This window comes from Notothenia rossii (genome assembly GCF_949606895.1).
Source record: "Notothenia rossii genome assembly, chromosome: 7".
Classification (NCBI taxonomy): domain Eukaryota; kingdom Metazoa; phylum Chordata; class Actinopteri; order Perciformes; family Nototheniidae; genus Notothenia; species Notothenia rossii.
In genome coordinates this window covers 71,604,649-71,748,827 of record NC_136905.1, presented here as the reverse complement: position 1 = coordinate 71,748,827, position 144,179 = coordinate 71,604,649, and the positions used below count along the sequence as shown (strand labels likewise).

Sequence of the window (144,179 nt, the reverse complement as noted above, 5' to 3'; positions counted from 1 at the left end):
GGCTGCTACCTAGATGCTCCTCGGCTCCCTGAAGTCTACCGAGCTAACAATTCTGTCTCCACCCCAACTCCACCCTAACTCCAGCCTAACTCCACCCTAACTCCGCGGCTCGTGTGGGTCTTCCCATCCCGCTGCGATCAGCCGGCTTCCCCGCTGACATCGTCTCTCCCTGCCGCCTACAGCCGGTGGCTAAGAAGCTAGCTAACAAGCTAGTAGGCTGGTCAACCGACTCCCACTCTGCACCAGGCTGTCAGCCCCTCCTACGATTCTCCTCCGGAAACCACTGGAATCATTCTCCTGATATGCTGTGGATTATCACTCTCATTTTATCTGGACTCACACCACTCCTTCTTCCACGGTCATCCGGCTTCTGGTCTCTGATGCCCGGGTCCCCAGCATTAGCTAGCTCCGTGCTAGCGCCACTTCACGGGATCATGCCGCCGCTCTACTCCCTGTCAGATCTCCACTCCTTTAATAACCGCCTGCCTCCGGACTGCATGGACATCCTCGCAGATAATGAAATACTCCGCAAACGCCGTCCTCCACACAGAGGCTCTGGCCGTAAGTTTTTATTTCATTCCACGTCTCCACACTCCATCCTGTCCATTCGGTCCTGTCACGCGCCCACACTACGCCATCACAACAAAAAACACGTGAATCTGACCAATCTCCTTCCACTTCCCCGGTCCACACAACCCCCCCCAATGCAACGTGACCTCAGAGCAGCCCTGCTCAACACACGCTCCATCCACAATAAAAGCCACATTCTGAATGAATTCATTAAAGACAATAACCTGGACTTTCTGTATCTGACCGAAACATGGCAAAAGCCCCTGGACTATTTTTCTTCAAATCAAATCACCCCAGCAGGATTCACATACATTGACAAACCTCGCCCACAAGGGCGGGGTGGTGGTATAGCTGCTATTATCAGAAAGGAAATAAAAGCTACCATAATCCCCATCCCTGATGCTTCTTCATTTGATCACCTGATCTTTAAACTCTCTGGTCCCACTCCCCTGGTCACAGCCATCATCTACCGTCCCCCGAAGCCAAACCCCTCCTTTCTCTCCGACCTCTCTGACATTCTCACTCAGCTTTCTGCCATATCCCCATCTGTTCTCCTCTTAGGTGATTTTAACATTCATATTGACGACCCGACCTGCAAATATACCTCTGAATTTAAGGAAACCCTTCATTGCTGCAACTTCTCTCAACACATCAACTTCCCAACACACAGCCGTCGTCACATCCTGGACTTGGTCTGCTCCACTGGTCTCACCATCCATCATCTGTCCAGCCTCAATCTCCACGTCTCTGATCAACATCCCCATCCCCGCCCAAAAGCAAAAACGCACAATAACCTACAGAAACCTCAAATCCATCTCACCTTCAGCCATCACTGCCTCCATTACCTGCAAGATGTCTGCCTCCCCCCCCCCACTTTCTGAAAACCCATCTGAACTTGTGAACTATTATAACAGCATCCTCTCCTTCTGTCTCAATGAACTGGCCCCCACAAAAACTAAAAATGTCTCTTTCATACACTCCCCCTGGTATAACCCCGAACTCCACCAAATGAAATCAAGGAAACGTCAACTTGAACGCCAACACAAGAAAACCACAATAACAGTCCTTCTTCAAATCTACAAAGACTATCTCCAGCAGTACAGTAATGCACTCAAAGCAGCCCGGTCTAATTACTACTCACAACTCATTCAGTCTGGCTCCAGCAACCCCAAGCGTCTGTTCTCCACCATCAGCAAACTTCTCAAACCCTGTGACAAAGCCACCTCGTCCTTCACCACCGAACAGTGCAACTCCTTCCTTTCGTTTTTCCAAACCAAAATCAGCAACATTTACAGCAATCTGACACCCTCATCAGCACCCCCCACCTCCTCTCCTGGCTCCCCCCCCTTCACCTCACAGCCCCTGTCCCACTTCTCCCCTTTGACCCCCATGCAACTGTCCCACTTCATGACTGGAATTAACTCCACCTGCATACTTGACCCAATGCCCTCCAAATTTGTTAAAGAGAGCCTCCCTGCCATGTCCCAGCTCATCGCCACCATCATTAACTCCTCCCTCAGATCTGGATCAGTTCCCCCCTCTCTCAAACTGGCTGCTGTCACACCCATTCTCAAAAGACCTGGACTCACACCTGACATCATGTCCAACTTCCAGCCCATCTCAAATCTCCCCTTTCTGTCAAAAATACTTGAACGCGTCATTGCCTCACAACTAAAATCCCACCTCAGCTCCAATGACCTCTTTGAGCCATTTCAATCCGGTTTCCAATCACAACACAGCACAGAAACAGCTCTTCTGAAAATCACAAACGACCTCCTCCTCTCCTCTCACTCCGGCAACCTGAACATCCTCATCCTCCTCGACCTCTCCGCAGCATTCGACACCATCAACCACACCATCCTGCTGTCCCTCCTCGAATCATCACTCAACATCACTGACACTGCACTCTCCTGGCTGAAATCCTACCTCACCGACAGACATCAGTTTATCAACATCAACAACTGTCCCAAGGCGTCCCCCAGGGTTCGGTGCTTGGCCCCCTCCTCTTCATCCTTTACATGCTCCCCCTTGGCAAAATAATTTGTCACCACAACCTTCAATTTCACTGCTACACCGATTACATCCAACTTTATATCTCAACAAAAACCATCACCCCCACAACACACTCCACTCTCACCAACTGTCTCTCAGAAATAAAAGCATGGATGCAAACAAACTATCTCCAACTGAACAGTGCCAAATCAGACATCATCATCATCGGCCCCCCATCCCGTATCAAAGACATCCAGAATTTCAACTTCACCATTGACAGCCACACTCTATCTCCCCCCCCCTCACATCCGCAACCTCGGAGTCATTTTCGACAGTCAGCTCAAATTCAACCACCACATAAATCACATCACCAGGACCGCCTTTTTCCACCTCAAAAACATTGCCCGTCTCCGCCCATCACTCTCCTCCTCTGCTGCTGAAACTCTGATTCATGCATTCATCACTTCACGACTCGACTATTGCAATAGCATCCTCTATGGCATACCATCCAACCTCCTCAATAAACTCCAACATATCCAGAACTCTGCTGCCCGCCTCCTCACCCACACCCGCTCCCGAGACCACATCACTCCCATCCTCCAGAACCTCCACTGGCTCCCCGTCCGTCAAAGAGTCCACTTCACAGTCCTCCTCATTACTTACAAAGCCCTCAACAACCAGGCCCCCCCCCCCCCTACCTCACAGACCTGCTGCACCACCACACCCCTTCCCGCTGCTTCCGCTCATCAGAAGCCAACCTCCTATCCATCCCCACCCGCACCAATCACCGGACCTGGGGGGAACAGAGCCTTCTCCGTCGCTGCCCCCTCCCTCTGGAACTCACTCCCACAACCCATCAGAGACTGCACCGACCTCACCACCTTAAAAAAACTCATAAAAACTCACCTCTTCAATCTGGCTTTTCATGTGTGATTGTTTTTGTATTATTTGACTTTAACTTTAACTATACATTTATTTGTTGTTCCTTTGTTCTCTTTTCTTTTTTCTTCACTATTATCTGTAAAGCGTCTTTGAGCACCTGTAAAAGCGCTAACAAATTAAATCTATTATTATTATTATTATCTTGCCACAGGCAGTTCTCTCATTCATAACATTATGGATTACTATTTAAATAACCATACCTTGCTCAATTTTCAACCAATTTTCAAACGGTTTGGTTTTTTATAAACATCAAAGATGTAGTTATGATACTGCATACTTATAATCATGGACTTTCATATGAAAATAACATTAATCAGATAAAGCAATAGCTATACACACACACACAAGGTATTTATATTAAATATTTGCCGGTGTATATATTTCCATTTATTTTATTATATTCTTAATATTTAAAATAAATTATAAAATTATAAAATTAAAATACATTTATATTTTATATATAAAAATCGGTCTCATGTTACCACTCTGTAAGCCAAGAGTTGTTAATTTAGCAATGCCTTAGCTTGAAGAACAGGGACACAACTAATGACAATAGCATATGTTGGTGTATTATTTAGATATTCACACCTTTATCAGAAGAACAAAACCAACATAAAATGTGCTCACAGACAGGCCAGTTCTAATAATATAAACTGTACGATGTGTCGTTTTGTGTCCTTCTGTAGTCCATTTGTGGTTTGTCTTGTCTCACCCCGGCTGATATATCACAAAATCCATTGTTTAAATTGTTTCCTATATTGCCCCTATGCCCCTGTAAGGTGTCCTTGGGTGTTATGAAAGGCGGCCCCCCAAAATAAATGTATTATTATTATTAAGAAGAACAACTTGGTGTGGTGTGGAGGGGATGTAGGAAGCAGGAGCAGGTGGGGAGAGATGGGACTTCAAGGTTCAAGGTTATTTGTTTTAAATGTGTCTTGGAGATAAGGAACAGCTGCAAACAATAAAATACAGTATAACACAAAACCAATAAGACACACGGTGACACATGGCACACCAACAATCAATCATCGTCCAGCCTCAGCTTTGGTATTATTTCACAACCATGTTATGGGTTTATTAGACTGAGCAAACATAAACATATGTGGGGAACATAGTGCTGCGTCTCATGGAACATGAAGATTTAATAAATACATAGTAGGTGGCAGACAGCGGCGATTGGAGCATCCGTAGGCTGCACAAAAGTCCGGCATAGTCAGGTATTTCTGTAAACACAAAGCCAGCAAATTCCTGTATCATAATGCAAGATGTTTTTAACAAGCCAAACCACTTGGAAGAAATTAGGTGTGTAACTTAAGTTATGTTGAAAAGAAAGAGCAGTTCTGCCTCTCCCACTGGTGTAAAGTTGCTGGGTCAACTTTGTAATACTAGGTCGCACTCACAGCCTCTTGTTATTAGCCAGCTAAAAAATACAACCACATACTCAAAGAAAAGCTGCAATTTCAACATGTCCAAGCATCCTGTATCATAGCCATGCTAATAATGTTTATAATAAACCAAACCGTTTGTAAATCAGTAAAGATTTCAGCGAGTTAAGAGTATTTTTGTGCAGATCACTCACCTTACAACAGCTACCATAACGCGAATCAGAGTAACTGTTGACTGTGGCAAGATGGCGGCCGGTCAGCTACGCTGGAAAATCTCCCATGAGCCATCTAGTGTTTATATATATCTATGCGCACACCGACACAGAGGTATGGAAAGCCCAAAGTGCCACTATTCGCCCGTTAAAGAACGGGCGTTTTTCGCGCGAAACATGCGCGTTTTTTAATATGATAATGAGCCCCGCCTTCTGTTTTGCATAGCCAGTAAATGTAAAGTGTGTGCAACCAATCAGTGAAGAGTTAAGCCAGACTAAAGCAATCTGTTGATGAAAAGCTCCTGTAACCTACCCCATTGTGAGATTTATATAGATAGATAGATAGATAGATAGATAGATAGATAGATAGATAGATAGATAGATAGATAGAAAGAATAAAGAATAATCATAATAATTAAATCTAAATTAAACATTTACAGTAAATAATATAAAGTATAAATATATCTACAGTCACAACTTCATTATTGTTATTCATACTTTCTGTTATAGTTTATTAATGTTCCTGTGCTTTCAGTTTCCATCCAGTAATATAATCACAATGCTATTTTGAAGGTGTATTCAAAACAATCTATGTAATGCAACTTGCTGTACGTACTGCTACACCTACTATTGGGGAATCTGATGTATGTTGTAATGTTTGTGCTGGAGCCGCTTCATCCAAAACAATACTCCGGTTAGAGAGATCACACCTGACGGGAAATACAGTCTCAATTGGTAAACATTGTGAATATGAGAGGGGGAAAAATGAGTATAATAAATGCTTTTTAGACAATAAGAAATATAAAGTTAACTCAACTAAAGTTGCTCAGTATTGTTTTATTGTCAATACTATTACTGCATAACTAATATCTCACATCTGAAGGTTTAAAGCAAAGGCACCTTAAAAAAAAGATTGGTCTTTCAATACATTTAGTTGATTTTGTTTTTTGAATTGTTTATCTAAAATCAAGTAGCTATAACTGGTATTTATCGTTTTAAGATACAGTCTGGTTATAATGCTGTTTGAAGGAGGCACACAGGTAAGAGCATTAACTAGCTAATGTATCTTAGCTTGAATTAAATGTATTTAACGTATAATTAAGTGACTGCAAAAGACAAATAACTAATGTCATGCAAGAATATTAATCTTCGCTTGATTCCAGTGTTGAATTTATATATATTACATATACTGATTTATATATACAGTCCATGGTAAAAACCCATATATACATATATCTAGGATCCTAGGATCTACAGTGGGGCAACAAATTATTTAGTCAGCCACCAATTGTGCAAGTTCTCCCACTTAAAAAGATGAGAGAGGCCTGTAATTTTCATTCTAGGTATACCTCAAGTATGAGAGACAAAATGAGAAAAAAAAAATCCAGAAAATCACATTGTCTGATTTTTAAAGAATTTATTTGCAAATTATGGTGGAAAATAAGTATTTGGTCAATAACAAAAGTTAATCTCAATACTTTGTTATATACCCTTTGTTGGCAATGACAGAGGTCAAACGTTTTCTGTAAGTCTTCACAAGGTTTTCACCATAGACTGTATATATAAATGGACGTAGTGTCCGTGACGTCACCCATAGGATTCTGCAGAGTTGCCGAGAAGCCCTTAGTAGGCGGAGTCGGCCACTAACGGCTCGACAGTGACGTCAGAGTTCAACTCCCGCCTTCTCCAAATAAGGGCAAAGAGGCGGAGCCGAGGCGGGACCTGCTGCCTCCGAACTGGAAGTAAACAGAGCTAGCTCAGGCTAAGAAGCTAACTATATCGATAGTAATATTTATTGCATCCATGGGTAGAAACATGTTTTTTTCTGCTGTAAAGTTGGGCATTTTAACATGGGGGTCTATGGAAATTGCTCCTTTCTGCAGTCAGTCCCTAGCGGCCCATGTATGAACTGCAGTGTGTTGCACTTCCGTATTGGCGTCCGGGCTGTTCACCAGAGTTTGCCGCTTGGTTTTCACACACTGTTGCTGGTATTTTGACCCATTCCTCCATGCAGATCTCCTCTAGAGCAGTGATGTTTTGGGGCTGTCGCTGGGCAACACGGACTTTCAACTCCCTCCAAAGATTTTCTATGGGGTTGAGATCTGGAGACTGGCTAGGCCACTCCAGGACCTTGAAATGCTTCTTACGAAGCCACTCCTTCGTTGCCCGGGCGGAGTGTTTGGGATGATTGTCATGCTGACAGACCCAGCCACGTTTCATCTTCAATGCCCTTGCTGATGAAAGGAGGTTGTCACTCAAAATCTCACGATACATGGCCCCATTCATTCTTTCCTTTACACGGATCAATCGTCCTGGTCCCTTTGCAGAAAAACAGCCCCAAAGCATGATGTTTCCACCCCCATGTTTCACAGTAGGTATGGTGGTCTTTGGATGCAACTCAGCATTCTTTCTCCTCCAAACACGTCTAGTTGAGTTTTTACCAAAAAGTTCTATTTTGGTTTCATCCGACCATATTACATTCTCCCAATCCTCTTCTGGATCATCTAAATGCTCTCTAGCAAACTTCAGACGGGCCTGGACATGTAACTGGCTTAAGCAGGGGGACAAGTCTGGCACTGCAGGATTTGAGTCCCTGGCGGCGTAGTGCGTTACTGATGGTAGCCTTTGTTACTTTGGTCCCAGCTCTCTGCAGGTCATTGACTAGGTCCCCCCGTGTGGTTCGGGGATTTTTGCTCACCGTTCTTGTGATCATTTTGACCCCACGGGGTGAGATCTTACGTGGAGCCCCAGATCGTGGGAGATTATCAGTGGTCTTGTATGTCTTCCATTTTCTAATAATTGCTCCCACATTTGATTTCTTCACACCAAGCTGCTTACCTATTGCACATTCAGTCTTCTCAGCCTGGCACAGGTCTACAATTTTGTTTCTGGTGTCCTTTGACAGCTCTTTGGTCTTGGCCATAGTGGAGTTTGGAGTGTGACTGTTTGAGGTTGTGGACAGGTGTCTTTTATACTGATAACGAGTTCAAACAGTTGCCATTAATACAGTTAGCAAGTGGAGGACAGAGGAGGCTCTTAAAGAAGAAGTTACAGGTGAGAGCCAGAAATCTTGTTTGTTTGTAGGTGACCAAATACTTATTTTCCACCGTAATTTGCAAATAAATTCTTTAAAAATCAGACAATGTGATTTTCTGGATTTTTTTTTCTCATTTTGTCTCTCATAGTTGAGGTATACCTAGGATGAAAATGACAGGCCTCTCTCATCTTTTTAAGTGGGAGAACTTGCACAATTGGTGGCTGACTAAATACTTTTTTGCACCACTGTATATATCCTGCCTTTCTACAAATATATTAGGGACTATGGTGTTAACAAATCCAAGAAAAATGTGTAGTGTATATAATGAGTGTTTACACTAGTATCCTATCCATGTGAACCTGTTTTATTTGTGATTACCTCACATCCTTTAGGGTGGTCCGGGAGCATGCACCCCGGGAAGATTTTTGTCCTTACATTGAAGTTAAAGCATCAATCTGGTGCACTTTGAGGGCAACATTAAGAGAAGTATGGATACAGCTCTCAACACTCATATGAAACAGAAGTGTATAATGAAGCTTGTACATTTACAATGAATACAGTCAAGTTTCAGGACTAATAATAATGACTAAATTCTCCTTTATCCTTAGCTCTTTAACAGTGATAATAACACAACATCTGTATGGGAATGTGAATGTAACAGTGCCTAGCTTAGCTGCTAACAACATGACAAACGGTCAGATTCAGCGGCACCACGAAGTATACAGCAGCTAGCTTCAATGCCCACAAAGTTAGCCAGAATTAGCAAGAACCTTCAAACAATACAACAAATGAAAAAATACACGCTTTCCTCTCACAACGAACCACGGTGATGTAATACAGATTATATATTACATGGGTTGATACATTTATAGTGCTTTGTTTACTGTAATTAAAAAGGGAAATAATGAATGAGAAAATTGAAGAAATACAACTACGCAGCTCCCGCCTTCACTCGTCTGAATCGAGCGAGGAAGAGCGCAGTGATCCCTCCCACTGGAACCCCAAGGCATTAGCAACAGATTAACGCACAATCAACCCATACAGCAGGATACATCTATCTCTCAGAATTGACTATTCTTGTCTGTCACATACTCCCCTTCAAAATAGATGTTGTCCCTAACATCCTAAAACTTTTACCTCTAGCGGCCTGTAGTGCAGTTAAAGGTTAAACTGTATACCATCAATTAACATAATATGTATTATTTCAGGCTAAACATTTTTGCTACATTTACATGTAAAGTACAATTTTACAGTCTGGAACTCTTTTCATACATATGTTTTGACCTACTTTATCACATATAGTTTCAACATAGCCCTTTGCTACCTTGTTAACAGTTCTGCTTGTGCAGCATGTCCAAGTGAACTCCCCTCCTTTAAAACAGGTGAGTGAGATATGATTGACTGCAACAGTGTCATGTAAATGGTATTATTGTGTGAAAACACAGCCCATGTAAATGTATCTCATGTCAACAGTCACTTTGAATGTGAACTCTGCCGTCCATTTTCCTTTTTATGTGTTCTTTGAGTGTAATGTATGTGCGTTTACTCAGTTCAATGGTGTGCAATGTCACTACCCTCATATCCATAGTACTGCTGAAAGTGGTATGGCGGTACTGTGTGTGTCCATGGCACCTTTAAGTTTGTATGCAAAGGTGGTGTTTTTATGTTGCAGCAGGCTGGTGAGCCAAGCCTATCATATGTGAAGACCTTTGGCCGTCTGCATTGTCGTCGATGCCCCTGAAGCTCCTTACTACTGGTGTCACTTTGAGCAGGTGATGGGACAGCATTCTCCACAGGTAGATCCTCAACGTAGCTGTCCTCAACGTAGCTGTTCTCAACATAGTTGTCCTCTCCAACCGGCAAGTACCCAACTTCGTGTGCCATTTCTTGTTCTTTCTCTGGCTCAGCTGACAGGTTTTCCTCAGAGTGTATGCATTCAAGCTCCACAGGTGTACTAGTGCACGCAGGATTCAATGTCTCAGGTGGGCATGGATTTGATTACTGCTTAAGTGGTGCTAGATAATACTCATCATCCTCTTCCTCTTCCTCGGTTTGCTCCGCCTCCTCATTTCTCTCCACACTCTTTCTCTTTGCACGTGGCTGTACTTGAGTTTCCAGCGGCAGGTTTTCACATGGGAGGAGAAGATTACGATGTAAAACCCTTGATCTCCCTGTCCCTCTCTCAGGTCTGAGTTCATAAACAGGGATATCTTGACCCACTTGACGCACAACTGTGTGAACAGCATCTTCCCAGTGATTTCTCAGTTTGCCAGGACCACCGCGAGGTGTCATGTTCCTGATTAATACACGATCACCAGGTTGTAATACTGAGCTTCTCACCTTACTGTCATAATGCCTCTTGCTTCTCATAGCAGCTTTGTGAGCATTTTCTCTTGTGATCTCGTATGCCTCCTCCATGCCCTGCTTCCACTTTTCCATGTAACGATGATGATTACTATCCCCTTGCTCTATGGTTAAGTCGAACAGCATATCAACTGGCAACCGTGGAGAGCGTCCATACAACAGGTTGAAGGTTGAGAAACCTGTTGCATTACTACGAGTACAGTTGTAGGCGTAAATCAGTTTATTTAGTGAGTCTTTCCAGTTGGTCTTTTGTCTCTCTGTGAGAGTCTTTAACATCTGGAGTAATGTTCGGTTAAACCGCTCGACCTGTCCGTTTCCTTGTGGGTAGTAGGGAGTGGTTCTCGACCCAGCAAATCAACAGTACTTTCTCAATTGTGTGAACAATTGGTTTTCAAATTCACCAGCCTGATCATGGTGTATTCTTGTCGGAAAGCCAAATCTCAGCACATAGTCGTTAAAAAAAATTCTGCAACTGTTTTTCCTGATTTGGAAGTCGTGGCGTAGGCCTGGGCAAAATGTGTAAAGTGGTAAACAATTACAAGAATATATTCATAACCACCCTTACATTTGTCAAGGTGCAAGAAATCAATTGAGACAAGCTCAAACGGTTGAGTGGTGACAATGTTCGTCAGTGGCGCTCTTGTCTGACGGCTTGGCTTCTTGTGCTTGAGGCACACACATCTCCTCATGACATAATCTTCAATTTCTCGTTGCATGTAGGGCCAGTAAAACCGGTCCCGTACCAAAGATGTAGTCCTGTCTGCACCTTGATGGCCCATTTCATCGTGGAGCTCCTTTAATACTGTAATTTTGTGCTTTTCTGGAAGCACAAGCTGTGTTCTGTTTACAGTTTTCCTGTACAACACTCCACTCTCATTAATCTCCAACTTGTGCCACTCTCTTAGCAGACATAAGATTTGTGAACTGAGTTGTTTGAGTTCTGGGCCTGCTGGCTTATTTTCTGCCAGCTTGTACTGAATCACTGCTCCAACATTGGGATCATTTCTTTGGTCATGTTTGATCTGTCCTATTGTTAATGGAATGATGGAGGCGTCTACAGTTATTGCTGCACAACTTAATGAGACACCCATGGACCATGACACACTGGATTCATCCTGGTTATCCACTGCTTGTGTAGCTGCTCCAATCACATCATATGACATTTCCTCTGTACACTCATCCATGAATATTTCCACGTCCAAAGGCATTCTGGACAGACTGTCGGCATCAATGTTTTCCTTACCAAGGCGGTATTTCATTGTGAAATGGAAGTCTGCTAGTTCTGCTACCCATCGACAACCTGTTGCATTCAGTTTGGCAGTGGACAGTACGTGGGCTATTGTCACTGTAGACCAGGGGTCGGCAACCTTTTTGATATGAAGTGCTATTTAAAAAAGAAATTGTTATCAGCGTGCCGACGATTGAGAATTATCAAGGGGGGGGGGGGGGGGGGGGGGGTTGAGGAGCTTGACGCTCGTGAACTATCAGCCGGAGGGCGGGGGGAGCCTCGCTGCGGGGAAGCAGTGTGTGGACCTGTCAACGAAACTTAAACATTTACCACATTTAAATAATTGGTTTAAACGGCATAATAATAAGGACAATCGTCCGTTCTGTGATTCTCCAGAACACACATGTTATGATATAACTTAAGGGTCATGCAGAGTGAGATGAGTTCGCTGTCCCTTTTAAGAGAGAGAGAGAGGGGTGTGGCTTGTGCATGTGTGTGTGGATGGCAGAGCGACAGTGAGGGAACGTGTGTATGTTTCTGGAAGTGAAACGAAGCATCAGAAAAACAGAGGTCTGTCTGTGATGTATTTTGTGAAACAGAAGAACAGCTAAATAAATGCAACGGCCTCCCAAGAAGAGCTCGCCTTTCTCCAGTCATTTAAGCTAAAGCGGGTTATTGAACCTGAAGCTTGTTGCTGCTGCCCTCCTCGACTACGGTCTGGGAGCCGACAGGAAAGTTCAACACACAGATGGCCAGTACGCCCCTTTGTAGCATATTATTTCGATGAGCAGATCGCCACTGGGCTTTCAACTAAAGACACAGCCACGCAAAGACTGCGCTATTTGTACAGCTCTTTATGGGTAGGCCTACTGCAATTTGTGAATTGCTTTCCTCTGTGGTGAAACGATCAGCAATACACCACGGAGGAAAGCGGCAGAAAGTCACCTGGAGTTAAAGAGAGCGGGACTGCGTTGCGTGCATGGCTTCCTTCTGCAGGTAGACGCGCTCTGGCGGCGGTCTCGTTCAGGATCCGAAAATACAATTTTAATATTATTGCACACTTATTCCACTTATTCCTAGTGTGCCACTGCTGGCACGCGTGCCAGGGGTTGCCGACCCCTGCTGTAGACGGTGAAGAATGGTGCATAGGCAATCACGGAATTTTTCTGTGATTGCCCATTTGAGGGCAAGAAACTCTAATTTGCCTGAGTTGTAATTTTTCTCTGCTGTAGTTAAAGTACGGGAACCATAAGCAATCACACAAAGCTTTCCATTTTGCTTTTGGTACAATACTGCCCCCAATCCCTGGTTGGAAGCATCGGTATGGAGGACAAATGGCTGTGAAAACTCTGGGAAACCTAGAATAGGAGGCTGCGAGAGACAGTCTATCAACAGTTCCAATATTAACTGATACATGTCAGTCCACTTGATGGGTGCATTGGATGCAACTCCTCTACTGTTTCTTTTTGTTTTACACTTATTTTTGTTTTTCAGCGTTTCAGTTTCTGTAGGTGCTTTAAGCATCTTTGATATACTGCCTGTAATAACTTAATAGTCCCATTATTGCTCTTAACTCACCGACAGTTCCTGGGTGCTTGTTTTTCAGGGCCGTTACTGCAGCAGTATCGGCAGGGTCCACTCTATTTCCCTCAGCAGACACAATTCTTCCAAGGTAACGTACTTGTGTTTTAAACAGGTCACACTTTCTGGGCTTTAGTTTTATCCCATGCTCCCTCAGCCGTTGTAGCACCCTTCTGACAGCATTGATATGGTCCTAAAATGACCTGCTAAACACAAGAACATCATCAAGATATGGCACACATATTTCATCCCTTAAGCCCTCCAAGCACTCTCCCATGCAGCGTTGGAATGCTGCAGGGGCATTCATGAGGCCAAACGGGATTCGTACCCACTCATAAAGGCCCCAGGGGGTCACAAAGGCTGTTAGGTGTCTACTGTCTTTGGCCATGAAACCCTGGTGGTATGCCTTACCCTGGTCCAGCAGTGAAAACAGTGTGTTTCCTCCCAGGTTATCCATAATGTCCTGTACTCTGGGGATGGGATGGCGATCTGAGTGGGTTTTCCTGTTGAGCTCCCTGTAGTCAATACATAAACGTAGAGTTCCGTCCTTTTTTCTTACGCAGACGATTGGAGAGGAGTAGGAAGACATGGACTTTTCAACCCACCCTTCTGTTATCAAGTCCAGCAAGTAATCTTTCATCTCTTTGTATAAGGGTTTTGGAACAGAGCGGTAGGCTCTTGACACTGGCTCAGCATCCTGTAGTGAAATCTTCATTTGCAAGTTTTCCACACAGCCTATGTCGTCATCAGACTTGGAAAATGACTCTGATTCTTCTCTTAGCATCTGACTGACTATTTGTCTCTGGTGTTCATCAAGGTGAGTCAAATCCACAGGGGGATCCCACTGCTCATGCACAGGGGGGCTTTCACTGGAGATCTGGGCGTTGACATGGTGGATGGATGCAGCAGGTTTTTGGTCTGTTTTAAATATGTTTGCAGGATATACTGATCTGACTGACTGTACAGTTCCAATAATAGTTCTTGCTGCCATCGTAATGTCATGACTTGTAGTTTTTTGCACACTAACAATAACTATTGGGACTGTATCTGCCTTCACGGACACAAGAGTATCACAAAACTCTAATCCTTCAGGCCATTGTGGGTTCTCATTTGGCTCAAAAACCAGAGTTTTATCCTCTTTGAAAAGTGGAGCCTGGACTCGACACTCAAGTTGAATGGAGCTACGTTTAGTCACACTAACTCTCTCATTTGCTGTTCTTACATTACAGTCACATGTCTGTCTTACACTCACAGCATTACTAAAGGCTTTTGCTTTGTTTTTTCGAAGATGAGGAAAGGCAATTTTTACTGCCTGCACAAGCTTCTCTTTATCCCCATGTCTTTCCTAGCCTGGCTGACTGGCTATCACAAGGTGCTCAATGACATTAAAGCCAATAATGGGACACTGCGGTTGGTTACCTTTTAGCACTAGCATGGGTATTAGCAACTCGGTATCACTTGCAGTAAGTTTAAAGGACACTTCAAGCCAACCAACATATGGCATTTCTTTGCCATTGGCCGCTTCAATTTGTAAAGAGTCTATAGGGTCAATTAGCTCTGCTACATCTCTTAGTGGTACATCAGTTAAATGGCTTTCTTTCCATACCTCATCTATAGCACAAATTTGTGAGCCTGTATCCCAGAGGGCCTGAGTTTTCTGTTCGTGTAGGAAACACCTGATGAGGCACTTTTTCCCTACTAACTCTCTCACAGTAGCTGTTTTTTCTTTAGCATTATTTTGTTTGTGCTTGGATTTGTCATGTGACTGTGTCGCTTTCTTAATACCTGAACATGTGTATGTCTTACAATGCCTTTTGTGTGCAGGCCAATGGTTCTCCTGACATTCTTTAGAACAATACAGTGTAATTTTGCAAGTTGAACTGTATTGTAGTTCCTCACTCTTTTTCTCTTCATTACAATTTGCACAAGATTGGGACTTATCTGTGTGGCCGGTTGCTGCATGTCCCCTGGAAGCAACCCCTCCTAGTTTAAAGGACTCCGCCTTGTGGATCCCTCCACCCTCTGTGCCTTACAACCTACTCTGAAATGTTCACTGCTTCCACACCTAAAGCAACGCTGACAGTACTCGTCGCCTGCATGAGTACAGGAAACACACCTAGGTCGGGGGCGTGGTGCTGGGTAGTATCGCTGCGGTGCATACCCTTGTTGGAACTGAGCCGTTTCTCTCACTCGTGCAGGGTGGAATGCCGGTCGGTACTCCTGCACTGCTGCTGGTGGCTGCTGGTGGTACACGTCGTTGGCTTTGAATTCAGCCCTATAGGGAGAGGGTTGTTGGGGTGAAAACACAGGATAAGGGGCGGACATATTAGCTGGTTCTCTGCTTGGTGAGGGATGCTGTGGGTGTGCAGATGTGGCCGTTTGGATTGTTTCTCTGATTTGTGAGACCTCAGCTCTCAGGGCTTACAACAGCACCATGTCAGAGCGCATTCCTTTGATTTCTGACAGCAGATCAGGGGGCAGAGTAACAGTGTTTTGTTTGCTGGTGCTTTCCATTTCCACCGGAACTTCAGTGGACTTGACTGTATTCACATGTGTTACTCGTGATGGGGCAGCAAGTTTCTTTTTGTCCTGTCTCTCTTTTTCATTGGTGTACGCAATGTTCACTTTCTCCAGCAGCAGCTCATCTGAAGTGTTTATCTGCATGAGGAGAGGCTGCAGGTCACTTTTAATATTGTCGTTCTGTAGACCAGTCAGGACAGTATGCATGAAGAGACTCTGAACTAGTGCTGGGTCATATTTTAGGTTTGACTCGGCTTCTTGAGAAGCAAACAGGATTTTCTGTCTCATGTCCATGGTTCTAGTTTTGAGACGTTTCTTTACTACTCTGAACCTCAGAGGTGAGTTGTTTGTATAACTCTGTGGCACCTTTCTCCTGGTAATGAGACCGGAGAATTCGGCGGAGGGCAGGCAGCATAAGGTTTTCCTTCCCTTCAAGGTAACTCCGTAACTGCAGGCCTGGTGTGATGGCACGGATTACAGCATCAATGATCTCTGACTCTGGGTAGCCCTTACTAAACCCATTTTCAATTTGTCTGGCCAGACTAAAAAATGTGAGCCTATCTTTTTGTCCTGGCTCGCCTATTTGGCCTGCGATCTTAAGATCTTTGCGCGACATAGAGCTACTGGGGAGTGCTTGGGCCAGATGTTTTGCTGGGGTGCTGAACCCGGCAGGGTGGTACATGCTTGTGTTCATGAGGTCATGCATTGCATTTTCTTTTTCTTGTAATGAATGACAACCTTAGCGCCTCTACCTCCTTCTGGAGATTTTCCCTTTTGACACTTTGATTTAAGATTTCACTGTCATGTACATTTGTTGCAATTTGGGCTTTGTCTATGATATCCTGCACATTAAGAAGTTCGGACATGCCTTCATCCTCTAGATCGGCCATTTCTTCACGTTCATTATGCTTTGTGACATAAGAAATTAATTGACTGCGAGATTTACCAGTCACATGCTCATTATCCGGTCCTGAAATTTCCAGTTCATTGCACACTTTAATCAGTTGTTCTACAGTCAGTGTATACAATGCACCTGTAATCTCCAGCAGCAGCTTCTCCAATTCAGACTCCATTGTATCAGAGGAGTGGGCAGAATTAGCAAATGAGGGTTTATCTGACTTAATTTGTTTTTTTGCTGCTCCCTAGTGGTGACTTTTCGCACTTCAGGACGCAGATTACCAACGTTATCTGAAGATGACCTCGACTGCCTTGCCAAGCTCCTTTCTCCGATGACTGGGTTGTTAGATCGTAATATAAGACAAACATAAAATAACTTGGATTAAAATCCATTTGTCTAGAAATGTCAGGGACGCAGGATGCTAGTGTTACCTGATTCTGAGAGATTGACTTCGCCGTCCTCTAGTGGCTCACTGTTGTCCATCTCCTCCTCTTCGTCCTCCTCACCATCACTCCATCTTCCCAGCTAGCGGGGAACGTTGTCACAACTTTGGCTAACATTACCTACAGGTTCTAATAATGTTTTAAAGAAACGTTTTAATCTGATGTTCAAAGAACCTTTTTAGGATGTTTATTATTTCAGATAATGTTCTTATAAGGTTTAAGGTTAACTAAGACATAACGTTTTAACTGCAACATTCAGAAGATGTTTTGAGAATGTTATTAAGGCCTGAGATGACAGAAAGTGTTTTATAAAATGTTCCTTTAATGTGATATGTTAACAAAGGTGGAACGTTTTGCCTTCAACATTCTAAGGATGTGTTTTGGACGTTGTTGGGGTAACACATTAAAGATGTTCTTTATAAAACGTTCCCTCAATGTTACATGATAACAAATGAAGAACATTCTCCAAGAAACATTCTGAAAATGTTATTCTTTTTTTATAAAACGTTCCTGTGATGGTAAATATTAACACGGTCATGGTCATCGTCAGATTTATTTCTTCATTAAGTAAAATATTTATTACTAACAAACCTTAACTGTAAACTGATGTTTCATTTGATCATGATTTACCCCCATTTGATGTGACGGACCATCTGACCAGACAATCTACACGGTCCACCATGAGGGACTGCTTCAGACGTCAGACCTCAGAGGCTTCAGCAGCTCCATTTAGCATCTGCCTGCATGTTTAAATTGTCTCTGAAAGCCTAAGTATAGAAGTGGAGACACTCACAGACACTTAATGACTGCCCATTTTCCTGTAGTGTGTTTGTGTGATGACACAGAACCGGCGTCACTGCAGGATACCGACGAGACTCTAGCTCCACCTGTTGGTTTGTTAGAGTAGCAGCAACATCCACCAAGTGGGTTTAACTGACTGAGCTGTATTCACACTGTGTCTCAAATGAGTGGCACACTTTTACCTTGGTTCACCATTCATATTAAGCTCTCTCACAAAAAACAAATCAGAAAATGCTCAACTTAAAGAACTATGTTAATGCTTTGAACAATGGTTTAAATGAATATGTTTGAGTGTAATCCATTATGATTGTTTGTTAAAAATTGATTATTATCACACAACGCAGTTTCGCTCTGCTCTACAGAGCTTTATGGCATCACTTTGTTTAGTTTTTTTGCTACCGTTTTGGTTCACTTTCTCAAAGCCTACAATACCTGCTCATCACCAAACACCAGAATGACACAGTTAACAACTATGGTACAGATGGTGGAGTGTTTAGTATAGCCATTACCCTTCAGGAGTAGGAGAGACCAAAGCAAGAGTCCAACTAATGTTGTCCTGTGGATGCTACAACTCAATTGATAATAAAACACATAAAAAATCAATAAATGCCAAATTAAGTAACATGATGAAGGAACTTTGGGGGTTTATACGTTTTTAAGGTACATGGTGTCGTGGATATTTTAAACTCGTCAATACTGTAAAGATGTACAATGAGAGTAATCAATAATAAACTGGTGAGAGCAAGCAGCGTTGTCTTTCGTTGGTTCTTTATTCGAGGCGCCTCGAAGGCACAGGTCTCACAGAGTATAGGATAGTCTGCAGGAGTGTGCGCAATAGTCACAGAATAGCAAAGCTTATATACAAGATAGGGCGGGCAGACAGAGTTTTTGTGTAGCTAGGCGGAACGCCTCAGAAATCTGCTTTCACATGGATGTCTCATATTTTTATTAGACACCTGTGTCCTTGAGCTGTAGAAAGTATAATGGTTATCAGAATATGGAACTTCAAACTTTGTGTGAAGAGGAGTAGTTTCAACATAGTCTGCCAAATCAGCTCTGTGGCCTTGAAGCGCTTGAGAATAATAATCCTCATTAGAGACAACAGATGAAACAGCAAATATGAAGAAATGGTACAGTAGTGTTAGACAATGCTTTCAGAAGCATTTGGTTTTACCATAGCATAGCATAAGAAATTGCCACTACAATGGTTACATTCCCATAGGCAAAAAAGACTCCCAGTACATATATATCTACCTATTCAAACAATTAGGTCCTACTTTCTTTTTTTACATTTTTCATGTTGTGTGTGCAAAGGAGTTGGCAGATGAACTGCGGGTGTTAAATATGGTCTCAGTAGTTGTGAAGCAGGAAGGGGATCGTGCTCGATTCAGTCACACAATAAGAAAGGTGTAAAAACAGGTCACATATTATTGGAAGGCTTAACACTCATTCGACATAGTGTTCTTTATATTGCAGCTTCTTGGGTTTTTATTTTATTTTTTTGTTATTTTATTTTTATAGTTTTTTTCCCGAAAAATAAACACATACATACATAACGACACAGCCTGCTAAATGTATGAGCCCACTGTGCTCGGATTGGTCAGCTCGCCCACTCTGTTCTGATTAGTCAACCACCGTTACAGCGGAACATCAGTGTTTATGTGTTACAATGGCGTTAGCAACCAGGAAATGACACCAGTAATGACAAACCGATGAGAATGCTGCGTGGGGTCTGGGTGCCGTGTTGGCGGGACGTTGCGGGGCTTGCTGTTTCGTCCTTTGAGGCTCGAGGAGCGGACAGTGTGAGGTGGATTACTGGTGTCGTTTCCTTGTTGCTGCGTGGGGTCTGCGTGCCATTCCAGCGGACACAGCAGAGCTCAGCCTGAGCACTGCGGTGTCCACTGGCATGGCACTTGGTCTATATCCAGCATCCAGGGAAACACAGCGGGAAATCCACCTCACACTGTCCGCTCCAGTAGCCTCTGTAGAGCCTGCACTCTACAGAGGGTGTGCCTATTGTTCTATAGCTGTGTGCCAATTGGTCCATTTGGACTTAGTGACGTCAATAGGCCCCGGAAGAAAAAATGGAAAAAGAAAAATCTCCAACGAGGCGCTCTGAGGCAGCATAGACACATCTTTTCTGTGTTAAGAGTTTTACTTGCTACAGGTTGTACTTTGAGGCAGACCGTTTACATGCAGAAAAAGTCACATAACACACTACATATTTTCACTTCAGTAAAACATTGTCAAAGAGTGCATCCCCCAAAAACATTTCCTGCTTGTAACTAAGCCTTACTTTGACAAATATGTATGTAAAAATGTTTGCTGTAATAAATTACTTTGGTCTGACAAATTAAAGGTCCCTGTGAGTTTATATTTCTACTAGATTGACCTGATATGAAAAAACACAAAGTTACAGAAACATCTCTGACTGTTTTTTAAAAATCTTAGTATCTCACAATTTGCTGCTGTGAGCACAAAGTCCCTTCTCACCAGGCCCCCCCAACAGTTGTGGCGTCCTCGGACTTGCAGCGAGGCCATGTGCGGTCAAGATTGATGGGCAGCATCTCCTCCTCCAACAATATAAGAACCATCAGCCCCTGAAATACAACATCACAATTCATTAATAGCCTGTGTTTATCCAAATTGCTCTCAGTTGGCAGCCAATGCTGATTTATATGTCTCATCCATAGACTGTATATATTAAAAGGTCTCATCTTACCATTAAAGATGAAGAGCAGCAGTAGTAGGGAGCTGGTTGCCATGGTCTCTGCTCAAATTCACACCTTCCACTAAAGGTCTTGTCATTTTTGGAGAAGTAAAGATATTACTTAGTTTGTGGTCTTTATTGCTTCAGCGTGTTTGATAACAGTCAGTTGAAGTTTTGTAAAAGGATGGTTGGATTACAAAACACATGTAACTTGTAATGTTCAAAACAGGCTTTCATAATAGATGCAAAAAACTTTTAGTGTTAAAGACAACGGCCATATTGAGGCCCACAACGCGTTAAGGGTTAAAACTGCTGTATGTGTCACAGTGTACAAGATTAGAATTGAATGTCAAAGTTGTTTAGCAAAGGTGGACATTTTGAAAAAAAAGCTACGAATACACATTTCCTGGTTCCACCCCTGGTACATTGCAGCCTCTGTCAGAAGTGTGTGTGTGTGTGTGTGTGTGTGTGTGTGTGTGTGTGTGTGTGTGTGTGTGTGTGTGTGTGTGTGTGTGTGTGTGTGTGTGTGTGTGTGTGTGTGTGTGTGTGTGTGTGTGTGTGTGTGTGTGTGTGTGTGTGTGTGTGTGTGTGTGTGTGTGTGTGTGCGCGCGCGCGCGCGTGTGTGTGTGTGTGTGTGTGTGTGTGTGTGTGTGTGTGTGTGTGTGTGTGTGTGTGTGTGTGTGTGTGTGTGTGTGTGTGTGTAGGTGTGCATGTGTGTGTGACGCCATGTTGGCATGTTTTATTTTAATGAGCAATTTGGTTGGTAGACTAGTCAAATGCAACTGTCAGATACCCATATTCATTAAAGTGACAGAGACAAAAGCGTATGTGTGTGTGTGTCGAGAATTTTTACAAACTTTATTTTAATATTAGTGCTTAGATTTAACTCTTGCAAATTGTTGAAATAATTATGTATCTTTCCTCTTTTCACTAGTTTACATCACATGTATGTGAACAAGAGCTTTGTTGAAGAAATAATGTGGTTTAGTGTAATGCAACACATGGTAGACAGAAACACTCTGCTCTAACATGTAACTGAGTTCCTCAGTTATGTTGAAAATATTTTCAAATTCACCTGTTGAAACTGCAGTAAATGTCAATATAAAACTGCCATTTTAAGAATCAAGTATCACTGTTTTGATTACTAAACACTTGAAATATTTTTTGCATTTCTCATAATGATTTAAATACCATTTTGTGTACCCTGTTGAAGACCGTTACCATAGGAAACAAATACTGCAATATTTTTTATTTATTTTTATTTTTATCAAATGGTCATATTTATTCATCATTATTTGGATGCATTAATGAGGACATGGTTCATTTGTGCCTCGCGTGACACAGCCTAATCAAACATTTCTTTTACTTCTGTGACAAACTAGCTGAACCTCAGTAACCACAGTTTCCAACCTCAGATATGAGGGATGAAGACACCAGACTCATATCTTCAAGTAAAGTGTCATACAACGTGTCTTATCGTCTTGGTATACTGCTGTATGCCAGACACGTATGCAAACAGCGTTTGAAGTGGCTGCCCTTTGCCATTTTTTAGGAAAATAAGAAATAAATAAATAACATATATAATATTACGAATACTATTATTCACAACCTTTTCTCTCTCCTGAATGGTCATTCTCCATAATGTATGCGATTTACCAATAGTAGGACTGTTTCATTTTTAATCTTTTATATTACATTATCTTATTTATAGTCTAATGGGATGGCATTCATATCTTGGAACCTGGAATAGCTTCTTAGCGATGTCATAGGAACTTCACTATGGTTTGCTGAGGTTATATAGCTTCATTGAGCTATATAGAACATCAACATGTTATATTGTTATAAACTATTTAGGTTAGTTAGGTTAAAACGCAAGTTCCTTTATTTATTTCATTGTTTTTAACACACTTCTTCTGTAAACAAATCTTCTGTTAATCCCCTTGTATGAGTGTCTTGGCTGACCTGCTTCTCTGACTACCCAGCTAGACATTTTTGGTTCTAAAAACATTCTGAGAATGTTACATTCATTGTTCTAGGAATGTTTTCAGCGGGAAGTTTTCTTTTGGTTCCCAGAACGTTCTTCTGAAAGGTAGGATAACGTTCTCTAAAAACCTTCTTAAAATGTTTGGTGATAACCTTCTTAAAACATTTTTGATAACATTGGAAGAACATTATGCCCTACTATTCTTAAAACATTTTCAGCTGAAGCTTTTATTTTGGTTTCCCGAATGTTCTTCTGAAAGGTAGGATAACGTTCTCTAAAAACATTCTTAAAATGTTTTTGATAACATTGTTAGAACATTATGCCCTACTGTTCTTAAAATGTTTTCAGCTGCAAGTTAGATTTGTTTATGTTGCCAGAATGTTATTATTTTAGAGAAGGATAACATGCGTTATGTTTAAAACATTATGCAAATGTTCTGTGGTAACAATGTACTAAAATATTTTTACATTATTAGAACATAAAGACATAATATTCCTGTAATTCTTCAACTCAAAATTCCTGTGTAAGTGGACTGACCACTGTGGTCATTAGGATGACGTTGATAGTTTACTTAACTATTGGAATTTGACTATTAACACATGTAAAAGGATGAATCGGAATCAGCTGGTGAATGTAACATTTGTTTATTAGAAAAGGGGAGCTGGGAGTGGAGGTTGGTTATGGCAGTAGTGGGAAACAGTTGCTCCAGGGTGGAGAGGCCTGGCTGGTCTTGGGAGTGTGGAAGGCCTTGGATTCCTCTTGGGAGAGACATAAAAATGAGTGTGAGGCAAAAGCAGGCAAAGTTGTCAAAGAATATGCTGGTAAAAAGCTAGAGCGGCATGCAACAGAGCGGCACGCAACAAACCGTTCACGGCAACAATCCGGCAGGGAATGAGTGCAGGCTGCAGGCTTTCATAGTGTGGCTGATGAGCAGGTGGCAGATGTGGTTGATTGGAGATTGCTCCCAGCCGTGTAGAGCAGAGAGAGACACACAGTAGAAACAAACACATACAAACACTAACAGGGGTTTCAGGGACGGGCAGTGACAGTCGGTCCGTTCCTATATACAGTATATCTGCCGGTCTCAAATCTAAAGGGTGCAATAGTGTTTTTTATCCAATATGCATAAACAGCAGACACTGTTTATACGCAGCCCTCACAAACCACACACGGCCAGATAGCTTATCTAACAGATAGAATCTAAATACGAGACACAACCTTTATAGTCAGAAAAAAGTGTGATTTTTTCGGATATTTTACGCCTATAATATTATGAATACTGTGGGCCTATATACCTTAGTGTGATTATAAGTGCATGTGAGTGAATATTGGCATGCATAAATTCATTTATATGTCCTATTCATTGTCTCAATGCGCTCATACCTCTTAAGACAGTTATCACCAAAACATTTAAGAATGTTTTTAGAGAACGTTATCCTACCTTTCAGAAGAACATTCTTGGAACCAAAATAAAATGTCCCGCTGAAAACGTTTTAAGAACAGTAGGGCATAATGTTCTAACAATGTTATCAAAAACATCTTAAGAAGGTTACCACCAAACATTTCCAGAATGTTTTTAAAGAACGTTATCCTACCTTTCAGAAGAACATTCTGGGAACCAAAATAAAACGTCCCGCTGAAAACATTCCTAGAACAACGAATGGTAACAAACATGTCTAGCTGTGAACTCACACATGCCACCGCAAACATGCAATATCTGCTTACAGCTTATCATGAATTACGTGCATGTTTGTTTTTTTCCAAAGGAAAATATGGTGACATCAGATTTTTTTTAAAGCATCCTTTTCAAACAAATGCAACAAGTTTGTTTTTTAAAGCGCTCTAGAAATAAATCTGGCGTTGACCATGACCGTGTTAATATTTGCCATAACAGGAACGTTTTATAAAAAAAAATAACATCCTGAAAAAAAATTCAGAATGTTTCTTGGAGAATGTTCTTCATTTGTTATCATGTAACATTGAGGGAACGTTTTATAAATCTTTAATGTGTTACCCCAACAACGTCCAAAACACATCCTTAGAATGTTGCAGGCAAAACGTTCTACCTTTGTTAACATATCACATTAAAGGAACATTTTATAAAACACTTTCTGTCATCTCAGGCCTCAATAACATCCTCAAAACATCCTCTGAATGTTGCAGTTAAAACGTTATGTCTTAGTTAACCTTAAACCTTATAGGAACATTATTTGAAAAAATAAACATCCTAAAAAGGTTCTTCTAACATCAGATGAAAATGTTTCTTTAAAACCTTATAAGAGCCAATAGGTAACGTTAGCCAAAGTTGTGAGAACATTCCCCGCTAGCTGGGTAAGCAGCTCAAGAAATAAATATCTGCCTGCACAATCCAATCTGTTTAATTGAATGAATTGAATGAAAGAGAAAACGATATTTGAAAAAACATTTTTATTTTTTCCATTGCATTAAAGAGCAAACACTCAGTGACTAAGACACATCCTTTCCTACCAAATACAATACAATTGTGCTGAAGCAAAGCTTTTTGAAATGTTGTTATATTTCTTTCAAACATTTCCTCGCTTTAATACAGCGGTTTATCCAGGAACGGTATGCTGAGATATTAATGTAGACGTTGGGTAAACCTGGGAAGGAACAGTTGTCGTTGACAGTCGCAATTCCAACAGCTTTCCCCTTGCACACGAGGGGTCCACCAGCATCTCTCTGTGAGCAGGAAATATCTTTATTTGTTAAAAAGATTATGCATGATGTTATACCTTCTTTTGGAATAAGAAACAAATGTATCTATAAAACATACCTTACAAAATCCTCCCTTGTCTGTTGTCAGTTTTCCACCTGTACAGATAGCATTGGCACAAAGTCCAGGAATCTGCACTTTGCAAGCCTTCGGGCTGATGACAGTCACATCCACCACACGGAGCTGATCAACATGATCATTGTCATTGTTATCCACTGGACCCCATCCAGCTACTTGGCACTTTTCTTTTAAATCATTTTCAGGGTCTTGAAGTTGAATTTTTTCTGGTAGATCTTCTGGTTTTTGGGAATTTATCTTGAGACGAATAAAATCAAAAAGCAGTTTTTCAAAACACAGTCTTACTCTACATCATAGGTCAGGTACAAATTAATTTGTTGGAGCACATGAGTCACTTAAATAAAAGTTATTGCGAGCAGTATTAGAGTAAATCAACAGTTTTTTGGTTGTGCTGTGCAAATATTATAAGCAGGAATATGTATTACTATTTGCTTCCCCCCGTTTATTTCCATTTACCCCCACTGAATTAAACTCAGTTGTTTAATTTTCTTCAAACCAAGGTACTACTGGGATGAATAAACTTACTTCAATGAGCATGATGTCAGTCCCAATTCCAGGTGGGGGTTTGCATGTGGATCTAATGTGTTCTTTTATTTTATTGCCAGGTTTGCTGAGATCGTAGGTGCCGAGAACAACTATTACTTTTCCTTTTTTGTCACTGAAAAATACATCAGTGAGAGGTTATTGTTGTATTTTGTAAAATTGCGACAACACAGAACAAATGAAACATGCTTTTTACATCAAATAACAAAACATTAGCTCGAAAAGGAGGAGTAACTTACAATTTACACCCCCCATGGGTGACAACAAAATGTTTGCTGACAAGGAATCCTCCACATATGTGTTCATCGTCTTCCTGCACCGATACCATATACTTCATCAAATCATCGTTGGCAATTTCCCCATTTATGATTTTACTTCCAAGTACTGTAATCATATGAATAAAATAACAAACAGTTAAAACTAGCTATTATCTAATTTTCAGGATGAAGAAAAGTCATCAGAGCAATTTACCATTTTGATCTTGGCATGCCAGAAGAAAAAGGAAGCAGAATCTTGTAGAGCCCACACATCGTGGCCACATGATGATCAGCCCGCTGTCAAGTGGAACCTTTTTACCGCAGAGTTCGAACTACACAATATGATTGCCATCTATTTATCTTCACTTCCAACCACATCCTGCGGGAGATGTTATCTTTGCAACATTGCAAAGAACATACATCATGTAAATACTATGTGTTAGGACATACATTTATAAATTCCTCCTCTTCCTTCATGTTACTCCCCATCCATTTTCACAAAGATCTTTTATAAACCTATTACTTGCATCATTTCCTGTGTCAGTGTGGCGATGCAGTTGTTTTGACATGTGTATAATTTCAAATGTATTTCTTAATTTGTTCAGCTTTATTTCTATTGATATTGGAATAAAATAAATACTTTAACATGTAAATGGAAGGGGTTATTTACATATAAGTTATTTTTTAGTATTGCATATTTGGACCAAATTGTAAGTAAAGGTTGTGCATTAAGCAGTCGGACGGCAAACCTGCATCCTGCATGATTGCTGCCGTTAGTAGGTGAAACTGCCAGTAACCAGGACTTTCCCACAAGCTATGTAGAAGTTAATAAAAGTGACCAGCTGGGGGTTTTCTATTTAGCCTCTAAAGCCTACATTTGGTTGCCTATGTCACATTTTAAAGCCACTATTTCATCGTACACACAGAAACTTATGACTGTTAACCCAATTTTGACATGTAGTGAAATATTGAACAACATTAAGTCCTTGTGCATTTTCCCCTCACTCTGTAAATAGCTATTCATATTTAAAACCACACCTATTCCTAACCAGCATTTTTGTAACTGAGCATCATTAGACCTTAATAGTATTTTTTTATGAATCTATTGAAACCTTCCCCACATGTTATACTTAATTGATATACTGTACTCCACATAATGGCAGCAAGCGTTTTTCTATTTATTTATAATAATGATACTACACTTTATTAATATAGCACCTCTTCAGATCTGCTTTTAATCTGTAATTAATGTTGTGTTTTATATATTTGAAGTGTGTTGTTTTAATTATGTTTTCTTTTTTCTTTTTTACTGTGTAAAGTGTCTTTGAGTTTCTAGATAAGCAATCTTTAAATAAAATGCATTATTATTATTATTATCATCATTATTATAGAACCTTTAATGCAAGGTGCTTTACAGATACAAAATAAAAAAGGAGGAACATAATTAAAAACAAAAGAGTTATATCACAGAACCATAAAACAATACAACATAAACAGTTATACCTCTAAAATAACTCCAAATTAAAAGATAGTTCTTCAATTTACTTCAATGGAGTTTGCTGTTCTAAGGTCCAATGGGAAAAACATAAAGCAGCCTCCCCAGATTTCTTGTGTATTACTTTAGGTACTTCTTAAAGAAATGCATCGGAGGATCTGAGTGTCCTTGTTGGGTTATAAAAAGAAAGGCAGTCCCTGGTGTGTGTAGGGGCCGGGTTATGTAAACATAACATGTGATCCCTTTTTTCTGTGTTTGTTCAAATTTGGCCGCAGCATTCTGAATGAATTGCAATTTCTTTAAAGATTTTTTTTGGAGACCACGAGAATTGCAGTAGTCCAAGCGACTAGTAATAAAAGCATGTAAAACAATTTCAGCTGAGTTAGATTTCTGATACTGTTTACCATTTTTTTACATTAGTTATTCTATTGAAGTGCGTTCTCTGAGTGTTAAAAGTTGTTTATAATCCGACATTGAAACTATGGTGACGTCACATGCTCAACCTCTCCAAGTGCAGGATCTCATTATGATTATTTAAACATACAAAAAGAATGTATACTGATGAAATAAATCTTGATAGACCAATCTGTGACACCACAAAGCCTCCATATTACAATGAATGTTTGCTGAAGTAAAACTTTTTCCTATAAGTGATTCAAACCTCATGTGTTCGGATAAAGAAAAGAGAAAACAACATTTGAGACTTTTGCTTTATTTTGCTTTTCCATTAAAGAGCGAACACTGACCGAGCAGCTGAGACACAACCTCTCCTCCTAAATACATTCAAAGCGTGCTGAAGCAAAGCTTTATGATATTGCATATTAAGCTTTTAATTGATGATACTGTTGATCCAGCCAAGGTATTTGGAGATCTCTGTGTAGACGTTGGGATAATTTGGGTAGTCACAGATGTTGTTGTTGTTGTTGAAAGACACAACACCAACAGCTATCCCGTCGCACACCAGAGGACCACCAGAATCACCCTGCCAACAAGGAATATTATTCATTATTGATTATTTTATTTTAGATTTTTAAACCATTTTTATACCAGCTTACATTTTACATCAACAAAGAGAAATCATACCTGACAGAAGCCTTTGTCACTGCCATAACCGCCGGCACAGATAACACCGGAAGTAATACCACCCCATAACTTCTTAGAGCATGCGTTCAGGTTTATGACAGACACATCCACCATCATCAGCCTATCAACAACTCCACCACCAGTCTTTGTGAAACCCCATCCAGCTACTTGGCAGGTTTTCTTTTCTTGAATGTGAATATTAGAAGAAGTTTTTTGTTCCCGGCAACTTTCCTCGACAGCTGGAGATGAAAAAAATCTCAAAGTAAATCTCACAGAACTAGCAATGTCTGTAATATAAGATAATACTTTTTTATTCTTCAGACTTTAATGTAAAAAAAAATGGCTGAATATGAAGCTGAAAGTTAAATTATTAATTTGATCCCAAAAAAATGTATACTTACTTTGAGGGGCATGATCTCATTACCTTTGTCTACTTGGTAATAGGATCGGTATTTGTATCTCTTTTCAATGATTCTTACATTTTCTTCACCAACTTTGCTGAGATCGTGAGTGGCAACAACGACCCTGTCCGGTTCACTAAATGAAAGATAAGATAATATTCAATATTGAAGATATTACTTAAAAATAAAGGTGGTTAATATCTTGAAGACTTTTCAAATTGCTTTCTAATTGAATGATTCAAAGATAGCGGATAAAGGAAGTTATACCCACTCGACGCTACAGTGCGCAGCAGTGAGCACAAAGTCTTCGCTGATCAGGAATCCTCCGCACATATGTTTCTCGTTTTTTTGCATGGAGACTAAAAACTCGTACGTATCATCTGGGGCTATTGCTCCTTTTATGATTATATTACCATCTGCTGAAATAAGTAAAAGGTCATACTGTAGGTTAATTTCAGTTAATGATTGAAGCATAATAAACAGAGTTCGGAGTATTACCATTTTGTCCGAGAGATGTCAGGACAGGACCTGAAAAAGCAGAAGTTGATGCCTGCAAAACAAGTGACTTGCCTTTGATCTTTGGGGCATTAAGTCGATCCTTTTATGCAGCACTTTGTCTGATTAACACATAGATTATTTTGAATTCTGACCACATCCACATGCAATGTTTGTCTGCAAGTTTGCACTAGCACATTTCATTAGCCCCCCTCTTTGCCGTTGTTTTTTGTTTTGCTTAAGCAGCCCACTCAAACATTTCCTGTGAATTCTGCAACAAACCAGCTGAACCACAGAAACTTGTTTCCTGCTTCACTTCTGAGCGAACATCAAAGTTGTGAAACTAATACTATTTAATCACTTTGATCATAATTTCACAGACAAATGATCTAAATGTAAAATCTAAATTGGGGGTGAATGGCCGCTTCCTTCATATCAATCCCAACTATATCTGCAAAGTCTTGAGACTGTGTGTGACACAGTTGCTTAAGGTGACAACATCTATCCACAGACACATGAGTACTAGGAATATGTTAATTTAGTAGAGTCCTTTTCATTTGGCTCTATACAAATAACATTTATGATAAATATAATCTTAAATTCACCCTGTTCTATATTAAAAGCTAATATTATGGGGACATGACCAAGTGATGCGAGTGCATTCATCAAAATCAAAAAGCTTAAATGATCTGCACAGCCACACTTAATGTTCAATGTTTCCAGACAGACATCCATTAATCTAATTTTACAGGCAGATTGGCAACCAGGCATAACAGTTATGGTAGCAGGGATATTGAAAAAAAAACAAAAAAACAATATGCAGTGCAAATGTTAGGCCTTTACTCGAATATGAAGATTTCTTAAAAGGCCCAACCAGTCACTTAATGACATTAATAACTTAGGATTTCATGTCTTGTAAGAAAGTAAATCCTAATAATTAAAAGATTAAAATGTATTTAAATGTCCTCTTTCTAAAGAATAAGAAACACTTCATTCAAGGCCGCATTACAAACTAGATATCCTGCAACTGCCCTCTGCATATACGTGTTTTAATATTATGTTGTTTGGCACGCGGAAATTTCGAGGCTGCACATGTGTATCCTCCGCGGTCTTAAAATCCCCACATTGTTTTGCGCACAGACCAATTTCCAAATCTTTAGCGGAAATCGCGCTCCATTTAAGGCGGGGCCTCGCATATGACGCACACACACTTGTTAGCCTGTTCCACCGTGTTAAGGTTGTTTAATAGGGTGTGGGATTCTGGCCAACTTCCTTCAGTGTGGAAACAAGCGATAATAGTGGCCATCCTAAAGCCAGGGAAAGACCCTTCAGATCCATCTAGCTACAGGCCTATTGCCCTGACATCTCATTTATGAAAAATCATGGAAAGAATGGTTACAGAAAGGTTAACATATATCTTAGAAAGTAAAGCTCTGTTGTCCCCATATCAAAGTGGGTTCCGTAGGGGTCGGAATACAGTGGATTCTATATTGTGCTTAGAATCAGACATCAGGAAAGCACAGACCAACAAGGAAGTAGTGATTGCAGTCTTCTTTGATATTGAAAAGGCTTATGACATGCTCTGGAAGGAAGGACTACTAATCAAGTTAAAATCATTGGGAATTGGTGGTAAAGCATATCATTGGGTTATGAATTTTTTACTGGACAGGAAAATACAAGTAAGAGTAGGTGCAGAATATTCAAGTGTTTATGCTGTGGAAAATGGTACTCCGCAAGGTAGTGTATGTAGTCCGTTGCTGTTCAATATAATGATACATGACATTTTTAATCAAGTTCATCCAAGTGTGGGAAAATCTTTGTATGCAGATGATGGGGCGTTGTGGGCAAAAGGCCGCAATGTAGCACATGTTGGAAAGAAAATACAAGCTGCAATAGTTGAAGTGGAGAAATGGACAAATAAATGGAGATTCAAACTGTCAGTAGCTAAGACGCAGGTCATTTATTTTATAGAACGGCATAACATTGCTCCTATATTGTTAAAATTGTATGAGCAACCTCTTGAACAGGTTAATACAATAAGATTTCTTGGTGTTTGGTTTGACAGAAAGCTAACATGGAGCAATCATATAGGAAAAGTTCAAAATAAATGTAAAAAAGTCAACAATGTACTTCGGTGTTTGGCGGGACAGCAAGGGGAGCGAGTAGGTCATCACTTCTGAATATATATTGGGCACTCATGAGACCTGTATTCGATTACATACAGCAGCTGTGTCTTGTTGTGGTGATTAGTTCTGAGTGCATCTATACCTGCCTGTTTTCAACTGTTCTCCTCCAGTGCGTCGTTAATGTTCCCTGGTGTGGTTCGCCACAGTGCTCGTCACTACTTTAATCCTCTTCTACCCCGTTGATGTTCTCCCTGTTTGTTCTAAGTTTAGTTTTTTCTTGTTTTTTCTTTTTTAAGCTCCCTTTTTGTGTTATCTTTACCTGCTTGCATACCTGTGACATGTTATTGCTGTTTTACTTTTATGTAATTTTCTTTAAAGCTACAGTAAAGACAGACCTCTTATTTCAAGTTTTGGTTAGGCCCACTGTTTGCCACTTACAGGACTATTTGGGCTGTCACGGTCTTACAGGTGGTTTGGTACGGTGTGGAGATGTTTTATTTGTATTTCATGCTTTTTCGCTGTTTTATCTCCCGTGTGCTTCTGTCTTGCAGTATGAGTGTCGGCTTTCTACGTGATATTGGTGCTGGTTTTAGAGCCTTCCCAATATTCTCCTCTGACTGCGGGTTTCCTGGACATGCTCTCCTGTACTGGTAGGCCTGTTTTTGTCCCCCTATTTGTGGATAAGACTTGGTAACAGTAAGTGAGCTTTAGTTGCATTGATCTAACGAGTAAAGACTGCCAATACCGTTATTGTTTGAGGTGGACATTCTCGACACATGCCACTGAAACCTTTGTTTGAAATCGACAACAAACTAAGAAACCACAGAAACCAGCAGATACAGGTTTGAATATTTATGTTCTCACGGTTATGCAGCAATGATTTAGTTAGTAGGCCTCGATGCAAGGGAGAACAAACACAGATCTAGTTAGGCCATTAATTACCTTGTTTCTCATGTAACATTATATATTATAAACTCACATGTTTTGTTTTTGAAAGAACTTTGAAAGGATTCGACTGATTATAACATTATTCATTATACACATCTGACTACAGTATTCACAGTTTTTCTCACCACAAATCCATATTCAGTTACACTACCAACACATGTAATATTTGATAAACATATTGCAAGCTGTTGCTCTCATATCATTCTACTGTATATACTCAGTAGAAAAGGCCTGTGTTGGACCACAGAGCTGCACAGTTTCTCTGCTTTTTGACCATCAGTGGGCGCCACTCCTATCAGTGTTTGTTATCATCCTTTGCAGTGCATCTGAGTCCAAGGCAAACAAATGTATGTGTCATCGGTCATGCTTGTGTGTTTGAAATATTTATTTTTCTGTACTCCCTCCCTGTGCCCTGTAGTTACTTTTATGTTACTGTCCATTGATTAAAGTAAACTATTTTGACAGCCAAAATAGAGTGTGGCATTCTACAAAGTTAAAACATAATTGTTCATTATTAACTCTACGACAAGCAATAGCGCCACAAAGGAAACAAACTCATTAATGCACATTTTTTAATAACACCGCAGGTAGAAACATTTCAAATTCATAAATGCAGTTTTGAAGAAATCATAAAAAATAAAATCTGCCACCATTTAACCCTCCGAATTTTTTTTGAAAAACTTGCAGACTTTTAGTACATCTACTTTAGAACAAGTCCTTTGAGCATCAGATCTGAGACCATTGCAACTGGTTAAGGGGTACACACACTTCAACCTGTTTCATTAGGGTCAGGTGTGAACATGTTAACTCATCTTGGATGACAAATGCAAACCAGCTTAAGTGGATTTGAAGTTTCTTTGTGCAACATTACCAACACGGTTAGCTACATGTGATACAAAACTGGCTTTACTTTCAAGAGAATACATGACCCTTTGTGTTTGAAAAAGGTGAACAACAGATGCAACATATGTAGATGTACATGTTGATATAATATTGGTGAACTGACAAGCAACAATGTTTGTTATGAACAAAGCTTTTATTTTTCAAGTTTTGAGATGACATTTAAGGAGCCAGTACAGTGCAATAAGAGTATGTTGATCTGTTACATTTAACAATCATTCATCATCTTTCTGATCCAGGGAAGGAATTTTGATACATCTGTGTACACATTGGGCCTATTTGGGTATCTGCAGTTCTTGTCCCAGTTGTAAGACACAACACCAGCTGCCTTCCCGTTGCACACCAGAGGACCCCCGGAATCACCCTGTGAGGAGGAAGAAGCTATATTAGTTCATTTTCTTTCTAATAACCTTTTTATAATGAGACCATACCCCTATGACAGGAAAGGAAGCATACCTGACAGAATCCTTTATTTGTGCCATATCCACCAGCACAGATAACTTTTTCAGGAAGCATGTTAGGCCATTCGTTCTTACAGACATCCAGGTCAACAATGGGCACATTCACCATTTGCAGCTCATCAGGTTCACCAACACTTGTTCGGCCCCATCCAGCAACACTGCACGTTTCTCTATTTGCAATCCTAGTCTCAGTTTCTGGAAGTAAAATTGGCTGCAATCTTTGGTTCAGTTGAGCTTTCTTGGACAGCTGGAGAAACAAAATCACAAGTGAAAATGAGTGAACAAAACTAGAAAATACAGAGGTATGATAGAGGATACTTCGTATCCCCATATCAGACCTCAAGCTTGAAAATAGTTGCTTGAAAATGAAGCTGCTCATAGTATTGATGTAAATGCTTTGTTGTTTTAACGGTTTTGTTGAGACTAAAAGTGAATTTAACAGAACATCAAATTACTGGAACTCTACTTACTTTGAGGAGCATGATGTCCGACCCCTCTTCAACTTTCTCATAACATCGATGCTTGCATCTCTTCACATTGTATCTCATTGTGTCATCAATATTCTTGAGATTGTGGGTACCAAGAACAACACTTGTAGGATTCCTAAGCAAATGATCATCAAGAGGCAATCAGTAGTGTTTATTAATAGCTGCTGCATGTTTTGCAAAAATAAGGTTCTTTGGATTGGTCCAATAACATTAATCATTGAGTATTGAAAGAGCAAAGGTAACCCACCCATCATCACAATGTGCAGCAGTGACCACAAAGTCTTCATTGATGAGGAATCCTCCACAGTAATGTTGGTTCATGCTGTTCTGGACCGAGGCCATAAACAGCATTTTGTTCTCCGGGACCTTTTCACCATTTATGATTTTACTCCCATCCGCTGAAAATAAGTAAAAGGTCATACTGTAGGTTAATTTCAGTTAATGATTGAAACATAATAAACAGAGTTCGGAGTATTACCATTTTGTCCGAGAGATGTCAGGACCTGAAAAAGCAGAAGTTTGTGTAGAGCATGCATGATGCCTGCAAGACAATTGACTCGCCTTTGTTCTTCGGGGCATTAAGTTGATCCTTTTATGCAGCACTTTGTCTGATTAACACATAGATTATTTTGAATTCTGACCACATCCATGCAATGTTTGTCTGCAAGTTTGCACTAACATATTCCATCAGTCAGCATTTTGCCGTTTTTTTTTGTTTTGCTTAAGCAGCCCACTCAAACATTTCATTGTGAAATCTGCAACAAACCAGCTGAACCACAGAAACTGGTTTCCTGCTTCACTTCTGAGCGAACATCAAAGTTTTGAAACGAATACTATTTAAACACTTTGATCATAATTTCACAGAAATGAACTAAATGTAAAATCTAAATTGGGGGTGAATAGCCGCTTCCTTCATATTAATCCCAACTATATCTGCAAAGTCTTGAGACTGTGTGTGACACAGTTGCTTATGGTGACAACATCTATCCACAGACACATGAGTACTAGGAATATGTTAATTTAGTAAAGTCCTTTTTAATTTGGCTCTATACAAATAACATTTATGATAAATATAATCTTAAATTGACCCTGTTTTATATTAAAAGCTAACATTTTGGGGACATGACCAAATGATGCGACTGCATTCATCAAAATCTGCACTTATCTTTATAGCTTAATGATCTGCACAGCCACACTTAATGTTCAATGTTTCCAGACAGACATTAATTAATCTAATGTTACAGGCAGATTGGAAGGATATTGAAAAAATTAAAACCAATATGCAGTGCAAATGTTAGGCCTTTACTCGAATATGAAGATTTCTTAAAAAGGCCCAACCAGTCACTTAATGACATTAATAACTAAGGATTTCATGTCTTGTAAGAAAGTAAATTCTAATAATTAAAAGATAAAAATGCATGTAAATGTCCTCTTTCTAAAGAATAAAAAACACTTCATTCAAGGCCGCATTACAAACTAGATATCCGGCAACTGTCCTCTGCATATATACGTTTTTAATATTATGTTGTTTGGCACCTATAACTCTCCTTATTTCTTAGTGGTACCAAGCTATTGTGTTTGTGATTTGGAGGTATTTTATCCTGGGGTTATTTCATGACCTTGGCATTTCTGTTTCCTGTTTTATTTAAATCACTCTCTTTGTTTCATTGACTTCCTGTTTATGTGGTTTCCCACTTTATGTGATTGTTAATTTCCTTCCACTGTATTTGTTCTTAAATGTGTTTTTATTTCATTTTGTAAAGCACTTTGGGTTGCCGTGTGCTGAAAGGTGCTGTATAAATAAAATTGCTTTCCAACTGTTCTCCTTCAGTGCGTTGTTAATGTTCCCTGGTGTGGTTAGCCGCAGTGCTCGTCACTACTTTAATCCTCTTCTACCCCGTTGTTCTCCCTGTTTTTTCTAAGTCTAGTTACTCTTTCTTGTTTTGTTCTTTTCAAGCTCCATTTTTTTGTTATCTTTAGCTGTTTTAGCTCCGGTGTGCTTCTGTCTTGCAGTATGAGTGTCGGCTTTCTACATGATATTGGTGCTGGTTTTAAAGCCTTCCCAATATTCTCCTCCGACTGCGGGTTTCCTGGACATGCTCTCCTGTACTGGTAGCCCAAATTTGTTTTAGTTTTTGTCCCCTTATTTGTGGATAAGACTTGGTAACAGTAAGTGAGCTTTAGTTGCATTGATCTAACGAGTAAAGACCACCAACACCGTTATTGTTTGATGTGGAGATTCTTAACACATGCCATTGAAACCTTTCTTTGAAGTCGACAACAAACTTAGAAACCACAGAAAAAAGTTTCCAGATACAAGTTTGAACATTTATGTTCTCACGGTTATGCAGCAATGATTTAGTTAGTTGGCCTCGTTGCAGGGGAGAACAAACACAGATCTAGTCAGAACATTAATTACTTTGTTTCTCAAGTAACATTATTTATAAACTCACATTTTGTTTTTGAAAGAACTTTGATGAAAGGATTCAACTGATTATTACATTATTCATTATACACATTGGCTGACAATAAATAATGTTATTATGAATACATTTGCCTCTGAGTCCTGCATGAACTGTGCATAGACTGTATTTTAACATTGGTCACATGGTGGTAACCATATAGCCATATAGGTAGCCAACTATTTTCTCAGGTTGTAGGCCTACTTGGTGCAAAAAGGTTGAACCACTGCTGGAGATTATGTTACAGTCCAATAATTAAAGTAAACTAGTTCGACAGCCAAAATAGAGTGTGGTATTCTACAAAGTTAAAATATTGAGGTCCCGTGTCATGCTTTTCCGGTTATTACCCGTCCCCTTGTGTGTTATGTAGCTTTTTATGCATGTAAACCGTCTGCAAAGTCACAAACCCTCAAAGTACACCCTGTAGCGAGTAAAGCTCTGGCCCAGAACGCCTCGTTGGAGATTTTTCTTTTTCCATTTTTCTCTGACCAGTGACCACAAAGTCTTTATTGATGAGGAATCCTCCACAGATATGTTTGTTTCTGCTGTTCTGAACCGAGGCCATAAACTGCATTTTGTTCTCCAGGACCTTTTCACCATTTATGATTTCACTACCAAGTGCTGAAAAGAAGGATGAGTTAATACTGCATATGTAGAAAAGAGACATGTGGGAATCTTACCATGAAGTCCAAGAGTTGTAAGAAGTTGCAGCAAACTGAACCTGTTGTCTTTGGGTGTCGTGGAAACCCTTTGATAAACCAGTACCCTCAGTCAGCAACCCTGTGCAAACTTTAATTGTGTTAAAGTGACGATTGCATGTGGTAGTATAGAAATGACAACTCATGAAGTGTTGCAGATGTTTCAGTAGATATAAGGCCTGTGGTTCTGCGGCCTCCACAGCCTGAAGCACATGAATTATGTGAACAGCACGGCTGAGTTTTCACATGGTGAACAATTTATTCTATACAACATTTGATGTAATTTGCTTGAAGTGATCCTTTTTTATCTATTTAAATATCAAGTATCGTGTTTTTTCTGAAAATGTTGGGATATTCTTGTCACTGTTTGGATAATACTTATCCTTAATGTGACTAAATAAGCTTTAGTCACATTTAGTTGGATGAAATATGTGAAAAATAATCAAAACTGTATGGACCTATTTCACATTTGGGCTGTTGTCTTTGTATTACTGCGATGTTGCACCATAAATAAAACAAGTTGCTATAACCACAGTTTCCATCTCAAAGTCTGAGTGTCAGAATTATCACAGTCAAGTTTGAAGATAATTCTGTGAAAACATGTCAACACTGACTGACAAATAATCTAAAAGAGCATTGTGGCTCATTAGTCAGTGTTTTACCAAAATGTGTTATAGATTAGATATGTTTTTAGGAGCTTTCACTCTTTTGAATTGTAATTTGTTTGCATAAAAACAGCTTTTTTGTGTTTGTTTAAATTAATTAGTCAAAATTGTCGCGTTAACGGCGGTAATTTTTTTTTTTTAATTAATTGCGTTAAAAATATTTAACGCATTTAACGCATGTGCAGAATGGCCCGCCCCATACATCCCACCAGTAGCAGCGCCAGGGTATGGCTGGGGTAGGCTACACCCATAACAAGAAATGGCTTAGCCCCATCATGAAAAATAATGTTAAAGTAACCAAAATAAAGTCCGCCAACTCGCGCCGAGAATTGCACAAACAGCAGTTCGTGATTTCAGTAGCCACTTGTCTGGAAATACCGAAGACAAGAAACGGTTTTGAAAACTTTTGTCACGTAGTGATCGTCTTCTCAATAGAATCAAGATAACGGCGTGGTGTTGTTGCGGGAAGTCCCGACGCAGAATACTTTTGCTGTAGAACAGGGGTGGACAGAACTGGTACGCAGGTTATGTGCGTAATCTGAAATGCGTACCGTCACTTGTGTCACAAAGCGCATTTGCGTTCGACGTACTTGTGCAGCTTTTCCAGAAGGCGGTTAGATCACCGGACGACAGAGTCGGTCTCCGTGTGCACAGACAGGGCTGCTGTTAACGTCGGTCTGTACAACGGAATTGTGCCAAAACTACGCCAACCGGCTGCGGAGGGAGACTCCCCCCCCTTCACTGGAGAACTGTGCTAAAACAGCTGATCACAACGTTCACAATCTGTGGTCACGAAGTACTCCACTAGCCCCCCCCCCCGTCGACTTTCCTGAAGTACTCCCCCGTTGATAGAAATCAACACGTAATGAATTAAGACCCCACGGTTTGATGATTGATAGGTGTTTGGGCTGTCTTTCATTTTGACACACAGAAAAATGTTATAATAAACATACGTTAACATTAACGTATGTTAAATGGATATATCCGCCTCCTTTCATTTATCTTTCCATTCCCACAACAATATACATAAAGAAATGGCATATTTTGGACATATGGTGATTAATCATGATTAATTCATTTTTAAGCTGTGATTAATCTGATTAAAAATTGCAATCGTTTGACAGCCCTAGTTTAAATCAATAGGTTGAATTGCTTTTATCTGCTATAATCTACCCAATGTTCATTTTGTATCTGACATTTTTATTCACGCGATTTTTTTAATTAATGAATACTTTTTGGACATTGCTGCACTTTGTGCATACTATGAGTCAAATAAACTTTGTCAGCCAAAGAGAAGAAAGAAAAGAGCTGATTTATCTGATACAACCCAGACATTTCTTTGCATGGCGTTTCAATCTAGATGAACCACAGACACCACAGTTTCCAACTAAAGATTTGAGTTGTGAGTACCCACACTAGCAGTTATGAAACTCGAGTTCAATGATTTTATCATTGTTTAGCAGCTACAGATGTATCAGTGCTATAAAAAACATATTTTGACTGGATACTAAAGGCCTCTTGCAAACCCTTGACACTGTCTGGTGTTGTTGCTGGTCACATTCTCTGCACCTCAAACGACAATAAGAGACTAGTACTACTTTAATCTGACCTTTTTATTGTTTGTTCTTAAAAATGTATTCGCCACCTTTACCATCGTCAACAAGTTGATTGAAAGCATTTAGATTTATTTTCTCCCTCCTCCTTTCCATCATGGCCTACAAAAACTGTGTAAAGAGTACATGTTTTGTTTTATAATAATTGGAATAAACTTATAAATAAAAAAAGGCTATAGTTCAAATCAAATATTGATGATATATACAATATTTTAGAATGGAGTGTCTAAATAATGAACAGTTTAACTTATGATAATATATTGAAATGTTGATGAACCTTTGTGAGGTACGGTTGCTTTGTACTGAGAAGTAAGATGGCCTCCCCTCTCTTCTCCCCTACAGCTCAATGGATAACTTTTTTTTTTTTATCATGCTAAGATAATGCATTTGCATAAAACCCTATTGCTTTACTGTGTAAAGTGTATTTGATTTTCTAGATAAGCGCTCTTTAAATAAAATGCATTATTATTATAGAACATTTAATGCAAGATGCAGCCTAAGGTGCTTTACAGATACAAAATAAAAAAGGAGGAACATAATTAAAAACAAGTTATAAACAAACAAGAAAGAATTATATCACAGAACCATAAAAAAATACAACATAAACAGTTATACCTCTAAAATTACTCCAAATTAAAAGATAGGTCTTCAATTTACTTTGAAAAACTCCAATGGAGTTCGCTGTTCTACGAGCCAATGGGAAAAACATAAAGCAGCCTCCCCAGTTTTCTTGTGTATTACTTTAGGTACTTCTAAAAGAACTGCATCGGAGGATCTGAGTGTCCTTGTTGGGTTATAAAAAGAAAGGCAGTCCCTGATGTGTGTAGGATCCGGGTTATGTAAAGCCTTGTAAATACACTGAACAAAAATATAAACGCAACACTTGTTTTTGCTCCCATTTTTCATGATGAACTCAAAGATCTAAAACATTTTCTATATACACAAAATAACCATTTATCTCAAATTGTTCACAAATCTGAAAAAATCTGTGATAGTGAGCACTTCTCCTTTGCCGAGATAATCCATCCCACCTCACAGGTGTGGCAAATCAAGATGCTGATTAGACAGCATGATTATTGCACAGGTGTGCCTTAGGCTGGCCACAATAAAAGGCCACTCTGAAACGTGCAGTTTTGCTTTATTGGGGGAGTCTGGGGGGGTCCGAAAACCCTAGGGTTAAACCCTAACATGTCACCCATTGAGCATGTTTGGGATGCTCTGGATCGGCGTATACAACAGCGTGTTCCAGTTCCTGCCAATATCCAGCAACTTCGCACAGCCATTGAAGAAGAGTGGACCAACATTCCACAGGCCACAATCAACAACCTGATCAACTATATGTGAAGGAGATGGGTGACATGTTAGGGTTTAATCCTAGGGTTTTCGGACCCCCCCAGACCCCCCCAATAAAGCAAAACTGCACGTTTCAGAGTGGCCTTTTATTGTGGCCAGCCTAAGGAAAACCTGTGCAATAATCATGCTGTCTAATCAGCATCTTGATATGCCACACCTGTGAGGTGGGATGGATTATTTCGGCAAAGGAGAAGTGCTCACTATCACAGATTTTTTCAGATTTGTGAAAATTTGAGAGAAATGGTTATTTTGTGTGTATAGAAAATGTTTTAGATCTTTGAGTTCATCTCATGAAAAATGGGAGCAAAAACAAAAGTGTTGCGTTTATATTTTTGTTCAGTGTAATTAAAAGCATTTTAAAATCAACTCGGAAAGACACCGGTAACCAGTGCAGTGATGCCAGCACAGGGAACATGTGATCCCTTTTTTCTGTGTTTGTTAAAATCCTGGCCTCAGCATTCTGAATTAATTGCAATTTCTTTAAGGTTTTTTTGGAGAACACAAGAATTGCAGTAGTCCAGGCGACTACTAGTAATAAAAGCATTTAAAACAATTTCAGCTGAGTTAGATTTATGATACTGTTTGAATGAATGAATGTATATTGATGAAATAAACCTTGATAGACCAATCTGTGACACCACAAAGCCTCCATATTACAATGAATGTTTGCTGAAGTAAAACTTTTTCCTATAAGAGATTCAAACCTCACGTGTTCGGATAAACAAAAGAGAAAACATTTGCTTTATTTTGCTTTTCCATTAAAGACCAAACACTGACCGAGCAGCTGAGACACAGCCTCCCCTCCTAAATACATTCAAAGTGTGCTGAAGCAAAGCTTTATGATATTGCATATTAAGCTTTTTAAATTGATGATACTGTTGATCCAGCCAAGGTATTTGGCGATCTCTGTGTAGACGTTGGGATAATTTGGGTAGTCAGGGGGTGTTTCTCAATCGCGAGGATGCTGGCTTGGTAGTCATGTACTTCCAAGTCACTTCCTTCAGAAACGAAGCAAGTATGCTTCCAAGCCATGGCTTCGGAAAACGAAGAAGAATTGAACAGCCAAACAAGTGTTTCAACATAAACTGTACCGAAAATAAATACCTCACGATGTCTAATTATGAACTTGCTTTACTTTCACAGAACACATTTTTGGTGATAACAAACAAATGTAACAAAGTAAATATTTACCAACACATCTACGCCACTACATACTTACATTTAAATGTGTGATGCGTCGGTTCAGCCATTCTCCGCAAGGGTTTTTGAAATTGGTCCGTGCGCAAAGCATTGTGGGGATTTTAAGGACGCAAAGTCTACCCATGTGCAGCCTCGAAATTTCCCCCAAACCAAGGACGCGGCCCCGGTGGAATTCCAAGTATGCTGGAGATTGGAACAGTCCTTTGGCGGCACTCGATGACGTAGTATCCTTGAAATATTGGCTTGGAAGCCAGTATCCTCGAGATTGAGAAACGGCCACAATTTCCGCGGTAGTTGTAAGACACAACACCAACAGCTATCCCGTCGCACACAAGAATCACCCTGTGAACAAGTAATAGCATTCATTATTTTATTTAAGATTTTTATACCAGCTTACATTTTACATCAACAAAGAGAAATTATACCTGACAGAAGCCTTTGTGGCTGCCATAACCGCCGGCACAGATAACATCGGAAGGAATACAACCCAATGACTTAGAGCATGTGTTCAGGTTTATGACAGGCTGATGATGGTGGATGTGTCTAACAACAACTCCACGACCAGTCTTTATGAAACCCCGTCCAGCTACATGGCAGGTTTTCTTTTCTTGAATGTGCATATTAGAAGAAGGAAGGGCAATGATTTGTTTTTTGTTCCCGGCAACTTTCTTCTTCAACTGGAGAGGAACACAATCTCAAAAGTAAATCTCACAAAACTAGCAATGTCTGTAATATAAGATAATACTTTTTTATTCTTCAGACTTTAATCTAACAAAAAATGGCTGAATATGAAGCTGAAAGTTAAATTACTAATTTGATCCAAAAAACATGTGTACTTACTTTGAGGAGCATGATGTCATTACCTTTGTCTACTTGGTAATAGGATCGGTGTTTGTATCTCTTTTCAATGATTCTTACATTTTCTTCACCAACTTTGCTGAGATTGTGAGTGCCAACAACGACCTTGTCCGGTTCCCTAAATGAAAGATAATATTGAAGATAATTTTTACAAATAAAGGTGGTTAATATATCTTGATGACTATTCAAATGGCTTTCTAATTGAATGATTCAAAGATAGTGGATAAAGGTTATACTCACTCGGCGCTACAGTGCGGAGCAGTGAGCACAAAGTCTTCGCTGATCAGGAATCCTCCGCACATATTGTTACGATTTGTGCAAAAGGTAGGACCCAAATGCAGACTACATAAACGGAAAAAGGTCTTGAAACAAAAAGCGAGCTTTATTTAAAAGGTGATAAACAAAACATGGCATAACTCGAAATGGTAGCACAGAAAACAACGACACAAAAACTGACCGTGAGAAACAGGGAGGAAGACCGGCGAGACTGACGTGAAGGGAAGACAAACAATGAACCGACAGGGGAACACAGGAAGAGACAAGACTAAATACAGAGAGGGGTAATCACGGGACAAGAAACAGCTGGGCAGGGGAGGGAGAAACACAAGGGCAACAGGTTAACACAATTAGACAATCAGACACACCAGGGAAACTAACGACAGGAAGGAAAACACTGAAGCCTCATCCCAATACCCCTCCTCGACTCCTCCTTTCCCTCACTCGCGTCCCTTCTTTGCATCTTATAGCTCCGCCTCCGTAAGATGCGAGCGAGAGACACGAGGAGGTGATGCGAGGACAGCGGAGTCCTCGGGTATTAATTGGGATGTCCTCGTTCACTCAAACGTCACTCTTAAACGACGTCTGTTAATGATGACATGTGCACAGCTGTATCCCCTCTCATCGGGCTTAACTCAATAACCCCTTAGAACCGGCCCATTTCTGGTTAAATATTTATTTAAATGAATGAATCTTTCTCTTGTTAGTAAAGGAATTCAATGTATGATGCTGGTCCTGCTTTTGTGTTCCGTTTTGGTGTAAAATGTAGCCTACATTTAAATAAAACTATAATTATAGTAATGTGAAAGCCTTTTAGAAATGAATTGCACATAATAATTCCCACGGAGCTGTGAGCACTTATACATGTATGTGACGCTTTTCCACTCATCTTCCAGTTGTAGGTTTTCCTCTGTTGAAATCGACCAGCTGTGAAGGTGGGGGCGGGGCTTTCATACGCGAGTGGTGAAAACACTTCCGCATAGTCTGCTCGCGTGTATCCTCCCTTTCGTCTCCTCCCGCACCCCTCCTCCCTCACCCCTCCTCGACTCCTCCATGTGCATTCCAGCTATTGGGACGTTCTTCAAAATGGCGTGTCTTGATCGATTTCCGGGTCAAGTCCCGGAGGAGGGGAAGAGAGGAGTCGAGGAGGGGTATTGGGATGAGGCTAGGGAGAACAGAACAGCAAAATAAACCCAAAACTAGACATACAAAACTCAAATCCTGACATAACCCCCCCCTCAAGGGACGGATTCCAGACGTCCCTACACAAAGTCTGAAATGTCCAAATGGGTCGGTGGAGGGTTCCGGAAGACGGGTCTGGATCGACAGCCCAGGAAAGGCATAGTTCATGGAGGGGTTCTCGGGCGGACGGCCCGGGGGCAAGGCAGAGTTCAAGGTGGGAATCTCGGGCGGACGGCCCGGGGTCAAGGCAGAGTTAAAAAAGGGCCGAAGGCCACAGCAGGCGAACTCAGGGGGCCGGGCATGAGGGCGAAGGCAGCGGCTGGAAGAGTCAGGGGGCCGGGCTCGAGGGCGAAGACCACCGCTGGGGAACTCAGGAGACCGGGCACAAGGTCGGGCAAGAAGGCGGCGACGGGACAGCCCACATATCCCAACTATATCTGCAAAGTCTTGAGACTGCATGTGACACGGTTGCTTAAGGTGACAAAATCTATCCACAGACACATGAGTACTATGTATATGTTAATTTAGTAAAGTCCTTTTTAACTTGGCTCTATACAAATAACATTTATGATAAATATAATCTTAAATTGACCCTGTTCTATATTAAAACCTAACATTTTGGGGACATGACCAACTTAACTTAATGTGTATCCTCCGTGGTCTTAAAATCCCCACAATGCTTTGCGCACGGACCAATTTCCAAATCTCTGGCGGAAATCGCGCTCCATTTAAGGCGGGGCACGACTGTGACGCACACCTGTTAGCCTGTTCCACCAATCTTTGATTTCCGAGGCTAGGACCCGGATTCTTGCCTCGCTTCTGAAGGACCTGACTCGGAGGGACATGTCCTACCAAGAAAGCGCCCTTGACATTGAGAAACACCCATTGTGTTTGTGATTTGGAGGTATTTTTTCCTGGGGTTATTTCATGACCTTGGCGTTTCTGTTTCCTGTTTTATTTTTAAAAATCACTCACCTTGTTTCATTGACTCCCTGTGTATGTGGTTTCCCACTTTATGTGATTGTTGGCCTCGTCCTGATTGGATCAACCTGTGTGTGATCACCCTTCTGCGCCTGTGTTTTAGCCTGCATACAGCAGCTGTGTCTTGTTGTGGTGATTAGTTCTGAGTGCATCTATACCTGTCTGTTTTCAACTATTCTCCTTCAGTGCGTCGTTAATGTTCCCTGGTGTGGTTCGCCACAGTGCTCGTCACTACTTTAATCCTCTTCTACCCCGTTGATTTTTTCCCTGTTTGTTCTAAGTTTAGTTTTTTCTTGTTTTTGTTTTTGTAAGCTCGCTTTTTTTGTTATCTTTACCTCCTTGCCTACCTGTGACATGTTATTGTTGTTTTACTTTCATGTCATTTTCTTCTGCAGTAAAGACAGACCTCTTATTTCAAGTTTTGGTTAGGCCCACTGTTTGCCACTAACAGGACTATTTGGGCTGTCACGGTCTTACAGGTGGTTTGGTACGGTGTGGAGATGCTTTATTTGTATTTCATGCTTTTTCGCTGTTTTAGCTCCCGTGTGCTTCTGTCTTGCAGTATGAGTGTTGGCTTTCTACGTGATATTGGTGCTGGTTTTAGAGCCTTCCCAATATTCTCGTCTGACTGCGGGTTTCCTGGACATGCTCTCCTGTACTGGTAGGCCTGTTTTTGTCCCCCTATTTGTGGATAAGACTTGGTAACAGTAAGTGAGCTTTAGTTGCATTGATCTAACGAGTAAAGACTACCAACACCGTTATTCTTTGAGGTGGACATTCTCGACACATGCCACTGAAACCTTTCTTTGAAATCGACAACAAACTTAGAAACCACAGAAACCAGTTTCCAGATACATGTTTGAACATTTATGTTCTCACGGTTATGCAGCAATGATTTAGTTAGTTGGCCTCGTTGCAGGGGAGAACAAACACAGATCTAGTCAGAACATTAATTACCTTGTTTCTCAGGTAACATTATATATTATAAACTCACATTTTGTTTTTGAAAGAACTTTGATGAAAGGATTCGACTGATTATTACATTATTCTGAAAAGGAATCTAACGTCGATACAACAATTGTTAATACCTAGGCCATCTCCGATACCAAATTCCGGTGCTGATAAAGCTCCGGTGAACGGCCGTCCAATCTTTTTAGGACTTCTAAAAACCCCCCCAGAATCTACACGCAAGATCAACGTAATCTGTTTAGGGGGGAGTTTACAACGTGGCCTCTAACACCATGCTGCCTGTCGTATCCCTATTTTAGGCACTCCAGGCTCGGATGTCCGACCACCAGGATAGCAAAACGATGTGTATGGTGTTGGTGGGCTGGTAGAACCCCAGAACAGTATCAAAACTGCCCCTGGAGGAGAATCCCTCTGTTAATGGGAGACTCCCTGGTAATTAGGGCAGCTTCAGAACCCACAGTCCCTAACCCCACCCTCTCTTGATCCCCAAATATATCAATCAAAACACTGCAAATGTAATATCAAACACAGCCTGAGTCAAACATCAATGTCACAGCAGTGACATCACCAGCCAGAATCAAATATTCAATATCACAGCAGTGATATTACCACATCAGCAGAGCATATGTCATATTCCCCTTAAACAATTTAAATCCAAATTATCAACTAATGTCAGCCTTTTCCAAGGAAGGGTGTTCTTACCTCACTCTAAGACCAAGCAGATACCTTCAGATACCACAAGAGAGAGACCAGGAGTTTGGTTCGAAGTGTACAAAGTACAAACCGGATTTATTAAGGTTTTAACAAAAATTGAGGATTAAAAGAATCCTTTAAAAATGATAAAGACACCAAGTCAAAATACAATAGCAACAGGTTCACAAGTCAAATGTTCTCCAGCCAAGTCAAATGTTCTCCAGCTGTCTAAAAGAGTTTTCTGAGGCCCAAGCCCTGGGCCCAAACCCAGGCCCAGGGCCCAGGGCTTGGGCCTCAGAAAACTTCCCCCAAGAAGCCTCCAAGAAACCCCCAAGACCTCCTCGTTTCTTCTTCTCCACTCTTCTTTATAGTCTTCTTCCTCCTTTCTCTCTTTCAGTCAGGAGGAGGTCACAACTGTTCAACTTCTAATTATTGAACATTAAAAAATGTAAGGTTTAAAAATTAAACAAATACAAACTTATAGTACTGATATGTAATTTTAAAGAGGGAATATGAACATTTTTCATGAAAGCAGAACACATTGTCAATGTCATGACTTTAGAATCAAATTATTTTCTTTAAACATTTCAATTTCAAATATGCAAACTTTAAACTTTAATTCATTAACAGAGACTTCATTTATTAACAGATAAATACATTGGAATTTGATGAATGTCGTTTTTTTTTTCTCAAACAAGTGTCATATTGTTTTCCATAAGGGTGCTTTTAACACTATGACACACTTTTGCCAGTATGGGAAGTCTTTATGTCAAGGAAAAAACAACTACTAATATGTGAAAACAAGAATGGGAAAATAAATATTGAGTCATTAAAGTTGAAGCCCATTGCATGTTCATTATGCAATAAATCTTCATTATCTTCAATCTTTTTTTAAATCTCTCTAAAAAGGGAACAATAAAAACAATATATTTTAAACAAATATAACTTGATGAATTTATCGATATATTAAATGGTAAATCAATAAATGGACAAGAGGGCACTTTCTTTAAACTTGTTGTCTACATATCCCTGAAATAGCTGCCAGGCCCCTGCAGCAATTACATAAATATTAGGACTAAACTAAATACATTAAGTTAATAAATGTTTGTTCTGTAGGTTAACTGGTTTATTGTGTTGTAAAATAAAACATATCTGCGATTGTTTAGTTCAAGAAGTCCATTTGAAATACTTTCAAGTGTTTTGTAAGACATTCTTTTTAAATTCAGTGTCTGACTTTAGCAGGGGAAATGCCACGTGCGGTGCTAAAATGTGCGTTTGAGAGGCATGCAAGTTATAAAAAGCCACAGAAGATGAAGCTGATGATCAATGACTCATCAGCAATCAGCAATGTGCATCTCATGCTCGTAAGAATGCAACATACATTTTCCCTTTTTGTTTTAAACATTTATGAGACACATTTCATTTCAGCGGTTGTTTAACTTGTGTACGTTTCTGGACCTCCAGACTGAGGAGGAGGATTTCCATTCTAGTTCAAATAAGAGTTGAGGCGGAGCACTGACCATCATACAGAGGAGGTGAGAAGCTGTGAATCACACATACAAACACACACACACACACCCTGAATAATGGTTAACCCCCCCCCCTCCCCCATAATTAGAAACGCTGTATTACCATGCCATTGTTTTGCTGACTGTTATCTATCTGATTTGGTAATAAGTAACACACCTCTCTTTTATTTTATTTGTAAGAGACCATGTAAAATATTAAACTTAAATGTTACCATTTATTGTAATGTAGCATTTAGCTTGGAAGGAATTTCCATCTACAGTCCATTGGGTGGTCACATGTTTAAAGAGGCCCTATTTGGCTTTTTGGTGTTTCTCCTTTCTTGTTGTGTGTTATAGGTTTTAGCGCATGTAAATGGTCAGAAAAGTTTAAAATCCCCAAATTCCCTCCAACCGGAGTTTCTCTCCCACATCCCTGCCTGAAACAACCTGGTATCACGGCAAGACGTGAACATGTGACGATTTACCATGCTGGGAGACGTGAAGATGTCACGATTTCGTCCCTTCCAATGTGACAGTTACACGGTATTGTTAACATGGCCCAACCAGTGGAGAAATACCCGGAAATGCCAAGCAAATGCTCTAACACGACGGTCGGTGGTTGTTGTCAATATTAATATAATAATGATTTACTTTGTAATAGTCACACTCGATTTCGCCGATTTTCTTGTTGCCCCAGCCCCACCTCTTTTAGCAGAAACAAAGGCTACATTAAAGTATTAAATCGATGTTAATATCACAAAATACATCCGTCATAAACATTACCGGAAACAGACGTAGGCAAGATCCTCAGTTCGGTGATAGGATGGTTTAGCCGCAATGCACGTTGGGATATGGTGTTTATGCGATGTGAAATCCGAAAACATTTAAAAATAAAATAATACTTTATTCCGAGTGTGCTTGCTATTCTCTTTGAAAGTCATCACATAACGGCATTGTAATACACGATTCGGCTGTATTAAACATTACATATCTGCCGTAATTCTCTATTTATAGAGCCCTGATGAAAAGACTTCTAGACAAACAGGAGAACCGCCAAAACTGAAAACGTGACGTGGATCGTAAATATATAAGCAATTAAACAACATCTTACATTTCTTTTCACACAATACGTCTCTTCGCAGTATCAACACTAATTCGGCTGACTTCTATATTTCATCCAATTGGTAGATAGGCTGTATTTACACCATAACGGTGCACAGCTGATAGAAAGGGACACCTAGTGATTAAAGCACGTTATTGAATTGTATTATTTGTATAATAATAATAATAATAATAATAGGAGATGTCCCGCCTCTAAGCGGTTGAGCACTCACAACGGAGCCAGCTAACCAATCAGAGCAGACTGGGCTCTGGTTTCAGAGAGAGGGGAAAAAGAGGTGCTGCAGCACAGGCAGGATGAGAAAAATAAAGACCTTTTTGAACAATAAAGCATGGAGACATGTCACAGTAGAGACACAAAATACAAATATGAACCTGAAAATGGGCTGGAATAAAAAAAATCCTCTTTTAAATAAATAAAAACGGAAAAGATCCAAATACCCTTGTTTTTTTTACAACCAAATAATTCAATGCTTCAAGCTCAACATCACCTTTCTGCATTGAGGGCAGCACGCATGAACTGCTCAGTGATTATTAGCTCAATTTGAAAGATAAAAAACGTTGATCTTCACTCAGATGACACATTTAATGTTGGTCTTTTTTGTCTTTGGGGTGCGAGTGAGTGCAAGAGTGGAAACACTTTTTGTGATGGTGGTCTCAACCCAACCAGCCTTGCCAAGTGAACAGCCTTGTTGTGGTTTAAATGTCCTTCTGTGGGAGTGCTGTTAAATGTATAAGACACACACAGAGACAGACACAGATCTGCACTCACTGGCAGCCATGGACACCTCTTCGATCCTCATTGTGCATTCTGGAGACATGTTCAGGTGTGCTGATGTTTATTTGATTGTGTAACGTTGTCTTTATCATCATGTTAATTAATTAATTAATATCCCGAGGGTCGCATGCATGGTTGAATAAAACAATATAAACCAGAAGTGCTTGTGGTAGTGACCGAATCACCACACAGTAGCCTACATTAAGAATATGATAAATGAGCTTTCAGCTTTATTTCTCTCACTGCATTTACTTTCTCTTGTACCTTTACTTTTTCTTTGAAATGCCTGTAATGTGATTTGCAATTTCTGTGCACAAATGATCCAAATAAATGTTTGCATTTCAAATGTTATGAATATTCATTCTTAAACCTTGTTGAAAACATGATAACCTTCACCTCTATGGTTTGAGAAATGTCACAAAAAAAAACTAAAAGAAAGCGCTTTTTTATCCTGAAAACATTACTTAAGTGAGACGGTGATAGTATGGAAACAATATCAGGAGTGTGGCTACAACGCTGACACTATCAGGTTTTTGACGAGTCAAATCAAGCATATGAAATTCTTGTTGCGGTAAAGCTTCTCAGAAACCGGTGATCATTACTACACCCAAACGCCACTTTCACAAACAGCAATAGCAACTATAAATGGATTCAGCACTTCTAGAGAAATATATTGCATAATATTTATATGCAACAATAAAAAAAGACCAGGGGTAAATTGAAACAGCCCGTTGAGACATCTAGTTTGTGGGTCTAGCATTTACTGATCAACACATCCTCACTGCCAGGTCGGCCCATGTTGACGTTATGTCAAGTCCCCTGTGTCGGCTTTTTCCAACGCAAGGGGGCGGCCCTTAGCGTACATTTTCAACTTTCCGGGATGTCCATAGGCTTCTATATAGCTCCCTAAACGTATGTTAGACGAGATCGCGAACGAATGCTACCCGCAGATCCATTCTCACAGCGTTTATCAACCTTTTTCTAACTTAATATCAAGCCACACTTATTGTTTTTACTTCTTTATTTTAATTGAATAATGTAGGACTTTTGTTACTGTCAGTTATGGGGAAAGTAGGGGCTCAGAATACTGAAATCTGTATTGTTTCTGCATTTTTTCCTTCTAATTTTGTATTCTTTTCTAAACCACACACTGTTATTTACTCAACAATAACACATAATTATCCTTGTGTTTATTTCATTGTTTGATTAATAAACACAAATTGGAGTCCGTCAGGACCGAGGGTCGGAGCAGCTCATATAAGAATACTTATAGTAGTAAGTATTCTCTCCGCTTCGCGTAACAAACCCCATGATAGTCCTCAAGCTCTGTGATTGGAGAGTGTATGCCGAGGGTTACGCCGAACAATAGACTTTGAAATGCGATGGAACCACGGCAGACTGTCTAAAACTGGATTTGAACGGGTCCACCCCGTCGCCCCCTCCCCCACCCCGTCCCCAGAACTACACATGCTGGCTATTGTGTGTTTCGCAACATGTTTAACTTCTATGGCACGTCTCTACTGGGAGTTTTAGTTTTAAAAGACGTTTTCATATTTCCCATAAGAAGAAGTTGCCAGTTGCCAGGGGATAGGAACACTCACATTTAAAACATATAATTAATACATGGGTGAAAATTGCTTGTGCCCATAATGGGCAGCATTAATATATATACCCACATGACAGCTAAGGTCAGAAGAGCTTTATTTAACAGCTGGTCTTATGTCTGTGACCCCTCCTGTTGTTCATTGATAAGCCTAAAACATGCACTTGTCAAGGTTCAGAGGCAAATCTGGCAGTAGCCATCGATCATCTTAAGATATATTTATTGATCCCAAGTTGGAAACATTTGCGTTACATCAGCATGTGTAACAGTTGTAAATATGCAGTGGTGTTTATTTGTAAATCATTTAGTATAATCACACAAATTCTGTGTTTTATTTAATAATTCTGTGTTCTTTATTTATTGATTGTTCAATACCTGACAAGTCCGGAGATGAAAAACCTGGGTCACAGGTTCCTCAACAGTGCATTACAAGACATCTATCAAAATGTGTGTATACCTCCACCATTAAACTGTCATATTCTGCACATTTCTTATACTATCTACATACATCTTATATAAGAGTATAATACATATGTATAATATCAGTTAAAATAAGTGCTTAAACATACAGTAGTTAACATTGCAGGAAAGCAATATTAGTACTTTGTCAGGCTTAATACCCCCAAAGCTTTTTTTAAATTCAAAATAAGACCTGTTGGAGATTTGGAGGATGTTGAAAACCAACCTCGTCTCCGCGTGTCGTTTGATAAGCTGGGTAAATTCGTGAAAAGGAAGGGATTAAGAAACACCAGAATACAAGCTACACAATAATCTTGTTTTAATGATAAAAAGTAACAATACAAATACAAATATAAATACAAATACAAATACAAAGGAAGTACTTCCTGCTCTTCCTCCAATCTCACGGATCTGGTCAGTTTGAAGAAAAGAAGAGGCTGGTCTAAAGAAAACATCGGCTTATATCCAAAACCCCAGGAGCAGCTATGCGGCTGCCCCCCCCCCCCCCCCCCCCGAGGGGTCCTCCACTTAGAAAAGACAGCCAATCAGCGCGAGCCAGAGGCGACCCTTACATTCGAGATAACAAACCCCTCCTTGCAAGTTTCACATACTTTTGGCATTTTATAAAGATAGTTTTAAGATATAGTTTTTTATAGTTGGATTATACAAATAACACATGTGAGTTACCTTAACCTCAAACAATAATAACAAGAGGAAAACATCAGCTCTGATCTCAAGCAGTAAAAAGTACCGCACACTCATTTAGCCTGCAGCTCTTCCAGACACTTGAGCTATTGTTCTTTAAGAATATTCCCTGCAGAATCTTTATTTCAAATAAAAGGTTTCACATTGCATATTTCCAGCTTCCTTTACACATACTGCTATTATTAATACAAAGTAATCAACCACACACATATATTTAAAACAAGTAGATTTCCCTGATCATTTGACATGCTGCTTCCATTTCCCATAGAGTAATAAAACATGTTTAAGCTAATTTCTCCACACTGTTTGTAGCCCTCCAGTACCCACATATGAAAGAATAAAAGCAGAGGAATCAAATAAAACACTAATACAGGAATAGTTGATAAATGATTATACAGGACATCTGATCACAGTAAGAAATACACACACATATTCTCTAGGAAGTGACCCTTGTTATAGGTCCGAATGTCCTGTCCCCTGAAAGTCATGAGTTTTGGTTGATTAACAGAAGTTTAATTGTTCTTGTGGCTTAATGGCTTCCCTGAACTTCCATTCACCCCAAAGTCAGCTTACTAGGAATGAATACATTTTATTGATAAGCTCAAAAGGACGTTTATCTTGGTTACTGCTGGGTGACCCAAGTCTCCAGGCCTGCAGGATGTGTAGGAGATAAACATTAATTCTACAAGACTTTAACTACATTATCTGAAAATGTATCTGGGACTTTGAAGGATAATTTGAATTATTTGAAGGATTAAAGTAACGTGTTATGGCAGGAAAGTTAAATCTGGTATATTCATTTTAATGTCACCTTATATATATTCATGTGTGTTAAATTTGAAGGGACAAAGTATCTTTTCCCTCCCCCAATATATTGAGGTGAAGTCCTTGTGTATAGAGAGAGAGGTGAGAAGGGGACACCCTTATTTGGGAATAGGGCCAGACGCTGGAATGTTTCCCTCGTAAAAGAAGGGTGTGCTTACACAGGCTGGAAGCAGATGTGTGTGTGTTTTCATTGCAGTAAATAGATCTGCTACATGATTACTGGTCAACTATACCTCTGTTCTTATTCTTTCATGTGTGGGTACTAAATGGCTACAAACATTGTGGAGAAATTAGCTTAAACATCTTTCATTACTCTATATGAAATGGAAGCAGTTTTTTATGACAGGGACGAGAGAGGTGGGGGAGGGAGCGCATTCCGAGGAGTTTCAGCATATCAATTGTCAGGGGAATCGACTTGTTTTCAATAGAGGTGTGTGGTTGGTTACTTTGTGTTAATAATAGCAGTATGTGTAAAGGAAGCTGGAAATATACAATGTGAAACCTTTTATTTGAAGTAAAGATGTGAACAATAGCTCAAACAAATGGAAGGGCTATATGAGGCCTGTGAGAAGTTTGACTATTTGAAAAGCATCTCTAATACTGCTTAAGAGCATAGGTAATGTGTTCCTCGTTGTTATTGATATGAAAGTAATTAACATGTATTACGTATATTTAGCCAACTATAACAACTATATCTTAAAACATACTTTTAACTTGTGTGTGGTAACCTGAAGGGGGGAAGATGGACTCAGGGACAAAGGGCCATAAAGGAGATGTGTGTGTGCTGGCTACAAGATGTGAAATAAGATAAGGAAACTTGTTGTTTAGAGCAGGTTCGAACCAGACACCAAAAGGTGTCTGGTCTTCGTCAAACTGAATGAGACTTTTTGTTTCCGGGTTTCTTCTGCTGTGTCGCACTGATTGGGTGCGACAGGCCATGTGTTGGTCTCTCCCAATAAGATGACCTCTGGGGGAAAGCAGGCACACACCTCCTCCTGTGTTTTAGTATGAAAGCCTGTGTTTTCCTTTGGTTCGCGCTCTTGTTTTTCACCGGCCGTTCCTGAGACCTGTCTCACACGGGGGTAGAACCTGAGCCCGGAGTACTCTGCAGAGTGCTTCGTGATTTCTTTGTATTTGTATCGTTACTGTATATCATTAAAGCAGGATTATTGTTTAACTTGTATTCTGGTGTTTCTTAATCCCTTCCTTTTCCCGAATTCACCCAGCTTATCAAACGACACGCGGAGACGAGGTTGGTTTTCAACATCCTCCAAATCTCCAACAAATGGTGACCCGACGTTTCTGAGTGGGGTGTTTTCGGGGAAGAGACCACCAGCAGCAAGCGGACGGAATAGTCCAGGGCTAAACATCTCGGCCTCTTCTGACAACTACAAACAGAGCTCTGTACAATAGGCTACCAGGTGAGCAGACACGATTTAATTCGAAACCTGTGATTTGACCATATTCCAAATTTTAGGGTTGTCAGACGAAGTTTACAGTGTTTTTTATAGTAACAATGCAAATGCGTGTTTTAGTTGTTAAAATCGAATATCAAGTTCCGACAGGCCAGAAGGGTATTGAAGTCCCGGGCTTGAAAGTGGCGGTATTGAGTCCCCACAGTTGAAATAGGATATTAAGTTCCTAACGGGCCAGAAGGGTATTAAAGTCCCTGGCTTGGAAGTGGCGGTATTGAGTCCCCACAGTTAGACTGTCTAGAGTAGTCAGTTGGTTGTATTAAGTCTCCATATAAGACTGACCCAAAATAACGAATCGACAGCTCGACGGGGCTGGAGATGAGTTATTTGTTATAAGTGATCCAAAGGAGAGTAACGCAAACTTCAGAAAGTCATTCTGAAGTGACCGGGCCTCACTATATCCTTTGGTGTGTTGTGAATATTTACTGGTAACAAGGACAGTAAGTCAGATCAATAGATATGAAGTCTGTGAATATTTACTGGTAACAGAAACAGCCTAAGTCAGATGAATAGATACGAAGTCATAATGAAAGGAGAATTTTAACGAGAGGAGCGTGAGTTAAGAGCTTACGAGGACAGTGGGTTCAAGCAGAAAAATTGAATAAAAGGATAGCAGAAGTGTTAATTGTTGAAAGAAGCCCCCCTTTTCCAGAGGAGAGGCTGAGAGCTACAGCAGGGGAGAGAGAAGGGGGTGTCAGTATTTGTCTGTGAGAGTTCCCCCCACCCTTTTTCCTCTCGAGAGCAGCAGCAGCAGCCCGGAGTGTGTCTGCTTGCTTTTTTCTCTAGTGATCTGAAGTTGGAGTGAAATACATAGAAAATTAACAGATCAAGGTGTGATTTGAAGTGGAAGATATATTGAAATAAATAAGAAACAATGATTTGCTGCTATTTAAATATAGTCTTTGAGAACTGATTGATACCGTTGCATTGCGTTGTGAATTTCATGGTATTTGTCATTAACTAAGGATTGTACTTAATTATATTCCAAGGGGAAAATTATATTAAATACAGGAACAAAAGAGTAGAGAGTAAAGAGAAGATTTTTGTAAGTTCGTCAGAGGGAATCTGTTAATGTTTAAGCATGACAGAGGTCCTGCACGAGGTTTTGCTCCAGCCATCTCACACGGTTACACAAAGGGGTGATTTATGAGAAACTTGTGGTCAGGAGAAATGAGATGTTTTGGAAAGTAGACAGAGAGAGAGAGAAAAGTAAGGTTGTTGCTAAAATATAGAGAGTAAAAGTTATATAAAGTTAACTACTATTCGGGAGAATGTCATATTGTTGAATGAGTAACCTAAAATAAGTGAAGATGGTGAAATAGTTTGATTAAGGATACAACCGGTAACTACTGATTAAATACACAGTGATGGTGTACATGAACATTGAGAGTAGATTAAGTTGTTTTGTTCTTCATGCTTTTCACCAGAAGTCATTTGAATTGTTATTATTTTTAAGTAGTGTTGTTTTGTGTTATAATTCTAGACTATAATGTACCCACATGCATGTGGTTTCTTTGTCCCAGTTCATTTTAAAGTCAGCCGCCTCATGGCTAAATCTATTTGACCCCATGAGGTCTAGAGTCATTCTGTTAGACCACCATCTTGTGAAAGACAAATCATTGTTCTTTTGTCACATTTTGAATTAGAAAAGAGTTCATTTTGCTAGATCAATTTATCTATAAATGTTGTAGTGGGAGTTTCGTGTTTGCTAACATTTTTAGGAACGACAACACTAGGAGATGAGTAAACTCAAGAATCCGTGGAGTGTAAATACATTGAGAAAAACACATTTTTATACTCTAACTTTTTGCACATCATAGACAAGGAATTTAGACAGTATAAATAAATATTTACCAAAAGTAATAAGTAAAATGGAAAGTAGACATGGGCCTACACTTGAGTCAAATTATATTACTGTGATCTGATCAGTGTGCTCTGCAGGTTTACTATTGTTCTAAGTAACAGTGGGATTTAAAATATTGGAGAAAGTAGGGAGATGTTCTTTCGTAGTGTGTGAAATATGTAATGCTTGAAACAGGTATTTCAATTTATGGAAGAAAATTGTTTCCTGAAAGAGTCGGGTTGGGTACATATGTAACAATGGATGAAACAATTTATAGAGGGAGTTTTTGTAATATCATTAGTAGACATTAATGGTGTTGTTTAGATGGCATTTAGCAACTAAGACAGATAGTATGATTAGAAAGAGACAGAGTGGAAAGGGTTGGATTGATTCAATCTCAGTGTGCTAGATTTCTTATGGATAATGCGTCCCGGGACCTGGACTCCCCCTCTGAGTTAGAAAGGCTACGACCCCGTCCCTCCAAGCAGACAAAAGACCCAACCCAAAAGGAGGCTCCTCCTTCTCCATCAAACAGACAGAGAACCGGAGCTGAACCGTCTCCACCTGAGGCATCCAGAACCAAACCGCTTGCTGACATACAGAAATACTCTCATCAGTCCCTCAGACAGGGCATGAAGCTGAGCCACGAGATTTGGCACAGGAGCAGAGTGGGGGACATGAGAGCAGAATCCGCCCTCCATGAAGCAGCAGAGAGACTGTAAAGGGGAGATGAAATGCAAAGCAGTGCAAAGAACAGTGGCATGATGTGGGCTGCAGATGTGACTGGGCCAAAGGCTGCCTAAAACAGTTACAGCGGATGGATTCAAGAGCTGATGGACTGAAGAGAAGACAGAATCAGAGGAGTTGGCATAGTCGATTTGAAGTGAGGAGGTCGGGGTCACGGCTTGAGACAACCAGGGGAGGAGAAAAGGAAAACGGGAATGAGTGAGTTTACACATAAACACACTTATTCACAAAACGCGCATAGAAGACACCACATTTAAAGAACTTGAATTGACTTGATAAATAAGTAAAGATAAAAAGAGGTATTAACCATGAATTAATCTATTGGTAAATTCAAAATAGCAGTAAAGAGGAAACTATTAATGTAAAATGAGAAAATCATCCTAAAAACACACTGAGGGTTAAAGGGGGAGACATGAGGGAAATATGCACTACACTTTAAGCAGGGGGTGTTTTGGAGTAGCACAGTGTAGAACCATATTCTTCAATCTTTCCATCATATTAATAAATCATTCTTCAAGAGATTTTTATTCATGTGTGAATAAAGTAGTGATCTCATTTGTTACAATATTGATTTCACCATTGTGGCATAGTTATTACCATAGGAGGGCTTTAGGATGGAAACTGTTTTTAATCCTTGGTAAAGTAAAGGGTGATGGTTGCATGTTCGGACACCCAAGGTTCCACACACTGCTAAAGAGTTTAACATTGTTTTTAAGTAGACCAGAATTGAAGATAAATGAGTATAATGAGCTAGCTACACAGATCCTAGTAATGTTTTAACTTAAGATAATAGTTATGTACACAAGTTTCTGAATTAGATTTCTTAGACATTTTAATACTACTTAGGTGTAAATAAATTGCAGTAGTAGTAGTACTATTATGAAGTGAGTTTTGTACCAAGTTGCAGGAAATGTGGGAAGCAGCCGTCCCGATGACAAGTTAGAGATATCTGACTTAAGGTGGTAATCGTGAATTGATAAATGATGGCGCTCCATATATGACTGATTTTTGTAGACAGAGGATACTGGCCTTTGCTGAAATATCAAAGTCTCTGCAGAGCACGACACATGGCCAATGAAACTGAGACCGAATGACCTTTGACCCTGACTGACAGTGTGACTTGAGAAAAGCACTATCAATGACTGACTCTGGGGCTGACCAAACTTGACTTTACAACCTGACAGTGTGGGTGTGAATGAATTTCTGCATGTGATCAGTGTAACTGCATGATTCTAAAACAATAACTAACCGAGCATGTCTTTGGACTAATACATTATTTTGGAGCTCCATGGGAAACACAGGTTTCCTACAATTTCACACATTTGGAAAAACGCACATGTGACCCGTTTCTAATTCCCACAGGAGTTGGCGGTTTGCAAATGTAAAACTCAAACTAAAATCTAAAGATTCTGTTTCTTTTAGGACTGCCAGCTGGAAATGAACACTTATTTTCCCTGGAGTGTTTACTGTGAAAGATGATGGATATACTTTTGTGAATGATGTTTGGTATTTTCTTATAACCACTGGTTACCTGAAGGTTTTCTTCCCATACAGGATTTTATTACACATGTTTACATGTGTAAAAAGGGGGAGTGTGGGATATTTTCATTTAGGGACTGGAAGAAACCTGCCGCCCCAACTCAGATGTTCAATCTGACCATTGATTGACAGTTTTAGATTTAACCTGCTCCATATCTGGGGATAAGATAATGTTTGATTAATGTTGACATGTTTCTAATATTGATTGAGTTATAACAGGTAACACAGATGCAGAATCAGTGGCCAAGGGGCTACTGAGAGAGGTCATTCCAGAATGAGAATGAGAAGGTGAACTGTGATAATGAAAACAATTTGGTAATATTTCAACAGGTATTAAAATAACTGAGGTTTGAAATGTAGAAAGAACATATTACAGCTAAGTTAAAACATAGTAATGTAATGAGATAGAATTTAATTTAGACAACATCTTGTAACTAGCCTGGTAAAGAAGTAAAAGCCATAGACTGTTTAGATCATTATGGGGATGTACATTTAATTTAAAGTCATAATAGAAAGACATTTGATGACAGTATGTTGGATTTCTGTATTCATTTTTCAGCTTGATAATATCCAAGCAGTGACAGGTAGAAGCAGTCTCGCCTGGAAATTATTCACTTTGTCAGTATCATGATTTTAGTTGTTTTTAATCCATAACATTAGTGTGTTCCATTACCAGAAACATTAGCAGTTCATATTATATTTAGATTTTAAATGGGATCTCAAGGATTTCATTTATAATAACACAGATGCTTGTCAGGAATTCAGAGCTATTGAGATATTTAGTTCACCTGAAGATGTTGGGGTTTAGTTTGTTGACACAGGCCAAGTATTAGAATTCTGAAGCGGCCTACCAGTGGTGGGTCAAACACCTGAGGGCCCAGAAGCACTGAGCGTAGACTTGAGGGGTGGGTATCAGATTTCTCCACACAGGTTGCTGACGCCAAAAGGGGGACCCGAGGAGCAGGAGGCCGACACAGCGGAGTTCGTCTGGCTGAAGGTCGTCAGGCCTACGTGACTCAACTCCAGGTTCTCCGGCCTCTACAGAGTGACCCAGAGGACATCTCATGCAGTCCGCCGAGGAGCAAAGGGGGACATCTGGTACTACTGGAGCCAGTGTGCGGCGAGGAAATCACCGGCTAGGACCATGGAGGACATCAGGACGGACCTGGCTATCGTCAACGCGGACATCCCTACAGCAGACGACTTGGAAGGAGGCGTCAGCGGGCTGGGGGACTTCTCGAGACAGCAGAGGAGTCTACTTCTCTCTGATCAGATTCATCAGTTCCACCTTTGAAGGAAAGGCCGCATCTCCCCCTCCCTATCAGCTGCCCTTGTTGGCGTATTCCGCTGAGGGGGGGGGGCCCTGATGATTCAACAACACGCAAGGATGCTGCCGTCTGGCACTCAGGCTCTCACTCTGATAGTTTCTTCACTGTCATTGGAGGTTGTTTTCTGTTCTCAAGGGTTTAAAAAAGGGGGACAGACACAGTATCAAAGAATGACAGTAGTTTGTTTCAAATGTCTTATGTGTGTTGGTCTCGTTAAAGCGAGACCAAAAAGGGGGAATTGAAGGATTATTTGAATTATTTGAAGGATTAAAGTAACGTGTTATGGCAGGAAAGTTAAATCTGGTATATTCATTTTAATGTCACCTTATATATATTCATGTGTGTTAAATTTGAAGGGACAAAGTATCTTTTCCCTCCCCCAATATATTGAGGTGAAGTCCTTGTGTATAGAGAGAGAGGTGAGAAGGGGACACCCTTATTTGGGAATAGGGCCAGACGCTGGAATGTTTCCCTCGTAAAAGAAGGGTGTGCTTACACAGGCTGGAAGCAGATGTGTGTGTGTTTTCATTGCAGTAAATAGATCTGCTACATGATTACTGGTCAACTATACCTCTGTTCTTATTCTTTCATGTGTGGGTACTAAATGGCTACAAACATTGTGGAGAAATTAGCTTAAACATCTTTCATTACTCTATATGAAATGGAAGCAGTTTTTTATGACAGGGACGAGAGAGGTGGGGGAGGGAGCGCATTCCGAGGAGTTTCAGCATATCAATTGTCAGGGGAATCGACTTGTTTTCAATAGAGGTGTGTGGTTGGTTACTTTGTGTTAATAATAGCAGTATGTGTAAAGGAAGCTGGAAATATACAATGTGAAACCTTTTATTTGAAGTAAAGATGTGAACAATAGCTCAAACAAATGGAAGGGCTATATGAGGCCTGTGAGAAGTTTGACTATTTGAAAAGCATCTCTAATACTGCTTAAGAGCATAGGTAATGTGTTCCTCGTTGTTATTGATATGAAAGTAATTAACATGTATTACGTATATTTAGCCAACTATAACAACTATATCTTAAAACATACTTTTAACTTGTGTGTGGTAACCTGAAGGGGGGAAGATGGACTCAGGGACAAAGGGCCATAAAGGAGATGTGTGTGTGCTGGCTACAAGATGTGAAATAAGATAAGGAAACTTGTTGTTGAGAGCAAGTTCGTACCAGACACCAAAAGGTGTCTGGTCTTCGTCAAACTGAATGAGACTTTTTGTTTCCGGGTTTCTTCTGCTGTGTCGCACTGATTGGGTGCGACAGGCCATGTGTTGGTCTCTCCCAATAAGATGACCTCTGGGGGAAAGCAGGCACACACCTCCTCCTGTGTTTTAGTATGAAAGCCTGTGTTTTCCTTTGGTTCGCGCTCTTGTTTTTCACCGGCCGTTCCTGAGACCTGTCTCACACGGGGGTAGAACCTGAGCCCGGAGTACTCTGCAGAGTACTTCGTGATTTCTTTGTATTTGTATCGTTACTGTATATCATTAAAGCAGGATTATTGTTTAACTTGTATTCTGGTGTTTCTTAATCCCTTCCTTTTCCCGAATTCACCCAGCTTATCAAACGACACGCGGAGACGAGGTTGGTTTTCAACATCCTCCAAATCTCCAACAACTTCCCCTGTTAATTGCAAGGACTATTGATAATTAACAGAGAGACCCTAGGGGCCTCTTCTTGTTATCTGCTAGGCAGAAGTCACTCAATGCAGAAATCACAAGTTTAACACATATTCTATATAAGGTGACATTAAAATGAATATACCAGATTGAACTTTCCTGCCATAACACGTTACTTTAATACTTCAAATAACTCAAATAATACTTCAGACCTTAACCTAAAGTATTCTTTAATGTTTAAATAAAGCCTTATTAGTTTGTCTGTCTGTGTCTCCTATTAATATCTAATAATAAAAATAATAAATGTCAATAACGTGCTTTAACCACCAGGTGTCCCTTTCTATCAGCTGTGCACCGTTATGGTGTAAATATACCAATATACTGATTGGATCAAATATAAAAGTCAGCCGAATTAGTATTGATACTGCAAGGACACTTATATTGTGAAGAGAAATTGAAGATTTTGTTTAATTGCTGATATATTTATGATCCACGTCACATATTCAGTTTCTGCGGCAGTTGTTCATGTTTTTCTAGAAGTCTTCTCATCAGGGCTCTATAAATAGCGAACTACGGCATATGTAATATTTAATGCAGCCGAACCGTGTATTACAATGCCATTATGTGATGACCTCCAAAGAGAAAATCAAGCAAACTCGGAATAAAGTATCATTTTATTTAAAAAATATATTTTCGTATTTCACATAAACAGGAAGTCCGGTTAACTAAAATGTCCGTGCGGAACAATACCCCAACCCATAGATCCGTGGGTGAATAATGTAATCACCACATTACACACATCCCTTCACATTTACATTTTAATTTACATTAAAGTATTTCGTGAGGCCTTCTAAAATGTTTTAAAATATAATTAGGGTTGTAGTTGAAGAGTTTGTAAATGATTGCGGCACGTCCATTAATACAGATACAGATTCCAGTATTCTGAGCCCCTACTCTCCCCATAACTGACAGCAACAAAAGTCCTACATTATTCAATTAAAAATAAAGAAGTAAAAACAATAAAGTGTGGCTTGATATTGAGTAAGAAAAAGGTTGATAAACGCTGTGAGAATGGATCTGCGGGTAGCATTCGCTCGCGATCTCAAGTCATCTACAACATACGTTTAGGGAGCTATATAGAAGCCTATGGACATCCCGGAAAGTTGAAAATGTACGCTAAGGGCCGCCCCCTTGCGTTGGAAAAAGCCGACACAGGCGACTTGACATAACGTCGACATAGACCGACCAGGGAGTGAGGATGTGTTGACAGCTGGCATAAAGAAAGAAGCCCCGCCCACAGTGGAGATGTTAAACTGTGTTTTCTCACAGCACCATCAACAGGTCAAAATGTTTCCTTTCTCCTTCAGGTTACTTTGTGCGTATACGGTGCAGCCAGTTTTATCTGCATTTGATTTGTATTCCTTCTCGAGATGAAAATGTGCTGCTGAAAGACGAAGGCAAAAAGAGTCACTTTAATTGTTTTTATATCAAAATCATTCAATCATCCAGTTGATGCGTCATGACACAAACACAGTGCTTACATAACAAATTGAAGACTTTTACAGATACACATAAATAATGCGTACAAAAGACAAGAAACATATAAGACAATAACACAAAATATCCTTGGATGTCACTGTTCTTGTTCATTGCATCCCCGCTAACTGAAGGAAATCTTCATATAGCACCCTCAGTATAACTGTTTTGTGTGTATGAGTTCCCATGACTCAGTGTCAGTGATGAAGATGTGCCATTTCCTCTGAAGCACATTTCAGTTTCCCCCTTCAGGACGAGGCTGGAGCGGAGAGAAGACACCTACTGTTCCGGTCGATGAAGTGCCCCGGGGAGCGGCTGCAGTCCCAGCTCTGCTTTAGAGCTTGCCGGTCCAGTTTGTTGAGTCCCTGAGAGCAAAGACGCAGATCCTGGACCAGCTCAGACAAACCGTCCAGACCGGCAGTGTCCCAGGGGCCACACACCTCACAGCCTGCGGGGGAGCAACAAGCAGCTTATCTTTATTTTGTATTGCAAGAATCCATTATATTACATTACATGTTATGCTGCGTTCACACCGGACGCGATGCGATGTTTGGGGGCGGCGCGATTACATGTAAATGCTGCAGAGACGCAGACAGACGCAAATTCGCTCCGACGGCGAGCATGAAGCGGTGGACAAGGCGCGAATCACGTGATTGAGGCGATTGGACGGTGCGTCAAACGCGAGAGTTCCATTTTTTCAACTCGAGCGTCAAATTCACGTGACGCGTTCTCGCGGAAGCCAATCAGCGGTGAGGATCTCAGCCTGCCGTCACTGGCGTTCAACCAGAAAACATCAGCTGTTAGCAGTTAGCACACAGAGATCACAGCTCCTCATATCTGTTCAGAAACTGGACAAAATATAAACAAGTGCAAACCACAGACTGTCAGTGTCATGGTGAATACAGTCGCTGGTTTATTTATGTCTGTAGGCCGTTGCTATGAGTGTGGAATAAGCATATACAACGTTAGCTTAGCCTGGTCGACCCAATCTCCATTCAGAAAACAAGCATTTTAAAAAGGTCTTGTCTGCAGACTTGTCAAGCATTAATTCATGGTTTTTACTAACCGGTATCAGTATGTTGTTACGTCGGCATCATTTTGAAACGTGTATTACAATTTAATCATGGTAAAATATGTTCATTTTGTTGTACTTGTAGTTCCCGAGCCAGCGCGTCTTGTTTGAATGATGCGAGTAAACACAGCTGGCAGCCGCGGTGAAACTCGAGCGACTAGAGCGATGTGATAGGAGCGTTTAGAGCGAAGCGAATATTCGCATCGCGTCCGGTGTGAACGCAGCGGCCCGTCCACATAGCGGCGTGCGTTGACGCTTGCCGGCGGGCGTGTCTGACACTCGACCAACAACCAATCACATGAATCTCCCGCCCCTGACACACAAGCAGCTAGATTGGTTAGAGCTTGTACTGGCATATGATTCGATTGGCTGCAGTTCTGCCGAGGCGTCAAAAGTTGAACATTGCTCAACTTTTGTAGTGAGCCACGCCAGCAACGCTCCGCGTCGCTTCCCACGATGCAGTTCGGCGAAAAGTGACGTCACCCCATTCAAAGTGAATGGTGAAGCGTCAACGCACGCCGCTGTGTGGACGGGCCGTAAGGGCTTCTCGGCAACTCTGCAGAATCCTGCGACACACGCCTCCATATTACATATTACACAATGCCTACTAGGCACAGTGTAGACATAATATAACATGTTTAACTAACTACTGTATGCATCAGTTCATGTTGGTTAAAATGTGGTTTATGTGAATCTGTTTTCATAAAATGAATTCTCTGTTATCCATTTAAACTTAAATTGTTTTATCAATTAGTTATTTTCCTGCTCCTGCTCAATGCTATGGAAATATATTCAGAAATTGCTAAATCTAGAACACATTTTTAAACAATAGTTGTCACAAATCATGATATTAAAGGACAATCAAAAATAAAAATAAATATTTACAGTCCTTCATGTTCAACCAACCCTTTTGTAGCTTCCAGTTCCAATATTGTGTGTTAATGTAGCACGTTACTTTAAGAAATGTTGTTAATGATACTGAATATATTTCACAATTGTAATGTTTAAGCGTGTTTAAAGACGCACCTTGAAGGTTTAGAAGGTTCAAAGGTCGGCAGGCCTCTCTGAGAGAGATGAGGATGTTGTTCAGTCCTGCTGAAGTAACAGATGGATTTCCTGATAAGTTCAGGTTCACCAGAGTTGGACATGAAGGCAGGCATCTGGAAGAGAATTACAAATAAAGTTACTAAAAAATGTCTAGACAGACCCAACCAGAGAAATCCTTTTGATTCCTCTTCCTGGTTCTTTGTTAAAGTACAGCGTATGAAATTAATCCAATAAGGTTAGTCTGAACGTAATTTCTTATCATTCTAAACCTGTGTTGACAGACTGTTGGCAGCATGCTTCAAGGACATTATTACACAATAATGATGGTTTGTTGGTTATTTTATTTAAGATGAACACACACACACTCACCTGGCCAAAGTGGCTACACTGCTGTCTGTCAACCCGTTTGCTGCCAGACTCAGGTGGGTCAGGGAACACTCCTCCTACGAGGAAAGAAAAACGCTTTGTTTGTACTGAACCCAAATATGGAGTTGCACTGGAGCTTTTAAATAATATCAGTTCTGAAAAATATTTCTTTACTAGATTCTGTGTGTGTACCTGCGACAGGATTTTAGCGAGGGGTTCCAGCGCCGGGGAATCTGCCGGACCCCTGCGGACGGCTGACAGGTCCAAGTGTGTGAGAGAGTGGAGAGGCAGAGTCTTCAACACCAGCTCAAAGCCAGTGGAGCCCAGTGCATTGTGGGAAAGACACACGGATTTCAGGTGGCCCGTTCCTAAAAAGAAAACCATACATAATCATTTAAAAATGATTTTCAGGTACCTGAAATATTTTCTTCTTGGTTGCTCTTAGCTTGTAGATAAATAATACAACTATTCTACCCTTTGTCTCAATTTATAGAAAATAAAAACATGACTGTTTATGTAAGTTGAACCTCTGGGAAAATACAAGGGTTTTTTAGATCTGTGAGACCGTTCTTGAAACTGCTTCTCATTGATCACTATCAGCTCAACCACGACTTATTAACTACTGCATCTGAACATCCAGAGGCCATTTGAGTCACCTGACAGAGCGTTGGCCAGCAGCAGGCGGTGCTGCTGGAGGAAGCGTGCGGTGAGGCCGCAGCCCTGCAGAGACAGCCTGGCTAACAGAGGACAGCAGGACAGCAGGCAGGACAGAGACTCGGACACCCCGTCCCCCAGCTGGTTCAGACTGAGGTCTAGCTCCTCCAGGCACTGCGACAGGAAACAATCACAGACAGAACTTTCATAAGAGAGACTTCTCTTTCAAGCCTCATTTATAATAAACTGGTTCATCTCAGTTGTGATGAAACATGTGCACGACGGTTTGCTTCCAGCCTGCTGTTTGTGGCAAGTGGTTTCCTTCTGAATCATTAACCAAGTTTGATGTGATGCACCGATATAGGCTATGCAAAGAAAAATAATATAGACATATCTTTTGGAATTGGTCATCGAAACCGAAATTCATTTGTGCCAGACGTTAGTCATCCAAATAGCAATACAAAAAATGTACCAGCCACTTCGGTTACAAACTGAAGTCATTTTCCTAAGAACCCTGCCGCAATTAAATTAAGCAGACTAATATTTTGTTTGTTGTACTTTATTCAATACCAATATTTATTTTTAATATTTTTCTAAAATGTCAGTGCTATGATGGAGGCAACCTTTCTGCACATGTTTTTTTGTGATTTAGGGTAAGTGTACTATATTGTATAATTTAAAGTAAAAATATCACCACTATCCAAATAGTGACAGATATGAAAATAATGCTCCTAACAAGGAAACACTGAAGAATGAAACCAGGTGTTTACCGGAAACGCAGGATGACACTGTCCCTTTAAAGCATTCACCGCCTTCTCCAGCCCTTCCCCTGTAATGCCGTTGGCAGAAATGTCCAGCAGGCGAAGGCGAGGCATGGTGATTGTTGCGGCAACCAGCTCAGGAAGAAGGTTGTCATGGAGACGGTTGCCGGAAATGCGCAGCTCTGTGAGGGTGGCCTGCAGTTTGAGGGCGCGGAGCAGCGGGTTGAGGGAGGGAGGGGCCAGGCTGAGGCCGCACACCGACACAGAGGAGCTCCCATCCTGCACCTCACACAGCCGGGTCACACGCCTGTTCTCCTCTGCAGGGAGAAGGAGGGAGGCTCCAGTTTGGGTTTTCAAAATGTCTACAGTATATCTGTGTTTGTGTGCTTTAGTGTGTGTTGCTCACCCACTGCCAGGCTGTTGCAGGCCTTCTTGTAGCGCTCGGGGAGAGGAGGGAGATCCCAGGAGCAAACTTCAGCCAGAACCTAAAACAGAACACACCATGCTAATTATTTGCTCCTAGAAAAAATAAGTAAAAGGAAATCCTTTAGGCTTTTAGTTTTTTGAGTGTGTTATTGAATGTGGAATCATTTTGGCAAGGGTTTTAAAGGTCCCATGTCATGCTTTTCGGTTATTAACCGTCTCCTTGTGTGTTATGTAGCTTTTTAATGCATGTACACGGTCAGCAAAGTCACAAACCCTCAAAGTACACCCTGTAGCGAGTACAACTCTAACACAGAAAAGATGTGTCGATGCTGCCCCAGAACGCCTCGTTGGAGATTTTTCTTTTTCCATTGTTTTCTTCTTATAGCGTAGTAAGTACAGTGGCGTATTGGGTATAGTGACGTAACGTATCTCACACACACAATCTTTTCTCAGCTGCAGCTCAGCGCATTTCTCAGCCTGAACATAGCCTGAACTCAGCCTGAACTCAGCCTGAACTCAGCCTGAGACGGCGAGACGCGGCGGGGCGGGGCTCGGCCTGGGCTTGTTCTGAGCACACACGCAGACTCACAGCCAGGCTGCAGGTGTGTGTGTGTGTGTGTGCTCGGGCTGGGTTCAGGCTGGGTTTAGCTGTGTCTCGCAGATCCCCCCCAGCAACCAGGAAACGACACCAGTAAGCCAGCTCACACTGTCCGCTCCAGCAGCGAGCCCCGCAACGTCCCGCCAACACGGCACCCAGACCCCACGCAACATTCCCATCTGTTTGTCATTGCTGGTGTCATTTTCTGGTTGCTAACGCCATTGTAACACATAATCACTGATGTTCCGCTGTAACGGTGGTGGACTCATCACTCATCAGAGAGTGAATACACATACTATACAGAGAGGCTGTATGAGAAACCAATGTGAGTTTGGAAAATTGCACGATGTAAATCTATTCTAGTGGACCTCAACAATGGAAATATGATCAGTAGAAATGGCCATGACATGGGACCTTTAATAATACATGATAATAATATTACATGTTATTTATATAGCGCTTTTCCTGGTGCTCAAAGCGCTATACAACCAAGTTAAGAAAAGTTGTGCTTTTAGATTTTTTTTAAACCCTTAAAATACCAAAATCAGTGAGCAATGCAACCCCAATTAAAATAAAAATCTGTGATACCAAGGACATTCCAGCATAACATAATGCAATATGTCAAATCAGACTTTCAATATAGAACGCTGGTTTCAAAATGTGAGTTTTTTATGTTTTACACCAGATTGAGAAATGTTCTCATGTTTGCCCCATGCCATTTCCCCTTTTTCTACTAGGGTTATTATTGCTGTATTATTATTATTATTATTATTATGGGATGATTACAAATTTACATTATTCATCAATGACATATTCCAGACAGTAAAAAAAAAGTTTTTCTCTCTAGCATTTAGTATGCAGATTAAGTATATTATTTTCCATTAAAAAAAATATTTAAGATTGAATTGAGAAAATAAATATTTTACTCAGTGTAATGCAAATATAAAATATTTTTTATGGCAGTTTTTTGACTGACATTTATGTCCTCTAAGGAGCTTCTTCTTTAAAGTGCTGAACCAAATACTGGTACAAATACAAAGTACTGCTTGGACTCACCTCCTCGTTGGTGTGCAGAACGGCCAGCAGCAGGTCCTGAGGGCAGAGCAGGGCACCTTCCTTCTGCAGCGAGAGGCGAGGCAGGAGGCCACACTTCTGGTAGTAACGTTGAGCGGCCTGCTCACACAGCCAGGACACGGTGCACGAGTCCGCCTCACTGGGGAATGTGAAACGAGGATATGGAGGGATGTTCTTTCATGTTAAATCCCAAACGTTTAACCTAAGATGTCCTTACACTGCAGTCATTCATGTATATGAAAGTGACGTGTACACAAACCTTTGTGGAACTGGGATGAGGAAAACATCTTCCTGAACTCTGACCCTCATTCTGATTGGTGGAGGCATTGATGTAGGCATGGGGGCAGCTAAAGTGTGGGTTGGAGGCTGAAATAAATTGATAATAAAAAACATAAGCAAAACATATCGATGTCTTTGAAAAGGGGGAACCCCACCGAATTCTGAATTATATCAGGACTGAGAACAACACATTCTGAAAACACAGTGGGTCCAAGGTAGATCTGAAGGTATTAAAGCTGCCTCAATGTCTTAAAATGGCACCACCTCCTTCATCATCTCCCATCACCAGCACATTCATTACTGTCTTAAAAGGTGGGGTAGGTAAGTTTGAGAAACCAACTCGAGTGCGCTAGAATTTGAATATACACAACCGGAAAAAAATCAGCCACTTCCTTACAGAGCCCCTCCTCCAACATACACGAATGCGCACATGACCAATGAGGGCACGAGATAAGTTTGTGCACAGATGGAAGGCTTACAGGCAGGTAGGCCATCCAGTTATTTTAGCCGGGCCGGCTAAAATGATTGGTCGTGCTTTTTACAGCGCTACGGCTTCCACAGATGACATTTTTTTAATGGATTTTTTGTCAAAGCACTTCAGATATTCATTGCTATCGGGATGTTAAGAGCATTCCATGGAATATAACAAAAAGTGTATCTCGAGTCGGTTTCTCAAACTTACCTACCCTACCTTTAAGTTAATCAAGAATAAAGACAGATCCTGACAAATGATCTTCTACTTATGTCCCAGAGTGTCACTGAAACATTAATTATTATCGAGTTGCAGTTAACGTCATAATGCCCCTCGGTCTGGCCGTGAAGCTCCGAAAATAATTGTACCTCCTACGGCCACCATGGCCTGCGTGCCCCTGATACTGTTAACATCTCAAAGTTGCTTTAAAAGCGTCAGAACAGTGGTTTCTGAACTGCATTATGCTGCGTTCACAACGGACGCGATGCGAATATTCTCATCGCTCTAACCGCTGGAGTTTCACAGCGGCTGTCAGCTGTGTTACTCCTGTCATTCAAACAGGACGCGCTGGAGAGGGGGCGGGGCTTATATCCATGTAAATACTGTGGTGGAAACCAACTACAACAAAATTAACCTATTTTACCGTGATTAAGTTGTAATACACGTTTCAAAATGATGCCGAAGTAACTACATACTGATAACGGTTAGTAAAAACCAAGCTGTCTAGTCAGGATTCAGACAGTATTGCACTTCGTTTATTGCCTTGGTTGATTCTGTTGGCTTATATTTTATTTTATCAATAAGGTATTTATATTGTTTTTCCCTTTTGAAAAAGATGTTCAGTTATGTTAAAGTCTTTGATTGCACTTCAAGTCTAAAGTTTACATTTACATGTTTTACTTAGTTATGTTTTACTCTCCTTTTCATGTTTATTGATGTTACATCACTGCTAGTGCTACCTAAAAAAAAGTGCATTTTTATACTGAGAAACTGTGCCTTGAATATTTTATTTTATTTAGCAAGAGAGTGCACTGTGTTAACGTTTGTTGTGTAGGGTGTAGGTAGGGTGTAGGCCTACCTACTTGAACAATGAGGAAGCCATATCAAAATTCCTGTTGAATTGTTCATTCAGGGATTCATTGCAGAATTAAAACCAGCTTAAAATGGTATTTTGGTCTGTTAGTCCTTTTTATTTTAGTTTTTGTTACCTTGTAGGTGGTTGTACTGTTAAGTAACTTGAAAAATAACCATAATAACCGACATGAAAAAATATCGCCTATCGTGATACTGCTTGAAAGATATCGTGATATTATCTTTTTCAATATCGCTCACCCCTATCGTGCCCTCATTGGTCATGTGCGCGTTCGTGTGTGTTGGAGGGGGGGCTCCGTAAGGAAGTGGCAGATTTCTTCCAGCTGTGTATTTTCAAATTCTAGCGCACTCAAGCTGGTTTCTCCGAAATTACCTACCCCACCTTTAATAATAGATTTATTTTGTTAGCGCTTTTACAGGTGCTCAAAGACGCTTTACAGATATAGTGAAAAGAAAAGAAAGGAACAACAAATAAATATATAGTTTTTAAGTAATGAAAAATCTTTTTCTGAACCTTCACTCTTCTGAACTTGTAATTTAAATACTATTTATGTGCATTTAATAGCCTTGCTTCCCTCTGTAACTCATCAGAATGAAGGGCAGGATACAGATAGTTCTCACCTGCATGTGCATGTGTATGTGTGGAGGTGGTGGCGTCTCAGGTCCCATATCCTCATCGTCTGTCACTGTGGGGCTGTGTGACCTGTTGACCTCTCGTCGGCCCAAACGCACCATCCCCGGCATCTGAGTCATCTTCACCTGCTGAGGCTTCTGAGAGCCGTTCCTTTTCAGAGAGAGACCCCTGCTGGAGGACGAAGGAACTGAAGAATCTGAAAGAGAACAGGAGCAATATGAAGGTCCATTATAATATAAAGGCTGAAGACTTTCCTCTTTATTACAGCATACAGTTAGGACTGGTTTTAAACTCCCTTTTAAACATCCTTATGGACCCTTCATTTTATGGAATTTTAATTATTGTGAACTTCTAACTGTATTTGTGTCGTTGTGTTTTGTACCCATTCATTGGTATTTTCACATGTATCTTGTCATTTTACTATATTTTCAGATATGTTTGTTGTTTTTACATTATCATTCATGTTTGCTGATTTGTGAAGCCCTCTGAGACGAATGTGTTTTGTGATATTGGGCTATATACAGGGCTGCACATAACTGGTGCGCAGGTACGCATGCGTACCCCCCGCCAAAAAAGGGGCACCGGACCGGATCATTTGAAAAAAAGCGCATTTGCGCACCAACATTGAGAGAGAGAAAGAGAGAGAGAGAGAGAAAGAGAGAGAGAGAGAGAGAGAGAGAGAGAGAGAGAGAGAGAGAGAGAGAGAGAGAGAGAGAGAGAGAGAGAGAGAGAGAGAGAGGGAGAGATTTGCGAGTTGCGAGAACTGGTAAGATAGCAGGGTTTCCCACACATAGACTTTACTTGGGCGGGCCGCCCAGGTATATTAACGGCCGCCAAAGTATAATAAAAGCATTACCTCTGTAGAAGTCAGAGTTAAAGAGCCTCTTTTGACTTCTTGACGTTGAAGACAAGACGCTGTCCTCTCCTCTCGCCCCACTTTGCTGGAGCCTCCTCTTTTTCTTCGGCTGGAGCTCCCCCAGATCATCCTCCAGCCACTCATCAGCGAGATACTCCTCTTCAGGAACCAGGGCTGATTTGCTGCTGGAGGAAACAGCTGGCGTGCTGGAGAACTGAGGCTGCGACAGACCTTGGAGGAGAGTTTTGGAGCTGCCAAGGCCTCTGATGGCACTGTGGTACTCATCTCGCTGAAAAACAAACGGCGCGGGAGCCTCTCTGAGAGTTTCTCGGCCCGAGATGGGGATCGGGTTGACTTCCTTGTTTGCGGGGACTTCCTTTTGACTCGGGGCTGCTGGGAAACTGTGTCGAGGGCGGACGCCCCGGAGAGGACTTACCGCACGTTCAGAGTCGCTGTCGTCTGAGGAGCTTAAGTTATTCTGTTGGAAACATATAAAGTATATAAATGAACTTAAATAATCAAAAGAAAAAAACCGCACTTCAGAGTTTTACTTATACAGCAGAACTTACAATGATATTGCTTGTTTGAAGTAAATATGTCAGCACTGTTGTTGTCCTTAGTTTGAATCTTTATAGTTTATTGCACTTATTGTAAGTCGCTTTGGATAAAAGCGTCAGTTAATGGTAATGTAAAGTAACGTCACTATATACAAATCACATTCGGTAATTGTACATCCAAAGAATTCAATTTCAGTGACAGGGTTTCTCTAGGGCAGTGGTCACCAACCTTTTTAAGCCCAAGATCACCGACCTCGGCCTAGGTGAAAGGCGAGATCTACCTATTGCAGAATTGAGCGAAAAAGACGGCCCAGACAATGCTTCCAATTTGAGGCCTTTTATATAGGCTAATTGCATCTGAATTACTGTTACAATGAAGGCTCCATAATCAGCTCACGGCATAGTCCTCACCTCCGGGAAGATTTTTTCTTAAATATTGAAGTTGAAAGCATCAATCTGGTGCACTTTGAGAGCAATGGATACCTCTCAGCACCCATATGAAACAGAACTGTAAACAGATTTTCTTTTTCTTTATGGATATTTTACAAATCACTCCCCTTTTAAACTGTATTCTTGTTTTACTGCCATATAGTAGGCTATTTCATACCTGTTTTCCATTTATTCTCTTATTGTTTGTATAACTATAATGATCATATGAAGGTGTGCCGCGGAAATAATCTTTTGAATAATTTGTGACAAAACCGTTCTAAACACTCAGAGAGTCCTTTAACTCACCTGAGCCCCTCAGTCTGACAGGAGAGGACTCTCCTCCAGCTTGTTGTGGAAACAGCTCCTTATGTCCGTTAGTGTAGCTAGCTAACCAGATGCTAACATCACGGTCCCCGCTAGCACCGGTCCCTCTCTCTCCCTCACTCCCTCACTCCCTCTCTCTCTCTCCCTCTCTCTCTATCACACTAAATGCGCTATTGCCACACACACACAGAGCCGAGCTTGAATGACACAAGCACACGTGTATTTCCATGCAACTCTCTGATTGGTCTGGTGTCTTGCCTCTGTTGCATTCACTGAACACGGCAAATTACAGTCCTGCCGTCGTCTCTTGTGTCATGATGAGGTTCACGTAAAGCACGGTAAATGTATTATATTATTGAGGTGTCTCAAATATACGTCAATAAAGTGGCACCTGCTAACGGGGTGGTGGATGATAGGTTTACATCTAAAAACGTATTTTTCAAACATATTTTTTTAATTTTATTTTTCTTTCTGTTACTTTTTTTTTTAACGGTCCGCGATCTACCCGCACCACACTCGCGATCGACCGGTCGACTGTTTGGCAACCACTGCTCAAGGGGCAAATTCAAGACTTTTTCAGACCGAACTAGCATCACATGGTATGACATTTAATACCTGTTTCACTGTATGAAGGGATGATGGAAACCAAAAGGTATTACTTCACATTATGTTCAGTACATTATTGCTGTATACGTAGTACTTTAATAACGAGATAAAGACCAATATAAGCAGCATACAAATGTATGGAAATATTTACCTGCATTTAAAAGTTATTTCACATTTGGGATTTTATTGAAATCAATCCATTCATTTTGAGCTTCCTCGCTACTGCGGCTAGGATTAGCATCAGTGTTGGCCTCAAGATTAAAAGGCCTCCTGCAACTGTTGCAACTTTTAGTTAATAGGTGTATAAGTCTCCTGGCAGCTCACAATCAGAAACTAAAACAGGATTAATTATTTGAATCTACAAATAAATGAGCATTACCCCATACAGAACAGCAGCCTCTGTTCCTCTGGCTCTGTGGCGCCGGGTTGAGCCGTTGCTCTGCCACTGTTTGGGGCTGGCAGGTGCTGCTGTCACCTCAGAGTTCCTGTTTGTTCTGGGCCGGCTTTGGCTGGAAGAACCCCCCCCTCCAGAGGGACAGCCTCCTGCAGAGGAGGACAGCGGCTCTGAGTTCTCAGCATCAAACAGCTGGCTGTCCTGCAGGGCATCGAAAGGCTTGGCTGGGGCCGGAGCAGCAGCCACTGTGTGAGGCAGATAAGTGATGTGTGAAAGGATACTTAAAAGGCAAAGCGAGGATAAACTGTGGCGAGATGTAAAGGCCTCACCTCCGCCTGAAAGAGCCTTCCTCAGCAGTCTCTCTGTCGCCATGCACTCCTGCTTGGTGTCCTGGTCCAACTCCCTGCTGTACGTCCTCTGCCAGTGACGCAGGGTGTCCATGGGGGAGTCGCCCTGACAAAGGATAGAGAAAGCATGATTATGATAATGAAGCGATACTTTATAGAGTGGCGAAGTCCCTCCCCTTCCGGGGGACCTCCATGGGACCTTATTTCTGAAAAAGTATGTATGGAAGTCAATGGGGAGAGAAAGATTATCTTTTGATCCCGTTTGAATTGTGCAACAAATTACACATGTGATGTTTGTCAATTTAAAAGATAATTTTGCAAGTCAAAAAATTAAAATGTGTCGTAGAACTGTTAAGTAACACATTTTTTTGTGTGAAGCGCTCAATGAACTACAACTCTGGTCTTGCATACGTTACCAACACCAAGATGGCCGTCACGTTAGCACATTTCATCTCTTTCTTTCAGAATGAAGCGAAAAGTATTAAAAGAGGTGAAAATCATTACAAGTCTGGCCATGTTGAAAACTGTACGTACACAAAAGGGGAGTTAGTCGGTTCCAAGAGAGCCAGCATGCGGGACAGGCTTTACAAGGTTTCGGTGAGTAACACGAGTGTAATGTGTAACGTTAATGTACGCGACTCTGGGATTTATAGTCTTTCTAGTTGTGTATTTTTCATAGTCTTATATTTCAACAGTTTTAAGACAAACTGTGACTTTTTTGACATGGAAATTATTTTTTAAGATTGACAAACATCATATGTGTAATTCATGGCACAATTCAAACGGGATCGAAAGATAATCTTTCTCTCCCCATTGACTTCAATACATAATTTTTCAGAAATAAGGTCCCATGGGGCGGAAGTAGATGGGCGTGACTTCGCCACTCTATTGTGAGATCTAGCCTGACATTTTTCTTGCATCACAACAGCTCCTTTGCATCATCCACAAAGAACTGGTGACAAGGATCAAACAGCCTCTTATTTTTTACGAAGAATTTGTATTACTTGAACAGAAATGTTGTTTATGTGGGATACATATTTAGTTTTTATGGATATTATGAAACGTAATTTAAATCATGTCCATGAATGAAAAAAAAAAAGGAAACGTCATTTAAGTTAAAGGGACTTATATGGAAGATGGAAAAGATGTATTAATTGTGAAAAAGAAACAGGAAACATGAAATTGAAACATATTCATTTTATCCATGAGATAAGACCCAAATGTGTACACACACACATTGCATTTAAAATCCAGATTTGTGTGAGTTTCATCAGCTCAGCAGCCGGTGTATTAAGAGTTTCAGAAAGCGGACCTATTTAACATTCAGAAGCATATATTAAGGGTTGTTTGAAACTGTTCAATAACATTTTGATAGTACTAATACAAGTATGAAATTGCTTCCTGAAGATTATCACTGTCTATTACTGAACCAGATCTTGTAATGGATAAAAGGCTAAAATGCCACGCACACACACACACACACACCTTGGAGTTGCGCTGGGTGACAGAAGCCCCTCGCTCCACCAACAGTCTTCCAACTCTTAGACTTCCACAAGCGAGCGCATCATGGAGAGGGGTCATCCCCTCACATAGGGGTCCGCCAGGATCATTCACGTTAGCGCCGTGCTCCAGAAGCAAGGCTACAATGTCTGCATGAGAGAAAGAAGACTAACGTTTATTTTTCCTGCTTTTACAAAAACAACTTTTAACCAAGGTCGAACACAGTTAAATAAGATCAGTTACCATAGTGACCGTGGTTGGAGGCCTCATGAAGGGGAGTCCAGCCACAATAGTCTCTGGGGTTCACCGGGTGACCCTGACATAACGAAAAACCAAACATTGTAAATTATTAAAAATCCAGGTTAACATCACTTCTTATAAATAATTAAAGAAGAGAAAGTGAGAATATGTGTTTTTGTGTCGTATATATTTTAAAATCTTAGTATCAAACAGATATTTTAATGTTAACAGGTGGATTTTATTTCTCAATCATTTTTCTTAACTGTTTTCTTTTTTGGCCACATGAAATTACCGGTAATTAAAACCAGGGCTGCTCGGTTATGGCAAAAATCATAATCTCGATTATTTGGGTCAATAATTGATGTCAGGATTAAAACGATTATCCATTTATTTTGAAAACATCCATTTATTGAAAAAAAGATTGTTAAAAGTATGTTTTTAACAGTTGATTACCCTGAACTTCAAGTTTAATTCAACTGAAAAACCAATATAAAAAATAAATAATAAATACAAATAAATAAATAATCATTTTATTTCGATTATGTTGTTTTCATAATCGTTGCAAGCCAAAATCGTAATTGCGATTAAAATACCATTAATTGAGCAGCCCTACTTAAAACACATTTTATAAATGTTGTTTTCCCCACCTGTTCAATCAGATACTGGGCCTGCTTCAGGTTACCGTCTATACACGCTCTGTGCAGAGACGTCTCGCCCTTTTCGTTCCTCTTGTTCCACTAAAATAAATATGAAGCAAAGCAGAAAGTAAAACACTGAAGACATGAAATAAAAAGATTAGATTAATGCTTTTGTAGTGTGACAAATGATACACAACTCACCCTTCCTGCCTTTCTCCTTCCTGACACCATCTTGTCATATCCCTCCAAATCATCGTCTAGATCGTAATATAAGAGAAACATAAAATAACTTGGACTAAAATCCATTTGTCTAGAAATGTCAGGGACGCAGGATGCTAGTGTTACCTGATTCTGAGAGATTGACATCGCTGTCCTCTAGTGGCTCACTGTTGTCCATCTCCTCCTCTTCATCCTCCTCACCATCACTCCCATCCGCAGCACAGAGCTCCTGCAGCCTGGCCTCAATGTCCTCAGCCTGAGAGGAGCCGCATCGCCTCTGGGACGCCAGCCAGAGCCTCAACACACGTTTCTACAGAGAGGAAAAATCATACACAGAATCTGCCTTTCGACTCTTCACAGTCAAAATATTATTCTTAAGCAAAGTACAAGGATTTGAAGAAGTGGGTTATGTATGGTGGATAGATAGATGTGCTGTGTTGTTTAAAAATTGGGAAAGGATTTTTGTTATAGCAGCAGCAGGTTATTAAGACGTTGCACATGAGTTAATACATTAAATAAAACAATTGAATATATAAATATTAATACAAAATAATGAATATATAATAATGAAATATGTATATCTATAGAGTATGTACAAAATACACAGTGTAACATAGAAAGAAATAAGTGAGAATACACTAGATTAAATGAGTACTGCTAAAGTATATTCCCGCTCACCTGCAGTCTGGCCTGAGCAGACTGGTCAGCGAGGCGTGAGGCTGAACTGTAGCTGCTGTCCGTTTCCTCCGACGCACAGCCGCTCTCCTCCTGAGCCGCAGCGATGTTCAGCCAAGTGCTACACTCCTGAGTCAGAAACAAACATGTGATTAAAATACATGCAAGATTCAATTACATACAGGATTTATATTTTCCATTATGTCAAATCGTTTGACAGTCTAAAGCAGGGGTCTCAAACTCAAGGCCCGGGGGCCAAATCCGGCCCACGACTTCATTTTATGTGGCCCTGCAAGAGCTTGCAAAGAATATAATATATTTTATTATACGGTTACATGCCACTTTACAGAAGTAGGATGCCCATAAACTACATGTCCCACAATGCATCTTGTTTTGTGACATGCACACTGAAGAGACTTGTAATGATTTGCCCTGGACTTCTGCTTTCAGACGTAGTTCATTACTAAGTTGTTATCCTATCTGATAAGAATCAAATTCAGAGGCAATAATGTAATTTAATACATTATTTTATATATTATATATTTATATAGTTACAACCGGCCCTTTGAGTGCAACCTTTATGCGAATGTGGCCCGCGATGAAATTGAGTTTGACACCCCTGGTCTAAAGTAATACTTCGCATCAATTATTAAGAAGGTCTTCTCCAACAACCTTGTCGGTGATTCAGCTGGTGATTGTGTATATACTTAAACCAAAATACTATATAGTATACACAATATTTATGCATGACTTACCTGTTTTCATAGACCAAAATACAGGGGTTATACAGCTTTTTAAGGGTGATTTTTCAATATGTAGATAAAACGTCATTTTCCACCCCCTTGAAGCCTTTATCATCACATCTAAATTATTATTTAAAAGGCCCTTTTGAAAAAAAGAGTTGACATAATTACATCATACACACAGCAAACAATGTATATTGACACTACGTTTTTTTTAACCAGATGTTCTTATTAACTTCGATAGTCATTTTAGTAAGCGCTTAGCTAGCAAGGCTGCGAATCGTTATGGCGACAGGATATTTTCATTCTAAATATCCAATGAGTAAAATAAAGCAAAGCATATTTCCTAACCTGAAAGCAATATGGTTAAAATTAAGCATTTTCAAGCATGCAAGTCTTTGTATTAACCCTGCAGATTATATCATAAGGACCATAGAATGGCCCTTTTAAAAAAACAGGATAAAGTAAAGTGAGATATATGTAGTGTACAGTACCTCAGTGGGGCTGCCCTGCCGTAGAGCCAGCTCCCTCCTGTAGTGCTCCACCCCCCTGCTGTGCTGTCTCAGGTCAGTGCATGTCGCAGCCAGAGACACGTGGATCACAGCCAGCTCCCTGCCAGGCTTTCCCAACGCCTCAGCACCCTTTAGCTGCACCACACAGACAACAACGATGACATCAATAATTGTGTCATGTGAAAAAACTCAAACTGGAGAGGAGTTTAAAACGTGGCAAATATTGGGTGCTGAAGTGAACTTTAAAACCTTCTTTACCTGAGCTTGATATGCATCCAGAGCTTTGCTGTAGCAGCCAATCTTGCAGTAAAGGTCCCCCAGCTGCTCTGCCAGCCCCACGGCCTGATGGGAGCTGAGTTTGTTGCCCTGATCCTCCCCAAACTCTTCCTCCAGTTTACAGCCCTTGTCCGCTAGAAATTGGGAACAAATTACACCATCAACTCAGAGATCATTTCAACTAAAGTTACAAAAAATAAGCCACACTGGGCTGATTAAATAAATTAGCCCCATTACCATATTTAAACACTTTCTTCACCGCCAGCCTGTCCAGTGGCTGCTGAGAACCCAGAAGGAGAGCTTTCTTCAGAGATCGTCGAGCTGCTACAAAATCACCCAGAGACAGCTGCACCTGTGGATTAATGTCATGGAGAAGCACTCAATACAATATGCACAGCAACAAAAACAGGGGTGAGTTAGTAAATTACATTTTGCTTTTTTGCTATTCTCAAGAATAAGTCTGTACCTTGCCGATGCAGTTAAAGCACTCGCTCTCACTAAACTTGTCCTTGATCTTCCTGGCACACTCTTTGGCCTGTTCAAGGCAGCGCACAGAATTAGAGTGTTGACCGTGACGGAAGTAAATGTTGCCCAGGTTGAAGTTGGCACGGTAGAGATCCTCCAGCAGCTGACTCTTCCTGTACAGGACGAAACGGGAGATAGCAACATGACCAACATTTTATGATAATATTTGATATACAGCGCACATTTGCCTACTCTGTGTTCTTACTCTGCAATGAAGACACTTCGTCGGATAAACTCGCTGCAACGTTTGGGCTCCCCTAGATGATCGCAGACCAGTCCAAGATTGAGGAAGAGACGTGCCTTCATCTCACTAATCTCTCGCTGTGGCACAGTCCCTGGAGGTAAGAAATAAGGAAAATGTAAGAACAAACAAACAAAATAAAAACGATATTCATTAATAAAATGCTGCATGAATACAGTGAGGATACAAACGGTGCCTACCTTCTAGACGGTCGTCCACAATGGACAGGCTCTTCCTGAAAGCCTCCTCTGCCTGCTCTAAACTGCCCCTCGATTGGTCCGATTCATAACGGAAGAGGTAGGTTCGACCAATAGTGGCCAGCGCCCTCTGCTCCTCAGCATGATCTCTGACAGAGCGAGCCAGGTCCAGGTGACATCGTTGGTGCTGAAGAAGAATATACATACATTTCCTTTACATGTTTTACTATGAGTCTGAATGATGTCTGCTACATTTTGATCATTTTGCTACTGAACAAAAGGGTTTCAATGGGTTTTAATGGCCACAGAAGTATTTTATCAGTCATTTTGAACAAAGCAGATCACTTGACTCACTTTCAAAGCAGCCTCGATGTTTCCCATCTCAGCGTAGCACTCTCCTATCTTGCGATTGGCCACAGCTCGTCCAATCACATCGTTCACCACCTCAGAGAGGGATAACTCCTGCTGGTGCTCGCTAATAGCAGCCTCATAATCACCTGAGATATACAAAAAATATGAAGAAGAATAGATAAGTGAATTTAAAATATGAGACAGTTATCAAGAAACTATACTTTACATTATTAGAAATCAAAAATACTTTTTTGTGATAATTGCTTAGACACAAAAAGATCTGTAGTCTTGCAGGAACAAGGACTATTAAGGAAGATATAGAAGAAAGTGGAGATGGTGGGGGTTCTTTTTTTTGAAGGACAATTTGATTGATCAATCAATGTTACATTAAAAAGGGGTGTAATCAATGATAAGGCAGTCACAGAAAAAAAAAACGTTTCTTCTAATGAATGCAGAGATGGTGGCTCCATATATTTTTACGTTTCAAAGTGTACAAGTATGAGTAATTCTGTATAATCTGCATTATATACCATGTAGCAGTGTTTCAATTATATTGGAAAACCTCTGATCTGTTGTCTTCTATACGTCTATGTTGTGTCCTTATGTTATATGATAAAAGCAATCTGCACACAATCCTTTTACTGACATATTTTCATTAAGCAGTCTATTCAATATAGTATTCAATATTGTTAATAGTATGAACCACTTACCATTTCTGGACAGCAGTTCTCCCAGCTGGTTGCAGATGTTTGCTTCCTCTCTAATGTTGTTGCTGTTTTGCGCTTTGCTTTTGGCTTTCTGCAGCTCTGCATTGGGATCGCACATATCAGCATTGTAAACAATCATAACAAACTTAGTTAACACACCCATTTCAACGTACAAACAGCGTATGAATGAATAGATCCTTACGTTTTATCTCCCGCAAAGAGCTCATCTTGATCCAGCCCTGAGGTAGAAGCTAAATTAGCTAAAATACAGCTGTAAGTAAATGACAACACAGCGCGCTTCACTTTAGCTTAGCGCTAAACACATCTGCCAGACTATAAATAAACTAAACAAACCACTTTATAACTTAATTTTCACCAATCCGCCTCTGTGCTTGTCTACTAATATCCTCGTCGTCATTTACGTATCCGATCCTGTTTAATATATTTACCAATTAGAGCTACATAGCAGTCATTTCAGTAAACATATTCTGCTCTAGCTTTCAGTAACTTCTTTACATTGCCCCGCCAGTACTGCGCCAGCCAATCACCTTACTGCATCCAGTAAAGTATATTAACCCTGATCCTAGCCTTTCAGGCGCAAATCTCGTCTCACTCACTGGGATTAAAAGGTCGTGTGTCCCGCCCTGCCCTCATCCCTGATCATTTTCTGAAACCGAAGATTTAAACCCAGTGGATGCGATTTTTTGACGTTTCCTTAGACGATTTATAGCATGAAAACAGTGTGCCTGCCTCCTGTCTGAGAGACGAAACTCAGGGCAAAAAGTAAAATCACCTCCGTGCATTGGCTGACCAGAGGGTGACGATGTTCTACATAGAAACAAACTGACAGGGTGGTTTAAGAGAAACCTTGTGCGTGTTTGCTACTTTTGTACTGCTAGCGATTGTTTATGCACCCAAATCGTACACACGTGCTATAGTACAACTATTTAACATCTTATGTTTGTCTTTTGAGTGTAATAACAGATGCAGAAACTGAAAAACCACGCAGGTTTTGTTGGTGATGGATGCATCTACAGTATGTGGGCCAAGTCAAGTCAGGTCAACAAGGTAGAAAAGGTAAGAGCACTTTACAGGCTACAGAAAAACATCTATGGGTAAGAGTGAGTCCCTTTAGTTCCTGAACCAGTTTTGAAGGAAATTATCACTAAATTATATGTGACATTGACATGTTGAGGAATATTTTACTTGTGTTGGTTTCTGTTGTTTTTTAAATTTCTTTTTAAAGGTAATAGGGAAAAGTAGGTAGCCTACCCAAATCCTGCCAGGGTAATACAAAGAAAAAGTTTTAAAGAATTGAACATAGCATTAACTACCTTATATTAAAAATAATAGGATGAGTATACAGATAGCGTAGTATCTTATGTCACAAATCAATTGATAAATAAGAGGCAATATTATTGCAATATTTTAGTTTAACACATGTTTATACGTCTATAAATCTGTATGTAAGATTTATACATTTCTAAATATACAGCACATCTTTTCTAAGCAGAAACAGCAGAGCAAAGACAAGTTCATTTCTTAAAATGTCCGTCTTAGTGTAAAGTCACTATAGCTGGACTAATTTAAGGGATCAATATAAAAAAAATGATGTATAGATTCACACACCACTGCTTCTATCAAATGTCATGCACGCTTGCTAATAAGAAAGGATATATAAGAAACACTGCAGCTGCACGCTGTGCCTTCTGCTGAACTATTACTTATTATTTGGTGAATATTATTTTTGCAACTAGTATTATTAACTGCTGATGTCAAAGTATTGGTTGTTTATGTTAAAAATATATATATGGGCCGATATGTCGTTGTTAGATTGTTTTAGGCAAAAGACTCTGCAGACTTCTGCTAATCTGGTTAACGCTGCCAACTAGCGGTGACAGCTTGCTTTCCCTCTCCCCCTGTGTAGTGTGTTACTACATCAAAACAGATTGTGGTCAGAAAGACAAAAAGCCCACCCCTCTCCAAGGGATGTATACCAATAATTCCAAAAAGGCCAGTGAGGCTTCTACAATCAAGTCTAGATTTACCCTTTAAAAGTCCAATATCAGTCGATCCTTATAACTTGGATTTAGTTAATCAAACACATGCTCATATTATGTAGTAAGTTAGATGTAATACGTTTATTGTGAGGTTGTTTGTCAAAATGATGTTGTATGTTTATGTTATACTAATAAGATATTCACAAGAAGTGTAATTTAAATTATTTCTCTTCATTTCACTTGCCTCTAGCATGACTCTTATTTATATCTAACACATTGGAACACCACTGTAATTTCAGTAAAAAAACTAAAAGATTATTGTTCAAATCATAGATAGTTTGGTAGTAGTTTAGTTTGGTAGCTGTTTTATTTGCTGCCAGGTCAGCAGTATGGGCTCAGAACAGTCTCATAATACACACATGCACACAGAAGGATTCATACTTGTATTTCATGATCCGCAAAAGGATTCACACTTGTATTTCCGGATCCACACTTGTGTTTTCAATGCACACACAAATGTGTTCCGTTTCATATACATAAAATCCAAACAGAAAAAAGTTTTACATGTATTTTTGATCCACACATATTTGTTTTCCGTTTAAAACCTCTGAACCTGCAAACACAAACCGCTTTCTGTGCGTGGATCGCTGTGCATTCATGTGTGGGTTTTTGGAGACTCCCCTGACGCTCACCCGATCCGTACTTGTAATTTCTCTCATCTATAGCCAATCAGATGTCTCCTCCAGTCTAAGCCAATCACATGAGCGCGCCCCCACGAGGGTGTGATTTCTTGTGTTCATGACACTTCATATACGCTTTTTGCGCAGTCCGGTCAGCTCGCTAAACAGAGGGCGGAGCATCAGGTGATCATGCAGAGCTGCTTGTCTCCGTCAGACTCATCAGCTGATCTCTCTCTCTCGCGTCCGGTTACACTTCACTCGCGTTTATGTCCATATCGATCAGATCCAGCTCTCCTGATCGGCCTTTATAGAGAGCACCGATCAAACTATTTAGAGTGAATATCGGCCGATAATGACCGGCGGGGCTCCCCCCCGTTGACAGTTCACTGTCTAGCACTGGCTTCGTAGTGCACTGATCGATTAGGCTAAGCTAACCTGTAACTGCTCCCTCCACACTCACAACAACTTCATACAGACATAAATAAAGCAGCTGTATTCGCCATACAGGAAACACACATTTATGTGTACACACAAGCATTCATCAATGGTTCGGAAAGTGGAGCTGTACCTTAATAATATAAAGGCTTGTATTTGCGTGCATTTCCTGTTCGGAAAGTGGCAATGTACTGAGAGTGGAGGTGTCCTGAGATTAGCGTGGACATGTCAGCTCCGGACGGCGCAAAATGCGTACATGAAGCACTACGTCATGAACGCAAGAAATCTACCCTCGTGGGGGCGCGCTCATGTGATTGCCTTAGAATTGAGGAGACATCTGATTGGCTATAGGTAGAAAAAATTACAAGTACGAATCGGCTGACCGTCAGGGGAGTCTAAAGAAAAACACACACGAATGCACAGCGATCCACGCACAGAAAGCGGTTTGTGTTTGCAGGTTCAGAGGTTTTAAACGGAAAACAAATATGTGTGGATCAAAAAGACACATTTAAAACTTGTTTCTGTATTTGGATTTTATTTACATGTATATGAAACGGAACACATTTTTGTGTGCATTTGAAAAACACAAGTGTGGATCCGGAAATACAATTGTGAATCCTTTTGCGGATCATGTGTCTATTATGAGACTGTTATGAGCCCATACAGCAGGACTAGCACACATCTGAAACACAAACAATCCCCAACATTACTTACACCAATTTTCAGATTGACGTCCATGGATCTAACCCAAATTCATGATTTTATAATCCAACTGTTCAGTCTGCTGAAACAAAAAAAGAGGGTTGGCAAATGGCTGGTGACGTCTGGGCTGTGATGATCTTTCATTGGCTTATTCAGACGGACAGCGCGCCTTGACAGACAAAAAGTAGTGCAGCCTCAAATGTGTCGCTAAAATGAAAAATCACCATAATCACCTATTTTGTGTGTGATGATCAGACTGACTGTGTATTTTATGCTTTAACTGACAAAACTGTGGAACATTATCGTTGAAAAATACTTCAAATATTAAGAAAGTGAGTTTTGTAAATATCACACAAATTATTTCTGATTTTCAAAGAAGATTGCCAGGTGTGCGATCAGAATGAATGTATTATTTTTTTTTTTGCATTATCCGATAAAACTGTGGACCAAATCATTGTTGAAAAAAACGTAAGAAAGTCAGTTTTGTTGGCTAAATATTATATTTTGCATATTCGATTAACTATGTCGATGTCTAGGTCAATAGTCTATAAAACTTTGTTGGCCTTATTTCTCCTGGAATCGTCAACACATCCACCTGTGTTATTATTATTTGGGGGATCTAAAAATATTCCCAAGTGTGAGTCCCCTGAGAGAAAACAGGAACAGACAGCAGCAAAACAACTCATATCATAAAAACCCTCCAACTGTATTCCTGCAAACAACAACAAACAGATATGCATATATGTTCCCTTTTTGGCAGAGATTGTTGAAATGCCAGACACGAGACTCCTGCATCAAAAGGAGCTGAGGAGCCTTTCACATCACACACACAGAGCTCCCTCTCTGCATCTCTAAACCGGTGACCTTACAAATGAGCGTGCCGCATCATTGTGAGAATTGGTGTTTCTGGGCGGTGCAAAGTGGAGTAGAGCACATCAGAGTGCAGGATATCTGAGCGTAGCAGAGCACAGAGAGGCAGGCACATCCGCCGCTGGAGGGATCAAATCTGTACCATCTGACGCTCAAGGATTTATGGGTTTAGTCAAAATTGCTTTTTCCCACTGTGGAGATTAAGCACCGTAGGATGTTTTCCACTCAGGCCGTAGAATAGCTGAGCGTAGCTGCTGCTGCTGTTGCTGCTTTTCCTCCCTCTTATCAGCTCCGGCGCTGGAGAAGGGAATGTCTCAGCGAGGCAGAGTGCTCCGAACCCTTGAGGGGAAAATATTCTGACTGACAGGAGAGGTGCGTCCTCTGGGGAATGTGAACCATGCAGGTGGATGCTGTTCTTGTGCTCTTCTGTGTTTGGCTCGCCGGTGGTGCCTCTGGGAGGATGACCCAGTCGAGGGGTCACAAGCTGGAGACCTACACACAGAGCAGGTAATGTCAAAGGACGCACCAAGACGAACACTGGAACGCATGTTTTTATTCTCTCAACAGCATGTATGAGTGTTTGAAATAGGCTTTTCCTGCAAGTGTTGGTTATTTATTTTTCTTTATTATGTTCTTTTAGGTGCTTTGATATGTTTACACCATGTTGTCCCGAGTTTCCCGTGTCACCTGTGTTGCTCCCTCCCCCTCAGAAAACATACTTATTCAGACAGCAGATTGGAGAGGAGAGAGAGGGGGAGAGAGGGGGAGAGAGGGAGACCTAAATCCCCACATCTATTTATGCCCTACTACTGAGTGCTATGTTCTTTTGCCCCACAACTGCTGCAGGCCAGTTCATATCCCCACTGGCAGCATGTTGTAGCCAATGTCACATCCAGGTTGTTATGTAGGCTAATTGCTCCCGTGTTAATGCATTCCATGGATCAGATGTTTTAGTTGGACACCAAACTAGATCAGGGGGCCGTTCGAGCACCCTTACTTCTCCATATTATTGATTGAAATGGTTTTAACATTTGACGGATTCATTTAGAAAGATTGATATTGTGTGTTTTTTTGAACGTTTTATCTGCTGTTAAGTGCAGGGAGCAGTGTGTGACGGGCAGTCGGACATACCTGCGATGGAAGAAAAGTCAAATTTACACCAAAATAAACAAGCTTGTGGCATCTGAGTCTTTGTGACCCACATTAGACATTTTTATAATTTGATGCTGATATAAAGATTTGAAATACAACATTTTGGGCACATAATCAAACATCAAGATAATCATGGACAGATGTATTTGTTTGTGTAAATTGGTATTTATCAAGCTAAATGCTTAAATACTGTACATATCAAAATTGGCATTAATATTAGAATTTTGATTGATTATACACTGAACAAAAATATAAATGCAACACTTTTGTTTTTGCTCCCATTTTTCATGAGATGACATTTTCTATATACACAAAATAACCATTTCTCTCATATTGTTCACAAATCTGAAAAAATCTGTGATAGTGAGCACTTCTCCTTTGCCGAGATAATCCATCCCACCTCACAGGAGTGGCATATCAAGATGCTGATTAGACAGCATGATTATTGCACAGGTGTGCCTTAGGCTGGCCACAATAAAAGGCCACTCTGAAACGTGCAGTTTTGCTTTATTGGGGGGGTCTGGGGGGGTCCGAAAACCAGTCAGTATCTGGTGTGACCACCATTTGCCTCACGCAGTGCTGGATATTGGCAGGAACTGGAACACGCTGTCGTATACGCCGATCCAGAGCATCCCAAACATGCTCAATGGATGACATGTTAGGGTTAGGGTTTAACCCTAGGGTTTTCGGACCCCCCCAGACCCCCCCAATAAAGCAAAACTGCACGTTTCAGAGTGGCCTTTTATTGTGGTCAGCCTAAGGCACACCTTTGCAATAATCATGCTGTCTAATCAGCATCTTGATATGCCACACCTGTGAGGTGGGATGGATTATCTCGGCAAAGGAGAAGTGCTCACTATCACAGATTTGTTCAGATTTGTGAACAATATTTGAGAGAAATGCTTATTTTGTGTATATAGACAAATGTTTTAGATCTTTGAGTTCATCTCATGAAAAATGGGGGCAAAAACAAAAGTGTTGCATTTATATTTTTGTTCAGTGCAATATTCAGTACTGCCGTTTACAAAGTAGGTTCGCAAGAAACAATTACTTTTCAAATTTGATTAATTGGTTGAAAAAAATTTCATATACAAACAAAAACATGCCCTTCACATGTTCCCAAAGTGAATGTCTTGTTAAATCAAAAACCCAAATATATTCACTTCACTATCAAAAAAGACCAGAAACCGCACATGTCCACATTTAAGAATTAAGAACTGAATTTGTATTTTTTCTTAAGAAGGACCTGAAATATTTATTCGACCTTGATTTATTGAATTTGAAAATAGTTCCACTCTCACGGCTGCTGGTTGAAGGGAACAACATGTACAGATGCTTCCTTACTCAGTGAAGAAAATGTGACTTTAGACTACAAAACAAAACAATAAGCATCAGAGTTTTTGACGTTCATTAGAAATGCAAATTAGATCATTATTTCAGTGAGTCAGTTACATTTGCAGAACATTTCGAAGCATAATCAAACATCTGCAAGGTCTTTAAAAAGGTAACTGTTTACATGCACAGCAACAACAACAAAAACGCCACAAGGCTTTTTAACGCCATCCTCAGAAGGCTTTGAACACCTGTCGAGTGCTGTGAGCAGAGACATAACTCACACATTCAAGATCATTTTCATTATTTAGGAATCACATTTTAGTTTGGTTGATGAAATGTCCAAGTTGATGTCTCGTTCATCTCATCAACAGTCAGTGCACTGTCACAAAGGACAAAGAAACATACAAAATAAGGAGAAAAGTAAACATGTTGCATCCACAAATCCCCATAAAACAGAATGATGGGACTATTTTCCAGCATTTACATCTACACATTCAAATGTTCTCTTCAAATCAGCTCAACTATATCCTGAGGTCCTCCAGTGAGAAACTGTCCCTACATTAATCTCTGGTGAAGATGATAAGATTTTCCCAAGCAGGCGAATTACAGCGGCATATGCCTCATAATGCTATCAGCGTTGAATGATTTGCATCCACTTAATATATTCATCAAACCCTGTCGAATCATTAATCCCTCTGCCTTCAGATACAGTATCATTTTTTAAATTCTGTAACTGTTGTTATTTATAGATCACAGGCGACGTCTAACGGCAGTCTGCTATTAGGAGTCTCATCCGTTTAGAGAAATAAAGTGGTTTGACACCTGCTGGTTCTTTTTATAATCAAAAACTGTCAGAGCACATAATACTGAATATGTTATTTAACAGCTCTCTTTAAATCTAAACTCTCCTCCAAAGTGTCATTTAAAGTGTTTATCTCAGCCCTGATGTGATTAAGATAAGGAGCACATCGTAATCATCTGTGGAAAATCTTCAGAAGACGGGGAGCGGCTCAAAGTTGCAATCTCTAAACACCAGTTTTGCCTTGTTTTTTCCCCTGGTTAAAAGTCTTCTCACAGCATGTCTTCTCTCTGCTGACACACAGTCGGAGAATACAGATCAAATTGTAAATCTGTCATTCCTCTTTCAGCATGGGAGGGAACATCTCATATGCAGAAGAAGAGGGACATTTCTTCTCCTTATTTTTCATCGCTGCACTCCTCTCTTGGAGTGTGAAATTGGGAAAGCGGCTTGATGCTGCTGGCGTGCGTTGTGGGAGTTTTCCCCCACATTACTTACATTTTCTTTTCACTCGCTGCCTTGAAGAGGAAGCAGAGGGAGGGATAAGTGTAGGACAGCAGAGTCCCACACATCACATTTCTGAAGAGAAAATGCTCATGAGCTTTAAAGATACATTAGAACGGTCGTTGGATGACTTTTTAAAAAAATGACTCATGCTCCTATTTTCCATTTTCATTCTTAGTTTTGTATTTTACACACCTCCAAGTAAACATGGGTTGTCAAAGTGCCAATTCAGAGAGACAGCCTATCAACACACACACTGCCGGCCACTTTCACCAAGCAGTCCTTAACAAAGGCACGACTCTCTACGCATAGCAATTTGGTGAGACACCACAAAACGGTTTCAGCTTTTTGAGAATGTGTGAGCACTGACTGTCAAACAGAAACACCTGAAGAAACTATGCAAGCTTACATGTGTGCTTCTCACCCATAAAACTGCCCAACCTCCACTACTGACTTTCCCACTAAAATGAATGGCTCCTGATGTGCCATGTAACCATTTGCTTTCTAGAAGTTGTCCTTTCCAACCTGAAGTATGTCTGTATTGAGCACAGTATTGCAGAACGGGAATGAACCGCGCATCATTCAAATGTAATGCGTGTCACGTTCAGGGGGTCACAAAATGTCTCGCTGTTAGCCTCCTGGCAGCACTTTGAGCGACTCTGATGTAGAGCACAGCAATAAACTCATCTTGATTTCAAAGCTGTAACTAACTAGCTACATATTTATCAAAAGGTACAAAAACAGGCTCTTCCAAATGTTACCCAATTCCCTTGACCTACAGCAGTGGTTCTCAAACCTTTTCTGTCAGGCCCCTCCTTTGGAGAAAAAAAAAGTTGGCCCCCCCCAACACAAATAGTCAGGCTCAGTGGCGGCGCCAGAGATTTCTTTTGGGGGTGTTGTGGGGTAGCTTGACGTTTCATAGAGGGTGCTCAAACATTTAGGGTTTCCCATTAATGTACCGGGCGCTACAGTGGAATGTTCTACTGCAACAATCCCCACGCAAATACACAGTGTGACAGTTACAATGAAGGCTCGATAATCAGCTCACGGCATATAGGTGTAAGCAGGGGTAAAGTGCTATTTTTATAAGTGGGGAGTGGACCTCACATAGGGGGGTCCGGGGGAGCTTGGGAAGTTTTATTTTTAAATATTTAAGTTAAAAGCATCAATCTGGTGCACTTTGAGAGCAAAATGAAGAGATCTATGGATACATCTCTCAACACCCAGATGAAACAGAACTGTAAACAGATTTACTTTTTCTTTATGGATATTTTACAAATCACCCTTTTAAACTTTATTCTTGTTTTAATGTCATATAGTATTTCATACCTGTTTTTCATTTATTCTCTTATTTTTTTATAACTATAATGCTCATATAAACGTGTGCCTCGGAAATAATTGTTTCCATTAATGGTGATCAAAACATTTGAGACCCACTGAGATAACACTGAGAGAGTCCTTTAGCCCACTGAGTCTCTCAGTCTGACAGGAAAGGACTCTCCTCCACTTTGTTGTTGAAAAAACTCCTTATATCCGTTAGCGTAGCTCGCTAGCACCAGAAGCTAACAACAACGATCTTCGGTACCGGTGCGCTCTCTCTCTCTCTCTCTCTCTCTCTCTCTCTCTCTCTCTCTCTCTCTCTCTCTCTCTCTCTCTCTCTCTTTCTCTCTCTCTCTCTTTCTCTCTCTCTCGTGCACACAAAATGGCTCGTTCCACACACACACACACAGAGCCAAGCTTTAATGAAACACAGAGGCCCAGACGCAATAATACTGTACTGCATCATATTATATTCAAATCAATAATTTGTTTTAAATCTATAAAAAAAAAAGTATAACCATTTTTCCTCCTGGTCGCTCGCGCCCCCCCTGGCATGCCTCTGCGCCCCCCACTTTGATAACCACTGACCTACAGTGTAGTTGTGGGTCTCCTTTTAGACGTATTCACATATTCAATTCAATAATCAATACCTCCTGTTTCTACCCTGTTAGGGTTTAAACATGCATTTCCTTTTGGTCAACTTAAGGTTGTCTGCAGTTTCTGCTCTTTGTATACATGCATGTGTCCAAGATGACCTCTGTAGGAATCTGGCCCATTGACCCAGATGCATGCAGATGTCTTGCTGCATAGCAGGAACCGTGTGCAGACGGCAGCCCGCTGTGTGGCGTGGGCAGGCAGAGGGAGGGGGGGGGGGGGGGGGGGGGGGTTGTAGAGGCCTTTATGCCAAGAGGATTAGAAACCAGCTGCTGGACGCATACGAGGAGCACCCACTGCCCACAGAGCTCTGCAGTTAGCTAGAAAACCCCTCTTCCTTGGTTGGTTTGTCTGTTTTTCTCGCTGTGAAAACTCTTTCTATGGTTTTTCCTTTATGCACATCTGTGGTTGTCATAGGGATTTGTCCCTCTCTGTCACAGCTTTCTCTACTCTAATAATACATTTTAGTTTTTTTTTGGAAATCTTCTTTTCTCCTTCTCTCTCTGCCTGACTCAAACACAATAACGCATACACATACAGGCAGCCTCTTGAACAGTAGAAGAGCTGGCTTACTCTTTACCAGATGTGATGAGAAAAGGTGGACTGGAGTAAAGATTCAAAACCAACAAAAAGATATACATCATTGTACCCTACTCTATGAATTGATGTGGGTTGACTAATGCGGCCGAGCTACTTACATATTACAACTGCAAATGAAAAACCTTTTAAAATAAGGGTAAAACTGGATTTAAATAAAAAATATCAACAACTCCATCTTGTTCTAATGTTTTGCTACTGCCATATGTTACAGATGTTTATAATTTATGTTTTTGTTACCGTTAACGCATTAGGTCGCGAAGAGAGACCAGGATGGACGGGAGTGGAGGTCAAAAAACCGGAAAGTGAGTTTTCTAAACCTCTGATGAAAAAATGACCACAGTCCAATTTATTCTTTGGATTTTCCATTTTGACATAAAAGCACCACACAATGTATCCCTAAAGCTCAATGACATGTTTTACCTTCTTCTTTTTCACAGTCCCATTTACAAACGGAGTGCAGACATGACAAAAACCCTGATGACAAAATCCGAGCAGCTCCTCAGAATAGACGACCACGATTTCACCATGAGGCCAGCCTTTGGAGGTCAGAAAGGAAATGAAATGTTACTTCCAATTGAAGAGCTTTTGAATAAAAGGGTTGTGTTTGTATAGCTCAGACATACTATGTGCACAGTGTATAGGCTGCATGTTAAGCTGGATGAGATCCGTGCAGTAACAATCCCATAAGCTCCTGGAGATCTTAATGACACCCCCTAACTTTCAACTGCACTTCTTTACATCACATGGTTAATCCACGTCTTTTGCATCATGAGTGTATATAACAGTGTTTTAATGTAAGTAAAGCTCACAGGCTTTGGTTTTCACTAGAATACGGTAATGACATTTATATTTATAATCCTTTTAGCCATCGTTATCTTTTTATTCGTCATTAGACATAAGGCTTGGATAAGAGAAACATGTGCTGTTTTTATCAGACCACTCCTACTTTTAATTACACCACAATCTGCCGCTGTGACCTCTCACAGGATCTTTTTTGCTCAGCTGCAAGTTAAAAGGAGAGCTGGATTTTGTCAACTGCGACATCTACTTTGATCCCTTATTGTGACCTAATTGTGTTTGTGTTGTTTTGGTGGATGAGGATGCAGAGTACTAAGGCTATACAGGTTCAAAAGTCAAATCCCAGCTAGGCTGACACAGATGTGGTGCAAGCAGATGCTCTAAATCGTTTCTGTTGTTTGTTTGTTTGTTTGTTTGTTTGTTTGTTTTGGGAGCAAAGATTTAAATAAGCTCTGTTTTAGTTGCCTTATAGGTTTAACACACTGTCACAGCCATTAAACGCTCAACAAGCGTCTATGCAGAGAAATAACACGTGTGTTATGCAATCCTGACATGAGTCCTTTTATTTCAGGTCCTCCAATTCCAGTCGGAGTGGATGTTCAGGTTGAAAGTTTGGACACAATCTCTGAGGTCGATATGGTGAGTAATAAAGAGCCTGGGGGTATACAGCTGATGTTAGGCAGCACAGGAGAGAGTTAGTTACTGTAGCAATCACACCAAAGGTTTCATATGGTTTCATATGATCGAATATTGAAGGAAAAGTACACATTTTAGAGGAAAGACAACAAAAAATGTTATTTCCGTTAATCATCTCGCAATCCGACTTTTTCATATTGAGACCCGTTAGAGGGGCATGACCCCTAGGTTTGGACTCTTAACAGCCCAAGCTTATAAAGGGTTGATAGTGTTTCCCACAGAATTTGATTCTATTTGTGGGGGCACCCCCCCCCCCCCCCCCCCCTCGGCAAGAAAAGCCTATTCGGGTGGTCCATGCATTCATCCACCCCCCCCTCAAATAAGATAAAACATGCGAGTTCATGGCTACTGTAGACAACGTTCTTGTTGCTCTGTGTTGCGTTGTTAATGAGTGAAACACACCGGAGTTGAGGATCTGTGGGGTTTATTCTCCCAAAAATATAATTTACAATTTATAATTTAGGCATTTAGCAGACGCCTTATTCCAAAGCGACTTACAATGACCAATTACAGGGACATTCTCCCTGGAGTAACCGAGGGCTAAGTGCCTTACTCAAGGGCACACTAGTAGTGGTGTCCCAGGCAGGACTTGAACTCGCAACCTTCCGATCATCAGCCCACCTCACTATCGATTAGACCACCAAAAAAAAAAAAACGGTTTTCTTTTTTTTTTTTTGAGATCCATTTGTGGCGGACGATATTTAATTGTGGCGGCCCTCCACAAATAAATCACTGTATGGGAAACCTCCTTGCAACCGTTATTTATTGACATTAGCTGATAATACTGTATTTTTATTTAATTAAGATTTTGAATGCAGGACCTTTACTTGCCATGAAGTATTTTTATTGTATTGGTACTTGTACTTAATGAAATCATTTGAGAACCAGCTTCTTGCTTCCTATAGGACTTCACCATGACTCTGTACCTGCGTCACTACTGGAAGGACGAGCGGCTGTCCTTCCCGAGCACCAACAACCAGAGCATGACCTTCGACAGCCGCCTGGTGAAGAAGATCTGGGTCCCCGACATGTTCTTCGTCCACTCCAAGCGATCTTTCATCCACGACACCACGACCGATAACGTCATGCTGAGGGTTTACCCCGACGGAAACGTCCTCTACAGTCTCAGGTAAACACATCTAGCGAGCATGAACCTAGCCGAGGAGCCAACTGAACCTAAAATAAACAATATATCAAATATGTCATACAGAAAGATATTATTCAGTAGGAAAGGTCTGTATATTTAAAACATGACATTTGAGATAATGACTTTGGCCTTTTATTGTTAAAAAAAACTGTTATCAGAGAGAAAAGCACATTTCCCTGTAGTCTAAACAAAAAAACATCCCAATAACAAAGCTTTAAAAAATAAATTAAAAAAAGCAATGCCAACATACTGAAAAAATTACCAAAATTGGCAAATGAGAAGATCGCATAGCAGTCATTTTAACTTTTAAAGGTCACCTCTGATTCCTTTCAGATAGTTTCACAGCAGGGGAAGCATCTTGTGGAGTCATTTGATGTTACCAGAGGAAAATGCCAAATGCTGTGTGACATTTGTCAGCTGATTGCAGGGACTTTTTAAATATCAATTGGTTTAATATTTACAGAGATAGTAGTGAAGTAGGCCCCTTGATGCGAAAATGGTGGAAGAGGAAGGGAAGAGGGGAAAAGTGAGACTAGAATACAGGAAGAGAATACATAGTTAAAAAAAGAAACGTTTATAAAAACAACACATATCCTTATTTTCTTGGTTTCAGTCAGCTAAAAACACAGCCTTTGTACACACAGTTGTCATTTTACCCTTCATCCTTGCTGGTACTCATTTTCTTTGGTTCTCTGCTGGTCTCCCTGCAGAGTCACTGTCACTGCCATGTGCAACATGGACCTCAGCCGCTTCCCTCTGGACACCCAGACCTGCTCGCTGGAGATCGAGAGCTGTGAGTGCATTTATAAAAACAGATCGAGCAATATTTTAGAAAGACAGCAATATCTCAATTAAATTATCAGATATCAAAGTTTCCTACACGACAAAGTATCGGAAGAACGTAATGTCTTCTCCCATGTTTATGTTTTCCAGATAACTATCTCATTGACCTTTTTGTAGTGCCATAAATATGACTAACATCTCCTTGATATTCAAGAAATGGCTATATTTACTGAGGACATTGCAACCTCTTTTACAATTTCCTTGCAAAATGTTGCTTTCACACTCTCCTCAGGCCTAAATGTCAAGTTTGCTCACCAGATATCTCATGAAATCTGTGATATATGATTATATGTGATGCCAAAACCTCGCCTCGAGCATCACCCTCTCAGCTCCTCTGCTAATAAGGCTCTAAAACTGTCAGAATCACACGGTGCAGTGAACATCGAAGTCTCTAGGGACCGCTTGAGGTGCTTTAGAATTGTGAAAACTCTTTTGAAATCTTCGCATATTTTGTTCACATTAAAACCGAGCAAATGTGAAACTAAATCTGTCCTGATTTGGTTTGCCACAGATGTACTCACTTCTCCTTCTTCTCCCCTCCAGATGCGTACACAGATGACGACCTGATGTTGTACTGGAAGAAGGGCAACGAATCCCTGAACACGGACGAAAGAATATCTCTGTCCCAGTTCCTCATCCAGAAATTTCACACCACCACTAAGCTGGCTTTCTACAGCAGCACAGGTATCCACCAACAAGCACTTCTAAGACATACAGTATGCCCAACTGATTATGCAAATGTCTGCTTTGTGCATAAAAAACGAAATCACAATTGAAACTTACAATGAGTCCTATTTGACTTTTAAAGCCTTTTCCAACTAAAGGATCAAGTCTTTCTGACATACATTTTGAATGTCACACCAGGAATAATACGCTAAAATGTAATCCTTTGCCAAACTAAATAAATCAAACTCCTGTCAAACATTCTAGTGCCGCTGTGAAAGCCCCGCAGCTTCCTTAAAACCACATGTCACTCTCTAGTTCCTATCCCTCCCTGCTACAGCTTGGAACCGCCGCTTTGAGTATTTGTGCTGTGTCACGGCAGATCAAATACCACAATGTTATTATTTCTTCTTCTTCCCAGGCTGGTACAATCGCTTGTACATCCACTTCACCCTGCGGCGCCACATCTTCTTCTTCCTGCTGCAGACCTACTTCCCGGCCACTCTGATGGTCATGTTGTCCTGGGTGTCCTTCTGGATCGACCGCAGGGCCGTCCCCGCCAGGGTGCCCCTTGGTAGGAAGGAGCTCCTCTCACAGGGCGACGTATCAGCAGAAAAACTCAGCTCAAAGAGAATATTAAGTGTGGAGAAGTTATTCCCAGCAAAAAAATGGGGTAGCTGGATAAGATAAGATGTACTTTTTCGATCCTAAATTGCGATATTTTTTCCCGTTATAGCAGCAAGGCATTTCATATCATTAGAAATTAAAAAGAATCGAATCGTAAAACGCAACTAAAAAAAATAAATAACCGTGAATATAAAACATCTGTAAACTATCTCACAAATAAAACACTATTGAAGGGCCAAGTTACAGTTTACACAATATACACTGTTGCCCACTGTGATTTAATTTTCACTGTGACGTGTTTGGAAGAGATTGATCAATCTCCTTTTGAGAAGATATACACTTTATCTATCAAGAGTAAATCACATTGTCACAAATTAATCGTTTCATCAGAAGAGGTAGCAAATATTTTATTCCAACTTTATGGGCAACAGTGTGAAAGTATGATTTACATAGGGGAGAATAGTGAAAAACATTTTGGGCATAATCATTTTTATTATGAAATATGGTGAAGAGCTAATCAACGTGACTTAACATTGACAGTTAAATAACACAATAATTAAAACATAAAGTTTAAACCCCCAAAAATATAGCGTTTGAGAGACAAACCCCCAAAAGAAGACAGGAATAAAGTGTGTGCATCCATTTTTCCCATCAGAGATTTAAGAGAGTTGTTTTTTTAAGGCTCTTATTAAAGAACTTATCAGAATCAGCCCACCCTGAATATTTATGAATCTTGTCTAGCTTCAGAAAGGATAAAGATACCATCGAGCACTGGAGGGAGCTTTAGAAGACTCCCAGTGAGAGGATGGCGTCATGCCACCAGGAAGGAAGTGAAAGGCATTTATTAGAGGCCAAATAAGGAGACATTTAAAATGGTTGGAAGTATTTTTGAAATGGTGTCAAAGTAGTTCTGCCAGTTGCAAATGTAATGTTGGGCCAGAAAAGTTTTTAAGGGTTGGATCGGATGGAAGCATGACATGTGTCTCAACTATCGGGAATACATCGTGAAAGTCAAGCTTTGGACCCGAGCACTGTGTCAGTGGGAAATGAGTGGGGATTTTGTTAAGAGCAGCATCTCACAACCAACCCTCCTGATTTATCCTCGGTTTTTTCTCACAGAAAGCCTTGACTTCATGCTCACTCAGCCCCAAGACTCGTGAACCTGATAATTTTATACAATACGATTTTTTAATTTTTTTCTGCAGAGAGCTTTTCAGAGCGTTTCGACACTGATAGTTTAAATATTAGATCAGAAGGCAGGGCAATATGGAATAACGGTTATATAACGTAGCCCTTTCTATGGTATTTATCATTCTTTTTCAGCTTCCCAGCCCAGTGTAAATCAGCGCTTTGATGTGTTTGTGTGTTTTACTCCAGGCATCACCACAGTGCTAACCATGTCCACCATCATCACCGGGGTCAACGCCTCCATGCCCCGCGTCTCCTACATCAAGGCGGTGGACATTTACCTCTGGGTCAGTTTTGTCTTTGTGTTCCTGTCGGTGATAGAGTACGCGGCGGTCAACTACCTCTCCACCGTGCAGGAGAGGAAAGAGAGGAAGCTGAGGGAGAGAGTAAGTATTATTTTTGTGAATTTTTATCCTCTGGTTGTTCATAGTCTGAAGTTAAAAACACAGTTAACCTATGAAATGTTTGTCTTTTATTATTCACGTACACAGTGTAACATTACCAAACCAGAGCAATATCAACTCTGCTTCACTACATTACAAACAGTACTTAAAAAAACATTAAAAAAACTCAATTATTGGGCACATTTTCTTAAGACTAAACGAATAAGAGTAAAAACTGCTTGTGAGGAAATCACGTCATACAGGGTGTAAATAATAAATGTGTAACTGACTCAATCTTTCCTTAAAATAAGGAAGCAACAGAAAGCTCTGATGTTTTTTTTATTAATTATTAAGTAACATTTTCATATTTTTTTAATGCTGAAATGTCCTTCACACAGCGTATACAGTTGTAGTTAAACCCTTTAACAACCATGCTATATGTTTAAAGGGGACAAATCATGATGACTCTATTTTTGAGTGCTTCATAAACATCTGCATATCTGGAGTGCATACCAACCCAAACATTTGTAAAAAAAAAAACCTTTATCAGAAAACATGAGATTCAATATGAGAACAATTATGTGTAGCAAGTAGAAACCAGAAATACAAGTATGAGCCTTAATTAAGCATAACGTGTCCGCTTTGGTGGTAAACATGGAATAAATATACTTTTATAGGCTACTAAAAAATCGAATCCAACCATTTTAAATCATTTTACGGACTGATTTGAATAACCCAAGTGTTAAACGGTCTACTTGTACGATGAAAGCTGAGTTGCTGTAATAGCTTCAGATAAGAAAGATGTTCTCATGAAAAGCCAGCAAAGAGACAGCTGAGGTTAAATGCAACATCTCCAGACTCCGCCCATCCCTTTCTCAATCAAACACTGAAGTCCTGGTCAATGCATTTGTCCCGTCCCGCGTCGACTACTGTAACGCCATCCTCTCAAGCATTCCCACCAAACTCATCAATAAACTTCAAATCATACAGAACTCTGCAGCCCGGATCATCACCGGCACCAAGGCCTCAGAACACATCACCCCCATCCTCATCCAACTCCACTGGCTCCCGGTTCAATCCCGTATCAACTTCAAAAACCTACTGCTCACTTACAAAGCCACATAACCTGCCCCCCCCCCTCTATCTGGCTGACCTTCTTCAGGAGTACACCCCCTCTCGCTCCCTCCGCTCCTCCTCTGCTGGTCTGCTAACCGTCCCCGCCCCATGCCTCGTCACCATCGGTGCTCGAGCTTTTAACTGCAGTGCTCCCAGACTCTGGAACTCCCTCCCCCCGCACATCCGACAGTCAGACCCAATCACCATATTCAAATCCCAATTAAAAACCCACCTGTTCAAATCTACCTACTCACTGTAGTGCTCCCCATTATATGTTTCATTCGTGTCCACTTGATGGTCTCCTCCATGATTTCCTGTTTGTGTTTTTATCATGTTCTGTTGCGTATTAGCGTTTTTATTTTTTAACAAATTGTACGATATCCTTGTGCGTCATAAAAGGTGCCTAAAATAAAATATATTATTATTATTAAGCTCTCTCTAAGTCAAAACAGCACTTGGCTGGCCTGATTTTATATCCAAATATTTTATACATTGAATTATTTCAAAACCGGTGGAAGCATGAATACTTCAAGGGCATTTGAAATAAACAGATACATATTTTCTAAATTGGCTCAGTTTAAGCTTCTCTCGGGCTACGGCATATTATTTCTGAGACTACAGCTCGTGTGTTACTGTTCTTCAGCTGCCAAATGCCGCAGCATCTGGAGCCAAATTGCCCACGTACCCCGAGGAACATTTCCAGCACAAACATCCTTCGTTCTATAAATGTTTCAAGCCAAAGTGATTTAAAGTCACTCAGTGTGTAGAAAAATAAAATTTAACAAACTAATGGATTTATATTCTTTGTTTCAGTTTGTGACTTTACAATGAGCAGATTTCAGAGTGTTAAAAAGGACTTTGTGTTATTTTTCCTCCTCCAGCTGCCGTGTACATGCGGCATTGGTAACCCTGACGACATGATGATCGACCCACAGATCACTGGCTACGGGTCCATGGATATCAACAACACGGGGAATTATGGGATGCCGGTGAACGGCGGTCGCCAGGACCGAATGTTGGCCCAGGTGTCTCTGAATGACCCGCAGATCACAGGCCAGATGAAGGCCTCCAGAGGCTACGTGAACGTTTGGATAGACACCCACGCTATAGACAAGTACTCCAGGGTTATGTTTCCTGGAGCGTACATCCTCTTTAACATCATCTATTGGTCCATCTACTCATAACCCGGGGATGCAGAACATGATGATGATGAGACTCCAGGAGCAGGAACACGTGATGCTTTTCAGACATGATGATGCATGGGGACCACTGACAGATTGGTGACCACTGCCTTCTCGACCCAGCCACTTAAAACTGGAGAATTTCAAATCAGCTACAGACGGACAGGATGGTTGACATAGCTGTTTTTATCACTCCGTCAAATCTGTGTGGTTTCATGTTGTAATTATAGACGTTTGGATATCGTTGTGTCCTGAAAACGTACTTCACAGAGAGACTCACACACATGGACCTGTGTTTCTGTGCAGCTCAACCCACTTCAGTTATCAATGCAGTGACTCAGCAACTCTTTAATTAAAATATGAACCGGAAGCGGATTACTGACACATTCCTTTTCTTTTTCTATATGAACTAGACGTGACAATCAATGGCAAACTGAAAATATTCAAGGTTGGTTCGTCGTTATTATATTCTAGATATCATTCTTCGTCGTAAAAATCTCAGCTCTTGGATGAGAAAAAAAATGAATTTTCTTCTAAAAACCTGATAATGTGATTATTTTAAAGTGTTTCCTTTGCAGCACGTTAGTTTGATTCAGAATGTGTTAAATGTTCTGGTGATCTTTGTATCAATGCAATTATTTTGCTGTCGTGCATTTTCGTAATTCGACAAAGTTCAATATAAAGAAAAAGAGCAAAAAATACAGTCAATAAAAACACAAATGTTAATATGTATGTTAAGTAAATCCAGAACATGAATTATGGTATTGACTTGATAAATGTACTAATTTCATATTTCAATATTTTATACAACTGAAGCTCATCTCCTCTGTTTGATGTTGTGAGGCGTTGAGGTTACAGTGACCTGTTAGTTGCTAGTGTTATCGTCTTTTTCAGCTTTAAACTCAATTATGTTTTGGTGGTTAATGACAATTTTATGACAAAAAAAAAATCTGATATTATAGCAAACGCTGGTAACAAATGTATCAATGGGAAACATGTTTGATAATGAGCTTACAGGTACTGAAGAACACAATCACAATACTGTACATTTTAAATCTCCTCAGTGTAATACATGTACAGATGTAAATGGATTTTGCTGCATGGCTGAATATCGCTTCTTTCTGAATGTTGCTTCTGAAGACATCAATTAAAATCTGCTCAAAACAGTTAAAACATTTGGCTATATTTTTCTGGTACAACCTCTAGAGTCTCTCAATTTAATCCAATTATCCTGTTCTCCTTTACAGTATATTTAAACAGCGCTGCAGGATAAGCTTTCACAGTGATTAGACTTTGGATTGCCTCTCCTCTCTCTACAGCACTGCAGGTCTGATATTGCTGATTAGCTTTCGTACCAAATCATATATAAATCCCTTATTTCACATGTGAGCAGTTAATGGTATTACAGAATATAAATATACTGTATATCCTCTGAAGTAGAGAGGTGTCGATGAAACTTGGCTTTAATACATTAAGCCCATTTTCTGATTTCTTACAGATAAAGGAGTATAGATTTTTTTTTTGAAAGAATGTGTCATCTTTCTTTTTTGTACTTCTCTTTTTTGTACAAGTAACATCACCAAGGGCAAGCTGACAATTCAAACTGTGTGCACCATTATCCTTGAACCCCTGCAGCAGAGAGAAATGAGCATCCAAAAAGACGTCCAGAACTGGATTTTCCACCAAATCTGTGACCACTCAAAGGTGCTCAAGGGAAGCAAACGTTTGAATCGTGTGCTGATGGTGAAAACATGCTGAGAAATCTGAAGGAGTGAAAAGACCAATGCAGAACTCAAAGCAGTATTGTGGTTAGGGGTGTGGTTAGGGCGTCGGCTGCTGGAGTGAAGGGAGTGGCTCGGCCGGAGGCCAGACAGCTGATCGGAATCAGGTAATCAGTGACGATATAAAAGCATGTCGTAACCTGGTTCTGGTCTGTTTTGCAGTAGGCGGGATCCTGGAAGGTCGCCAAAGTACCTGTGAAGGTTAACCACACGGGCAACGTTTGAGACCCGTGTATACTTTGTTTTGGGTGCTAATAAACGCCTGTGATCAACCAACCGGCTCTTTCCGTCCCTATTTGAACCCTGTATGAGCGGAAAGGCTCACAAATATCCTTTCTGTTGAGTTCATGTATGAGATACGTTCCAAAGTGTTTCTTACATTCTCTACAAAAGCTGTTCGTACAATTATGGACAGTGTATCAAATCACCAGTACAAAAAGGTCAAAGATTATGACGTTTTAGGCTTATCTGAATTGTGGTTCTGGATGTATAGATAGCAAAGAGTCCACAGAACTAAGTCGGCAGCCCTGATAGCAATCTGTTTTGGCACTGAGTGCTTGGAGCTAAACCTCAACACATCTTAGTTTAGCATAATAACATTTGTTAATTAGCGCTAAATGCAAAAACAATTAGACGGATGGCAAATTATTATCTTTATAATATTTTTTAGATTTCAAAAGGTCACTTTTTTCAGGTCCTGGCCCTAAAGGAAAAGGTGCCCATAATGGTTTCGAACCTCGACAAGCATCAGATCTAGTCTAGTAGGAATAAACCTTATAAAGGTGGTATTTCAGTTGTAGTTTGCAAGCATCTTTCATGTGGGTGCAGTTTCCTAATTTTTATTTTGGAATCTGCTTATGTATTGCCAAGTATTACTAGTTTTCAGTACTCTATTTGAATGTATTTCTTCTATATTATTAGATTTTTATCTATGCCACACCTTCTCTTTGTGGTGTCCTTAATACAATTATTATTAGTATTATTCATATATTTCTTTAAGCTCTTTCCTTCAAAAGTAACCATACTATGTATAGGAATCTACTTAATCAATCAATCAATGTTTATTTATATAGCCCAATATCACAAATGTTACATTTCTCTCAGTGGACTTCACAGTTTGTACAAAATATCAGTATGACAATACGACACCCTCTGTCCTTAGACCCTCACATCGTACAAGGAAAAACTTCCAAAGAAGGAAAACCCCACAGTTTAAAGGGGAACATGGGAGAAACCTCAGGGAGAGTAACAGAGGAGGGATCCCTCTCCCAGGACGGACAGACGTGAAATATAGATAATATAGGTAGACCTAGACTTAAAGCCCAACACAACCCTGAACAACTATTTTCTATAACTGTTATTCATATTATTGTATCAAGAGATGTGTCCGTGCCTTCCAGGTGTTTCCCCTGTTTCCGTTTGGCTTGGCTGAAGTCCTCTCTCACTTTCCGCAGCAGATCGGGGGAGCACACTACATCCACAGCTGTCATAGCCAGGGCTTTGGCAGTCCTCAGGGTGTACAACTGGGCCTTTTCAGCTCCTGGCACATAGAAAAAGAGAGTAAAAAGAAAAGAAAAAAGTAAATAGAAACTAAAGAGACAAACCAAGTGACCTGGAAAACCGTCTGATTGAATCAAAGAGAGAACATCTGCTCACAATATACACATGCTGCCTTACCTGCTGCTACAGCGTACTCCTCAGTGTGGTTTAGCGCATCGGTGCAGATATAGAAGAAAGGATGGATACCGGGGACTACGTATGATACGTTGCCAAAGTCTGTAGAACCTGCCAGATAATTATAAATACCCTTCAATAATTATTCTTTGTTCATTCAATTCAATTCAATAGAAAGCTGTACACCTACGGTATTTAAAGTTTTCCTGCACAAACCAGGATTAAAAGCAATAATTATGTATGATTCATGTTTTCTTTTATTCACATACCAGAAAAATTGTTTGGCTGCTCTGGAAACTGAATCCCCAAAGCTTCTCCGTTATTTTTATACAGGTTTGCTAGCGTGGCAATAGGCAGAATGTTATAGTAGGAATTGTATGGGTAGATTATCTCCACCTGAAGAAAACACAAGTATTCCTTCATTTAAAAACATATGACATTTAACAATAGAGATTACTCTCATACATCAACAAATATGGCACTCCATGCATGCTCTCTAATCTCAGTTTAACTTCCCTGAAGCAAGTGCAGACGTAGGAGAAAAACCGCCTAAAGATAACGGTGAATTATGTAAGAGTCAAACAAAACTTGGGAGTATTAAAACAGGAATATGTTAAAAAGGGCAATATTATATAACAGCAGTCAACTCCAACATTGCATTTTTAAGATATGTTAAAACACACTGTTTGTGCTTACATCTGAGCCCGAGGGAAGCTAGAGGAAGTCTAATATTTTAGGTAAGCTTACTTGGCAGCCGGTGGCAACAGCAGCTGCCCTGAAGCAAGCCTCAGCCTTGGCCTTCAGGTCAAAAAGATCCTTCACCAGCGGCGTGCGCAGATAATACTCCAACTCTGTGTAGGCAGGGATAATGTTGGGCTTCTCCCCTCCATGTTTGATGATGCCTGGAGGCAAAATGACATGATGAAGCATAAAAAGGGATGCATCCGTCACACCTGCAGTATTTCTTTGATCACAGCAATTATTTTAAGCACTTTCTATTTTGTTGCTGATATATTGAGTTTATTTTATTTGAAGATATGTGGGCTAGCTCTTGACAAAATGGAGGCATTATGGAAGGCGTGATTTGACAAATGTGTGTCATGACACCATCTGAGAATATTGCTGAAACATTTTTAAATACTTGGAAAATTGCCTCACATAGATACCCTCTGGTTGCTATACTTAAATTAAATGTCTGTGCAACTTCACTGTCATATGAAGACAACACGCAGCGGCATAAGTTTGCAAAGGTTAATTTATAACAAGTAATTAAATCACGTCACTGACCTCATCACGCAAGTTTGTTGATACATGTTATCTTTCTTACCACATGAAGAACTTCTCATGTAAATGGTAGTCAAATGACTTTGAGGGGAGATTGCTTTTACTAAACTTTAAAGCTCAGCTGATCACAGATTCTGCCTGTTTCTCACCGTGAAGCCTCCACTCTGGTTTGAGTTGCTGTCTGAGTGCAGAGAGGTTGTTGTAGGCCAGCACAGCAGCATCCAGGGCGTTCACTCCCTCCCAAGGGTACGCAGAAGCATGAGACGCTTTCCCATAGTACTTCACTATCACCCTGTGTCAAATCGATAAAGTGCTTTAATGGATATCTGAAATATACAACGGAGGTTAACATACACAGAGCAGGTTGTGAACTTATAAAAGCTGTGAACTCACTCATCGAGAGCAACACCGGGCAGGAATGGAGCATCTTGCTGAGCGGGGTGAGCCATGAAGACCAGGTCCATGTCAGTGAACGCTCCTGCCTTGATCAGGTCAATCTTTCCTCCTATAGCCTCCTCCGCAGGAGTTCCCAATACTGTTATCTGGGTAAAAGGTTTTTTGTTCAGCCTATTGACATCATCATATAAACACTTTCCACAAATACAAATTATTATTATGCTTAATTGTCATATATCTCTCTATTATCTGAATTGTTTGTGTTATGTTCAGTGTTGGGCAAGTTACTTCCAAAATGTAATATATTACATATTACTTATTACTCTCTTTAGAAAGTAATAAGTTACATTACAATATTACTGTCTCTGAAATGTAATGAGTTACACTACTTTAGTTACTTTTTAGTTACTTTCACCAAAATAACCGCAAAAGAATAGCTAGGTATTTTAAATGCTAAAATGTAGTTTAGTGCAGCTCATTATGCATCCAGTGAAGGGCAATGTGGTATAGCATAACAACTGTGTAGGCCCTTAAGGGCTACTAACAACTTGTATTACACGGCTTATTTGAATACTCCATTCTGATTGTAAATTCTTAACATGTGACACGTTGTTAATACAGCAGTACAGACCGCTGTCAAGGACTATAATGAAGGTTAACATATTGTAAATCAAGGCAAATATTATTTAAACCATGCTCATGGTTTGAAATGGCAAACATTGAAAGGCAAAAGTATTATTAAAACCATGTAGCCTACTACATCATCACCTTGGTCCCATCATATACGCTGGGAAGAGAATATTTACTGTGCTTGAAAACTGGTATCACATCATCATGTGAGGTTGACTTTGTGACCTGGAGAACATTTCAGCTGCAACATCAGCTCGTTGATAATAAGCTTAGGATATGAGATATTTTTGTAGCGATTCGTGGTGAAGGCATCTGTGCTATTGTATGCATTATTTTTGACCCAACATTTCTACAGGCATGTCAGAATATGGTACTATTTTCACATTAATATTCTAGCCATTGTCTATTTTTATACCAAAAGCTGCAAAATGACCGCCTTACCCCACTGTACAGGTGGGTAGTTGTTTAAATATACCTGGCACCTGCGGGCCGCAGAGGGGCGGCGTAGTTTCGGGCGACGAAGACTGCTGCTCCGGGGCTGGCGAGTCAGGCGGGAGTAAGCTAGTGTCCACAATGGAGGGTAACGTGATGTCCGCATCTGACCTGTTGCTACTGTCTGCAGTAGATGCAGTGTTGCTGGCGTTTAATGATGGTTGCTTTAACCATTTTCGTATAAATGATTATCCACAGATCAGATGTGTGTCACTGCTAGGGTGACCAGATGTCCCGCTTTGCGCGGGACTGCACAGCATTTTCACGACTTTTGGTGCGTCCCGCAAATTGAGACGATGTCCCGCATATTTCATTTTGATTGGCTAAAATGCTTTTCTAAAATCACCTTTATTCAATGGCTGTTGAGAAAGCAGGGAAGGCTATCATCACGGGGGTGTGTTTGCTGTCAATCAAACTGTAACACACGGCGGGTACTGGTCAAGTGTTAACCAATGAGAGTAACTCACTCACAAACACCCCGCCGCGGCCCCCGCCAAACAACAACAACGAAAGTCAGCCAATAACGCAGGCGACGCAGCAGGTTATGGAAAATGGAGGAAACTGAAACTACAGCTAAGAAGAAAAGAAGATGCACATAAAACAAAGACTGGGAAGAAACTTACCCGTGGGTGAAGCCGGTGCAGATTAATTTAATAATTGTTCAATTTCACAAGGCGGTGAATACGACGTCAAAAGACACAGAGAATGCGATTCTCACAAGAAACGTGTCGCTCAAAAAGAGACATCCCACTCTATGGAGACATTCCTACTCAAACCAAAAAATGATGGCCACTCAGACAAGGTAACAGCAGCAGAAATAACAAGTGTTTACCATACAGTGCAACACTCCCAACATACAGGTCAAATGACTGTGGTAACAAGCTAGCGCCGACCATTTTTCCAGACTCTGAGATAGTAAAGAAAATGTCATGTGGTCGTACAAAAGCAGCGTCCATAATAACAGATGTGCTTGCCCCTGCCTCTGTGGAGAGTTGTTTGACAGAGTTAAAGACACCAGTGGTTCTAGGTGACAAAATAGCCCACACACTTATTTTATGTATTATTATGTTTTTGTTCCCTCCTGGCCAGTTTTGATTTGTATTTATGTTTTAATTTTATCTATTAATTTATGTTGTACCTACTTTTACAGGTAATACACTAGTTGAATTAGGAAGATGCATTTCTAAACACTTGAAGTGAATAATGCCTGCTGCCTTGGTTAGCCTTAGTTTACTTTTTCTTCATCAAGATACTAAATTGTTACTGCATTTTGACTTCACTTTCTGTCATTGTTTATTTGATGCTGTTGAATAAACCAAATGATGCTGTTGAAAGGGCGTCCCACATTGTCCCACACAAACATACTCCTTGTCCCACATTTGGTTTGTTGGGACCTGGTCACCCTAGTCACTGCTGTGGAAGCACTTTGGAAATGATGCACGCGCAACGGAGCAGGTCACGCGCACCTGACACAATTTGTTGTTTGTATTTTTCGCTACGTTCTCTTTTTTGAATGGTTGCATAACGTTCAACTTCCCCGAAGATCTCGACGCGAAGCCTGAAGGGTAAACACCAGGTTTACTAATCTACCCGCACAATTTGTCCGGTGTCGGAATTTCTCGCTATGTTAGTACATTCTTAAAAAACAAAACACCATTTAATTTCGGGTTAAAATCTGTTGTAACCAGGGGTGGACTGGGACAAAAATTCAGCCCTGGCATTTTCTGTCCAGACCAGCCCACTACATTAACAGCGGACACTACATAGAAGTCCACTAAACTTGCGGCATCTTCTCTCATGCATACTACAAAGGAGAGTCATATTCCTTGATAGCAGTTAACAAATAAAGCACTTAACTATGAACTCAAGGACTAAAATTGACAGCTATATCAATCAATCTTTATTCATTATAGTGTCAAATCACAACAGAAGTTATGTCATGACTAGGGGTGGGACGAGACTAACGGGAAGAACCCTTATGCTACCCTTTCAGTTTTTAGTCTGTGACTGTGAAAATCTTTTGGTGAAAGCCCAGTATTAGTTAAAACCAGACTCGGACAATAATAACAAAAAAATATCCTGACAAATAATCTAAATAGAAACATATTACAGCATTAGAGCTGAAACTCACTCACTCATTATGAAACCATAAATACAGAATTGGAAAAAAATATATATATATTTTCATAGCTGTGTGAAAAGTCTAAGACATGGGTTACAGGTCTGAATAGATATGCATTCTCATATACGTGTATGTGCACAAGTATGTATTGCTCTATACTTCCTCGTCCGCAGCCAGCCAGCTCCACTCCTCACCAAATTCGTGACCTGCAAGAAACAGCAAACAGAACTTGTACTCAGTATCTGTGTACTGACAAATATATGTAGCCATGTAGCCTTTTTGTGACGTAGTGACACTTAGTGAACAAATGTATCCGTCATGAAGGATGACTTAAGTCTCAAAAGAGCCCTAAGGCCTACCTGCATAACTGTTAATTGAACTTAAAAGATATGCAGATGTTTGAAATTAAAACCATCAATATGAAAATCTTCAGCCAGGAAATAATCATAATCAAACCTTTTGTTTCAATCTGAGACAAAACAAGTTGCATAATAAACTCACAAAGTTAAGACGAAGCTCTCAGATATGATGGATGACTCAAGCATCATAGAAGAACTTCTAGCAGGTCAGGAAAACCTGTTTGACAGGAGATAATGGTAGCAGAGAATATAAAGAGACATTTATGAATTACCAATTGTCATTTTATAACACATATAGTATGTTTATTCACATAAACCTTTAAACATAACCTTTAAACATACACATATTGCATTCCTCTCACCACATTAAATAAGCTCAGGAACCTAAAAGTGGCCCAGTGAATGATGGAGGAGACAAAGCAGGTCCTCAAAAGGGGACAGAGGGAAAACAACTTCTTAGGCTGTCATATATAGGGTGGTCCACCTAAAAGAGACATGGAAACATTATTAAGTCTCTCATCATCACAAATCAAGTATGAATTCATATAACATTATAAGACACATGACATACTCAAAAAATCATAGACTTCTCAAAAAGTGGTGAAGTGGAGGCAGTAAGGGAGCAAATCCTTGAAAATGGACGGAGGGGGAACAACTCCTCAAGCTCTCACATGTCAAGTGGTCAACCTGAGAGGGAATCGGATACATTATTAAGTCTCTAATCATCACAAATTCAGTATGATTTCATAAAACATAAAAAATGATAAACTCACCATACTAGAGGAGACTCAACAGCCAAACTTTGGTGCAGTGAAGGTAGAGAGTGGAGGCAGAGAGAGAGCAAGTCCTCGAACATGGACGGAGGGGGAACAACTCCTCAAGCTCTCACATGTCAAGTGGTCAACCTGAGAGGGAATTGGATACATTATTAAGTCTGAAAAATAAATAAAATGTTTTCCTCTGTCCAGCACCTAGAGTTTAAAACTTTTGGGATGTGCGTTTCTTTCAAAACCTTTTTAAAAATTATTAAGTATGAATTTATACAACATTAAAAAATACATGATAAACTTACCAAATAACAATGGTCCCAAATGAGAGAACAAGTCCACATATAGAACAGAGGGAGAACGACTCCTCAAATATATCAGAACAACCTGTAATGGAGAATAATTGATAATTTAGTGTACATGATCACACCATTAAGGATCAACACATAAGCACAATACAACTTCTGAAAAGCATCATTAAAATGACAAATAATGAATTACTACATCCATAATGTGTGATGTGTGATAATAACAATCATATTAAATATTTCTCGCCTTATCAGTGGAGCAGCTTTTTAAGCAGCTCACTCTTCTCTGCAAGTCTGTCTATTACAGAGTCAGAGTCCAAGGACATGAGGATGTCTTTCTCTGTGGCCATCAACATAAATGCCTCCAATTTATCAGATGAGAGGGTGCTTCTGAGTCTGTTTTTAATAAACTTCAAATTGAAAATGTGCGCTCACAAGCCACCTGTGCGAGGGATAATGTAAGCAGGTATTTATAAGCAAGGCCTAGGACAGGGTATGCATCTGTTAGCATGTTGAAACGGCGAAGTATCTCGTAGCAGCACAGAGGGCATTCTTTGCAGGAGCAACAGCTTATGGGAGTTATCTCAACCACTTTTGTGTTGTCCTCCTCACCACCTGATCCATCTTCTACTGTTCTTGCTTTGTACTCTGCCAATGGGGATGCCTTCAGCCTGTTCCACTGGAGTGCAAAGCTTTTCAACTCGGCCTGCATATTTTCCTTGGTTGCCCTGCTGTCAAATCCTTGCAAGCACTTGCTTAAGTCTTGGAGGGCAGACTGGGGAAGAGCACTGGTGCAGAGCTGAGGGAAGTTTCTGGGATCCAGACATGCCAAGTCAGCATATAGATTGCCGTGTGTTAAAAAGCGCCTATGAATGGCTTCAATTGCTGTGTCCATGATCCGGTTATGCACATTCACCTCATAGGATTTTTCTGCATCATCCAGGGTCTCATCCTGAGCCATCTCTCCAGGCAAGACTTTCTTCATCCTCCTCCTCTTTTGTGGCAGTGTGGCCTCCACTTCAATGTCCATGTCATCTCTCTCTTGGATTTCTGTGATTGTCCAGTTGACAAATGTGTCTGCTGCTTTTTTTACAGATTCAAAATCTCTTCCCAAGATTTTCAGCGTATCCTGTGTCGATGCCACCATTCTGTGAGCAGAGAGGATGTCCAATCCTGCCGTCTGAAGGTATTTAGACAATGGAGAGGTATGTTCAAATATGCGGAGGAAGATTTGAGCCGTCAAGATCGTCTCATACTTGAGCAATGACTCTGCATATCCTCTGGCCATGACACGGATACATGGTTTCACTGTTGCCTGTTTCTGTATAGCTGATAATGTCAACAGCACATCAACGTACAGAACCATCTTCCGGTTTTCCAAAGGAGCCAAACACCTTCTTCAGGGCCTCATGCTTGGCCCACCAGCGTGTCTCGCCAATAGGAGCAAGGCGTCTACGTCTCTTGTTTCGGCCTGACTCTTCCCACACATTCATCCTTTTATATGACTCTTTGATGAATACCGCAATGCCATTGAGGAGCGCAAACAGGGACCCACTCTCAATAACAATCTGGGTTGTGTTTGCAAGCACCAGATTTAGTACATGTGCGTAGCACCATACATGCACCTGGTTTGGAGATTGTGCAGACAATAGTGAGGAGAATCCTTTGTATTGGCCTTGCATGTTTGATGCCCCATCAGTCGCATTTCCAATGCACATGGTCTTGCTGAGGCCCATTTTGTCCAGAACTTCTGACAGAATGTTGACAAAGGCCTGTCCAGTGGATGAACTACACTTCAGCACTGCAACAAGCCTCTCATGAACAACATCAGTAACATACCTCATAATTATAGAGCATTGATCCTGAGAGGTGATGTCCTGTGTTGTGTCCAGCTGCACTGAAAACATTCCTGCTTTCTTGATATCACTGGAGATGTTTTTTTTAATCAGAAGGTGAATTGCATCTATCACTGAGTTGACTGTGGTTTTGGAGAGTAAAGTTACAAGAGAACCTCTGCCTCTCGTGCCACCAGACAAATGCAACTTTCTGCTGTTCTCAATGCAGCTGTCCAGGTGCTCTTTTAAACAGAAATCATACTTCCCCAGTAGAAGTAGAGTTCCAAGAAATTACCATGATCAACTGTGTGGTCTTCCAGAGTATATGCTGCCTCATTTTCTGACCTCCTGAATGCAAGCCCCCTCTTCCCAAGAACCTTGATGACATCTATGATGCGCTCCAAAACCTGCCGTCTCTTTCTGACCTGCTCTCTGTGCGCCGACATCTGACTGCCACCAAACACACTGCTGATATCAGCACTGGCGGATTTCAAGAGGTAAGCTTCAGCACAGTTTCTGTGTCCACGGCTTCTCTCATGCTCCTCTGTGCGCTGGTGTATATGCCTCCAATCTGACATTCCAGTGATGAACAGACTGCTATCAGTTCTCTTACCGAATGCCATGCAGATGAAACAATACAGCATGTGACGCTCTGGACAGTACGTCAGCCACCTTCTACTGGTGTCGTCTCTGCTACAGAACACTTTCTGCACCACTGGATTGCTACTTTTTTGCTGAGGATGGTAATTTAAAAATGACTGGAGATTTCTCTAATCAGGTTGTGAAAAAAAATCAGTAATTTGACTGGCACACTCATAGCTCTCAACAGCTGTTTCCCTCTCAGGTGATCCTGTCTTTGGGCTGACATACTCCTCACTCTCTACAGCCTTTTCCCTCTCAGGTGGTGCAGTCTTTGGGCTGCCTGAATTGGTCTGGCTCTCTCCCTGAACCTGTCTGGGCTGGACATAGGGAAAGCATTTATCATTGGATGGGGAAATAACTCAAAACCACAGAATAATGTACAAGATAAAAGATTAGTTCATATTGAACGAAACATTCGCGAGCGTTACAACACTAGTGGCATTGCCATGTTTTCATTATGACACTTAGTGTTTTCCAATGCAAAAAAGTCAGATCTTTGTGACAATACCTGAAAATGCTCAAGACAGCACTATACACAGCCATTTGAAAACTACAGTAAAAGTAACACATTTACACAGAAATTAAAGTTACACACAAATTGTGAAATAGTTATCACCTCAGTAAACAATAAATGAATTGAAAGATTACAATAAATTCAATGGCAAATATTGCAAATTAATCAAATTATTTCCTATAGGTTTACTTATATTTTGTGCTAAAATTCTAAGTATCTCATCTGTATTTACAATACAGCTTGATTCTGCAGCTTCATCTCTACTTACAGCTCGTTGGTCCATGTGAACGTTTACTGTTGCTATGGCTACAAGAAACCGCTGACGTTAGCAGCTCTTAGCTAGCCTAGCTAAATCATCTGAACAATAAAAACCCATATCACAATTCGGCATATTTAAACAAAATCAACCACAACTACCAACATTCACAGCCCTTCAACTCTGGGCTAATATGTTGTCACAAGTAGGACTATGCAGTTAATTAGGTCACATCACATTCAATGTAAAAACATGTTCTACTTTTTTTTGGACATGTCTCAAAAATGTAGCCTAGCCAGCCCCAGGCTAACGTTACTTACCATGTATTCCTCCACTCGCTCGTCTCCCGGCGCAGCAGCACCTGCTGGGGCGGTGACCACGGCACCAAATAGGTCCGTCAATTTAGAATATTTAGCAGCCTCCACCTCCAGAGAATTCAGCTTTTTAAGTCGCAGTTTTTCAGCGCCACCCGGGCGTTTCTTCTGCTTATCCATTTTCAGCTCAGCAGCAGCCCGTCCCGCGACTCCCACCCATGCCATGAGGTCCCGCCCCACCCTGGTTTGTGTTGTGATTGACAGCACTGTCAGGGCTCTCTGAGCATGTCAGCCCATGATTGATTGACAATGACAAACAATAGACCAATAATATGTGTCGATGCTGGCAACACACTGCTAGCCCTCTGTAGCCAATTGGCTGGCCCAATTGGAGGGAATTTAGAGGGGGGAAAAAGAAAAGAAAAAAAACATTGCGGACCGGCCCACATTGGGTCAACGGCCCACCGGGACGATGCCCGGTATGCCAGATGGCCAGTCCACCCCTGGTTGTAACTGCGTTACTGAGCACTGTAACGGGTAATATATTACCCACATTTCATTAGTAATGCGTTACATTACTTCGTTACAGCAAAAAATAATATATTACTGTAACTCCGTTACTTTTGTAACGCGTTACACCCAACACTGGTTATGTTACAGTGAAAATGTTGATTTTTTTTTTGTTATGGAATTTTTGTGGAATTTATAGATATGTCATTGGGGGTGTTGAAGCACTAGGGCAAGAAATGTGGCCCTTGTTAAGTCTCAGCGGTTGGAAAAAAGCCTATCCCAAGAGCAGTTGACTCATAGAACTGTGGAGAATCAAAGTTATCAAAACAGTGAACTGTTATAGTTTGCATTCTTATTTGAACCTAACCTGAATGGTTACCTTAACTGGTTGAAGGAGTTCACTCTGGTTCTCTAAAGCAGCTTTCAGCCCCAGAGCGGCTGCAGCTCCCACCTCCGCTATCAAGTTGTGCCCGCAAGCGTGTCCGATACCCGGAAGCGCGTCGTACTCGCAGAGGAAGCCCACATTCAGTCCTCGCTCGAGGCCACCAACTGGATCCCAGACTGCCCGGAATGCGGTCGGTAGTTTGTAGTGACTGTCGACCGTCCATGTTTTGTCCCGAGAGAAGAAGCGGACCAACCTGTCGTGCGCCTGTGTCTCGTTTCCGGCGAGCTCGGGGTTGCTCCAAATGTCCCGGCTTAAACTGTGCAGATCGTCTTTCTGTGCATCAATGCACTGCTGCAGCGCGTGCTTCATCTGCTGCTGCTGCTGCGCCATTTGTACGGACAGTCGCGAGGCGCAGTCCCAGCACAGTCAGCAATACATTAATAACCTGACCGGTAGGCCTGTAAGTGATATTGCTCCGGGTAAATAATTCATTCTAGATTCACCCTGCCTGTGAGTCTGGAGTTATACGGCTTTTGTAAAGTTAGAAATTCTAAGAAATGTTCAAAGTTCAACATCATTAACTAAACCTTGCTGCCCACACGAATGCAGTCTAAAATACAGTCAGCAATGAAACAAGTATTCCGTTCCTTAATAGAAGAAGAGAAGACGGACCTTTATTAATCCCCCGAGGGGGAAATTCAGTTTTATAGTTTAATTCCAGTTTAATATGGAGCAATAAACATTTTAAATGGCATTGCTTCTTAACATTAATTATTGCATCATAACCTAAGTGTCACTATGTTGCAGCTGGTTAATCTTGAGCAAATATAGGTTTAATTGATAATCTAATATAACGAATTAAAGTAACACTACAGATGGTACCAACAATGGAAATCATATTTTAGAAATGGTTCAAAATTACCCATCTGTTAAGGTTGGTTGTTATGCTAATGGTGAATTTGAACTATTATTGGGTCGGTGCTGGATTGACCCAGTAGCCTACTGGGTCCCACGATTAACCCACATTATTAATACTTTTTTGTGTGTAACATTACTCTTTGTTGAGTTCGGCTATAGCTATTTTCATTATTTTTTAATCTTGTGAAATGTTATAAAAACACTTGATATGTGGTTTTGTATCTTATCTTTTTAAAGGAAATGTAAGGCTATCAATTCTCTAAATAAATTATATGATTATGCAAGGGAGGTTTGTTTTTGAGGAGACAACTTTCTCATCCGTCGTCCTGGAGTAATGAGTAGAATACATTTAACAAAATCGTATTTTTCTCCTTTCCCAGATTAAGAAAATTCTTATAGCTGGGCTCACCTTACACAAAGCGCTTCCAACCTACTGATAGTGATCCCAGGTAATATACTGTATGTTCAGGTACAGTATATGAGATTGGTTCTGTAGATTTTATAAATAGAAATAAAAACTTGGCCTGTGCTTTCTTTAATTTTCATCTCATGCAACACCACATTCTACCTCTTTAATGCAGTTATGTGGACATAACGTAACCAGAAATACGGAGTATGTTGCCTTCTCTTTTATTAGCATCTAAATGAGTCTCTTTGAATCTTGCTGGCTATCTGCTGGCCAACATTTCACTAAGTCCATTATTTTTTCTATTTCACTGTTTGAAAGTGTGGCTTATTATCGCTTCCATAAAACGGTCTCTAAATATGAAATGCTGTTTAATTTAAAACAGTAATCTTGGGTAGGGAATTGGGGAGACAATCAAATCATATTCAAAAAAATGTATTGCCAGCTCCAAAAACATAACCTTAAACACACTAATACATAATTTTGCACGCCAATCATATGTTATTTATTCAAGATTTAACACAAACCCTCTATCAGGCCTATGTTCCTTGTTGTACTGAATGCATTGGAGGCTTAAAATCCTCCTCCCATCTGTCTGTTACCACACTAGAGGGACCCAGAGTGACATACTTAGAACTAAAAAGCTCCATCCGCACATGGTCCTGCATTTAATAAGCTGAGAAAACCATCAGTATTCTGCTCAATTCAGGTTTTACCTTGAACAACGGCATAGATTGGTAATTGATAGAAAAACCTTCACATGTTCTATTTATATTCTATAGGTATTTTATTTATTTATTTATTAACTGATTGCCTGTAGCTACTCATATAACCGTACACATGCAGCAGGCAAACAATGCCTTCTCTTGCTCAAGATGGGCCCTGTAGAACAAGGTCAATTAGCGCTGAATGAATAAAGACAAAGCTCCACAGCTGTCACACACCCGGCGAGGGTGAGTGTGATGAGTTTGGGAGAGGGAGAGAGCAGGTGTACTTGTATGTGTTTCCTGTCTGTTTTGGAGTTTGAGGTTAATTGGGGTGGGTTGTCAGTCAGGAGGAGACGTGTTGAACAGCGCTCTGAAAGCTGACATGTGACATGGCCTGTCTGTCAGCTTACTCTACGCCCCACCGGTGACGCCCGCACTCTCCATTGTGTATCAATTAAGGGACATCGAAGAGAGGCATCCATGTGTCACTCCATTGTGTTATTCAGGGATTGCCCCCAAAAGCATGTGTTAAGACTCACATGATTATACGTGTTTTTGCCATAACGTATTGGATCGTTTTTTCTCAAATCATTGAAGCTTTTGAATGTTGAATTTTGAGTTTTTTTATTTTTGTAGAAGATAATTGTTTCAAAAAGGAAATATTACACAGATGAACCCACATCAGCTCAGAGGAGGAAGAAATTCTACTTCACCAAAGAGTAAAAGCTAATGCAACCACTGAATGATGCAGTTCTCATGTCACTCACTCATGTCATCATACATGCGTTAACAAGCGTTCAATATTTCAAGCAACATAGATATTTTAGGATGAGCCACTAGTTATCACACCAAGCCGGAATTATGCATGAGTTGTGATATATGCGTCACAACAGCAGGACGCCCCAAAGGAAGGCTGTTTTGACAGACGCAATGAATGAATGTGCTCCTGATGACAGCATGTCACTGAAATGGGAGATGAAACCAACAACCGACTTTGTTTGGGTGTGTGTTTGTGCATCTGTGGACACAGTACAAAATGTGATCCACATACTAATGTGTTTTTGCCTCTAGACTCAACCAGCAAAACAGTTTTTTATGATAAAAGAAAAAATGTAACTAGTACAAAATCGTATTTTTTGTGAAGAGAGTGAGGCTGACAAGCACATGATCTATTTGTTGAGCAGTTTCAACTTCAGATTGGTAGAATGGCATAACAAACCTCAATTAAAATTGTGACAACACAGTAATTTTTTGTTGCCGTTGGCCATGAAAAGACAAAACAAAGGTAACACCAAAAGTGTCTTAAAAAAGTAAGCTTAACTTTGTGTGTTATACTTATTTTTTGAATGTCTTTCTATTCATATTATATATCATAAAGCGCCCCTCTGACTCATCTCAGGCCCCTATAGGGCTCATAAGACCCAGAGTGGAAGCAACCTTTGTATATAATTGACCATACATCCTGTATACTTAAGTTTAGATAACAGATAACAGGTTTGCAAACCATGTTGCTGTGTTTTTGTTAGTTGATATTTTGTGTTGCATATGATTGACAGATTCGAAATGTATTATAATAGATGACATCTCACTTAGTAATTTAAAAATATTGACACAACACGAGTGTTTTAAATTGACAGTGTCCTCCTTTTTCTCTTGTCAGTTTCCTGGCAGAAATCATCTTCCATATTAGCCTCAACTATATCGATTCATTTTCTAGCCAACAGACAAATATTCACCCTGACAGGTCATTGATGAGCTTGATTTAAACATGAGGTTCCAGCTGACTGAAGGGAACCGACAGCGTGTCAGTCGTGCTTGCTGTATCCTCTCAGCATCACTATCAAACAAAATGCACCCTAAGAGAAGTCCCCCGGAAATCCAGCCTGCAATGTTCGATCTCGCCCAGCAAGCTGCTTGGTAGTTGGAAAACATCACCCCAGGGCATCAAGAATACGAGTGTTCATGTGTGTGTGGTTTCATGTGCGACATGACATTCCTGTTTCTGTCATTAATGTCACATCAGTGCACACAGTGTGCCTCTGCAGTCTCTGAGCTGGAATACATTAACACCTCGGTTTACCAAGTCTTTCTGCATCCTCAGGCAGTGGAGTGGGGGTGGCACTGTACAGCATTTGTTCTTGTTTTTGTGAGGCTTTGAGAAGGCTTCAGCCTAGTCTCTAAACAAGGTAAACCCACCAAAAAACAACTATTTGTTAAACTGTCATGGCTTATGAATACTATTTTTGATTAAACAGCTCCCATAGAGCCATAATCTAAATGTTCTTTGAATCACTGATTAAAATTATACACTTTTTCACTTCTTCCAGTAATTACCAGCTAATAGAAGCGTTCACATTTGCTGTTCCTAACACATCTCGTAAAAATTCCCCTGGCACACAGATAGTGAGACATTTGATCATCTTGGTTGTGGTTGCTACAGACAGGACGTGATTTGTTTGTAATGGATTAAAAAAAAACTTGATAGTTTGCACAGGCAGGGAAACCCATTACTGCTATGCAAAATAAGTAGGGAGCAGAATACACAACAAATGATTTGGCAAAATGGATGTCGTATCCACACATTGCAAAAACGTCCCTGGGAAATTGTCTTACCAAAGTACCTAAAAACTTAGATTGCTGTTTGAACAAAAAAAACCTGGTACTGTCAATCAAATATGTTCTCGTCTGTCTGCCTTTGCTGCCCTGGTTGCTTCAGAGGCGGCCCTGCCGTAGCACTGGCCTTTTCTTTGTTTGACAGCGCTGAAAAGGCTGCTGTCTGCCCCCCTAACATCACCCTTTGTGGGCAGTGTGTTGAACAGTGGGAGTACGAGTACTCAGCAGGGCATGTGCAAAGCGGAGCTGAAGTGCTGATTTGAACTCTCACTGAGTTGTTGTGCTGGCTGGTCTTTTGATGACATACAGCATACATCAGTGTATGCTAACAAAAGGTAGCTTTGGTGAGAAAGATGAAAGGCTTAAATCCTCATATATTACACGCAATGTTTGGAACAATAATAAAGCTGATAAAACTATACAAAGTTTTCTTGTGGCTTGCATCTATTGTTACCAGAATCTCATAGGAAGCATTAGTTGAAAAGGAGTAGACTTGTTGAAAACAAAAGCTAAGCCCATAGACAGTCGCCACATTGAAAGTGCAAAGCAGACCACAGCTTAGCCTCATTTTCATATGACCCACATGTATTGCACTCAAAGGTTGGTATACTCTCCTTGGTGCATTGGAAGCTTAATTTGCTGTCTTCAAAATTCACTCAGTGTTCCTGAGGGCGCAGGATTCATTTCAGTTTTCTGCTCCAGAGGAGGGGAGAAACACCTCCTTCTCTTTGGAGGATCACCACATCTGATCATTGCCAAGAGCAGAAACTGTTTAAATAAAACATAAACTGGTTGGATACCAGACAGCTGGGGGACAGAATGTCTGCAGAGAAGACCCAGGGATCAATTAGGCATCAGTGTTTGTCTCTAATTATTAAAAGGTCTGTGAAAAACACAAGAGAAATATAAGAAAATTGTTATTTAAACCCTTTTAGAGGGGCAATACACAAGCTGCTAGGGAGCTTTCACTAGAGGCAGTTTGTTTACGGGAATGAAACAAGAGTGTACTTAAAGTCAAATTTCACTGCACATACCATGATCAAAATAACGAAACAAGGTTTGATTAGGTCTAATTTCTAATATTGTTCACAAATATAACGTTACATCAATTGTCTGTGTTTTTATCTTGTAAGTAAAAAAGAGTGTAACACAGTAGAGATGTAATGTAGGCAATTTGCACCTTTTTATTTAAGAGGGTGAACATGCTAACATCTGCTAATCAGTGCTTATCACATATTTTTTATAAACCAAAGTGTTAGACAATTTAGATTTTCACCTAATGAGGGCACTAGACTAAAAGTTGAGGTCTCACCAAAATAAACATATTTATATTCAATAACATTTCATTCATTTAATAGGTTGTTTATATTTAGGTTGTTTTTTTCAAATGTCCATTTCTATAGAATTCTTTGTTAGTTCAAGGAAAAGATTCAGAGTGTCTTCTTCTGCATTCATGTTGTACCTAAATACCATAACTGTCACTGGGTACATATTTATCAGAAGTGAATGCTTTCTCTCTGCCTGAGCACTCTCTCTCTCTCTCTCTCTCTCTCTCCCTGCCTGTCCTTGCTCTCTGCACATTCTCCATCCAGCCGTCACATCAGAGAGAAAGCTTGAGTGTTAATTGGACGCTCTCCCACGGGAACTCGTAGGCGTCTTCCTTGTCCTTTCTGTTTATCGGCTAATGTGATTGGTACGGCTTTCTCAAATTCATAGCGACTCCTGAATGATGAACATGCTTAGTATTCCTTTCAGACTCTTGTGACCTGTTGTGAGTGAATGATACTTGAGCTTAAAAAAATTAAACCCCAGCTGACACAACTGGATTTAATGTAATACAAAAGACACAGTGGCATGTTGTCTTTCTGATGGTTGCTCTGTTGCAGGGATACAAGAAAACCAGCTTTAATGCATGTCCTCTTCTGACACTAGCAGTGTATGAGTGTTTCCAAAAATCCTTGGGGATAATCTCACACATTAAATAGTGGGTTAAAGGAATAATTTCACATTTTGGTCACACATTTACTTTCTCTCTTGAGTAAAGATCTATTCCTACACAATTATATCCAAGCGTATTTCCCCAAATGTTTTGCGATTCCTTCAAATGTGAAATGGCTGATCCTTATAATATTATCATAGTGGAAAGCACAAGATTAGGATATGATACTGATCTCACTTCGACAGTTGTTGGTTATTTGACCTGAATCTCATCAATCAAGGTCCTCCGGCTCAGTGGTTTAATTTGAATTTGTCCGAGTATAACAGCTGGAGATTGTATTAATTTCACTCTACAAAGATTTAGTTTAACTTAATTTATAATACATCCTGTTTCTACAATGCTGCCCAGAGGCCATATTTTTGGAAATAGTCAAATATTTGCAATTATGAGTTTCAGCAAGTAGATAAAGTGAGATAGTATTCGCTCATGAAATTGCTTTTGTCTAATTTGATTTTCTAGAAGATAGTCTCACAAGACGCAAATCCTCCTCACAAGATTTCCATTTGTTCTGATATCATGTTTGATGGAGATTAAACGCACCCTAATGTGTGTGTGATATTGTGTCGCAGCTTAAAAACTAATCTTACTATTATTCCTCAGCCTGTTGTTTATTCAAACAATGTGAATCATCAGAGCATTTTTAATATACTCTCTACACCACTGGTATTCAGTTTTCACTTGATATAATTACTCAACTGAATATATCCAGTATATTGTGACTGTTATAATCACAGCTGTGATTATAGGTTGTCAGGAGGGTATTACGATGTTTTACATGGTTCATAATGCTGTTTCAATATGTGACAGTGTGATGAAGATAAATACAGTTTTAAATATAAATCACTGCAGTAGTGATTTACACAAAGACTCACTCAGCAGCCTCTTCATTACAGTCATGGACTCAGTACTTAACTATCAGACGATCATCAAACAGGATGTGAGGACAGCGGCACTCTCCACAGGACGCCGTTCACAGCCTGATTAAAAAGGGAAGTAGCAGTGTCGGATATTGTGAAAAATGGTTCCCGCTTGTGGTTAATCACTGATAATCCCTCCAAAAAAAAGAGTAATGACAGCTTGATTTAAAATTAAATAAATTAGCACGCACACAAAATGTGTCCAGAGAAATCCCTCGGCTTTGCATCTATTTTCTATTTCGTGGGTAGTTTTTCATACAGTTTCATTTTATTTATTTAGTGTGTCTGTTTTGTACTTTTTTATAGCAGTTTTCTTTTATAAAACATGAAAGGATGCAACGCCAGGACATTTTATGCAAGACCGTGCTGTGATGTTTGTTGGTATATCGATTTTTCCATTAACCATTACATTTTTTATTAAAAGTAATTGTCTTAAAAGCACATTCATTATAACTGTGGCCATGTTATTGTTTTCAACAGCGGTGGTTCTAGAACATTTTACATGGGGTGGCAAAGGGGGGGCAAGAGGTCATGCCCGGGGTGCATGGGAGGGCGGACAGTACGTGGTATTTTATACTGTATATATAACCTATTTATTGTTAAATCATGCACCAACACAAGTGTTCTTCATGCACGAGAAACAAGGCGTTCAGACAAACAAACTCAAATATAGTATAAAACAGCAGAAAATACTCATGATACTCTAGAATTCTGTTTACCGTAAGTACATAAATGCATAAATGTTGAACTAAGTACAGTAAAAGTTAGTTATATCTTAGTTATAATTAGGTACACAAAATTACCCATCTCTTAAGAGAGCTAAAGGTGACCTGTGCAGCAACACATTTCAATAAATATTTGTCAATACTAAGAGCCGCTAGATTGTGCTGCTGTAGTGGAATCTGTATGTAAGGAGAATAAAGATATACCATGTGGTCCAGCGTCTCATCTGCCTCCTGATCCCTGCCTCTGTCCCTCTTTCTGACACTTCATCTTTATTCCTCACATACATTTCTTCTTCTTCACTAATGTCTTCATCTCCGCTTCTTCCTCCTGCTCTGACCCTCCTGGTCTCTTCATCTCCGCCTCTTCCTCCTGCTCTGACCCTCCTGGTCTCTTCATCTCCTCCTGGCTTCCTCCTGCTCTGACCCTCCTGGTCTCTTCAGTATACTCTCTTTTCCTTTTCCTCTTTCTGTTCATCCTGATCACTTCTGATATGGCTTTTTTGTTGTTGTTGAATCACTCCAGCTACTCTGGCGTGCAAGAGTCTACTTGTGAAAAGCACTGGTACAAATGCGAGTATAACTTTACACGTTAGGGCCATGTAGCTAATAAGTAGCATATAATACATATACAATCAGAAAGTATTTATCAAACACACACAGGCAGCTCTTTTGTTCCCAGTTTGACGGTAAAGGATGTATCCTGTTTGAATGTATCTGTCCTCATTGCTGTGATGTGTAATTTACGTGGATGTAATAGTACCGCATAGTTTAGCAAATAAAGTGGTCGATTTCCCAGCTACCGCTGTCTGCGTAGTGTTTTGTAACTTGATTTTTATTCTTGTTATTTGTGTTTTTTGGTGCACAACCAAAAGGCCAAAGTTTAAACTTGTGACAAATGTCAACATGTGGACATAAAATGTACAGAATCACGTTCCGAGGATATAAACGTTTTACATTTCTGACACTACATTACCTTTACCTTATTAAGATAAGATCTTTATTAATACATACAATTCAGTAGTAGTAGTTAAACAGCAACAGGGTAAAGATTATTTTTTTTTAATATAAAATAAAAATGATATAGGTATATTGCTATCCTTAGTACAACTCCAACTTGCATCTCATTTATGGAAGATTACGTTTTTATATTTCAATGATCCTTCAGTCGAGCACCGCCCAAATCATGGTCTTTGTATTCTGGTGTGGAATGAATAGCATGTGTGGCTTGTTTTTTTCACATTTTCTCCTTTTTTAGAGGCTGTCTCGCATTTCTTGTTTGCTTTCAGGCTTCAAGGTAAAACAATTTACAATACAAACGAGAAAGGAACAGAACAAAACACTAATGCTTTCATTCAACCACTACATCCGACCTCCTGCCCCTGCTTCCATCTCCCCTTATTTATCTCTTTTCAACACCACTGAGGCTATTTTTCAGGATTGAAATTTCCACTTTTTGGAGGTCATGTTGTCGGCATCTCTGTCGGTTTGTATTTTTGCCAACCCAAATCTCTGTTGCGAATGAATAAAAAGTCATTTTGATAAAGATAGAAGCTTGTTGATGTTAGCGAAAGTGTAAATCACAAAAACACGGATAAAATAACTGAAAGCTTTTGAAGCTAACATTAATATGCCTCTGATATCTTATACAAATGACCGATATACTTTAACCTTTATTTTTATAAACATTGTTAATGTTAGTTATTTAGAAGAGAACCAGATGGCTATAGGGACACTAATGACACCTCAAAGTCAAGATGACAAACAAATTGCTGCTAATACATTTACTTCTTCTATGATTATGGCAAAAACCTGTCAGCTTTAATGATGTAATGTTAGGCTCTGTCCCGAGGTCCCAGCGCTCATACATCAAAGAAATAATTTCGACATCTTCTCTGATGCCACAGAACTCCTAACACACTCTCACACAAACACACACACACACACACACACACACACACACACACACACACACACACACACACACACACACACACACACACACACACACACACACACACACACACACACACACACACACACACACACACACACACACACACACACACACACACACACACACAGCAAAGCAGGCTGGTTAATGCAAAGAAAGCCTGACTCAGTGAGTTTGAATTTGGGAATTATTAGAAAATGAAATAGATGAATTGTAGGAACAGGTGTTGTTGTTTGACATGTCATTAATCAATCAAATCTTAACAATTATCTCCGGACTCTGGTGGTCATGACCTTTGACCTCATCCACAAACATGCATTTGAGAGAGATTGATGAGGGTTGAACTTGCATGAACCCAAACTGTGTTAGACCAAAACTGATACAACACATTACTCAAACCAACCTGCAATAACAACAGGGCTTCAGCGTATTTATATCTTGAAAACTTTTCTTGTGTTATGAATTATACCAAAAATGAGAGGTTACGTCTGGCAATATTTCTACATTGTTCTTATGGTCAACAAATAAAGACCATCTAACAAATATTGACATGTACCCAAAACCTAATTTGGTTTATTCCTCAGTGCAACAGAGCTCTTTTGCTGGCCAAAAGAAAAAGAATCACAACAAAAAACACACTGTCCCTCAACATGCACCATACTGTTGCTAACAATACTGAGAGGGAATCTGTAGCTGAATTTGCTGAAGTGTTGTATTCCCATTATGTTAAGGTTAAGTTCAACCTGTCTTTAAACCAATTGTGTTTTTTTGAACATCTGGTGAATGTATGTCCAATATTAACCCATAATGTTGCTGTGCTTTGGCCTTCATGAGAAAAATAGCTCCCTCTTTAGCTGCGTTTTGCTCCAATGTTCACTAGTTACTCACTGTTTTATGTCTGAAGTTTGTCTGAGCAGTTTTTTCAGAGCTTTTTCACTTTAAAAGTGCACAACTATCAGTGACAGTGAACAAAAACAGTAGAGCCATGGGCACAAAATCAAAACAATAAGCGGAAAGACACTAACAAGTGACCTACAGAGTGCATTGTTGGTGGGATTAGTTGACAATAACACATTTAGAATATGACCTGCATTATTATTCAAGTGTCAATATAATCTGAGAACAATGATATTACTATCCACGGCTGAAGACTCAAACCGCTTTCACTCGGCCATATTGGAATATTTTGCAGACGATAACGTTTTTAAAGCAGTGAGTCACCATGACCTTGGATTTCAACCCATTTTGATGAAGCCCCACAAACTAATACAATGGCAAGTATAATATTTGTATCCGTCAATCTCATGTATCCCTAAAAAAAAAACTGGCAAGAAGCAAAAAAAGCAATCTAGCCTGAAGGATCGCCAAAATCCTATCGTGATTATAGACCCAAATAATAACAATACATCCATCCACTGCTTTTCAAACACACTATCATTAAACCAACTGTGGTTTACTTATTTTGTGTCATCTCAAAGTCTCTGCGTACACACACACACACACACACACACACACACACACACACACACACACACACACACACACACACACACACACACACACACACACACACACACACACACACACACACACACACACACACACACACACACACACACACACACACACACACACACACACACACACACACACACACACACACACACACACACAATGGTATAAGCCAGGTGACCTTGTGCGGTACTGGCGCAGCAGTGTCTCCATGGTGATGCACCTGGAATGCTCACAAAGACACGCAGCAGCTTTTATAATCATCTCAGCTTCTACATCAGAAATAAGATTGATAATTGTTTTTGTCTGCAAACAGAGGATTAATGTTCTGCAGAGCTACACTGGTATTACTTGAAGGTTGGATGAGAAATACATTTGATGAAAAGCCACAAACAAATCAGTGGAGGCAAGAAAAATTCAGATTATGAAGCAGCCTGAAAACATTTGGGAAAACACACCACAAACAGATTATTCCTTAGAACTACAGGAGAAAAGTGAATACGTATAGAGACTTCTAAAACATGTAAAACTTTACTTTATATTCAATGCTGAAACTTCTTCTGCAACACTGTGCCGCCTGGCTGAGTAATATCCGCAGATGATTCGAAGTTCAGCCCACATACGTGTAAGCCTGAAGTCAATTAGGCCACAAGCTGTGAAGTGATAAGTGAAGTGTGTGTGCCTATCAATGTATGTGTGTAAGTGTATGTGTGTGTGGGGGGGGGGGGGGGCTTAGGTATAAAGTGAAGGAATCGTCTCTGATCGCCAAGTTCAGCATGCTGGCTGGTGGCTGGCTGCCAGCAGGGTTGTTTATGCTCTGTAGACATCAATCTATTTTCCAGCCCAGATGGCTGTGATCGCCCGTCAGAAGGGGAGATATGAGTTCCACCTGACAAGAATTATAATCAAATCTGTCCTCATGTGCTATTTCTTTTCAAGATCGCTTCCTTTACAGGACACTTTACTGAAGAACACATTTATCCTCATCAGCTCATGTTCAACTGGTGACTCTACAGTACAACCTGATGATGACAATAATACACAATCTCACAGTCTGCATGTGACAGCTGCACCTGTAAAATAAACTACTGCACAACAAATCAACCTTGTGTTCCTGGTAGGGTCTCCCATGGCAAATTGGTCTCAGGCAAGGGGCCAGACTAAGATTGGTTCACAAGACCTCATGAAAGACGACACACGAAGTGAGGATACCCGGCCCGGAGGAAGCCCGGGGTCCCCTTCTGGAGCCAGGCCCAGAAGGAGGACTCGTCGGCGAGCGTCTGGTGGCCGGGCTTGCCATGGAGCCCGGCCGGGCACAGCCCGAAAAGGCGACGTGGGCAACACCTCCGCTTCTCCGTCCCGCGGGCCCACCACCTACGGGAAACAGCGATGGGGTCGGGTGCGCTGCCAGAAGGGTGGCAGTGAAGGCAGAGGGTCTCGACGGACAAGACCCGGGCGACAGAAGCTGGCTTTGGGGACGTGGAACGTCACCTCTCTGGGGGGGAAGGAGTCGGAGCTTGTGCGGGAGGTGGACCATTACCAGTTGGATCTGGTTGGGCTCACCTCTACGCACAGCGTCGGCTCTGGAACCTTACTTCTGGATAGGGGTTGGACTCTATTCTTCTCCGGAGTTGCTCAAGGTGTGAGGCGCCGGGCGGGTGTGGGGATACTCACAAGTCCCCGGTTGGGTGCTTCGTTGTTGGAGTCTACCCCAGTGGACGAGAGGGTTGCCTCCCTACGCCTGCGGGTTATGGGGGGGAAAACTCTGACTGTTGTCTGTGCTTATGCACCCAACAGCAGTTCAGAGTATACGGCCTTCTTGGAGACCCTGGAAAGAGTCCTGTATGGGGCTCCTGAAGGGGACTCTTTAATCTTGCTGGGAGACTTCAACGCACATGTGGGCAATGATGGAGACACTTGGAGGGGAGTGATTGGGAGGAACGGCCCCCCTGATCTGAACCGGAGTGGTGGTTTGTTACTGGACTTCTGTGCTAGTCATGGATTGGCCATAACAAACACCATGTTCGAACATAAGGATGCTCATAAGTGTACGTGGTACCAGAGCACCCTAGGCAGAAGGTCCATGATAAATTTTTATCGTATCATCGGACCTGAGGCCGTATGTTTTGGACACTTGGGTAAAGAGAGGGGCGGAGTTGTCAACTTATCACCATCTGGTGGTGAGTTGGGTCGAGTGGCGGGGGAAGCCTCTGGATAGACCTGGTAAGCCCGAACGTGTAGTTCGGGTGAACTGGGAACGTCTGGAGGAGGACCAAGTTCAGGAGGCCTTCAACTCACACCTCCGGCGGAGCTTTTCGGGCATTCCTGTGGAGGTTGGGGACATTGAACCAGAGTGGTCGGTGTTCAAAGCCTCTATTGCCGAAGCCGCGGCGGGGAGCTGTGGTCTCAAGGTCCTAGGTGCCTCAAGGGGCGGTAACCCTCGAACCTCCTGGTGGACACCGGTGGTCAGGGAAGCCGTCTGACTGAAGAAGGAGGCCTTCAGGGATTTGTTATCCCGGGGGACTCCCGAGGCAGTTGCAAGGTACCGACAGGCCCGAAGGGCAGCAGCCTCAGCCGTGGCTGAGGCAAAGCAGCGGGTGTGGAAGAAGTTCGGAGAAGACATGGAAAAAGACTTTCGGGCGGCACCAAAGTTGTTCTGGAAAACTGTCCGACACCTCAGGAGGGGGAAGCAGGGAACCATCCAAGCTGTGTACAGTAAGGATGGGACGTTGTTGACCTCAACTGATTGAGTGTTATGGCGTTGGAAGGAGCACTTTGAGGAACTCCTGAACCCGACAACTCCGCCCTCTATGTTAGAGGCAGAGCTGGAGTCTGACGGGGGATCGACACCAATCTCCCGGGGGGAGGTCACTGAGGTCGTCAAACAACTTCAAAGTGGCAAAGCCCCGGGGGTGGATGAGATCCGCCCATAAATGCTGAAGGCTCTGGGTGTTGAGGGACTGTCATGGTTGACACGTCTCATCAACGTTGCGTGGAAGTCGGAAACAGTACCGAAGGAGTGGCAGACCGGGGTGGTGGTTCCCCTTTTTAAAAAGGGGGATCAGAGGGTGTGTGCCAATTACAGAGGCATCACACTACTCAGCCTCCCCGGGAAAGTTTACTCTAAGGTACTCGAAAGGAGGGTCAGGCCGATTGTCGAACCTCAGATTGAGGAGGAACAGTGCGGATTCCGTCCTGGTCGTGGAACGACGGATCAGCTTTTTACTCTCGCAAGGATCCTGGAGGGGGCCTGGGAGTACGCTTATCCAGTCTACATGTGTTTTGTAGACTTGGAGAAGGCGTATGACCGGGTTCCCAGAGAGTCACTGTGGGAGGTGCTGCGGGAGTATGGGGTGAGGGGGTCTCTACTCAGGGCCATCCAATCTCTGTACTCCCAAAGCGAGAGCTGTGTCCGGGTCCTGGGCAGTAAGTCGGACCCATTTCAGGTGAGGGTTGGCCTCCGCCAGGGCTGCGCTTTGTCACCAATCCTGTTTGTAATATACATTGATCGGATTTCGAAGCGTAGTCGTGGGGGAGGGGGTCTGCTGCTTAGAAAGCCAGCATTCTCACAGTCGTAAAAAACCCCTCTGTGCCCACCAGGTCAGGCCATAAAACCTAGTATCAACCTACGACTGCATTAACACATTCCTTACGGGAGATTAGAAGCAGGGATGGTCGTAAATGTCAACACACAAAATATGGTTAAATGTCTAGGAGTAAAGACAGAAATATTCCCTCACACTGTATATAACTTGTGATTAATTATGAGTTAACTATAAGAAAAGGATCAGCTGTGTTTAAATATAGCACCACTTTCCTTTGGAAATCAAGAATGATCTTTCAAGTGTGTCTCCATATTTTCTCTGTCTTTACTCCCATATTTACTCATTTGAAGAAATGATTAGGGTAATAATTTAAGATAAGATAAGATGGACCTTTAGCAATCCCCATAGGGAAATTCACGTGTTAAGGCAGCAACAGAATAGGAAGAATAATAATTAAAATAATAAAAGTCCAATAGAAAATATGAAATAAGAACTAACATGTATTAACAGTATTTATTGAAATAACAAATAACATGAGATAAACCATGATCCGGTGAATGGACATAATATACAGATATGTGACCAGACAATTGTTTTTATAAATTTAAACTGACACATTTATTTTGCATTTTGAGAAGTTAATTCTGGTATGGTGACTATAAAGCGTGCATGATGTTCACACACTGCTCACAAAATTTGAAGAATAAAAATACACACGTATGATTTCCTGCAAGCAGTGGCCGTGGTGTACCACATATTTTACTGAGCTGGTTTAAATGTATTTGACTTGCACAATATTTCACAGCATGCAGTATCACAGCAGTTGAATGTCATTGGGAGCTGAAATATCATCTGTCACTTGTGTTCATCTTCGACCCCAGCCCTTTATTAAGAAGGTCTTGGCATATCCTGCTGTGGCTTTGCTGTATTGCCAGGAAGACTGTGCTTAAATAATACTATTTGATAAAAGCAGTAATTGAGTGCATGTTTCATCTAAATATATCTGTTTGCCTGACACTCTTTTGTTCCTTAAAGTGGGAAGACATGAATAGAAAGTTGAAAGGAGAAAGACAAATATTAAACGGCCAAAAGAAAATTTTTATCCGCATCAGATGGAGCCTTTCTGCCTTTCATGAGTCAATTTTGGTTTTGTTCTGTTAACGATAATGAGTTCACACGCAACCCAACAGTCAACGCTAAAGGCCCAGATACACCGGCCAGTCACCTGAGAAGTCGCCGACGCCGACACCGACTGTTGCGTCGCCGGGCTCTCCTGCGTATTTGCCGACTTCGCGCACTGGAACACACCGCAAATCTGAGCCGAGCACGTATGAACTGCGCATGCGTGAGTGGCAATAACTCTCCTTACCAGCAGGCGGCGGTAATGTGTACTCATCATTCAAAAGAGTCAACAACCGGAACAACCGGAAGGCAGAGAAGAAGAACAGACTCCGTGATATAAACAAACAACAAATAGCGTTTTTCTTTCCATTTTCACTCTCGTCCATTGAAAACATGAACGAACAGGAGCAGGACGAACGGGAGGTACTGGAGCTAGCAGCCCTTGGACTTACGCTTGTGTTAAATCATTTGTTTACCTCCTTCACTTACGTTAACGCTTCTCATGCACTGATTCGCTAGCTAAACAGCCAATCAGTGTTATCCTTATGTCCGACTTCCGGTGGTGTTCTCGACGCCGATTCAACATGTTGAATCGGAAAGAAAGGCGTCAGGTCGGCAGAAAAGACCCGACGGTGCGGCGCACACCACTCCGAATAGGGCGTGCCCACACTCATGTTCGGCCCGACTCCCATTTACTACCGATTTCGGGCCGGTGTATCTGGGCCGGTGTATCTGGGCCGGTGTATCTGGGCCGGTGTATCTGGGCCTTTAAGACTCTTTTCTGCCGACCTGAAGCCTTTTCTTGTTTTCGGGAACACCACCGGAAGTCGGACAAAGGGATAACACAGATTGGCTGTTCAGCCAACGAATCAGTGCATGAGAAGCGTTAACGGAAGTGAGGGAGGTAAACAAATTATTTTAAATGAAAGATGGAACACACACGGACGGCTATTTCACCTCATCGGTTTATAGAGCTCCTGTTCGTTCATGTTTTCAATGGACGAGAGTGAAAATGGAAAGAAAAACGCTATTTGTTGTTTGTTTATATCACGGAGTCTGTTCTTCTTCTCTGTCTTCTGGTTGTTCCGGTTGTTGCCTCTTTTGAATGATGAATACACACTACCGCCGCCTGCTGGTAAGGACAGTTATTGCCACTCACGCATACGCAGTTCATACGCGCTCGGCTCGGATTTGCGGTGTGTTCCAGTGCGCGAAGTCGGCAAATACGCAGGAGAGTCCGGCGACGCAAATGTCGGTGTCGCCGTCGGCGACTTCTCAGGTGACTGGCCGGTGTATCTGGGCCTTTATGCTTCATGTGCTATTGGTGCCAAAACACTTCAAGAAAGACCATCTTGGCTGCTCATCACAAGTACATAGACTGAAAGACATTCATATACTTTATGGTACTATTAGACTTCTTCAATACGCCAGCTAATGCTCGCACCACACCACAGTGAAAGCCTAGAGCAAGACTTTAAAAATATACTGTATGAACTTATGTTATAACTCTCTGCATTGACCATGACACACAAGGGAGGACATTTCAAAAGCAATTTCAAACTCTTTGTTCTATAATGTCAGCTCGTTTGTGGTGGAGCCTCTTCATCTCGTGATAATGCTAAAAGCTGATACACAAAGTGTCCGTGATGAAAGAACTTCCCCTGGGACGTGAGAGCAGTCTGAAATTGTTTTTCTGCATGCATTTGCCAGTAATGGGTGAATAAAGGTGATGTAGTGAGCAGAATGAGAATAGATAGACGTATCTGTGATGGTTGTTTTATGGATGTGCAATATGGGAATCAGGCTCAAACTGTGAAATATGAATATAATACAAAATATGAGCGTAGCAAGCCTGAACTGCACTTTAAGCAAGTCTGTATTGCATATCTTTCCCATTGACATTTATCTGTAGTTTGTTTTGTTAATGCTATAGTGTAATGTTTAGTAATAAATAGTTCCTCATCAAGTATATTGGGTACTGCATCAATGATCTCCTTTCCATTTCTGTATTTATCTGTATAGTTGCATTTAATATTTAGTGTAGTAAGGATTTAAAGCAGTAATTATATCAATATTTTACTTTAGATTACGTGTTTTAGCATATTTAAACTCATAGTTTTGGTTTTAGAAACCTTATTGTTTTCTTACACTTATTTCACTCTCGAAGTGTACTTTTTTTACACAGCAAGTAGCTATTTTCAGGCTCAAAACTCTAATACTTGCCCGGCAACAACAGTGTTAGAGATGGTCCAACATTTAGCAGGTAAAGACCCACACGTTTCCCTTAGGAGGTGGTGGGGACCAAATCAAAATAAAGTGGCCATAAAGAAGAAGAAGAAGAAGAAGAAGAAGAAGATGGACCTTTATTAATCCCCCGAGGGGGAAATTCAGTTTCCACTCTGTCGTACACACACATGCGTTTTTATACAGGTAATACAGTACACACTTTTTACAACATGCATATACATACAGTACATGCGCAAGTCAGCAGTTGGGGGTTAGGTGCCTTGCTCAAGGGCACTTCGGCAGTGGCCCAGGAGGTGAACTGGCTCCTCTCCACCAGTCCACACTCCGTATTGTTTTGGTCCAATCGGGACGTGAACCGACCCTTCGGTCCAAAGTCCAAAGTCCAATCCCCTACAGACTGAACCAATGACTTCAAATTAAAGCTTATGTTTCTGTCTACCAACTGGGTGTCAGACACGCTTGTCAAGCAAGACGAAGTATTTAAAATGTAATAAAATGTCCGTGTTTTCTTCACTGCTTTTTAACAAAGCTGCCCAAGACCAAATCTCAGTACTGACGTTATAGCACTGCAAACTCTGGATCTTGTAAAAAAAACAAGTAGGTGAGCAGCTAAAAATAATTTCTATTTGTCGTCCTCCTGACAGATAAGGGCCATGTGATTACAGATGACTGTTGGTCTCATGGCAGTCAGGTCAACTCGGGAACCTCGTCTGTCTCTGCAGCTCTGCAGCTGAGTGTAGAGCAAATTAATTATTCCCTGGCTCTGAATCAGCCAATGGCTCAGCGCGGCGATTCAAGATCATGCTCTCTCTTTTCTGCGTCGCGGTTTCCTCTGGTCTACTAGGTACCCAATCACTGTTCCTCCTGAAAATCACGGAACAAATAACACAGAGAAAAACAGTTCTTCTGAGCTGTGATATCAAGCCCTGCTGCCTGAGTAATTCATCTGTGCCTGCAGCGTTCATTTGCATAGTGTTTACGCAAGTGAGCACTCACTGAACCACCTGCTAAATCTTTGTGATTACCACTGTGTTCTGCTGAGATAAAACAAAAGGTCTTTACATGACTTAATGGTGCATGAAGGGGATTGTACCCACTGACCATAAGGCTGTTAGTCTGTCTATATTGCAGAGAGACATTTCCCCACTACTTCAACAGACATGAATGCATTGGAGATAATAAACATGATTAGATTGTTTATCAAATATTAAACAAGTGCATTTAAATGCACTACTACTTGTAATCATTTTGTCTGTGTTTTTTATAGAGGAAGTTTCTAACACATTAAGCCACAACCACTCCATCCTCTCTGCTGTGCTGCCATTCCCTGCAAAGGAGGGTAATGTCCTGAAAATATGATGAGAAAGAAACATGATGCCGTACTCTTCTACACTCTGCCTACTAACTGTTTATCCCTCTGATGTTGTTTCATTGCTGACGAAGTCTTTGTTCAATTTAAAGTCTTTTGAAAATGCATTCACGAACACCTTTGATTTGCCTAATGAAGCCAGGATGAAATGTTTATTAAGAAAAGCTGATGATAGGTAACGATGCATTAATTGTCTGGGCACAACATTTAGTGTCATTTTCTAAATGAAACAATGATTTGATCTCTTGTATACTGCTGTCTATAGTGTTTCCAGTTGGGGAGGAACAGAATATAGAGGTGGCAGATTAGAAAACTGTTGAGAGCTGTCAGTGTTCATCACCAACCTCCTCCCCTTCACTGTTTATGCATCTTTTTCTCCTCACCCTCCCTCCGTCCCTCCCATGTTCCAAGCCCTCGACATAAAACACATCAGAGACATCCTGCTCTAAAGTCTGGTCTGGTAACATGCTGGGTGTGTAAAATGCTTTTTGCTCTGATATCACAACATGTCCCTCAGGATGTTTGTGTGGAGTAGCCAAAGGAAAGATGTTTTAAAAATGACTTTAATTCAATGTTTTTGTATATATTTTTGAGCCTGTGTGGCTGAAAGTAATGACTTCATAATGTAGACAGCCACTCAAATGAACTGACTGTAAATGGAGAAAAATCAATATTAAATGAAATGCATTATGGTGCTTTTTCAGTGGAATCCTGCCAAAAATCCATCACAGTAAATCACTTGCGATATTAAGATGGATGTGAAACAATGGCAGCAGCTTCCCATAACTGCACGGCCCACATGTTGGAAGAGCATTTAGGAAAATTGAACTTCTATAAATCGCTAGTACAATCTCGTTGACGCCTTTCATCGTCGCAGACAGCTTTGTCTTTGAAATCACTCCCTCGCTCACTGAGGCTTTGGTGAGAATGACACTGAAATATTGATGATAATTATTAAGATGGACATGGATTGCAATATCTCCCCCCCTTGCTCAGAAAGATAATGGATGCTGCTTGAAGCCAAAACCACATAAAATCGTATCTCAATCAAATGAGCTTTCGGTCCTCAAGTCACCTTAAATATATCTGAATATAAAATACACAATCAACAGTCATTAACAAGATGTTCCACTTGCTCTGCGTGTGTCTGTGTAATATCTTTATATCGGATATACTGCTTTGCCACAAGTGATCAATTGCTGCCTGAATCTGCTTCAAACGCCGCATAACAAGTGTTCAGTAATTAGTTGGATGACTCCTCAGCCTCTTATGTTCTGCCAAAACTGGAAGCACTGGCATCATGTGCACAGTCTTTCATTGTTTTCCCATGATGTTGCAACGCCAAATGTCATGTATTTTCCACAACAAGATACATGTAATTTGGGAGATAGCTCTGCTGGGAGTGCATAGTGGAAATAATTGTGCAGCTGCGCAGGACAGGAAAAGGACTGTTAATAGCGTGTGCACGTGACCCACAACTGCAGTAATGAATACATAAATACTTTACCAGCACTGTGGCTGGGACATTTCAGAGGAATTGCACTATGTGACTATCAGCATGCTATTGCTGTACACTTCACATTACATAAGCAATATTTGAAGAAGTACTTACATGGATATAGCTATACTACAGTTTAAAAACACTGTGTTATTAGTAAAAGTCCCAAGTAAAGTAAAAGTAATTACTTAGTTACTTTCTAACCTTCCACCACAGTCCAAAATAGGATGTGCTGATATCAGAATCAATCATCAGATTCTGAATACTTTATTAATTTTTTTTTTTATAATAGCAATAATACAAATGTATTGAAAGATTTATTTTTTATTTGATTTACAATAATTATATCATATAAGTCTATCTTTTCTAAATTAATAAGAATAAAATATACCTTTTATCTGTTTGTGTTGAACAGAACCCTACATATTCTAATTTAATTGATATTACTAGATATTTGAATGATGAAAAGGTTTATTTTTTCACAGCTCTGTCTCTCTTAAATCCAAAATAAGTTTGTTTGTAATTCTGTTCATTGCTAACACAGGATCTAACAGAGAAATGTACTGTAGTTCTTGGTCTGTTTCAAAAAACATCTCACCAAAGGACAGAACGAACCAGCTGGCTAACACTGGCACATTTACAGAAATGTTGATTCATGTGTGATGTCCTTATAAATAAAGACATGAGATGAAACTGACGTCTAATTGACCCAACACATTAATCATGTTTCTGTGTGGGATAACATGCTGTTCAGTTCTTGGATTATGAAATAACAAATTACAAGTCTCCATCTCAATACTTTTCTACATCTAATCAGGTCAGAAACGAGACAAAATCCACTGATATGCAACATGTTCTTTATTACTGGGACACTGAACAATAGTACACTGCTGTTTTTTCATGTGTTGCCTTCAGCAGCTGTTTTGCTCTAATATAAAAATAGGTGTGGATGATGCTCAAGGCTGCGCTCCCTACTGCGCTCGAACACCTCAGACCACGTGACCAGCAGGCGCACAAAACCTTAACACCGCGCGCTCCCACAGCACTCTGCACCGGTTGTCTGTCCGCAGCTCACTGTAGTTCAGACTGACAGTATATCCGGGGAGTAAACCTACGATATTCCCCCCGGCATATCCTCAAAACAACAACAAATGTAATTTCCAACTGGCTTCCAGTCCTGTGTGGAGTTGCTGCAACTGTTGGGGAAGAGAGTGAAGACAAGCGACTGGTTTACTCACAGTTTTGTTTTTGTTTTGTTTCCTTTTTTTGCGTTATGAACCGAGGCAAAATGTTTGTGCTGAAAAAATCAAGGTAGGCTTCTTTTTATTTGCTGTTTTAATCGTGTTTTTAATTATCTTTTTTAAATTTATTTTTGAGTGTAATCGCCCAATTAATGAAGGGACAGCTTTAAATCAAGACTCTATATATTTTTCTTTTAACGTATTTTTTTCGAATCTCAAGTTTAAATGTGAGCTAAATCTGTTCCTGCTTTTTAAATATGTGTTATTCCAAACCCTCAATGCAAACTTCACCGTTAATTATTAATATCATAATTACTGGTATCAAAATGTTGACGGATCATTGGACAGATTTGTGCAGTCTGTATCTGGTTTCTGCCTAGATACCTAATTAATCCAATGATTATTGAGAAGATTCAAAAGCGTAATGCCTAATGACCTGCTTTGATGAATAAGTAAGCTTGACTGTCCTACATACTTAATGCAGTGATTTCCCCTGAGGCTGCACAGGTTTGTCATCAACTGTTCAGTTTCCCACTATTGTCTGGGATGCATCTGGTCTGGAGTCAGCTGGCTGATGCACAATATCTCCCAGCATCAAATGTATTTTTCCGCTATATTAACCATTGATGATTTTTCATGTACTCAATTAATATAATAATTGAATTTAATGTGATGTATTTAGTATTTTTCAATTAAATTATTGCATTATTCATGAGATAAAATCTCCTTTTATTTCCTTCATAGATGTCCTTTTGCATGGATGTAAAGCCGTTACGCCACACTCCTCTCCACTGAGCATCTCTACAGCCACAAGGCAGCCATGAAGTTGGCTTTGCAAAGGATTGCAGGCAGCACAATGAGTACACTAACGACAGGTGTCCAGTATCTCGGCTCCAACGACGCCAGCTACGACGACACCTCCATTGACTCGACTTTAGTCAAGAACCGTTTCCATTTTGAGAAGCCTCACGCCGCCTCGATAAGTAACACCTTCCCTGGAAATAAGGAAGTAATTATCAGCGGCCTCGCTCCCATTTTCCCCACAAATGTATCAGACTTTCTGCTGAGTAATGGCACGTCTGTGGAGAGTGGAGGGGCGGCACAGTGTGGGGAGGACTTTGTGGACAACATGGAGTGTTTTATGATTCTGACTCCCGAACAGCAGCTCGCAGTCGCCATCCTGGCTCTCACGCTGGGTACATTTACAGTGCTGGAGAACCTCATGGTGCTGGTTGTGATCCTACACTCCCAGACACTTCGGTCTCGGCCTTCCTACCACTTCATAGGCAGTCTTGCTGTGGCTGATCTGATCGGCAGTATCATATTTGTCTACAGTTTCCTGGATTTCCACGTCCTCCACAGGAAGGACAGCCCCAATATGTTCCTTTTTAAGCTGGCGGGGGTCATCGCCTCCTTCACCGCCTCTGTGGGCAGTCTGTTTCTCACTGCGATCGACCGCTACATCTCCATCCACAGGCCCATGGCTTACAAACGCATCGTCACAAAGAATAAAGCAGTCATTGCCTTCAGTGTGATGTGGACCATCTCCATCGTCTTCTCACTGCTGCCTCTGCTGGGGTGGAACTGCAAGCGTCTCAACTCTGTCTGCTCAGACATTTTCCCTCTAATCGACCAGAAGTACCTGATGTTCTGGATCGGGATGACAATGATCTTGGTCCTGTTCATCATCTACGCCTACATTTACATCCTCTGGAAGTCCCACAACCATGCTGTCCGGATGCTGAGTCGCAGCTCCCAGAGGAGTGTGATTATCTACACTGCAGAAGGGACTAAAGTACAGACGGTGAGGCCAGAGCAGGCCCGGATGGACCTCCGCCTGGCTAAAACCCTGGTTCTAATCCTAGTGGCCCTCATCATCTGCTGGGGCCCACTTCTAGCCATCATGGTGTACGACCTCTGCGGGAAGGTGAACGACTCCATCAAGACTGTGTTTGCCTTTTGCAGCATGCTCACCCTGCTCAACTCCACCGTGAACCCTGTTATCTATGCCATGAGGAGCAAGGACCTGCGCAGGGCCTTCGTCAACATCTGCCATATGTGCCGGAGAGCGACGCAGACTCTGGACAACAGCGCTGAGAGTGACTGGAACAGCAGGAGTGTGAGAAGCACGGCAGCAGGTGGGGCGGGGAAAGATGGAGCCCGCTGTGGAAAAACTCGAAAAAAAGTAGCCCAGGTTTCTGTTTCTGGAGGGACTGAGACTTCTTCAGCAGAGCCGGTCTAAAAGACAAGCTGCATTACTCTGGTACAACTGTGAAGTTATTGTAGAATATAGGAGGCGTGTGGTGCAGTGGGTTGTCCGTTGGTGTTTGGATCAGGGGGTCACAGATTCAAACCCCACTGCAGTCAGTATGTCGTTGTGTTCCTGGGCAAGAAACTTCACCCCAAATTGCTCCAGTGGGGATTGCCCACAGTATTGAGTATGTAAGTCGCTTTGGATAAAATACATGTAAGTGACATGTAATGTAATGTAATATAGTCCTGACACTACTACTGTTCTGTTACTGTGAAATGTGCCAACAAAAGACTTAAGATACAGAACTGAAGATCAAGTTTCTGATGACACTAAAAATCTGTAATATTTCATCCAACTGTATGTTGGAGTGTGATGATGATCTGTTATTGAGAAGTTGTTTGTTAAGTTGCACTATTCTGATTGACAATACCAATTGTATCTCATTATATTCAGTAAACCCTATAGTTATATCTACCAGAAACATGTTTTTTGCAACAACGGTTACAAGCTAAACACTCCGCTCTGTTTCTGCGGTTTGGTTGTGCATTAAGTTACAGATTTATACTTAAAGGTAGACAAATATGTTGTTCCTTTTGGTCCTTTCTTTTTTTACACTACATCATAGCAATATTGTGACAGTAATGCAAGGTGAAACTGTGTATACCTTCATGCTACATGAACGTTTTAAATGAGAGCACACTGCTTGTAAATAGAATTAGCATCCCATTAGTGATTTGAAATCAGCTTTTGATGATTCTGTAAAACCATGATATTGTGAAATTTAGCTTTTGAATGTTATTTTAATGTATTTATTGTTTATTTTTTGTATTTATATTTTGCAAAGCAAAATGGTGAGTGATACCTGGAAATACAAACAGGTTTTTGATCAAATCAAAACTTAAGTCTGTAGCGATTTGGGAATGTTAGTTGCTTAACACGTGTGTTTATGAAACAGTGAAATCGTTTAGTGAGAAGCTACATTTTTGTGAAGCATTCATTGTGCAATTTCTCTGTGCAATTGTGTCTTATAACTGTGTTCAATAAATATATGACAGTTGACTATTTTTAACATAATTTTGTCCATATACCTGGTGTCTTTTTCTATATATACACTTGTACTTTACTTGAGTATTTCCATGTTTTGCTATTTACTTTTACTGCAATATATGTATTTAATAGCTTTAGTTACTTTACAGATTTGGATTAATGATTTCAAATATATACTCAACACTTAAATAAGACTTCAGTTACACCTGGAGTAAACTCACAAGCTATCCTGCTGTATACAAAGTAATTCAAACTAGCTGCACTTTTACCAGCTGTGAAAACACTTTAATGCTTCAATAATTATTATCAATACATACAGTATAATATATTATTCTAAATATTACGTAATTGTGCTTTTGGTATATGTTTATGCTAATTATGTTGTACTTTTACTTGAGTAACATTTGGAAATGCAGGACTTTTACTTTTTATTCCTACACTCCGGTACTTCTACTTTTACTCAAGTACAAGATCTGAGTACTTCTACCAGCTCTGAATTTATGTAGAGTGGTATTGTTATATTTAGAAAAAACTGAACAGCAGTTTCAGAAGGCAACATATATAATGCAGGTATAAGTACAAGTAAAGAAAAGGGTTCGCAAGTCATTACTTGCGAAC

General features: G+C 40.6%; 5 protein-coding genes and 3 long non-coding RNA genes across 16 annotated transcripts; 2 read left to right on the top strand and 6 right to left on the bottom strand.

Moving 5' to 3' along the window:
* Positions 1 to 26,075: 26,075 nt before the first annotated feature.
* Positions 26,076 to 26,596, bottom strand: LOC307013993. Its single transcript, XR_013801120.1, has 3 exons — positions 26,494 to 26,596; positions 26,262 to 26,335; positions 26,076 to 26,137 (listed from the first exon to the last, which is right to left on the bottom strand). It is a non-coding gene; the product is annotated as an uncharacterized lncRNA (long non-coding RNA).
* A 1,874-nt stretch (positions 26,597 to 28,470) lies between these two features.
* Positions 28,471 to 39,267, bottom strand: LOC307013831 (mast cell protease 1A-like). 3 transcript variants are annotated; one of them, XM_079641376.1, is made up of 5 exons: positions 35,155 to 35,511; positions 34,924 to 35,074; positions 34,659 to 34,791; positions 34,184 to 34,435; positions 28,471 to 28,756 (listed from the first exon to the last, which is right to left on the bottom strand). In XM_079641376.1, exons 1-5 carry the CDS (start codon positions 35,210 to 35,212, stop codon positions 28,604 to 28,606), a joined length of 747 nt encoding a protein of 248 aa, XP_079497502.1. In that variant the 5' UTR covers positions 35,213 to 35,511; the 3' UTR covers positions 28,471 to 28,603. The 3 variants fall into 3 exon arrangements, with proteins under 3 accessions (XP_079497502.1, XP_079497501.1, XP_079497500.1); XM_079641375.1 differs by lacking the exons at positions 28,471 to 28,756; positions 35,155 to 35,511 and adding exons at positions 33,495 to 34,091; positions 39,092 to 39,267; XM_079641374.1 differs by lacking the exon at positions 28,471 to 28,756 and adding an exon at positions 33,495 to 34,091 and having other exon boundaries at positions 35,155 to 35,393.
* Positions 39,268 to 43,029: 3,762 nt separating this feature from the next.
* On the bottom strand, positions 43,030 to 44,059 carry LOC307013404. Of its 2 annotated transcripts, none has more exons than XR_013800976.1 (4): positions 43,983 to 44,059; positions 43,766 to 43,867; positions 43,508 to 43,643; positions 43,030 to 43,344 (listed from the first exon to the last, which is right to left on the bottom strand). It is a non-coding gene; the product is annotated as an uncharacterized lncRNA (long non-coding RNA). The 2 variants fall into 2 exon arrangements; XR_013800977.1 differs by having other exon boundaries at positions 43,766 to 43,887; positions 43,983 to 44,055.
* A 20,588-nt stretch (positions 44,060 to 64,647) lies between these two features.
* tonsl (tonsoku-like, DNA repair protein) lies at positions 64,648 to 84,049 on the bottom strand. Its single transcript, XM_079691976.1, has 28 exons — positions 83,731 to 84,049; positions 83,532 to 83,627; positions 82,825 to 82,967; positions 82,474 to 82,657; positions 82,238 to 82,367; positions 81,974 to 82,145; positions 81,745 to 81,859; positions 81,490 to 81,641; positions 81,214 to 81,366; positions 79,980 to 80,105; positions 79,428 to 79,611; positions 79,284 to 79,339; positions 79,092 to 79,181; positions 78,448 to 78,520; positions 78,190 to 78,353; positions 76,687 to 76,810; positions 76,343 to 76,602; positions 74,048 to 74,525; positions 73,179 to 73,387; positions 70,974 to 71,080; positions 70,697 to 70,853; positions 69,023 to 69,101; positions 68,626 to 68,933; positions 67,858 to 68,029; positions 67,394 to 67,569; positions 67,205 to 67,278; positions 66,815 to 66,948; positions 64,648 to 65,164 (listed from the first exon to the last, which is right to left on the bottom strand). The coding sequence occupies exons 1-28, from the start codon at positions 83,753 to 83,755 to the stop codon at positions 64,965 to 64,967; spliced, it is 4,341 nt and encodes a 1,446-aa protein (XP_079548102.1). The 5' UTR covers positions 83,756 to 84,049; the 3' UTR covers positions 64,648 to 64,964.
* Positions 84,050 to 84,309: 260 nt separating this feature from the next.
* Positions 84,310 to 104,394, top strand: LOC307013936 (gamma-aminobutyric acid receptor subunit rho-1-like). 4 transcript variants are annotated; one of them, XM_079641571.1, is made up of 12 exons: positions 84,310 to 84,398; positions 84,502 to 84,605; positions 88,505 to 88,722; positions 94,831 to 94,881; positions 95,017 to 95,123; positions 95,949 to 96,016; positions 96,979 to 97,202; positions 97,931 to 98,013; positions 98,607 to 98,747; positions 99,148 to 99,300; positions 100,731 to 100,927; positions 102,922 to 104,394. In XM_079641571.1, the coding sequence occupies exons 3-12, from the start codon at positions 88,613 to 88,615 to the stop codon at positions 103,222 to 103,224; spliced, it is 1,437 nt and encodes a 478-aa protein (XP_079497697.1). In that variant the 5' UTR covers positions 84,310 to 84,398; positions 84,502 to 84,605; positions 88,505 to 88,612; the 3' UTR covers positions 103,225 to 104,394. The 4 variants fall into 4 exon arrangements, with proteins under 4 accessions (XP_079497697.1, XP_079497695.1, XP_079497696.1 ...); XM_079641569.1 differs by having other exon boundaries at positions 84,311 to 84,398; positions 88,106 to 88,722; XM_079641570.1 differs by having other exon boundaries at positions 84,379 to 84,605.
* LOC307013937 (peptidase M20 domain-containing protein 2-like) lies at positions 100,779 to 118,142 on the bottom strand. Of its 2 annotated transcripts, none has more exons than XM_079641573.1 (8): positions 117,485 to 118,079; positions 108,354 to 108,502; positions 108,110 to 108,252; positions 107,424 to 107,578; positions 106,946 to 107,072; positions 106,680 to 106,787; positions 106,396 to 106,542; positions 100,779 to 100,915 (listed from the first exon to the last, which is right to left on the bottom strand). In XM_079641573.1, exons 1-8 carry the CDS (start codon positions 117,878 to 117,880, stop codon positions 100,875 to 100,877), a joined length of 1,266 nt encoding a protein of 421 aa, XP_079497699.1. In that variant the 5' UTR covers positions 117,881 to 118,079; the 3' UTR covers positions 100,779 to 100,874. The 2 variants fall into 2 exon arrangements, with proteins under 2 accessions (XP_079497699.1, XP_079497698.1); XM_079641572.1 differs by lacking the exon at positions 100,779 to 100,915 and adding an exon at positions 104,519 to 105,195 and having other exon boundaries at positions 117,485 to 118,142.
* Positions 108,509 to 117,077, bottom strand: LOC307013938. Of its 2 annotated transcripts, none has more exons than XR_013801108.1 (7): positions 116,602 to 117,077; positions 113,032 to 115,828; positions 112,733 to 112,864; positions 112,531 to 112,646; positions 112,322 to 112,443; positions 112,102 to 112,176; positions 108,509 to 111,806 (listed from the first exon to the last, which is right to left on the bottom strand). It is a non-coding gene; the product is annotated as an uncharacterized lncRNA (long non-coding RNA). The 2 variants fall into 2 exon arrangements; XR_013801109.1 differs by having other exon boundaries at positions 113,032 to 113,113; positions 116,602 to 117,067.
* A 21,713-nt stretch (positions 118,143 to 139,855) lies between the features above and the next one.
* Positions 139,856 to 143,499, top strand: LOC307013797 (cannabinoid receptor type 1B-like). Its single transcript, XM_079641342.1, has 2 exons — positions 139,856 to 140,330; positions 141,005 to 143,499. Exon 2 carries the CDS (start codon positions 141,081 to 141,083, stop codon positions 142,500 to 142,502), a length of 1,422 nt encoding a protein of 473 aa, XP_079497468.1. The 5' UTR covers positions 139,856 to 140,330; positions 141,005 to 141,080; the 3' UTR covers positions 142,503 to 143,499.
* The last annotated feature ends 680 nt before the right edge of the window (positions 143,500 to 144,179 follow it).

Excerpts from the sequence above, each read along its gene's own strand:
- LOC307013831 (XM_079641374.1), bottom strand. The coding sequence starts at position 35,212 with ATGCATGCTCTACACAAACTTCTGCTTTTTCAGGTCCTGACATCTCTC. Across the intron at positions 34,792-34,923 it reads GCTGCACATTGTGATGATGG|GAATCCTACAAGTGTTGTTC; the intron begins GTGGGTTACCTT and ends TCATTTGCTTAG. Across the intron at positions 34,092-34,183 it reads CAAATAAAGGATTCTGTCAG|GGTGATTCCGGGGGTCCTCT; the intron begins GTATGCTTCCTT and ends TCCTCCTCACAG.
- tonsl (XM_079691976.1), bottom strand. The coding sequence starts at position 83,755 with ATGAGCTCTTTGCGGGAGATAAAAC. Across the intron at positions 79,612-79,979 it reads CTGCTCAGGCCAGACTGCAG|AAACGTGTGTTGAGGCTCTG; the intron begins GTGAGCGGGAAT and ends TCCTCTCTGTAG. Across the intron at positions 70,854-70,973 it reads CTCATCCCAGTTCCACAAAG|TGAGGCGGACTCGTGCACCG; the intron begins GTTTGTGTACAC and ends CACATTCCCCAG.
- LOC307013936 (XM_079641571.1), top strand. The coding sequence starts at position 88,613 with ATGCAGGTGGATGCTGTTCTTGTGCTCTTCTGTGTTTGGCTCGCCGGT. Across the intron at positions 94,882-95,016 it reads GGAGGTCAAAAAACCGGAAA|TCCCATTTACAAACGGAGTG; the intron begins GTGAGTTTTCTA and ends TCTTTTTCACAG. Across the intron at positions 98,014-98,606 it reads CTCGCTGGAGATCGAGAGCT|ATGCGTACACAGATGACGAC; the intron begins GTGAGTGCATTT and ends TCTCCCCTCCAG.
- LOC307013937 (XM_079641572.1), bottom strand. The coding sequence starts at position 117,880 with ATGGCGCAGCAGCAGCAGCAGATGAAGCACGCGCTGCAGCAGTGCATT. Across the intron at positions 107,073-107,423 it reads CTGTTGCCACCGGCTGCCAA|GTGGAGATAATCTACCCATA; the intron begins GTAAGCTTACCT and ends TGTTTTCTTCAG. Across the intron at positions 106,788-106,945 it reads GCAGCCAAACAATTTTTCTG|GTTCTACAGACTTTGGCAAC; the intron begins GTATGTGAATAA and ends ATTATCTGGCAG.
- LOC307013797 (XM_079641342.1), top strand. The coding sequence starts at position 141,081 with ATGAAGTTGGCTTTGCAAAGGATTGCAGGCAGCACAATGAGTACACTA.